The 130,577-nt window shown below is 46.8% G+C and overlaps 3 protein-coding genes across 5 annotated transcripts in view; all 3 read right to left on the reverse strand.

The window, feature by feature from the left end:
- Nucleotides 1-57,065: 57,065 nt before the first annotated feature.
- LOC133359439 (uncharacterized) lies at nt 57,066-66,786 on the reverse strand. Its single transcript, XM_061577849.1, has 2 exons — nt 66,376-66,786; nt 57,066-65,388 (listed from the first exon to the last, which is right to left on the reverse strand). Exons 1-2 carry the CDS (start codon nt 66,784-66,786, stop codon nt 60,715-60,717), a joined length of 5,085 nt encoding a protein of 1,694 aa, XP_061433833.1. The 3' UTR covers nt 57,066-60,714.
- Nucleotides 66,787-82,239: 15,453 nt separating this feature from the next.
- LOC133359526 (E3 ubiquitin/ISG15 ligase TRIM25-like) lies at nt 82,240-110,543 on the reverse strand. 3 transcript variants are annotated; one of them, XM_061577949.1, is made up of 6 exons: nt 109,294-110,536; nt 106,610-106,705; nt 105,630-105,863; nt 105,176-105,198; nt 103,068-103,180; nt 90,658-95,722 (listed from the first exon to the last, which is right to left on the reverse strand). In XM_061577949.1, the coding sequence occupies exons 1-6, from the start codon at nt 109,849-109,851 to the stop codon at nt 95,433-95,435; spliced, it is 1,314 nt and encodes a 437-aa protein (XP_061433933.1). In that variant the 5' UTR covers nt 109,852-110,536; the 3' UTR covers nt 90,658-95,432. The 3 variants fall into 3 exon arrangements, 2 of the variants coding, with proteins under 2 accessions (XP_061433934.1, XP_061433933.1); XM_061577950.1 differs by lacking the exons at nt 90,658-95,722; nt 103,068-103,180 and adding an exon at nt 82,240-82,499 and having other exon boundaries at nt 109,294-110,543; XR_009757167.1 differs by lacking the exon at nt 105,176-105,198 and having other exon boundaries at nt 95,550-95,722; nt 109,294-110,531.
- Nucleotides 110,544-126,732: 16,189 nt separating this feature from the next.
- The window catches only part of LOC133359440 (chitin synthase chs-2-like), a 34,371-nt gene continuing 30,526 nt past the window's right edge, over nt 126,733-130,577 (reverse strand). The window contains exons 16-17 of the mRNA XM_061577850.1: nt 129,018-129,088; nt 126,733-126,746 (exon numbers count right to left, since the gene is read on the reverse strand). Of these exons, the coding sequence (XP_061433834.1) occupies nt 126,733-126,746; nt 129,018-129,088 (85 nt within the window). The remainder of the gene's footprint in view (nt 126,747-129,017; nt 129,089-130,577) is intronic.

A 130,577-nucleotide genomic window follows, 5' to 3' on the forward strand; every position in this document is an offset into this window, starting at 1 on the left:
TGTAGGCTGTAGCCTGGTTTTTAACCTCGGTGAGCATACTGGCAGTCTGTAATGTAGACTGTAGCCTGGTTTTTAAGCTTGGCGAGCGTATTGGCATTCTATAATGTAGACTGTAGCCTGGTTATTAAGCTGGGTGAGTGTACTGGCAGTCTATATTGTAGGCTGTAGCCTGGTTTTTAACCTCGGTGAGCATACTGGCAGTCTGTAATGTAGACTGTAGCCTGGTTATTAAACTGAGTGAGCATACTGGCAGTCTATAATGTAGACCGTAGCCTGGTTCTTAACCTGAGTGAGCTTAATAGCAGTCATCAATGTAGACGTATTCTTGGAAATAAAAATAAATAAATAACCCCCACGACGTTTCGATCACAACACAAGCGATCAACTTAAGGAGCAAAGAGGGGGAAGGTCACTGAAGGCAACCGTTTATAAAGGTTGATTTTATTTTTTATTTACGAAAGAACCAAGAATAAGTCGACATTATAGACTGTCAGTACGCTCACTCAGGTTAAGAACCAGGCTACAGACTACATTATAGACTGAGAGTACGCTCACCACATTATAGACGGCCAGTACACTAACTCCAATTAAGAACCAGGCTGCAGTCTACATTAGTGTTTATTTTTTATTCACTTAATTTGTTTATTATTATTTTCTATCTACGTGACTTTACCGAAATAACCAAATAATATAAATAGATACTACTGTAGTGACGGTGCCTCCTCCGACTACCTCGTCTCCGACTGAGTGTGCGACACATGCCACCCGCACACACACACAAGCCTCGAGCAGAAGGAAGAAGAGACCAACGACACTACAATGCTATAGATTCAGTATATACTACAATAGTCATTAGATACAACTGTAGAGTCAGTAGTTGGTACTATAGAGTCGGTAGATACTACCTCCGAGTAGGTAGATACTAATACAGTCAGTAGATACAACAACAGTCAGTATACGCTATAGAGTCAGTGGATAATACTACAATGTCAATAGATACTACTATAGATTCAGTAGATACTACTATAGTCATTATACACTGCTGTAGACTCAGTAGTTACAAATATAGAGTCGGTAGATTCTACCGTAGTCTCGGTAGATACTTCTACAGTCAGTATATACTGCTGCAGAGTCAGTAGAAACGAATATAGAGTCAGTAGATACTGCTATAGAGTCAGCAGTTACTATTGTAGAGTCACGAAATATTATTGTAGAGTCAGTAGTTATACTACTATAGATTCAGTAGATACAACTGTAGAGTCAGTGGATACTACTGTAGAGTCAGGAGATTATACTATAGAGTCCTAAGATACTACTGTAGAGTCAGTAGATATTACTGTAGAGTCAGTGGATAATACTATAGAGTCAGTAGGTACTACTGTAGAGCTAGATACTACCGCAGAGTCAATATATACAAATGTAGAGTTAGTAGATACTAATGTAGTGTCACGAGATACTACTATAGAATCACTAAATCCTGTTTTAGAGTCAGTAGGTACTACTATAGAGTAACCAGACACTACTGATTCTATTGTATGTGTAGGGGTTATTACGGGAGAAACGGCGGACGAGAAACACAGGGGTGTCTGCACTCACACACACGGGTGGCCACGCCGACGTCCGCATCCGTTATCCCCCACGACCCCGCCCCTCTGAGGGGATATCTATAAAAGGCGGGGAGCCAGAGAGCTCGAGGCCAGTTCGACACGAAGCTAACCAGTGAAGATTGAAGACTCGGAGATTAGGCCCTGGGACTCCCCTGTCTCGCTGCCCTTGTCAGGGCCGAGCTGGGTAAGCCAGCGGCGCGGCCCAAGAGCCCCCGGACCTCTGCCCTTGTGAGGGCAAGGCCGGCTTAGCTGGTGCCGAGATCTGTGCTTACCAGGGCCAGATCAATCAGCCTCCCGTAGCCCATTAGAGGAGGACTGGGGCTTAGTACTAGGGTGGGTTTCAATCTTAATTTTAGAACTTTCGTGACTGCAGGAATCATTATTTGTTTCTTTCGGTTAAGTCACGTCTAAAGATAAAATAATAAATTAAATTAAATAATAGAATACGACGTTTCGATTGCAACACAAGCAATCATCATCAGGTAAAATGAAATAGCGACATAAAATCCAACCAGAAAACTATAGACAGACATACCAGCAGACAGACATCACCAAGATACACAGAGAGAGCAACACAGGCAACAGAGAGAGGTGGTCGTCTCTGTGGGGTGGCCTTAAATAGACAGATGAGGGCGGACGCAGAGAGAGGGAGGGGGGGCCAGAGAAAAAATTAGCATATCAATGAGTGGACAACCAAACGTGTTGCTGCAAGTGCGATGACACGGCAAGCAAGCCTGAAAATCAGGAGAAGGACACACTAAAATTAAATAACCTAGTAAAATATCGAAATGTAATGTAATACAACACAGAGGGTCGGTCAACACACAATTAACGCATAGCCTGGTTGATTAATAATAATAATAGGGTGGGTTTCCCCATAGTACGGGTGAAGGGGCCGTTACCCCTTCAACTATTGTGTCTGTCCCTGAGTTAATAAAAAGAGTGTGCCTCAACTCCGACCTCGTCTCCGCGAACTCACTACATATGTACTATAGTCAGTAGATACGACTGTAGAGTCAGTGGATACTACTATAGATCAGTAGTTTCTACTGTAGAGCAAGATGCTACTGTAGAGTCAGTAGTTACTACTGTAGAGTCAACAGATTCTACTGTAGAGTCACTAGATACTTCTGACTCTATTGTATATAGGGTAGGGTGTGTAGGTATATATGCCTACAAAATAAAAATTGTCTGGTGGGTGGGGGATAAAAAGATGTTTTGACGGGGAGGGGGGCTTCGGCAAGCCTCTTATAATTTTGTTGACTCCCAAATGGACAAACGGAACACTGGGCTTTCACAATAGCTTAGTATTTGTGTACGTGTTTTTAAATATATTTTTCCCCCGGGCAAAGCTGGGTACTTCCTGCTAGTAAATCTATAAAGATGAGAATAAACCTTGCATGAGACAAGTACTCTACACATCATCTTATGCAGTGCACGAAACCAGTCCAGAGTGTGCTTCTTTAGCCAGACTAAAACATGTTTGTGTCAATGTAGAAACGTAGAATGGAGTGCTGCTTAAATCTGCTTTTACCAAGAGCATATTACTAGTTTCATGAAGTGTTGTTTTGAATTCCATCAGCACTCAACAGCATAACGTAACTGATCATTTTAATTTGCAATTTATTGAGGAACTGCGTGTTGTGTTGGCGAGGCCTAGGAGTGTTGTTGCTGTGTTGCTGGCATGCCCAAGCTTGGGAATTTATCTACTTATGTAATTAAAACTTAGATATTTTCTAAGTGACTTGCTGTCCTTTCCTGTACTTTGTTTGCTGTTGTAACTTCCTCACCGGCCCCTACTAGACATCTGTGAAAATACCTTTATCGGTCATGAGATTTCTTCAGGATAAATAAAGATTCTGATTCAATGATGAGAAAGGGCAACTGAGGTCCCATCCCGCCCTGGTCTCTAAGACAGCTCGAATTGGTCTGAGACGCCATCACTTCATTCCCGTGGGAACTCGGGAGTCTAATCTCTACCCCCGAGCAGCACTACTCCTCAGCAGTCGACAGAGCAACATTCTCGCGTTTTCTTCAACACTGCCGGCCGCTCACGTGAACGAAACCCTCGAGGTCAGTGGTTCTGAACATTTACTGCAGCATTGCACCCCTTTGATTCTCAATCGTTAAAAATATTATAATGTTAATAAATACTTAGATTTTATGAAACAAAGTCGTTGTCCTAACGTGCCCGTGCTTAATTTGTGTTTCGATTATTTACTTTCTAGAACAATCTGGCCATGTCTCGCACCCCCAGAAATGGCATCTCGCACCCCCAGGGGGTGCGTGCAGCCCAGGTTAAGAGCAACTGCTCTAGGCTGAGATGTATTTCCATGCAGAGCATAGAATGAAGCAGAACCGGTCGGAGGGGTTTTCATTTGGCTGTGCGTGACAAATCAACTTTGAGTGACGATAGCTTAACCTTAAGAAAACAAGACTGCTGTGTACTCTTTGGTTCTTTCGGTAAAGTAACGTAGGTATAAAATAAATTAAATCAAATTATTTTATACCTACGTGACTTTACCGAAAGAATAAAAGAGTATGGATCCCTGCAGTCACGAAAACTTCAAATATAGATTAAGACTGCTGTGTGATACTCAAAATGTGTTTGCTTTGATTACAGCATGAATTATTACATTTTGTTAATGTGTTATCCAGAAAACCGTCTGATAACAAATTGTTCTTGGAGGATTGACATACTATAGACCAGGCATGTGAAAAGTCCGGCCCGTGGGCCAATTACCGCCCGTGGTCAGATTTCATACGGCCCGCAGCTTCGGTTTTATAATGTGTTATTTACTAGCTCTATCAGAATAAATAAATCATAAGACTTTAAAGATGTAATTTCTCCTTTCACCACACGGTGGCAGCACCATTCTAATGCTATCTGGCTCTGCATCCGTGCCGCGAACCCTTCTCGAATCATTTCTGCCATGGGGACTGCAAAAAAAAAAGAGAAAAGTTGACAGTGAGGGCTTCTTCACTGAAAATCGAGGCAATTGTGTTTGCCTAATTTGTAAAGAGACGGTTGCCTTGTTTAAGGATTTCAACGTAAAGAGACACTACGAGACTAAACATGCTACAACATACGACAAGCTAATAGGGAGTGACCGCGCTGAAAAAGTGAAGCAACTCCAAGCTGCTCTGGCATCGCAACAGCGATTCTTCACGCGGGCCTGTGAGTCAAAGGTAAACATCACCAAAGCCAGCTAGGAAGTGGCCATGTTAATAGATAAACATGGCAAACCTTTTACTGAAGGTGCATTTATCAAAGACTGTGTCATGAAAATGGTGGAGAACATTTGCCCCGAGAAGAAGCAAGAATTTATTCATGTTTGCCTGGCACGCAACACTGTGGCACGGAGAGTTGAGGACATATCGCCAAATATTCAGAGACAACTTTGGGACAGGGCTTTTGATTATTTCTCATTAGCCTGTGATGAAAGCACCGATGCATCTGACACTTCACAACTACTTATTTTTTTAACAGGAGTTGATGACAACATGAACGTGACAGAGGAGCTGCTTAACCTCAAAAGCCTTAAAGGGCAAACCAGAGGAACAGATTTATTCGTTTCTGTTTGTGAAGCTGTTGATGATATGAAACTACCATGGAGTAAAGTTTCTGGGATGACTACCGATGGTGCGCCTGCCATGGCTGGTGAGCGAAGTTGATTGTCCACACTGATCTGCAATAAAGTCAGCGAAGAAGCAGGTAACGCTATTAAACTTCACTGTATTATTCACCAGCAGGCTCTCTGCGCCAAACATATCACATTTGACGATGTTATGAAACCAGTGGCAAAGGCAATCAATTCTATTTGCTCTAAAGCTCTATTCCACCGACAGTTTCAGCAGTTCTTGCGTGACATCCAGGCTGAATACGGTGACATAATATATCACAACGATGTGAGGTGGCGAAGTCGGGGGTCCGCACTGCAGAGATTTTTCTCTCTCAAAGAGGAAATTGGACATTTTTTAGGTGAGAAGGGACAACCAATGGAATAACTGTCCGATCCTGTATGGCTGGCAAATCTGGCTTTTTTGGTTGACATAACGAGGCATCTGAATGCGCTGAATGTTAATCTTAAAGGAAAAGATGCAGTGAGCCAGCTATACGCTCACATCAAGGCCTTTGGAACCAAACTGCAACTTTTCCAAAGACACTTGTCCCAAACAGAGCCCTGCACCGCGCACTTCCCAGCTTTGAAAAATGTCATTGACAGTTTCCCACAGGACAACATCGGTGCGCAAATGAAGAGTTATACAAGAATTATCGCATCTCTTTCTGTGGAATTTAACAAACGCTTTCGGGACTTTGCAGTTATTGAAAATGACTTGTTGCTTTCTCTTCTCCTTTCTCCGTGGACACTGATGATGCTCCGCCACAGCTGCAGCTGGAGCTCATTGAGCTGCAGTGTGACGATGAGTGCCGCGGAAAACACCAACAGTGTTCTCTTGTTGACTTTTACCGGCAGCTGGACAAAAGCAGGTTTCCAGAAATGCGGTCAATCGCTAAGAAAATGCTGAGCTTATTCGGCTCCACATATTTGTGTGAGCAAACATTCTCAGTCATGAACTTAAACAAGAACCGATTGAGGTCAAGGATGAGCGACTCCCACTTGCGTGACATTTTACGCATCTCAACCATTGCCCTCAAGCCAGACCTGTTCTCTTTACTGAAATCTAGATCTCAGTATCACCCTTCTCATTAGTGTCAGCAAGTTATCTGTTCCTTGATCAATCTGAAATTGAGTGTTTTGAACGGTAACATTTGTCACTATTTACAGTGAAAAGCCTAAAGCACACTAATGCACGTGGACCTATGACACTTGTTTTTATTAAACTCTTGAATAAGATTTGGTTATAACTGTTGATGTTATGTACCTGTAGATGTGACACAAACTATTGCTTTCTGAAAGATCTTGTAAAAGACAAGGGCAAAATTCACTTGTTTTAAAGTTTAATGATAACAGACCACTTTGCATTACTTATAAATGTTCATGAGGCAAAGATATTTAACTCATGGAAATTTAAGGTATTCTAAATAGTTTGTTCAATGTTATCTGACTGAACGAAAGGCAGAATTGTGTTTTAGAGTTGTCCACGTCTGCCTGAGTGGCTTATATTTGGTTACATTGTCATTTGAAAAATATAGGTAATTGTGACAATGAAAATTGTTTTATAACAGTCTGTATTTTCACGTAACTTTTGTGGTTAAAAAAATGTCAGAAGGAACTATTGGCCCCCGGGCATCTTCACTTCATCAAATTTGTCCCTCTTTGCAAAAAGTTTGGACACCCCTGCTATAGACGAAGCTTAGGCATGTGTACATGTTAAACACATTTAGTTGAACACAGCATCATTATTCACTCCGATCGAGTACATATATCTCTAGTAAAGTGAACAACATGATGCTATTTTACGAATAACTTAAACATCATTGCAACATTAGTTGAAAACCTTCATGGCGATGTATTTACAATAATTAGATTACACAACTCCTAATCCCATTTATTGGATGTAAATTTGCATTCTGTGGATGGAGTAGTGGCCCAGTGGTTTGCGCATTGTAATATATAGTATCGTAATTGTATAGTGAATATAAGCCAGGGTGGTATACAGTAGGGTGGGTAGAATAATACATAGTGTAATATTACAATGTATAGTCTAAGGTATAGGGTGGTGTATAGTAATAAAGTATACAATTTAATGTTGGGTTTGTCTATGGCAGAATATAGTACGGGGTAGACCCGTGTAATGTAAGAGAAAAAAGTTTAGCTGGAGGCATATTATATTTTTTGCGACGAAAAATTGTAATGTATGACTTACTGTTAGTAGCTCAGCTTATTGGAGAGTATATTTAGTATATTGATGATACTGATGTAGTTTATATTTTAGTTTTTAAATCCTTTATATTAAGTTCGCATGCTTGCTTGCTTGCTTGCGTGCTTGCTTGCGTGCTTGCTTGCTTGCTTAGGACCGTGCAAATCTTTCGGTCGTGTTTTAACCCACTTCCCGTGATCCAATCGAGCTGACATTTTCCACATAGACTCGTTGTGCCAGACAATTAATGTTCGTGAAAAAAAATTCCCAAAATTTTACACTTTTTAGGCAAAATTTTTTTATTTTACATATATTCAAATATAACTCATTCATCGCTTTGGCTGAACGTCACAATATAAGAGCCCAGAAAGTAACCCCTCCACAGGCCGTGGCGGAGTAGCGCAGTCGGGATCGATCCCCGCGTCCTCCACAGGCGAATATATTTTTAAATCCTTTATATTAAGTTCGCTGCCACGCATATAAAGGATTTATAGTGAAAAACTTTGTTTTTACGGGTTTACTTATTACGTGGTGGTTTAGCTGCTGCAGCTCCATACTATTAAAATTCCTTCCCTTTATTAATGCTAACCCTACTCCCTCCCTTTGATGCTGCTGATCCTGCATAATGCATGAGCATAATATGACTTTGAAACCCCCTGCCAACCTCCTACGCATTTCACAAGTAGTGACTAATCCCATATCTGCATTTCCCATAAATATGCTAAATTCATCTTGATATACACATTCCTTTGTCAAGGCGCCCTTCCCCCTCCAACCCAGCTTAAATATACGCTGCCAAGCCTGGTGGTGTTCATTCAGACGCTGTCTTTCCGACAGACCTGTTCTTCACCTGAGGACGGCTGCTTGCGTTGTGGCTGAAACGTCGTGAGAATGATTTTATTATGTTTAATTTTTATTATTTTATTATTTCCCTTCTACGTGACTTTAACGAAAGAACCAAGAAGATGAATCCCTGCAGTCACGAAAGCTTTAAATCGAAATTTGTACCAAGATTGTTCACCCGACGCTGGGGGACGAGCCTTCTTGGGCACACCCTGCCACCAGACGTCCGAAACGCGCCGAGTGTCTCTCAACTCCGTGGTCTGTACGAGACGCAGCTATTCAGAATCGCCTTCCCATAACATTCACAAGTTAAGAGGGGGGGGGGGGGGAAACGGTTTGTTGACGTTTTTTTATTACTTCTTTTATTAGGCTTTTCGTTGCGCACAGTTGCACATTATTTTGCTCAATCGGTGTTAGCCGCTGAGGTTGTGACGAGTTTCTTTTTCCATTCCTGTTGCTCTATGCCCCTCCATTCCCGTGCTGCTGTAATGTGCACTGATGACTCCTTTATACAGGTAGGAACAACAGTTCCACACTGCCCACCAGGGATTATTTGTCTGTCGTGCATTGCCCCTCCCAAACATGTACGCTCCCGGATTGGTTGAAGTGCGTCACGTGACCGCTAGCTTTCTGTCGTGCACGAATGCGCTGTCCAACCAAGTTTCTACCTGCCCACTCCAAAGGAACGTGTTTGAGGGCGATATTTGAACGTAAAGTGAAGATTTATTGATTTATAAAAGAGCACGAATGCAAGTCTCTTCATGGCAAGTGAACTTTTGTTATTTGGACATAGAGTATATGTAAAACCCTACCCTTTGCTCAAGAGTATCCTGACACTATTTAAATAACGTAACCATTATAATTTCTATCTCAGCTCCACTGTAACATAGACTGAAGGCTGCCACGTTAATTATTATTCAGTTCGCCCTGCGACTCGCTGCAGTGGAGTGGTAGCGCCCTCACGTGGCGCGCACCAACACCGTTCCAGACACTGCTGGGTTCCAAACAATGTCTGGAATTGTTCACAATTCGTGACTCCGACTACAACTCTAGACCGGTGCTGGCAGTAAAACCATTACCCCCCAATATGCCCATCTCCCCACCCCTAGATGCCCTCCTTTTTCGTGAGAATCCCAAAGTTCACTCCCCCCCCCCCCCAGCTACCCCCCCCCAGCACCCTTCTCTCGCACCCCTCCCCACATTCTCACAGGACACGGCCTCCTGACCTACCCACGACTCCTGTGCGCTCCCCCATCCTCTCGCATTCCCCGTGATTTGCTGGTATCTAATTGATTAGGGATGGGGTAGGCCGAGTACTCGTTGCTAGTGAGATGACAGTCAAATACCATTTAGTGATTCATTCATGCAGTCCATTATTACCGGTCAGTAAGGCTACTCACTCAACACAATACATCATATTAGAGGCCTTTCTCGTCCAACGAGCGTTCTTCATAGGAAAATTAGCTATACAGAGCAATTTAAATTTAGATCACCAATTTGTTCGCAAAACGAGCAATTGCTCGCGTAGATCGAATGTGCTCGGTGATGGCAGGTGGTGTACCATAACCTGCAGCTGTTTGCTTACCAGCTGTGCTCGAGATCTGAACGAATGCTCATACAGAATTTTGCTGATTGTCATTTCCAGTGAAACATCACATATGTATTTTCAAAATTTGCTTTGTTTTCAACGCAACTGGCTGGTACAAAAAATGAATTTCCATTTTTGTCCCAGTGGTGATTTGATTTAACTCTGATAGTATATCCACACGATCTGACTCAACAAAACTAAAATCATGTCTGGTAAAACATGATGTAATGGCAGCTCAAATACTAGAGTTATTAAGCGTTATTTAACCACGTTTTAAGAGTGGTTTTGTCAGCTCTTAAGGCATGTCAGTGTCCAGTTAAAGACGTCCTGTTTCACGATTCTGTGTTTGAAGAGTTTTGTTTAAATAATTGCTGATGTCTCTAAATACGGATTAACAGCAGATAACTGTGAAGGTGGGACAACTGCTTTGCATGTACATTTTAATGTAAAATGTGGGTTTGTGTTTTCAGCATCCCATGCATGAGAAGCTCAGGTCAGTACCAACCCAGACTCAAATTCTTACACTGCCTACCGTGGTGAACTAATCAGTGAATGATCGTGATGTTTTTTCCTTCTAAATGTCCTTGTATGCAACTTATACATTCGATGCTGTGTGTCTTATGCTGTCTCTAAGAGGCCCGGACCCTCATGATACGATGTGCGTCCCATACTGTGTGTGTATAAAAAATAACGAATGCTATCAGTCAAATATTTGTTTTCTTAACACAGAGAAACCAACACTATCATGCTTACTCACTAACACACGAAAGGCATAGATACAAAAAAACCACAACAATCGCCATTTGCCACGAAGTGGCGGTGATGTCACCACAGCGCTTGTGCCAAGCTATGTGCATTTTAAGGCCATGTAAAGCGTCAAACGTCTGCTGGCAGGAGGTGAAGGGACAGACCCAGGTTCCATGGATTGACTGACTAAGATGACTGGCAAGTGCACCACCTGTGCCCCCTACTGTGTCAACTTGCTGTGTTTTCGTACCTGGCGCTTCGGTCATTGTTGTGAGTGACACTCCTCTGCCGTCCGTTCTTGTTGGAGGATGACTGCCTTCAACTGCCCAGTAGCATCCTTCACGAACTTCCTCTACAGAGGCCGATCTTGACACCGCTGGTACCAGTCATTGGAAAGTCTACTCAGCTCCATATCATCTTGTACCACATCATTTCATCTCTTCTCTAGCCCGTTCTGTGCCCATTTATTCCCCTCTATTGACCAGAACAAAAGCTGTTTTGGCATGCAGTGGCTGGGCATGCGGGCTACATGGCCCAGCTAATGCATCCTTGCCTACCAGAGGAGCTCACCAATGGGCCTATGTCCAGATCTTTCAAGGATTTGTGAGCTCTTCACAAAATCCAGTCTGGTTAAACCAAGGATGGATAGTAGGCAGACCTGCTGGGATTTTTCTTACCTTTGAAAGAAGTTCCAATAGGGTGGGGTCCACTTTCTGCAAGCATAGAGAAGGGAGGGCATTATTCTAGCCGAAAATAACCAAAGTTTTGAGTGGGGTGACAGACCAGGTAGCTTCTACACACCCTCATGCAGCCGATGAAAAGTTACCGCTGCTCAACTGATTCAGAGTGAAACCTTTGCTGTCAATCCAGAGCTGGTTATAAGCACACTGCCTAGGTATGGATACCTTTTTAAATCCTTTATATTAAGTTCGCATGCTTGCTTGCTTGCGTGCTTGCTTGCTTGCATGCTTGCGTGCTTGCTTGCTTACGACCGTGCAAATCTTTCGGTCGTTTTTTAACCCACTTCCCGTGATCCAATCGAGCTGACATTTTCCACACAGACTCGTTGTGCGAGACAATTAATGTTCGTGAAAAAATTCCCAAAATTTTACACTTTTTAGGCAAAAAAAAATTATTTTACATATATTCAAATAGAACTCATTCTTGGCTTTGGCTGAACGTCACAGTATAAGAGCCCAGAGCGTAACCCCTCCACAGGCCGTGGCGGAGTAGCGCAGTTGGTAGCGCCCTCGCTTCCCATGCCAAAGGTCGCGGGATCGATCCCTGCGTCTTCCACAGTGAATATATTTTTAAATCCTTTATATTAAGTTCGCTGCCACGCATATGAATGATTTATAGTGAAAAACTTTGTTTTTACGGGTTTACTTGTTACTCTATCCAGAACTGCCCCATCAGCAATACGGAGTTGATGGGGTGGAGAGTGATTGATGACACAAAATACCCAGATAGGTGAGGGGAGGGTATATTGATTGGGTCATGTAGCCTACATGGCCAGCTATTGCATTCCCAAGCAATTTATGTTTGGCTGGATAGAGGGGGATAATCGGCCCTGGCAAGGGCTAGAGAAAAAATGGGCAGATGCGGCACAGATGGTTGTGGAGCTGATTTGACTTGATGATGACCGTGGCCAGCAGTGTCAAAATCGGCTTCTGTGGACAAGGCTTATGAAGGATGCTACAGGGAAGTTGGAGGCATTCGCCTTGCAGCAAGAATGGAGGGCGGAGGAGCGATGCTCACAACACCGAGTGGAGTGCAGGGCGGATTAAATGCAGAAAGTTGAGAGTCATGATCAGACGTGGTGCATCGACCAGTAATCTCTGTTCGCAAGCCATGGCAACTGGATTTGTTGCATGAGCTGCCAGAAAGCCTTCGACACTTCACGTGGCCTCAAGGTATTTCTAGCCTGGCACAAGTCCATGGTGCCATCTCCACCAATTTAATGGCGAAGAGTGGATGTTGTTGTTCTGATAATCTTAAATCCTCTTTCAAGTGGTCCCTTGTTAGACTCGGTGTGTCTTGTGCTGTGAGTGCAGGAGCTCGGTTTCTCAGGAGACTCAGGATGATTCTGGTCCAGTCTCTTGTCACCTGGACTTGGCAAAGGGTATCTCAGTTGGAGGCATCAAAACGAATCTTCTGGCTGTTTTGTGTAGGTCTTTCTCCTGCACTCGTCTATTTTCCCGCTTTTATTACAATCAGAGTGGTTAAGATAGTACTACTAGGTAGGCCGATGTCTTTGTAAAATCAGGTGTGAACGCATTTGGAATTTCTGCTTTTGCAAGGGAAAACTATGACAAATTCAATCAGAGCAACAGGTCCAAGGGCACAGAATGAAATATTGTAAATGGCACTGACTTGGTCCTCAAACGACAAGAGGTGCAAAAAGCACGGAGACATTCGTTGCTTGAATGCAAAATGTAACTTTGTAAGCTGTAAATCAATAACATTCATATCGCATTCATTAGCCCTCTTGTGGCGCTTATCGTAGGGAGAACATGTTTATGTTGTGATAATAATGGCCGCTGAGTTGGAATTAAGATAAACGTAAGCGAAACAAATGTCACGTGTTGCAGATATGCAAAACAAGATAACGTGGTTATTGTAAAGGCATGCAACTCTCACACAGCAGAACTTGAGCAATTTGTGCGCATTGGTATTAAACTATTGAAATAAAAAGGAGAGCGAGATGGATGCTGAAAGCAATTGCATCACAGCACATCAACCTTCAAAAGCAGAACTCAGGGGGCAACATAACAAATGTACAGCTCTTCATCAATCCATTGCTGAATGAAGGCTGTATTATGCCATGTCAGACAGCCGATTGATTTAACGAACCTTACCACACTCGTCAGTGTAGGTTGGTGAAGGACATGCCTAGGAATTCTTAATATAATTGGCCACTCATTTCAGCCGTGGCGGGGAATCAAACTGGAGAATTCGTCTTGTGCACAAATCGCAACATCACTACTCAATCACAAGCTCATTGTGCAAGTAAATTAAACTAATTGGCCTGTGGCCACACTACACCATATCATTGTTGCTGCCAGTTACACTAGTTTGATTTTCTGCTTTCATTTCTCCTCAAGTCAATAGGGAAGTTAACAGTTGAAGCACTCCTCTATATGTGGATGTTTTTTCTTTTAAGTTGTCATATTATGATTTTGTGGGTTTGCAGTTTTTTGGGCTTCCTGTTTAAATTGGAGATCACTTATTTAGAATGTCTCTTTCACCCTTCCTGATTTGCCCTCCATCCCCAGCTGCTTAGGCCCAGCCTCCTTCATCTTAGGGCCCCTCCCCATCCTGTTTCGTCCTTCAGACACAGGTTGGGCTTGTTTGAGTAGTGGCGAGGGTTGTAAAAGGTCTACGAGTGTTCGTGCACGGCAGCAGCATCTCGTGGTGGGTGGTACACAGGTAGGGCTGCGGCGACTAAAATCGCTCTCCGATAATAAAGAATAAGATGACTACATTTAGATTTAAAGCTTTCGTGACTGCAGGGATTCATATTATTGGTTCTTTCGGTAAAGTCACGTAGAAGGGAAATAATAAAATAATACAAATAAAAACAATAAAATTATCACGACGTTTCGATTGCAACACACGCAATCATCATCTGATGGTGATTGCTTGTGTTGCATCTGATGATGATTGCTTGTGTTGCAATCGAAACATCTGATGATGATTGCTTGTGTTGCAATCGAAACGTCGTGAGAATTTTATTGTTTAATTTTTATTATTTTATTATTTCCCTTCTACGTGACTTTACCGAAAGGACCAAGAATAAGATGACTACAGTCCGATTATTCACATACACCGAACAATACTCGCGCATTATTACATGATAAATTAGTGGGGTAGGAAGAGTGAAGCTCTGGAGAAGGACTATTGATGAATGTGTTGGGTATGGTAAAGTTTGATCAAGCAACCACATGAACTAACAGTGTAGCGAGGTCTTTATCCATGAGTGGATTGACAAGGAGTTGTAAATCCATAACATTATGAATGTATATTACTATTGGATGATGTTACTATACACATATAAAGAAATGCTGTTCTATTATTAACATTAGTAATGTTAATTTCTGAGAACCAACTGGAGCAAATATGCAAAATGTGTCTACATTTAGACATTTTAAGAAAATAAACCGAGATGTAATTTCCCAGCTTGTGGAGTGGTTGTGGATTGCGGGGATTCACAGATTTTTGAATTTTGAATATTTCTATTTCTACTGCACATGTCATTAGATACTTTATTCATATTATGTTTGTATTCTTATTTGTATTTGGCTTGTTTAGCCTGGAAAGCCTCCCTGAGTCTCATGGCATGTTTCAGGAGAGCTCTGCCAAGTTTCTGAAGTAGGGGGCGATCAGTACACATGTTTTATGATGGTCCATACTCATTACTATACATATGTAAGGGTCGATGTGATGTGTAACTTATTGACCATCTAATAATCGCGAGCCGCCTGACGAATTGAATGACTTTCCGTTTGAATACGGGGCGTTTCTATGGCTAGATATTTAAACTGCAGCTCCAACTCGTTAATTAGCAAGAAATTATTTTTACACTCATTGGTTATACTACTTGTTGTATTATAATATATTTATTATCACTATTATGCATATTTTACTGTCATTACTACAGATGGACACGCACCAACTCTGGATATAAACTCAGTCAATAACGATGTCCAGGTATCCTCGGATCTCAGGACGGTCACGTGGACCAATGTCTCCCAGGCGCGTCCCCATCACCCACACCGGTTTGATTCATGGCCACAAGCCCTGTGCTCTCAGAGCTTCTCATCGGGCCAGCACTACTGGGAGGTGGATGTGGGGGGCTCGGGGTCTTGGCGGGTTGGAGTCGCCTACGAGACGACCCCACGGAAAGGGAGTAGTGAAGCCTGCTCCCTGGGAGGGAACAAAGAGTCTTGGAGTTTAAGAAAAAATAACAACAGATACTCAATGCGCCATGGAGGGGGAGGGACCTCACTGTCGGTGCCGGAGCCTCCCCAGAGAGTTGGGGTTCATTTGGACTGGGACGCAGGGCTCCTGTCGTTTTACAGCGCCGACTCCATGGCTCTGTTACACTCGTTTCACCAAAACTTTGCTCAGTCTATCTATCCTGGGCTGGCAGTTTGGGGTAAGGATGGTAACGCAGTGACGATTGTGGATCTGAGCCATGTGTCTTGACCGAGAGGAATGTGGATGTGGAAACTATAAAAACCAGGACGGGTATAAACCCTATGAATAATCGCAGCCCTAGTTTACAGCTCAGGGATAAAAACAGGCAGTGACCGTAACGACAAATGGGTTTGACCAGAATGCCCCTTTCACTTTTGATTGCTGTAACAAATTAAGTTGATTTTTCATTGGTATCTGGTGTTTCTGTCTTTGTTTCTTGGGAATCAGCTTGTTTCTTGGGTTTATTGTGATTAAAATAAATATTGTCGTGAAATCTCAGTCTTATTCTGTCCCTGCTATTGGTGTCATCATCCATTTATTAATCTGGATTCTCAAGTATAGTAAGTGGATGGTGTCAGCCCGATCACTAATCACTTAATTGGGCTAAATTCACTGACACTTTACTCATGGTATTGAGTGACATTAATTAACTTATAAAATGTCTGCCCTGACTAAGGATTAAGAGGTAAAATGACATTTCCTTATGGATATATTTTCACAACAATATCCAATACAGCGTGGATTTGTTGAGCATCTAAATGTTTACGCATCTGTGCAGAAACAGCCGACATATTTGTATACAACGAGCAGGCTTATGTGAAGAAGACAAGGAAGATATTGAGTCCTTGACTTGGATTTTGGTAGGGAGTCAATTGTATGGATGCATAGGAATGAGGGAAGCAGAGGAGAATATGCCGCTCAGCAAATTTGGAATCTAACTGCGGGGGTAAAAAAAAAGTGTAATCATATATAATATGAATATTTTCAATGAAATGAAAATAATTGGTTTATATTTTACAGTTTTTAAAATGTATTCAAGAATAAAGTGGCAAACTCGCGTCCTCAGTTTTCACTAAACTGTTGATAATCCTGACTTAGTTGGTTGTCTGAAAAAAATTGTTACTTAAAGGACCCAGTCAACAGACCTGGAAGTCAAGCAGGTTTGAGGCCAGTCAGTACTTAGATGAGTGGCCACAAAAGCATTTAAATGTTACATGTGTGGGGGGTTGTGAAATAAATAAATAATCGAATTTCATCTGTGTGGTTCGTGTCTCCAAAGCAACCAACATCCACATCAATCTCCTGTTGGTATTTAAAGCGGTATAAATCGCAGTTGTATTATTTTACCATTAGATGGCAGCATAGGACAGATCCACGTATACACTTGACACAAAGAGATGTTTAAATTGTGAAATAAAACAATTACTATTTTTATTTTACCAGGTAAGGCTCACTGAGCTATATAGCTCTTTTTCAGAAGCGCCCTGGCCAAATGATAGCTAAACGAAGTGGCTTATCACGTGAAAATGCATATCCGCCAAAAATTCTAAATACATGTTTTTAAATGTGAAGGAAAAACCAGAGGATCTGGAGAAAACTCCACACGACCACGAGGAGAACATGCAAACTCCAAATATACATCAGGCATCAGGGTCGGGATCGAACCCACGACCTCCTGTATACCAGGCGAGGTAGCTAACATCTCGCCACCATGGCGCAACAATAACAGCACTAGCAGGAGCACGCAGAACTGCGGTAAAAGGGTAACGCCCTCGCCGGGCAGGTAGGGTGCAACGTTTGCCCCCTCCACTTCCTCCTCCCCCTCGTCAGTCGCCTCTCGACGGGCCCCCGCCGATCAGGTGATCGCCCCCCCCCCGCGCCAGCGCCCTCTCTGATGGACATAGCTCACTGGCTGACTCGCCACCGCACGGGGTTATCCCACACACGCTAACGCTGCGGCGGCGGCGTAAACACGCGCGAGCGTTGGCGAGCGGGTTTAGAACACCCCGCACCCACCCTAATACTCGCGCGGCACGGCTGCTCGTACGCGGCCGTCTATGTTTTAATACACGCGCGCGCCTCGCACACACACTCAAATTTACCAACACCACACCGACGCTGCAGCCCTGCGATCGCTCTCCCGCGCACATCGTCACTCAGCCTAATGCGGCGTACCGCGGCACGACCGCAGCCACGCCTGCAGCGATCTCCTCTCAGCACGCGCGCACACGCTGCAGATCTACGCTCATTCTCTCGTGCACACCGTCCCCCCCGCACCATCGCACCACACAAATTGCAGACACCACGCCAATGTTCGACCCACAGACCACAGAGATCACACTGCACCGATACTCTGTACTAACGTTTATTAACGGCTCAAATACACACTACCTGGAGGGGGAATATCTTGCGAGCTTAGCCTGAGCCTGTCTACGAACCCAGTCACTCAAGCGTCCTACCACGTACCAGAGGTCGCAATCGGGTACCCGATACCCATATCCTACCCGATACCCGGCTACCCGTACCCGGCCGGGTACGGGTACCCGTTTGCGACCCTGGTGCGGCCGGGTACGGGTACGGAATCAAAACCCGTTTGCGACCTCTGCCACGTACCTCGAAGCTGTTCTCATGGCATCGCACGGACGCTGTGAGAGTCGGAGGGAGAAGGGCAAGAGAAAACTTCACCTATCACTGCCTCGTAGCAGCACTCGCTAGCATCACACGGATGCTGTGAGCGGCAGGGAGTGGGTCTTGACGGCCCGGAGGTTGAAGACAACTGAACTAAAATCGTCCCCGGCTATTGTTTTTATTCCCTTAACTTCAAAGGCCCAGGGTGACGTCGTACCGCTCAGCCAATCGTGCGCTTACATGCGCCGTCTACATGGAGTGCCACTGAGTGTGCTGCTGCTCCGCTCACCCATTGTTCTCCCGTGCTCATTAATTCTTACCTACTGGTCTGCCCTTTCTGCCTAATATTTCACGCTCCGCCTCTCCCAATGTCGTGAATATTTCATCGCGGTTGGCCCAGTCAACCTTTTCATTCTGTGCCCATACAATTTTAAGCCAATTTAATGTAACCTGTCCTGTGAGGGTCGGCCAATCTCCTGGCACCGAGCAACCGTGGGACTCTCCCTCTAAGGGCCCATTCAGATTAAAATCCGATGTGCCAGGCAATCCCCCGCCAGGACTCTACGTGGGTGCAAGTGCTGCATGTGTGTGTGTGCTCAGGGTGGGAGGTCGTGGCACCACATTATCATCAATCCCTCTCCTACGCCTCACCAACGTCACGTGACATCATAACCTACCCCCTCTCACCACTCCCGCGTCTCTTGACGTCATCACTCCCTGTCCACCTCACCCGTGTCGCGTGACACCCCCCCCCTCCTCACCAATGCACCCCAATCAAGTGTGACTTCATAACCCCTCTGCACCAACACCCCAGTGTTGCGTCACCCCCCCCCCTCCTCACAACATCACCCCAATCTTGCCGGTACTCCTCTCCCTCACAACCCAGTGTCTCTGAGATCATCAACCCCTCCCCTCTACCTGAGTCCAATCAACCCCTCCCCTCCCTCTCCCCAAGACGGCGTGACGTCATAAATCCCCTCCCACTCACTACCCGGGCAAACTGTTTCTTTTTCTTTTCTGTTACCCTACAGACAGACGGACAAGCGTACAGGCGTGTCTCGCTTTACAAGTGATATATTCCACGTTAAGCAAAGATTCGTGAAGCGATCATCGTTTTCCCAAGGACTCTCATGTTAAAGTCTCAGTTCCGTTTCAGCCCTAAAATGTTCCACTCTTGAACATCTTTTTAAACGAGATAAATACAAATTGTCATTTTTAAATAATTAGCACACCCACCGCTCCCTACCACCCATTAAAGTTCCAACTTGAGGCCCCACTCCCCCACATGGCGAATCTCGCGCACACAGAACAGCTGGTAAGCAAACAGCTGCAGGTCATGGTGCACCACCTGCCACTACAGAACACATTCGATCTATGGGTCTATGCTCGTTATGCGAGCAATTGCTCGTTTTGTGAACAAATTGGTGATCTAAATTCAAATTGCTTTGTCTAGCAAATTTTCCTATGAAGAACGCTCGTTGAGCGAGAAAGGCCTCTAATATGATGTATTGTGTTGAGTGAGTGGCCTTACTGACCGGTAATAATGGACTGCATGAATGAATCACTAAATGGTATTTGACTGTCATCTAACTAGCAGCGAGTACTCGGCCTACCCCATCCCTAATCAATTAGAGACCAGCAAATCACGGGGAATGCGAGAAGATGGGGGAGCGCACAGGGGTCGTGGGTAGGTCAGTAGGCCGTGTGCTGTGAGAATGTGGGGAGGGGTGCGAAAGAAGGGTACTGGCGGGTGGGGGGTGTGCTGGGGGGTGGGTTTGAAGTGACCTTGGGGATTTTCACGAAAAAGGAGTGTATCTAGGGGTGGGGAGATGGGCATGTTGGGGGGTAATAGTTTTACTGCCAGCACCGGTCCCGAGTTGTAGTCGGAGTCACGAATTGTGAACATTTTCAGACATCGTTTGGAACCCAGCAGTGCCTGGAACGGTGTTGGTGCGCGCCACGTGAGGGCGCTACCACTCCACTGCAGCGATTCGCGGGGCGCACTGAATAATTAACGTGGCAGCCTTCAGTCTTTGTCACAGTGGAGCTGAGATAGCAATTATAATGGATACATTATTTAATTAGTGTCAGGATACTCTTGAGCAAAGGGAAAGATTTTACATATATTTCCAAATAACAAATAATTTACTCGCCATGAAGAGACTTGCATTTTACCTCTTTCATCAATCAATACATCTTCACTTTACGTGCAAATATTTCCCTCACTAAAGGAGTCATCAGTGCCCATTACAGCAGCACGGGACTGGTAGAGGGGCATAGAGCAACAGGAATGGAAAAATAAACTCGTCACAACCTCAGCGGCTAACACCGATTGAGCGAAATAAAGTGCAACTGTGTGCATTGAATAGCATAAGAAAATGAATGAATAAATAAAATAAATAATACGTCAACAAACCGTTTTTCCCCCCTTCTTAACTTGTGAATGTTATGGGAAAGCGAGTCTGAATAGTTGCGTCAAGTACAGACCACGGAGTTCAGAGACACTCGGCGCGTTTCGGAAGTCCGGCGGCAGGGTGAAGGCTCGTCCCCCCAGCGTCGGGTGAACAATCCTGGTACAGTTTGGATGAACTTCTTTATTCGCACCAATGCTCCACACCCATTGTATATCATATAAAATATTGGGGGAATCACAATTATTGAGAATATTTACTTTTTCATCAAAGAACAAACGAGTGACAGAAATCTCCAAATTAAGGCACACGAGTTGAAATATAAAATTGAAGAATGTGCACACATCAAAGAAAATGGATGAGACGAGCAGTGAGTGGCAACGCTGCTGAGCAGCTCACAGCCCAGCTGCTTGAGTGGAGGAAGAAAGGAAAGTTTCGGGATAAGAGTTTAACTTGAAAGAGTCCATTTGGAAGAAAAAATATATGCTGACTGCCATGAGCAAAATAAGTAAATTCCCATTTGATACTATACTGTCCTGGCAAAAGTTCCTCTTGATTTGAGAGACTAACGATATTTCTAAGGAAAGAATGCTTGACGAGGTAATATATTTTCCTAATAAAAACAATAGTGTTGCGGTATTCCTGTGTTATCTGACTTTTTTATGGGATAATGCTGAACGGAATTGCCCCAGGCATCTTAAACCATTCGAAACTCGCAGCTCAACCCGTAAAGCCGCCCTTGAATGACAAGCAGCTGTGAAAAAAAGTTACGCGTTAACCTGCACACAGTCGTCTGTGATAATACTGTAAACATTATTAAAGCATAAACAAACAATGCGGGTGTCGAAATTTGGGTGAGGGATTAGCGATGTTAGACTTGGCCAGATATTGATCTCAGTTGGCCCGATGCAATGCGCTAACCACTGGGCCACCACTTCATCCGCAGAATGCAAATTTACATCCAATAAATGGGATTAGCAGTTGTGTAATCTAATTATTGTAAATACATCGCCATGAAGGTTTTCAATTAATGTTGCAATGATGTTTAAGTTATACGTAAAATAACATAATGTTGTTCACTTTACTAGAGATATATGTACTCGATCGGAGTGAATAATGATGTTGTGTTCAACTAAATGTGTGTTAACATGTACACATGCCTAAGCTTTGTCTATAGTATGTCAATCCTCCAAGAACAATTTGTCATCAGACGGTTTTCTGGATAACACATTCACAAAATGTAATACAGGGAGGAACAACAGTTCCGCACTGCCCACCAGGGATTATTTGTCTGTCATGCACAGCCCCGCCCCACCAGAGCCCTCCCATTGGCTCGGGGGTGCCGACCAATGGGAGCGATGGGTTTGGGTTGGTAGAGGGGGGGGGGCACCGCCGCGACTCGGGCCAATGAGGAGACAGGCGATGTTTCATTCACAACATGGAATTGGGGGAGGGTGGCTACATTCATAAAATGGAAGCCTTGAAATGAAAAAAGTGGATCTTTTTGCCTCGTGTTTCTTTCAACATTCCCAGCCTTAAGGTAATTCAGTTTGTCCAAAAAAGCAATTGTATTCCTTGTTAAAGATAAAACAATTTAATGCATTTCTAGGTTAACATGAAGCATATAAATTACCCCCCCCCCTCAATGCAATATGACAATGCATATTGCAGGTAGGAACAACAGGTTCTACACTGCCCACCAGGGATTATTTGTCTGTCTGTCGTCCATATGGGGAGGGGAGGTGGGGGTGGTAGGGGTGGGGCTGGGTGGAGAGGGGAGGGTGTGGAAGGACTGGGTGGGGAGGGGGAGGGTGGGGAGGGGCTGGGTGGGGAGGGTGGGGAGGGGCTGGGTGGGGAGGGTGGGGAGGGGCTGGGTGGGGAGGGTGGGGAGGGGCTGGGTGGGGAGGGTAGGGAGGGGCTGGATGGGGAGGGTAGGGAGGGGCTGGGTGGGGAGGGTGGGGCTGGGTGGGGGTGGGAGGGGTGGGGCTGGGTGGGGGTGGGAGGGGTGGGGCTGGGTGGGGAGGTCACCCCGTGGTGCCCTTTGTAAACTCAACGATTAACCTACACACTACACGAAACACGACACAATACACTACACTTATACAGGTAGGAACAACAGGTTCCACACTGCCCACCAGGGATTATTTGTCTGTCTGTCGTGCACGAATGCGCTGCCCAACCAAGTTCCTACCTGCCCACTCCGAAGGAATGTGTTAATTCATGCTGTAATCAAAGCAAACACATTTTGAGTATCACACAGCAGTCTTAATCTAGATTTGAAGTTTTCGTGACCGCAGGGATCCATACTCTTTGGTTCTTTCGGTAAAGTCACGTACGTATAAAAAAAATGTGATTCAATTTACTGTATTTTATTTTATACCTACGTGACTTTACCGAAATAACCAAAGGTTAAGCTATCGTCACTCAAAGTTGTTTTGTCACGCACAGCCAAATGAAAACCCCTCCGACCGGTTCTACTTTACATTCCTATGCTCTGCATGGAAACAAATCTCAAACTAGAGCAGTGGCTCTTAACCTGGGGGTGCGAGATGCCCTTTCTGGGGGTGCGAGACATGGCCAGATTGTTCTAGAAAGTAAATAATCGAAACACAAATTAAGCACGGGTACGTTAGTACAACTACTTTGTTTCATAAAATCTAAGTATTTATTAACATTACAATTTTGTTAACGATTGAGAAACAAAGGATTGCAATGCTGCAGTAAATGTTAAGAACCACTAACCTAGAGGGTTTAGTTCAGTGAGCGGCAGGCAGTGTTGAAGAAAAAGCGAGAATGTTGCTCTGTCGACTGCTGAGGAGTAGCGATGCGCATGGGGAGAAATCGGACTCCCGAATCTCCACGGGAATGAAGTGACGGCGTCTCAGACCAATTCGAGCTGTCTCAGAGACCGGGGCGGGATGGGACCTCAGTTGCCCTTTCTCATCATTGAATCAGAATCTTTATTTATCCTGGAGGAATCTGATTAGCTATGAAGCTCTTTTTCACAGATGTAGGGGCCGGTCAGAAAGTTACAACAGCAAACAAAGTACATGAAAGGTCAGCAAGTCACTTATAAAATATCTAACTTTAATTTCATGAATAGATAAATTCCCAAGTTTGGGCAAACCAGCAACAACACTCCCAGACCTCACCAACACAACACACAGTCCCTCAATAAATTGCAAATTAAAATGATGGGTTACGTTATGCTGTTGAGTGCTGATGGTATTCAAAACAACACTTCATGAAACTAGTAACATGCTCTTGGTAAAAGCAGATGTAAGCAGTACTCCACTCTACGTTTCAACATTGACACAAACATGTTTTAGTCTGGCTAAAGAAGCACACTCTGGACTGGTGTCGTGCACTGCATAAGCTGATGTGTAGAGTACTTGTCTCATGCAAGGTTTATTCTTATATTTATAGATTTACTATCAGGAAGTACCCAGCTTTGCCCGGGGGAAAATATATATTTAAAAACACGTACACATATTCTTAGGTTTTTTCCGGTAACGTCACGTAGGTAAAACATTAAAATTAATAAAAGTAAAATAAAATAAAAATCACGACGTTTCAGAGGCAACACAAGCTTCCGTCTTCAGGTGGAACCGTCACAGCCACGACAGCTGTATCAAGTAAATGAGAGATTGCAAGGGCCAAGTACGGCACACTTTTTATTCATATGGTAAGGTGAAGCCACCCACACAGATTCCTAGTTGAAACCGGATTCCCACCACCACCCATCTCAAAAGAATTCTCTCATCAAAACGCTATACCACAGAGCCCATGGCATTTCTGACCAACACCACCTGGCCGGTAAAGGAGTCGACATGCCAAGGGGTAAAGTAAAGTGTAGGGTAAAGGTAGCTCGGAAGAATTACTCAGTAGGGTAAAGGTAGTGCGAAGTATTTCCCAGTAAATAAGTACCTTGTTTACCGCTAAAAACTCCATGGCGCAGTCCGTGGCCTCCATTTAATAAGTAATATTTTTAAAAACTTTTTTTTAAACACGCTTTTATTAAATGTACCAGTAATGGCAGAACTCCACGACTCCAGGAAGTGGCCCCGAAGCTTGCCATAACGTAAGGGACCGTGGCCAATTACAGCCAACGTCAGCTGAGCGTGGACAATTAGACCCAAACCGAAACATAACATATAAAAAATAATTTCGATTTAAAGCTTTCGTGACTGCAGGGATTCATCTTCTTGTTTCTTTCGGTAAAGTCACGTAGAAGGGAAGTAATAAAATAATAAAAATAAAACATAATAAAACAATTCTCACGACGTTTCGGCTACAACGCAAGCAGCCGTCTTCAGGTGAAGAATGAGACACTACCAAACTAGGAGCTTATATATAAGCTGCATTGGGGGTTGAAGAGCGCCTTAACAAAAAGAATGTGCATGTGAAGAGGAATTTAGCATATTCATGGCAAATGCGTAGGCGTTGGGCGGGGGGGTGTCAAAGTCATATTATGCCCATGCATTATGCAGGATCAGCAGCACCAAGGGGGGTGCAGGGATTAGCAGTAACAAAGGAAAGGAATGTTAATGATATGTAGCTGCAGTTACTCAACAACCACGTAGAAAACTAAAGTATAAACTACATAAAAAACTAAAGTATAAACTGCATCGCACCATCAGTATACTTACTATACTCTATAATAAGCTGAGTTACTAACAGCAAGTAATACATTACAATTCTACCTCGTAAAAATTCTATAATATGCTTCTATCTAAACCTTATTCTCTTACATCACACGAGCATATACCGTACTATATACTGCCATAGATAAACCCAACATTAAATTATATACTGTATTGCTGTAAACCAACCTATATCTTATACATTTAATATAACACTATGTATTATTCTACACACCCTAATGTGTATCGAAATGGTTTATTACGTCCTTCCAATGATTGCTGAGCCAGAATTCATCTTCTCGGTTAAAATTGTCTCTGTGTTTGTATATGTGGATCGCCTCATGAACGAATCTCTCATGATAGCCAGATGGCTTGCAGAGAACCTCTGTCTTGGAGAAGTCAATATCATGTGAGCCCACTGAGTTGTAACAGTGATCTGCCACGGCTGAGGTGTTTGTCCTACCGTGTTTCAGGTCAGCTTTATGTTCACGGATGCGGTCCGAGACATGTCGTTTGGTTTCCCCAATGTAACTGCTACCACAGAGGCAACTTAGTTTGTAGACGCCAGGGTACTGTATGTCTGGAACCACATCTTTTACAGACGGTACCAGATCACGGATTTTATGTACTGTGTTGAATCGGACCTGGATCTTGTGTTTAATCAGGATTTTGGAGATCTTTTTTGTGACCCCAGCAATGTAGGGTAAGGTGATGGTCTTGAAAGGCTCCTCAACAGGATCCTTCTTGATGGTTGGAGTGATGGCTTTGCGGATTGTATAGTCGGAGTAACCATTTGCCTTAAGAGCTTGGCGTACGTGTTTGAGTTCACTGGAAATGTGTTCATGGTCGGAGATGCATTGGGCTCTATGATATAGAGTCTTGATGAGGGAATTCTTCTGGGATGGATGGTGGTGGGAATCCGGTTTTAGATAAGCATCCGTGTGGGTGGCTTTCCTGTAGACAGAGTGGCTCATTGAACCATCAGGTCTCCTTTTGATTAGGACATCCAAAAAGGGTAGCTTGCCATCATTTTCGACTTCCATGGTGAATCTGATGGCTGGGTGTATGGAATTGATGTGGTCGAGAAATTGGTCTAGAGCAGGCCGGCCATGTGGCCAGATGACAAAAGTGTCGTCTACGTACCTCTTCCATAAGGTCGGGCGTAGAGTGGCAGTCTGGATAGCGTCCGTCTCAAATTTCTCCATGAAGATGTTGGCTACAACCGGAGATAGGGGGGAGCCCATTGGGGTGCCCTCAATTTGCTTGTAGAAGGTTCCATTCCAGGTGAAGTATGTATTGGTTAAGCAGTGTCTCACCAGGGGGGGTACCCCAGCATTCAGTCCTTGATGAACCAAGTCTTCAATGATTGCGATGGTGTCAGGCACAGGTACCTTGGTGAACAAGGAAACCACATCAAAACTGACAAGCAGGTCGTCTGGGGACAGGGCAATCCCCTTGATTGTCGATACCAGGTCAGTAGAGTTTAGTACTGCAGAGGTGGTTTTTCCAGTGAAAGGCCGTAGGATTTCGGACAAAAAACGAGCCAGTTTGTAAGTGGGGGAGTTGATAGTAGAGACAATGGGACGAAGAGGTGTATCTTCTTTATGTATCTTTGGCAAGCCGTACAATCTTGGTGGTCTGGCTGCAGAAGGTTTCAACGAGAACTGTTTGGTCTGATCAATTAATGCGGTTGAAGCAGAAATGATGTTGTTGGTTTTGGAGACGAGGCTGTTGGTGGGGTCTCTTTTTATTTTTGTATAGCTGCCATCGTTTAATAGTTCTTGAATTTTGTTGTTGTATTCTATTTTGTCCATGATGACAGTGGCATTGCCTTTGTCGGCTGAGAGGATGACAATGTCATCCCTCTTTTTTAATTGAGCTAATTCAAAACGCTCCTCTTTGCTGATGTTGCTAGCTGGCATCTTAGCGTTTTTGAGGGTTACAGAGATTTCAGATCTTGCTACGTCTGCAGCGATGTGACTCAAGCCCTTGAGAGCTACATCTACTCGAGCAATTATATCATTAACTGGTATGTGTCTAGGTGTGACTGCAAAGTTTAGTCCTTTAGCTAAAACGGATTTCAAACCTTCAGAAATAGGACTGTTACTACTGCGATTAATTACGACTTTGTTAATATCTAGCTTTTCAATGTGTGGGTCCGGTTTCTTGTTTGAGAGGCGATTGAATTTGGAAATCAAGTTGTCCTTACATTTAGTCGACATAGCGGCAGCTGAAGAGGCAGTCATTTTTTCCACATGTTCCCAATCCGATGTGGACATTGTTACACTCAAAGATAAGTGTGATTTGTAGAGTGTCTTGTCTAACTGATCTAGTTCGGTGCGCGTAAGTCTGATTTTCTCTGAGATAAGAGCTAAGCTAGTTCTAGACAGAATTCGTTTCGCATTAGAAGAAGTTACAGCAGCAGATGTTAGTGTAAATGCGTTTGGTATTACCTTAGAGTCGCGGCATCTCTTCAGAAAGGTGAGGGACTCGATTAGCTGAGCCTTCTTATCCCGGAGCTTGTTGAAGGATCTCAAAGTTATGTGGAAACCCTCCCCGTAGAGGCGGTTAAATTTCGATTTAAAGCTTTCGTGACTGCAGGGATTCATCTTCTTGTTTCTTTCGGTAAAGTCACGTAGAAGGGAAGTAATAAAATAATAAAAATAAAACATAATAAAACAATTCTCACGACGTTTCGGCTACAACGCAAGCAGCCGTCTTCAGGTGAAGAATGAGACACTACCAAACTAGGAGCTTATATATAAGCTGCATTGGGGGTTGAAGAGCGCCTTAACAAAAAGAATGTGCATGTGAAGAGGAATTTAGCATATTCATGGAAAATGCGTAGGCGTTGGGCGGGGGGGTGTCAAAGTCATATTATGCCCATGCATTATGCAGGATCAGCAGCACCAAGGGGGGTGCAGGGATTAGCAGTAACAAAGGAAAGGAATGTTAATGATATGTAGCTGCAGTTACTCAACAACCACGTAGAAAACTAAAGTATAAACTACATAAAAAACTAAAGTATAAACTGCATCGCACCATCAGTATACTTACTATACTCTATAATAAGCTGAGTTACTAACAGCAAGTAATACATTACAATTCTACCTCGTAAAAATTCTATAATATGCTTCCATCTAAACCTTATTCTCTTACATCACACGAGCATATACCGTACTATATACTGCCATAGATAAACCCAACATTAAATTATATACTGTATTGCTGTAAACCAACCTATATCTTATACATTTAATATAACACTATGTATTATTCTACACACCCTAATGTGTATCGAAATGGTTTATTACGTCCTTCCAATGATTGCTGAGCCAGAATCCATCTTCTCGGTTAAAATTGTCTCTGTGTTTGTATATGTGGATCGCCTCATGAACGAATCTCTCATGATAGCCAGATGGCTTGCAGAGAACCTCTGTCTTGGAGAAGTCAATATCATGTGAGCCCACTGAGTTGTAACAGTGATCTGCCACGGCTGAGGTGTTTGTCCTACCGTGTTTCAGGTCAGCTTTATGTTCACGGATGCGGTCCGAGACATGTCGTTTGGTTTCCCCAATGTAACTGCTACCACAGAGGCAACTTAGTTTGTAGACGCCAGGGTACTGTATGTCTGGAACCACATCTTTTACAGACGGTACCAGATCACGGATTTTATGTACTGTGTTGAATCGGACCTGGATCTTGTGTTTAATCAGGATTTTGGAGATCTTTTTTGTGACCCCAGCAATGTAGGGTAAGGTGATGGTCTTGAAAGGCTCCTCAACAGGATCCTTCTTGATGGTTGGAGTGATGGCTTTGCGGATTGTATAGTCGGAGTAACCATTTGCCTTAAGAGCTTGGCATACGTGTTTGAGTTCACTGGAAATGTGTTCATGGTCGGAGATGCATTGGGCTCTATGATATAGAGTCTTGATGAGGGAATTCTTCTGGGATGGATGGTGGTGGGAATCCGGTTTTAGATAAGCATCCGTGTGGGTGGCTTTCCTGTAGACAGAGTGGCTCATTGAACCATCAGGTCTCCTTTTGATTAGGACATCCAAAAAGGGTAGCTTGCCATCATTTTCGACTTCCATGGTGAATCTGATGGCTGGGTGTATGGAATTGATGTGGTCGAGAAATTGGTCTAGAGCAGGCCGGCCATGTGGCCAGATGACAAAAGTGTTGTCTACGTACCTCTTCCATAAGGTCGGGCGTAGAGTGGCAGTCTACAGGAAAGCCACCCACACGGATGCTTATCTAAAACCGGATTCCCACCACCATCCATCCCAGAAGAATTCCCTCATCAAGACTCTATATCATAGAGCCCAATGCATCTCCGACCATGAACACATTTCCAGTGAACTCAAACACGTACGCCAAGCTCTTAAGGCAAATGGTTACTCCGACTATACAATCCGCAAAGCCATCACTCCAACCATCAAGAAGGATCCTGTTGAGGAGCCTTTCAAGACCATCACCTTACCCTACATTGCTGGGGTCACAAAAAAGATCTCCAAAATCCTGATTAAACACAAGATCCAGGTCCGATTCAACACAGTACATAAAATCCGTGATCTGGTACCGTCTGTAAAAGATGTGGTTCCAGACATACAGTACCCTGGCGTCTACAAACTAAGTTGCCTCTGTGGTAGCAGTTACATTGGGGAAACCAAACGACATGTCTCGGACCGCATCCGTGAACATAAAGCTGACCTGAAACACGGTAGGACAAACACCTCAGCCGTGGCAGATCACTGTTACAACTCAGTGGGCTCACATGATATTGACTTCTCCAAGACAGAGGTTCTCTGCAAGCCATCTGGCTATCATGAGAGATTCGTTCATGAGGCGATCCACATATACAAACACAGAGACAATTTTAACCGAGAAGATGGATTCTGGCTCAGCAATCATTGGAAGGACGTAATAAACCATTTCGATACACATTAGGGTGTGTAGAATAATACATAGTGTTATATTAAATGTATAAGATATAGGTTGGTTTACAGCAATACAGTATATAATTTAATGTTGGGTTTATCTATGGCAGTATATAGTACGGTATATGCTCGTGTGATGTAAGAGAATAAGGTTTAGATGGAAGCATATTATAGAATTTTTACGAGGTAGAATTGTAATGTATTACTTGCTGTTAGTAACTCAGCTTATTATAGAGTATAGTAAGTATACTGATGGTGCGATGCAGTTTATACTTTAGTTTTTTATGTAGTTTATACTTTAGTTTTCTACGTGGTTGTTGAGTAACTGCAGCTACATATCATTAACATTCCTTTCCTTTGTTACTGCTAATCCCTGCACCCCCCTTGGTGCTGCTGATCCTGCATAATGCATGGGCATAATATGACTTTGACACCCCCCCGCCCAACGCCTACGCATTTTCCATGAATATGCTAAATTCCTCTTCACATGCACATTCTTTTTGTTAAGGCGCTCTTCAACCCCCAATGCAGCTTATATATAAGCTCCTAGTTTGGTAGTGTATCATTCTTCACCTGAAGACGGCTGCTTGCGTTGTAACCGAAACGTCGTGAGAATTGTTTTATTATGTTTTATTTTTATTATTTTATTACTTCCCTTCTACGTGACTTTACCGAAAGAAACAAGAAGATGAATCCCTGCAGTCACGAAAGCTTTAAATCGAAATTTAACCGCCTCTACGGGGAGGGTTTCCACATAACTTTGAGATCCTTCAACAAGCTCCGGGATAAGAAGGCTCAGCTAATCGAGTCCCTCACCTTTCTGAAGAGATGCCGCGACTCTAAGGTAATACCAAACGCATTTACACTAACATCTGCTGCTGTAACTTCTTCTAATGCGAAACGAATTCTGTCTAGAACTAGCTTAGCTCTTATCTCAGAGAAAATCAGACTTACGCGCACCGAACTAGATCAGTTAGACAAGACACTCTACAAATCACACTTATCTTTGAGTGTAACAATGTCCACATCGGATTGGGAACATGTGGAAAAAATGACTGCCTCTTCAGCTGCCGCTATGTCGACTAAATGTAAGGACAACTTGATTTCCAAATTCAATCGCCTCTCAAACAAGAAACCGGACCCACACATTGAAAAGCTAGATATTAACAAAGTCGTAATTAATCGCAGTAACAGTCCTATTTCTGAAGGTTTGAAATCCGTTTTAGCTAAAGGACTAAACTTTGCAGTCACACCTAGACACATACCAGTTAATGATATAATTGCTCGAGTAGATGTAGCTCTCAAGGGCTTGAGTCACATCGCTGCAGACGTAGCAAGATCTGAAATCTCTGTAACCCTCAAAAACGCTAAGATGCCAGCTAGCAACATCAGCAAAGAGGAGCGTTTTGAATTAGCTCAATTAAAAAAGAGGGATGACATTGTCATCCTCTCAGCCGACAAAGGCAATGCCACTGTCATCATGGACAAAATAGAATACAACAACAAAATTCAAGAACTATTAAACGATGGCAGCTATACAAAAATAAAAAGAGACCCCACCAACAGCCTCGTCTCCAAAACCAACAACATCATTTCTGCTTCAACCGCATTAATTGATCAGACCAAACAGTTCTCGTTGAAACCTTCTGCAGCCAGACCACCAAGATTGTACGGCTTGCCAAAGATACATAAAGAAGATACACCTCTTCGTCCCATTATCTCTACTATCAACTCCCCCACTTACAAACTGGCTCGTTTTTTGTCCGAAATCCTACGGCCTTTCACTGGAAAAACCACCTCTGCAGTACTAAACTCTACTGACCTGGTATCGACAATCAAGGGGATTGCCCTGTCCCCAGACGACCTGCTTGTCAGTTTTGATGTGGTTTCCTTGTTCACCAAGGTACCTGTGCCTGACACCATCGCAATCATTGAAGACTTGGTTCATCAAGGACTGAATGCTGGGGTACCCCCCCTGGTGAGACACTGCTTAACCAATACATACTTCACCTGGAATGGAACCTTCTACAAGCAAATTGAGGGCACCCCAATGGGCTCCCCCCTATCTCCGGTTGTAGCCAACATCTTCATGGAGAAATTTGAGACGGACGCTATCCAGACTGCCACTCTACGCCCGACCTTATGGAAGAGGTACGTAGACGACACTTTTGTCATCTGGCCACATGGCCGGCCTGCTCTAGACCAATTTCTCGACCACATCAATTCCATACACCCAGCCATCAGATTCACCATGGAAGTCGAAAATGATGGCAAGCTACCCTTTTTGGATGTCCTAATCAAAAGGAGACCTGATGGTTCAATGAGCCACTCTGTCTACAGGAAAGCCACCCACACGGATGCTTATCTAAAACCGGATTCCCACCACCATCCATCCCAGAAGAATTCCCTCATCAAGACTCTATATCATAGAGCCCAATGCATCTCCGACCATGAACACATTTCCAGTGAACTCAAACACGTACGCCAAGCTCTTAAGGCAAATGGTTACTCCGACTATACAATCCGCAAAGCCATCACTCCAACCATCAAGAAGGATCCTGTTGAGGAGCCTTTCAAGACCATCACCTTACCCTACATTGCTGGGGTCACAAAAAAGATCTCCAAAATCCTGATTAAACACAAGATCCAGGTCCGATTCAACACAGTACATAAAATCCGTGATCTGGTACCGTCTGTAAAAGATGTGGTTCCAGACATACAGTACCCTGGCGTCTACAAACTAAGTTGCCTCTGTGGTAGCAGTTACATTGGGGAAACCAAACGACATGTCTCGGACCGCATCCGTGAACATAAAGCTGACCTGAAACACGGTAGGACAAACACCTCAACCGTGGCAGATCACTGTTACAACTCAGTGGGCTCACATGATATTGACTTCTCCAAGACAGAGGTTCTCTGCAAGCCATCTGGCTATCATGAGAGATTCGTTCATGAGGCGATCCACATATACAAACACAGAGACAATTTTAACCGAGAAGATGGATTCTGGCTCAGCAATCATTGGAAGGACGTAATAAACCATTTCGATACACATTAGGGTGTGTAGAATAATACATAGTGTTATATTAAATGTATAAGATATAGGTTGGTTTACAGCAATACAGTATATAATTTAATGTTGGGTTTATCTATGGCAGTATATAGTACGGTATATGCTCGTGTGATGTAAGAGAATAAGGTTTAGATGGAAGCATATTATAGAATTTTTACGAGGTAGAATTGTAATGTATTACTTGCTGTTAGTAACTCAGCTTATTATAGAGTATAGTAAGTATACTGATGGTGCGATGCAGTTTATACTTTAGTTTTTTATGTAGTTTATACTTTAGTTTTCTACGTGGTTGTTGAGTAACTGCAGCTACATATCATTAACATTCCTTTCCTTTGTTACTGCTAATCCCTGCACCCCCCTTGGTGCTGCTGATCCTGCATAATGCATGGGCATAATATGACTTTGACACCCCCCCGCCCAACGCCTACGCATTTTCCATGAATATGCTAAATTCCTCTTCACATGCACATTCTTTTTGTTAAGGCGCTCTTCAACCCCCAATGCAGCTTATATATAAGCTCCTAGTTTGGTAGTGTCTCATTCTTCACCTGAAGACGGCTGCTTGCGTTGTAGCCGAAACGTCGTGAGAATTGTTTTATTATGTTTTATTTTTATTATTTTATTACTTCCCTTCTACGTGACTTTACCGAAAGAAACAAGAAGATAAAAAATAATGTTTAAAAAATATATATTTTTTTTATGATAGAATATATTGTCATCAGTATGACATAAGTGTAGGACCTGAAATACACGCGCCACGTGCTCTGTGGGTCTGTTGCTAGGCAGACAAGCAAGTGTACAGTGGGGGTATTTGAGGACGATGTTGTTGCTGAGGCGTGAGAGGAGATGCGTTAAGTGGCGTAACAGGTGTTAAGGGCAACCGGGGATACAGGCCGGTGATTAGCTAAGAGGTTAAGGGCTTAAGGGCTGGCGTCGGCCAGGCGAGAACAACAAGGCCACGTGAGGCTGGGGGCCTGGGGGCCGAGGGGTAATCGGGGGGTGAGATAATTAATAGGGACTAATTGATTCGGGGAATACAGGCACAGCGCAACAGAGAGACGAGAGTCTTGGTCGGAGTCTTGGTCGGCGTCTTGGTCGGAGTCTGGGTGGAAGCTGGAACCTTGGTGGGAGCTGGAGCGATGGGGAGCTGGAGTGATGGTGCCCGGGGAAGAGAGGAGCAGGAGTAAGTAGGGAGATACGATATGAGTCTTGGTGGAAGCTGGAGTCTTGGTTAGAGCTGGAGTCTGGATAGGAGTTGGAGTAATGGTACCCGAAATAGCGAAGAGCAGGAGTAAGTAGAGAAAGATACGACAACGGTAGCAGTGGAAAGAGACAGGATAAAGTACGGTAGCAGTGGATAGAGGAGACAGTGAGTGGTAGCAGTGGTAGTAGTGCATCGGAGGGATACAGAGTAGGGTAGCAGCGGCGTGACGGACTCTGGGAGAGCAGGAGAGAGAGTGGAGAGACATAGAGCGCCATTGATGGTGGATAGTGTGACCGCGCGAACGGGGAGACACGGAGCGGTGATGAGGAGAAGGTGTGGACTTTAAAGAGCAAATAAACGGAACGAGAAAGACAACCCGAGTACGAGTCATACATAAGTATTCCAAGTTTGCAGTCGATACCACATTAGGAAGTGGGTTAAAATTGAGTTGCAAGATTTGAGGATACGACGACGACAATGACGACGACAACAACAAGCGTGAAAAGTTGAAATAATCGAGAGTATTCTATATGAATAAAGCGCTCTACCTAGCATTTACCGTTATAAACCTTTTTCATATGTAGTAGTACCCCAGTAATTACCCTGTAATCGGGTAATTTGTATGGGGTAAAGGTAAAAGGTCGGGTAAAGGTAGGCTCGTTGCTTTTAACCTTTTACCTTACCTGCTGAAGGGTAAAAGGTAGGGTAGAGTGATTGTATTTTGGTAAGGTAAAAGGTAGGGTAAAGGTAGGCTCGTTGTTTTTACCTTTTAACTTTTACCTTACCTTGCTGAGGCCTACGCAAACATACAGACAAAAAATGACTTTTAAAGGTATGATATAACGCCTTAGTCCAACGTGCCTTACAATAATTATAAAATTGTACATACGATCGTAGCGGTTAAAATAAAGAGTGGGGTTATTAAAAGTGGTGGTGTAGTGATGGTGACAGGATGACAGGCGGGAATGGTTAAGGAAGGGTTGGGGTATTGAGAGGGGTTGCGGTAGTGATAAGGGTTGTGGTAGTGATAGGGGTTGTGGTAGTGATAGGGGTTGGCATAGTGATAGGTGTAGTGATAGTGGTTGGGGTAGTGATAGTGGTTGGAGTAGGCCTGGTCGTAGCTGGGGCGAGGGCAGTGAGTAGAAGGAGGATGTGCAAGGAAGAAGAGATGGAGGTTGTTTAAGAGAGCGCTAGTGGACATGTGGTGCCATGGCCTCAAAGCCACTCTGCAAGTGCCACGACCCGCCCCGGCCCACACTGAATACATACACAGTGCACACACGTAGTGTCCTGGCGTGGGATTGATTGGCACAGCGGGTTTTAATCCGAAGGGTTCCTATGAGGAAAGTCCCAAGGTTTCCCAATGCCAGGGGATTGGCTGACCTCACAGGACAATTTACATCGTGGTGCCCCTAGATTGGCTTAATAGTGTATGGGCACAAAAGGTTATCAGGACAGCCGTGAACTGACATTCATGCTGGGGTGGATAAAGAGAGAAAAGCAGACGAAGAGGTCAGGGGAGTACAGTGGCACGACCCCCCTCCCTGACCCTCACACCAAATACACACCTGTAAGGTGTGTATTTGCCAGGCAGGTGTTAATCCTGATTAATGAGGGTGAGTACTGCATTCTTGAGTGTGGAAGGGCCGACAATGGATTGCGGGAGCCCTGGCCGTGGCGATCCATGTGTAATGGGTTCAGACTAGAACTGTAGAGGTTTTTTTATTGAACTTTAATAAGGCTTTGGACAGTGGTATCACAAGAAAGTGTCACAATGTGGAGACCGTGATCACAGTCAGGATGAGAAGACAGTCGACGAGAAGACAGTGACGACACAGGAAGTCCGTGACGATGACGAGACAACAGCGACAACGACGATCAGACAGTGACAACAAGAAGGCAGCGACGACGGCCCGGAGTTCCCACCAAAACAGCCTCGAACCTCATTCCTCGCCTCTCTTTTATTCCCAGCATGACCATTTCCCCGCCCCTGGTCCCAGCTTTCCTTCTAGAACTCTTTGTCAAGTTTGCAATCATTCCTTTTTCTCTCTCTATCCTATTGTCACCACTTGTCCCTTAGTGGACGCACTGTCTTTACATCACCTCCCCCCCCCCCTTCTTAAAAAATTAGCTGTCTCGGCGAACAACAATTTTTAGAAGCAACTTGCGTCAGGGCAGCTACATTTTCCCGACGCCCGACAATCACAATCTTAAGGGTCTACTCTAAGGGGTGAGCAGTGTGATCCTACTCACCTGACAGCAACAACAACAATAACCAAAACAACAATAACAATAACACACTTCCACATTGCTCGAGGGGACACTTCCATCATTTGTGGGTTGGGCGTGTAGCTTACTAGCACAACCTTGCACATTTGACTGGGTTCTCGATGCCAGTCCCTCGCCCATGAAGGAATCTCGTGTCTTCCCGGGCGTCAATGGTTCGCACAACCGCCTTGAAGGGTTAAGCTCATCCCTGGCTTCTTATGAATAATTTTACCGGGCTCCAGGCACCGGTCCCTCACACGTGGCAGATCCTTGAGACACCCATGACCTCAGGAGCTTGGAAAATATGGGCGGCACAGCACATTTTTTTTGGCATACGGTTTCCTTGGCTGAGCGCCCCAGCACGTTGGACACACCAGATATCGGCTGGACAGGACATGGGGATGAACTGTCTGGGTGGGGATGGACATAAGTTTTGAGGTGGGACAGTTGGACAAACCAACGGTGACGCCCTGTCTGTATTCGTACACACTGCGGCCGTTTCACTTCTGTGACCTACAGTGGACCCCACCATGGGCGGTGCAACTTGGGGGACATATCCGCTGTAACCTGTGGGCAATACAACCATGCCCTGTCCCGACCACCCGTGTAAGCACGTGTTCCCGCCATCTGTGTTCTTTTCATTAGCGGCTTGCGCTCTGGTAGTGTTTTCCTTGGCTGCCTCGCGCGCCCCTGACACATGACTCAGCATAACCTGCAGAGGTCCGGGAATGGATGTTTTCTTCTTCCCTGAGGCCGTACCCAATTGAGCCTCTATGGATGGTTCATTCTCTCACCCGTACATGAGAAAAAAAGGGGAGAATCCCATAGAGGCGTGTGGGGCCATTCTATATGCCACAAGGACTCCCAAATTTGTTTTTACCTCACTAACCACTTTGCAGAGCATATATGTTAATCCTTTTCGTGTCTAATGCATCACACACTTCACGCAGCAGTTTGAATGAAAATTTTCACCCCTGGTCAGTTAGAAGCTGCTCAGGGGCACCCTTGTCCAATACGTAGCAGTGGAGGAATGCCTCTGCGATGGATGCAGCTGTTTGGTCAGGCAACGGCCAAGCCATAGCCAACCGGGTAAAATATTCTACCCCAACCAAAATAAACCTGTTTCCTTTTTGTGAACATGGAAAAGGTCCCAGGATGTATAGTGCCACCAATTCATTGATTCTGGACACCGTAAGGGACTGTAACGGGGGGCTGAGATTTTTTCAACGGGGGCTTTTGGCGCGCACATTCCATACAACCGGCAACAAAATAGTGGACATTATTTGACAACCCTTGGCCTAAAAAAATCTTCTTGCAAGGTCAGTATAGTGTTTTCCGACGGTCGAGGTGCATCAGCTTAATTTTGTGTACCGCTCGCGTCAGCTTACCCCGCAGAGAAGTGGGGACCACCAGGTGCTGACCTCGTCCCATCTCATCAATAGCCCTGCTTGGAGAACAACCCGTGAGACTCCCGTGGAGATGGGGTTGTCGCGATTTGCTTCCACGCGGCGCCGCAAAGTTAACAGAGAGCTGTCCTTCATTTTCAGTTGTCCCCATTCTACCAGCGTGAGCCCCAAAGTGTTATCCGTAGGTGGAACCACCCCGGCTGGCTCTGCATCACCCAGCACAGCCACGACCCTTGGCAACCTCGCTGCAGGAGGCTTACAGTCCCGCAACCGACGCACATGTACATCCTTCTTCCGGAGGCAACCGAGATAATGCATCCACGTTGCAGTGCCTCAAGCCTTTGATAGACAACACGGAAGAAATACTCTTGGAGTATCTCTAGCCAGCATGAGAGCTGAGTAGAAGGCTGGTCCACTCGTAGGGAGTACTGCAGGGCTGCATGGTCCATGTGAATTACGACCTCCCTGCCATATAGGTACAGCTGTCGCGAACTGTGGAACGAACCGTCGGTAGTGAGAGGCAAATCTAACAAAACTGCGCACCTCACCCACCGACTTGGGGGTTGGCCAGCCGCGTTTTGTCTGGACCTGTAGCTATGCCAAAAGCACTTACAATCTGGCCCAAATATCGTACCAAGATTTGTAACAGGTGACATTTTGCAGGCGTCAATTTCAGATTATCAGAACCTGTTTTAGAGAATACCGCAACCATTGCAAATGCTCCTCGAACGTGCGATCAAATACAATAACATCATCCAAATAAATGAGGCACGAATTCCATTGCAGTCCTGCTAGGACTAACTCCATAAGCCTCTGAAATGTGGCCAGTGCCAAATGTAATTCCATGGGGAGACAATTGAATTGGTAGAGCCCTTGAGGTGTTCTAAATGCAGTTTTTGGTTTTGACAATTCGTCCAAGGGCAGCTGCCAAAACCCTGACAGTAAATCCAATCTAGGATAAAAACACACGCCCGACAATGCATCCAGGGAATCGTCTGCATCTGCCACTGAGACGTTGTTCAATTCTCGGAAATTTATGCAAAATCTTAGACTTTCGTCCGGCTTTTTAACCAATACCAGGGCCTCCCCAAGGGCTTGTTGATGGTGAGATTATATAAGCTGCCAACATATCTTCTACCGCCAGCTGTACATTTTCCTTTTCGACAAGATTCTACCAATATGAGTTCTGTCGAATAGGAGCAGCATTACCCGTATCAATGTGCTGCAGCAGCGAAGTACGACAAATATTGAATTTGCTCTTGCTAAAAATGTATAAAAATTGTCATAGCAATGACCGCAATTTGTTCCGTTGTGCCTCAGATAAATTTTGGTTTCCCCGCACAATTCTTCTGCCCATTTTTCATACGACTCAACTCTCTCTTCCACTGTGCCTATGATGTCCACCCCAGTGAATTCAGCAGCCCCGCAACACGCAGCCGTCGTGTGAGCCAGTACCATACCCGCTTGGACCACCGCCAGTCTCAGTCCTACATTTAGGACCTGTAAAAACAGCTCCTGGCTCATCCGTAAAATCGTGTGAACACCCACCAGTGTTCGCCCACGGGTTGTGCTATCGTAGAGGGACCAACATTTGCATGCCTGGTGGAATCTCTATTGATTCCTTTACCAAGGCCAGAGCTGAAACGTTTGCAACCTTATTTTTACCCGGGGAGTTCAGAAAGAATAATCGCTGTCCTGATGGAATTTCGACACATCCTAAGTCTGTCAGAATCTTGGAGGGCATCTTACTAAAAAAAACAGCACCCAAGAGACACGGTACTGCTAGTGCTTTAGAAATCAAAACCGGTCCCAAAATGTATATTTCCCCAATCTTTACACTAGCTCCCACCTGCCCCACGATTTCCATGATCCCTTCATTAGCCGCAATACACGCATTTCCTACCGGCATAACGGGTTTTTGAAGTCAGGGGGATAAAATGGGAGCCTGGGGGCTGTTCAAACAGTTGTTCTTCAACATCTTGGCCGTCAAAACCCCCCTGCCCATCCTGCCTTCTTCAGCCGCTCCCAGCGTCCTTGTGACGACAGGAAGTGCCGCTACGAGGCAGTGTTAGGCAAGGCTTTCTCGTCCTCTTCACTCCGCCTCTCACAGCATCGGCGTGTGGGAAAGATACAATAATACAATTTTTAAAATAAGAAATGTAATCGTACGCAAATGGCATGACGCTTATATAATAGATTCTACAAGAAAAAATTTAGAATACAAATAATAATAATGTACACTAGTTGTATATAGCGTTATTCATACTCATTGCATCCCCCAACGCTGTATATTGATTAAATATTCGGACAAATCCTCTACGCAGCCACTACCATGCAAATTAAATATAATTATTTTTAAACAAATGGAAATTCGGCACCAAAACAAAAGGCACCAACAATAGCCATTGCTGAATGGTCCACCTCCTAGGCAAGTTTGGTGACTCCTTTAGGAAGGATATCAAAATAAAACTAACATTTAAAAAAAAATATAAAGGGTACAGTGTTGTTTGTGTTTAAAAGCAGAAGTTTCGTCACGTGTCAAAATGAAACTCACAAAATGAAGGTCAAATATTTTCTTCTGTCATTTATATAATATTATTTCCCTGCTGTAAAAGACGCTTTATATATGGCAACAATTACATTGATTAACATTTATAAAGTGGCAAATTTCATTCGTAGATCCCACCATGAAGCCCGTGTTTGGAAATCTGTAAATAGCCAAAACCTGCAGTGTGTACGGCAGGACTAGGCAGGGAGTAAAGTGTGGTTTGCGCACTCAGCCATCCACTCAACTACTCGCTCACCCATTCACCTCACCCCACTCACCCCACTCACCCCACCCACTCACCCCACCCATTCACCTCACTCAATCACCCCACCCACTCACTCCACTCATCCCACTCACTCACCTCACCTCACACACTCACCACACCTACTCACCCCACCCACTAAAACCACTCACTCACCCTACCTACTGAACTCCCCACCCCCCACTCACCGCTCCCACTCACCCCACTCACCCCTCTCACTCACCTCAATCACACGACTCACTCACTCCACTTATTTACTCACCCCAATCACCCCACTTACTCACCCATCCACGTACCCATCCACTCATTCCTCCACGCACTCACTCAACCACTCATAGCCAGGGTAAACGGCAAGTGCTCGGGGGTAAAGGCGAGGCAAATGCCAGTTTAAAGAGGGGAATTTTCAAAACAAAACTGACTCTGATTAGTAACGGTAAAGCGTTATTCCATAGTCTGGGAACTGCACATTAAAGCAACAGTCGTAACACTCATCCACTCACCCACCCACTCACTCACCCACGCAATCACTCACCCACCCACTCATCCAGCATCCCACTTATTGACCCACCCACTCACCCACCCACCTACTCATTTACCCACCCACTCACTCTCGCACCCCCCCCCCCCACCAACTCACCCACTAACCCACCCACCCACTCACTCACCCCCCACCCATTCACTCACCCACTCACCCACCCACTCACTCACCCATCCATCCACCAACCCACCCACTCACTCACGAACTCACCCACCCCCACCAACTCGCTCACTAACCCACTCACTCACTCACCCACCCACTCACCCCCCCCCCCCACCAACTCACTCACCCACTCACCCACCCACTCACTCACTCACTGATTCACCCATCCATCGACCTGTAATGAGAGCCTATGTCCGGCTCACGTGGTGATTGGCTCTGCCGGTCCTGCTCTACAGCCAATGGGGGGAGAGCCTGGGAGCATGGCCCCGGCGTGATCGAGGGATGTCAGCTAGGATGATTGGTTCTGCTACTCTTGGCCTCAGCCAATGGGAAGACAAGTCAGGGGCGTGGTCCCGGGAGTTGATGGAGGAATCTGGAACATTCAGCGCAGGCTAATAAGGATTGGCTGGAGCGTACCACGTGACCCAGGCATTCAATAAGGGAAGAGCCGAGGGACACGTGGTCAGACAAGGAACGAAGAAAGAGAGGGGCCACGCGCGAGCGGGGCTCCGAGTGCCATGTGGCGGTGCGTCTCTTGCAATTTGTCTGCCCACTTCCCGTTGCCTGCCAGCAACGGGGAGTGCTTGTGAACTGAGGAAAGTAAATAAAAGGACCGATTCCACAAGCCGTCTCCAGAGTGTTATTACATTGGTGTCAGAAGTTATTCTGGGATCGTTTGGACGATCTTCAAGATGTCCAAGCACCTCAGGAAGAAGAATCCACCCGACCCTCCATCGGAGGAAATTGTGGAGACGGACGAGGACGATCTGCTGGGAGCTACGGCTACTCTGCCTCCGGCTGCCGCTCTCCTCGACGCCGCTCATCGCCCACGGGAGGAAGAAGCAACCACCTCAAGGGCGGACGTAAGATGGTGGCTGATGGCGGAGCAGATCAAGTCACTCCGCGCGATTCTGCTCAATCTGGTGACGGCGGTCGCGTCCTCTACGGGCCTGGGTCGGCCGCCAGCGGTTCAGCTTAATGCCGAGGACCAGGATCTTCGGCGGGAAACGACGTCCGCCATTGCTCCTGCCACGTGGGGGGAGGCCTCCATCTTGGGCGGGGCGGTGACGACGGAGCCGTTGGACGCCATCTTGCACGAGGCTGCCACCACGCGGCCGCCGGACGCCATTTTGACGGAGACGCGCAGAACGCGGGAACCGCAATTGGAGACGCTCGAGGTGTCTGCTTGCCACCGCGGACATCGGCTTCCACAGATTAAGGAATTTATCGCCGGGGGCGATTGGCGTACTTTTACGTGGTGCTTCGAGTCGGCCTTCAGATCCGTGCGATGGACGGAGGCGGAGGCGCTCAAAGCGCTGCCCTCGCTGCTGGACGATGTTTCCCTGGCGGTCTTCCGATCCATCCTGGCGTCCAAGAAGAAGACTCTTCGTGATGCTTTCGCAGAAATGGCGGAGTTTTGCGACCCGCCGACGGCAGCCACGAGAAAATTTATGTCACGTCGTCGAGGATCAGAGGAGTCGCCTTTGGCTTACCGGGGGGCGCTTGTGGCATTGGCCATGGCCGCTTACCCCGACGCGATGGCTGATCACCTCGATCCTCTCATCCTTTCCCATATGCTGGAGCTGTCCCAGGAACTCAACATCTCGCTGCCGGTATGCGGCCACAAACCGCTTACATCGCGATGGGTGGCGCACTGCTTGGACGCTAAATTTAACATCAAGCGCTGTAATCAGATGGCGGCATGGACGGGGAAACCCGAAATCGACGGCCCACCTTTAGGGTGGTCTCTACGACGGGTCGTCCACTGCTCTGACGACTCCGGCGACGACGAGGTGGTGGCTGCTGTTCCACACTGGATTCCGAGATGGCGGCTGCTTGACCAGCGTCGTGACTACGCAAGCCGACCACGTGCGGGGGCCGGGTCGACCGACCACCGGCCGACGACGGCCACGTGCTTCAAGTGTGGCCGACGAGGCCATTTTGCCCGCGACTGCCGCTGCCGACCTCTGCCTTCGCCGCTTCCGCCGAGTGGGCCTCCATCTCCTCCACCGGGCGCGGAGCCGCGACACCCTCGGGCGAGTCGGCACAAATCGGACACCCAGCAGGTCGTGTCACATCATTCATCCACTCGCACATATAGTTGCACTTCCAATGATAATTGTGATTCTTCTGTGTCATTACCACGCTCTACTACACAATGGAAAAAATTGGCTCGTAGGGTTATGGCTGCGGCGTCGGGTTCGTCGACGGTACGGTGTACCATCGAGGGCATCGACGTCTGTATTTTGGTGGACACTGGCGCGTCTGCCACCATCATTTCCGATGTTATTTTTCATCTTTTGTCTATTCCCACGTCGCGAATTCGCCAGGTTAATGACGCGTGTGTAGCCGCAAATGGAGGTAGCATGGGTATTTTCGGTCAAGTCGATGTGCGTATTGCTATCGGTAATATTACCGCCAAAGGATCGGTGTTGATCTCGCGCTCACTGGCCGTCCCATGCTTATTAGGCACCGATTTATTGCGCCGCATGCCACTTAAGATACTGGTCGACCAGGATTGTTTAGAAATGCCGGGGGGTCGTAGGATGTCGTTCCTGCCTTCCCTGCTGGCCTGTTCGCCACTGGGTAACGCAGTTAACGCCATGGTCGCTGCTACAGTAGAAGTTCCATCAGGCTCACAAATGCTTATCCTGCTGCGTTACCGTAAACCCCTTCAGGTTAAGGACGGTGCGATGGGTGTGCTATTATCCCCGTCGAATTCGGTGGCTAAATCTTTTTCCTTGGTGGCAGCCCAAACGATCGTACATTTTGTCCGACTGTACCAGCCCTACCTGTATGGGAGGAAATTCCTCGTTCGCACTGATAACGCGGCTTTGCAATACTCGTTTAAAATTGGACCAACCATCAGGCCAATTGGCTCGGTGGATGGAATCGTTACGGGAATTTTCCTTCAATATCACGTACCGCAAGGGTGCTCGCCACGCCAATGCGGACGCGCTCTCCAGGTTACCAATCATTCCCCCGTGTGCTTGTCTGACGGGTATGCACCGCTGTGCAGCGCCGCCTACCTCGCCTTGTCCGGTTATGGGAGCGATGTCGAACGAGGACAGCCAGGAGGTACCAGTGGGCACTGATGATACCCTGCGGCTGCCGCACTCCGTGTGGCTACGCGAGCAGGAGGCCAATGCCTCTCTGGCTCCGATGCGGAAACCGAGAGCTCATTTGGCGGGATGGAAATGGCAGATGTTCCGGGGCCGGGCGGGACTATTGATGTGTACTGATAGATTGTTTGGCCGATCACGCCTGGTCGTGCCTACATCCCTTCGCCATGACCTGCTCCGCTCTCTGCACGCTGACAAATTAATGCGCCTCGGCGTACAGAAGACTTTGGCCGCAATGCAGAAAGATTTATTTTGGCCCGGCATGACGGCAGACGTTAAAGACTTTGTCCGGTCATGCCATGATTGTGCGAAGAGGAAACCGCCTCGGAAACATTGTGCCGCCACTAGTTCCATTGGGGTATCCCGTATCAATGAATTAGTCGCTCTGGACATCCTGGGGCCGTTCCCTCCATTAGCTAGGGGCAACAAATACCATCTGGTCGGGGTAGAATATTTTTCTTGATGCCCTATGGCCTGGCCTCTACCTGACCAAACGGCCCCGTCCATCACCGATGCTTTCTTGAATGGTTATATCATGGAAAAAGGAGCACCCGAGAGGCTACTCGCAGATCAGGGACGTAACTTCTCCAAATTGCTCAAGGAGGTTTGCGATGCGATGGGCACCAAAAAAATTCGCACTTCCCCTTACCATCCGCAAACGGATGGCATGGTGGAACGATTTAACTGCACCCTTTTGGCTATGCTTTGTCACACGGTGAGTGAAAAACAGACCGATTGGGACTTGCACATACCGTGCGTCCTAGCGGCCTACCGCATGGTTCCGCACGCGTCCACGGGATATTCGCCATTTTTCCTGATCTATGGTCGTGAGAATGCACCCCCCATTGATGTGCAACTGGGTACGCCGAGTAAACAACCATCCCTTTCCTTGCCTGATCACGTACAGGACTCGTTTGCATGGGTTACAGAGGCGCGAGAGGCCGCCAGATGTGCGTCGGCCCGTACGCAGGCAAGGAACGAGAGGTGTGCGCGTCGATCGCGTACTCACATGCCCTGGTCGGTGGGCGATCTGGCATGGCTCCACTGCCCTCAGGTGCCAGCGGGCACATCCCCTAAACTGCACAGGCCTTGGCGGGGGCCTGTGACGTTGGTGGACATTCGGAACCCACAGAGTGTTCGCGTCCAATACGGAAAACGTCGGTGGTACGTCCATTCGTCGCGACTCAAACCCTACATTGACCCGCGTGCCGACCCCTCATCTCCACTTGTTGACCTGCCGGGGTCTGCTGTGCCGAATATGCCGCTTGCCTCTCCCGTTGATCCCCAGCGGGACTGTGTTGTGCCACCCGCAGATGAACAGGTTTTGAGGGCTGATGAGACCCCCGCCATCCCTCCTCCAATGGGACCTACCCCAGATACGACCGAAACCGAACATTCTCCTTCTTCTTCTTCTTCTTCACGTCAACCACTTCCTGCAGATCCGGCGGCAAGGCGACCATGTGCAGGAAGCAGAGAGGGTCCCGCGGCGCATACACGGTCGAAATCTCTTCCGTTTCGATAGCATTGATTGCCTTGCAGTCCCTTCCCTGTTGTTACTGCACTGCAGGGGCGCCCTAATGTATGTCTGTTGTTCATGGGTGATTTTGTTTTTGTTTCGGCGCGTAGACGCCTGTTTCACCCCTTTCCTTGTTAATGCGTCTTAGACGCCCTAATAAGCATCTTTATGGGATCGGCGTATCACCCTTTTCCCAGCCGAGACGGCTGACTTTTCACTGGGGGGGGGGGGGGGGGGAGATGTAATGAGAACCTATGTCCGGCTCACGTGGTGATTGGCTCTGCCGGTCCTGCTCTAAAGCCAATGGGGGGAGAGCCTGGGAGCATGGCCCTGGCGTGATCGAGGGATGTCAGCTAGGATGATTGGTTCTGCTACTCTTGGCCTCAGCCAATAGGAAGACAAGTCAGGGGCGTGGTCCCGGGAGTTGATGGAGAAATCTGGAACATTCAGCGCAGGCTATTAAGGATTGGCTGCAGCGTACCACGTGACCCAGGCATTAAATAAGGGAAGAACCGAGGGACACGTGGTCAGACAAGGAACGAAGAGAGAGAGGGGCCACGCGCGAGTGGGGCTCCGAGTGCGGCTCCCAGTGCCACGTGGCGGTGCGTCTCTTGCAATCTGTCTGCCCACTTCCCATTGCCTGCCAGCAACGGGGAGTGGTTGTGAACTGAGGAAAGTAAATAAAAGGACCGATTCCACAAGCCGTCTCCAGAGTGTTATTACACACCCACCCACTCACTCACTCACCCACTCAGTCACTCACTAACTATCCTACCCACTCAGTCACTCACCCACTCACTTACTCACTCACTAACTTGCTCACCCACTCACTCACTCACCCATCCACCCACTCACTCACTCACCCACCCACCCGCTCACTCACCCACCCACTCACTCACCCACCCACTCACTCACACACACACACTCACTCACCCCCCCCCCCCCACCAACTCACTTACCCACCCACTCACTCACTAACTCACCCACCCACTCACTCACTCACTCACCCACTTACTCACCCACCCACCCACTCACTCACCCACTTGCTCACTCACTCACCCACCCACCCACTCGCCCACCCATCCACCAACTCACTCACCCACCCACTCATTCACCCACCCACCCACTCACTCACCCAGTCATCCACTCATTCACTCACCCATTCACTCATTCACCCACTCACTCACTCATTCACTCACTCACCCACTCACTTATCCACCCATCCACTCACTCACGCAACCACTCACTAACATAACCACCCACTCACTCACCCACCCACCCACTTATCCACCCACCCACTCACTCACTCACCCACCCATCCACTCACTCACGCACCCACCCACTCACTCACCCACTCACTCACCCCCTCACCCACTCACTCACTCAACCACCCACCCACTCACTAACACAACCACCCACTCATTCACCCTCCCACTCACTCATCCACCCACTCACCAACTCACTCACTCACTCACCCACCCACTCACCCATCCACTTACTCACTCACCCACTCCCCCGCTCACATCGCTCGCTCACCTCACTCATCCACCCACCCAAAAGCCCCGATTACCCCAGGAAGAGAGCCTTGACATCGGTATCCTTAGGAGGCAAGCCGTAGACCTCGGGAATCTCGTTGGTGTATTAACACGGATCAGTCCCTGTAAAGATTGCGGGTCTAACCCATGGTGTGGCTTTTACAGGGTAGTCCAGATGTCTTTTGACCCCCAAACAAATGAGCCTCACATTATTGTCATTTGCATATTAATTTATATTTTAAATAAACCTTCCTTTAAACATATTACATTTCAGAAAATGTAATAGGGGTCACAATACATCTGGCCCACCCTGCCAAAACATCAGCACTTGCAATGCAACGACGACCGGAGTGGTGTTGGTCAAGTATGAAGTGTTGAGACTCGAGGTCACTGGAGCGGCCACAGCAAATTTTGTTAATATCAAGTACTTTATTTATTTATTTTAAATAATGTAAAATGTATCCTTAAAACAGCTTAAAATATAGGAATGAGCTACCCAGCCGAGCCCAAGGCACCAGCTAACCCATCTCCCAAGAAGGTTCTGGATTACGGGCTCAGCGCCCATTCTCGGCGGGAAATCCTTCCTTAATCAATTATTCCTTGATTAGATCCAGCTGTTCCCCAATTACCTCACTTCCTGGGGAGTCACCATACTGCCCAAGCAATCATCCTGGGTTGGACAGAGCGGCTCACCCCTACAATCCCACATCAAGACACCCAACCCCCAGCCATCTTCACACCATCACGCAAACTCTGCTCATCCTCACAGCAGCTGCTTTTGGCTCGTATTCCAACAGAGACGGACAATGCATCGCGCGCTTTTAGATGCGCTTCTGGGGCCGTCTGGAACGCTCTTCCCCCCGATATTTGAACGCCACTGCAGTTTTGCACTTTTAAATGCTCTATATTGGAAACTCATTTTTTTAATTGCTTTTTGTGTTTAGTTTGTTGTCTTGCATCTGCATCCCCAGTTAGCATAGTCGGCTACTTACGATGCAAAATAATTTCAACATACATCCGTTCAATGAATTAAACCCAAAGAGACCCACCAACCCACTCATTCTCCCACTCTATACGTGCCACAGGAGTTAAGTATGGCTAGGGTCTGCTTAGGCATCTACCATTGTTTGCTGTAGTTACACCGTTGCTGTGCATTAAACGAGGGAGTTAAATGTGTTGACTGTTTTATTTGTGGATGTTACAGCTTTACCCTGTGATGGATTGTTGTATATGTCGGATTATGAAATTTTGAAAAAATAATATAAAATTAAAAAAATTGGAGAAATGTGTAAATCACGTAAATTATTCTAATTTGTAATTATATGCATAAATTATGATAATCACGGAGATACTCACATTAATTTATGCGAATGCTTGCGATTATGTTAATGTGTGCAGTTATGATAATTAGGCTTAGCTTTGTTATCCAGAGATGTATCAATCAGGATAAAACGATTATCTTTGATTAAACATTTACTGATTATCTTAGTGTGTTTTATGTTATATTAGGTCTCCAAATTCATATCTCAACGCAGGATACAGTTCTTATAAATAAGAGTTTTGCATGGACTTGGAAAGAAACACTCGACCACTCTTGTGTTAAGCAATTTTAATTCTAAATAAGCATATGACACTCTAATATGATATTCATACGAAAGGCAATAATCAAATTATTATATCCCGAGGGCAAAAGTATACGTCAGATTAATATGCAAGATTATGCAATTAACGAAAATAAATGACTAAAACACTTCTTATTCATGTAACTCGATGGGCAGCAACTGCTTTTCATGATCAGTTGATATCGAACGCACCACCTTGAAATGGCAACCCTTTTTGAAACACAAAGATAACTTTTTGAAATAGTCTTATTCGTGTGCGTGTTGTGGGTGCGTTGTCCCCTTGGCAAATTAATTAATTATTATTTTTAGAGCCGAGAGTTGTGTCGTTAGCTTGCGGAGGTGGGGGAGGGGTATACCACCAGCAGCAGCTTCCTGCCCTGCTCCCTCGCTCGGGCGTGCCTCTGCTCTTTTGCTCACTCTCTCTCCACTGCTAGATGAGTGGCGTCGGCACGACGCTCGCCGTCGTGGTGCGCGATGATTCCGTCGTCGGATAGCGAGCAGCTCCTCCACTGCTGGATGATGAGTCGGTTCTCAGCGGGTGCTGGTCGATGTGTGTGTGTATTAAACACACGGCCCATTCGATGGCGCTCTTCCGCACGGGCGGCCGATCAGGCTCTTTCCACTGCTCCGTTCTCTCTGACGATGCACGATGGCTCTCGTCGCTCATCCACTGCTGCTGGTCCTCTGCGATGCTCGTTTGGTCGATGTTTGGCGATTTCCGCCCTTTTCTCCAGGTTGATTGCTTGTTATCACTCGTCACTCTCTCTCATTTTCTCCGTGCTCTCTCCTTGATCGTGCAGCTGCCAGCTTCACACGGACACCCGCTGATGCTTCTACTGCCCTCACTTCAGGCTGCGTTGGCTCAGGCTCTGGACGACGCGGCTGTGCGCGCTCACCGGCTTGGAGTGCTCTGGCGATGAACGATGCTCTCGTTCGTTGCTGGGTTGACGTTGGGTTGACGTTGGGTGTCTTCGCTGGCTCGAGAATGATAAGTGAAATCTCCGTCAGTTTCACTCGCACCTAGGCGGCTCGGTGTAGCGATTCTTTTTCGGTGGTGCAGACCTCGGCTTGGCTTAGCACGTCGCTACTCAGCAAGCATCGCCATTCTGGGTTATGAGAGAGCTCCTCCGTTGGAGATGATGAGCTGAGCCCCGGTGATGAGCTGAGCTCCGATGATCTCTGGCGCTGTTGCTGGCGCTCACTCAATTGAGTAGTTTGTGAATCGTATACGCACACCTCTTAAACAACTGTGAAGGCTTAGTACAAGACCACTAGCCGCAATCCTTGACTTTGCGAGCGTATCAACATATCAGGGTAACTGTAGCATAACTTTCAGCGATACTCTTGTCGACTCATGCCGAACCCAACTCTCAAACACCCATCGTTACTGCTCTTTGCGAGACATAACACCCATGATATATCGGTGCCCGGCGCACTCACGACGGCACGACAAGCCCGAGCAAGGCTGAAGCAAGACTGACTATCTGTGTATCGTGTACGTACTTAGAAAAAAATCTACTCCCCTCTCTCTCTGTTCACAAAAGCCCAACTCTCTTTGATGTAGCTTGCCGTGGGGAGGGGAGTGGTATGTGTTGTTCCATTTTATTGGGGTGATAATTGGCTTCCTCGCCAACAAAGGACTTTGCTCCAAATGGTCTCCACCTTCCCTCGCTCTGGGCGTTACCTCTGTCTCACAGAACTTTTTAATTTTTTCGTTTTCTGTTTGGAAGTTAAAATTAGACTCACTTTACTCCTTATAGTATTGTAATTTGATTGTAAGTGATTCAAGGTATGGTGTAGCCGTGTTCGCAGTATTTCCATCGTGGTTTGATTTCTTTATTGGGACATGTTATTTGCTTGTGTGTGCAAATCTTGCTATCCGTGCTGCGGGAATACAAAGGCGGCTGGGAGGATTTCTCTTGTGGGATACATTTATCTTGGGGTGTATGCCTGATTTATTTGCCCTTAATTCTTCTAGGAGATCATTGGTCTAATATTTCATACTTATTATTTGGTTTGTGTTTATTCAAGATTTGTGACTTAGCCTGTTATTACTACGTATTTCGTAGGGTTTTATTAAGGGAGCTAAAAAAATTAATGTCTCGTGGCGCCTAGTGCCTGTATTGTGTGGAGGCCTTTTGAAGTGGAGGTGATTGTTTTAACCCCATTTGCGATTTCCCCCCCCCCCCTCTATCTCTGTTTGTGTTTTTATGGTTCATCTCCTGCCCTCTGGCCTTGTTGCTAGCGTGTCCGAGCAGCTGCTCGCGGGGGTGGGGAAATGGGTGTTTGCGCTTCCGAGTGACCATGTGAACCAAAATATTATTGGCCGAATTATAATAAATTTTTGGAAAAAGGGGCATATACACAACAGTATCCATCTCCACCAAGTTGTGAAGGCCACGCTCATTTAACGTATAAAGTTCAGAAGATCGACTGCGTTTATGAGCCAGGGTTCACGTGTATTGAGGCCAGCTCGTTCACTGCAGCGTAGTACTTGTGGAATTACAGAGGCTTCGTAGCAAACGCCTTAATTTCAAATAAATATTTATTGAATTTGGAATTGTCATAACAGTACATTCAACATGCACATTGTGTTTAAAGCCATTTACAAAAACAACAGGATTAACATGTTATTATTATGACATTAATGATAAAAAGGGATATATAAAGCCTTTAACTGTTAATATATGGTTATCGTTTTTGATTAAAAAAAAATCGAATATATATTTTTTTTAAAAGACGTAATAGCCATTTATATGTTTACCATGACACCACACCCAAATGTCATTTTCCGACGTTCTGTGATGTCGTAAAAGTGGCACAATGACAATTCCAAATCACATTAACACGTCCTTGAAATCAAGGCTTTTTTAGGGAAGAGGTGCCTCTTTCCCTAAAAAAGCCTTGATTTCAAGGACGTGTTAGTTGCGTTAAAGGCCACACACAAAAATAACAGGAATAAAATGTGGTCTGTTTTATAACATTGATTATAAAAAAGGAAAAAAAAACAGGAAAAATGATGGCCTTTAACTGAAATAAGGGTTTATGACTAAAAACATCTAATATCTAGCGTTTTTTTTAAATACCTAATCGTCATTTATAATCAGCCACTGCACCTGTTATATTTCTGCCTTCTATGTGATATAGTGAAAGTTGCAAAATCGACACCCCTTCCCCTAAATAATTTTAGTATATATTGTTTTATTATCCTTCCACTGGCTACCAAACCATATAACCGCCACATAGATAATAATGTAATTATTTTCCTTCGTCGCCAAGCCCCTGGTACCTGGGTAACCTGTCCTCCATTACCCGTGCGTGCACCACAATCACAATCCTGGACATTAATTACATGCAATGTTTATTGCTTAGTGCTGATGGCACTTTCTTGTGTAGTGGTGATACGCGCTGGCAGTAGGGATCGTGTGGCAGCGCGTGGTGATTGGCTGTGTATTGGTGATGCGCGCTGGCAGTGAGGGATCGTGTGGCAGCGCGTGGTGATTGGCTATGTGGTGGTGACACGCGCTGGCAAAAGGGATCGTGTGGCAGCGCGTGGTGATTGGTCAACTAGAGTGGGTGCTCACATCGCGGTCCGCATAGGCTCCGCCCCCTCGGGAGCGGAGGACTATGAAAGGCGATGCGCGCGGGCGCTCGGAGTTGGTAACCAGTGAAGACGGAAAACAGAGGAGGAAGAGATAGGGCCCTGAGACCCCTAGCCCCGCTGTCCTTGTAAGGGCCGGGACCCTGTGTGGCTCAGAGGCGGGACCTTGGGACCCGCGGCCGGACGTCCTTGTGAGGGCCGGGCTGCGGGACCCAGTGGTCGTGATCCATACCCCGGCTGGGGTGGGTCTGTGAGTTCCCCTGGAAGCTACCTGGCTGGAGAGCCCGTGTGTGTTTAGCCGGGTGGAACGTGTAGCATGAGCTGTAGTTGACCACACGTGTTATTGTGGCTACGGAAAGTGTTAATAAAGTGTGCTACCCGTCAAGTGGTCTCCCGCCGTAATTTACAATATTACAACTGGCGTCAGAAGTGAAACAGTCTTCCAGCCATGGATACCAGGAAGACTCATCAGACTCACGAGCGTGACCGGGAGGAAAACCACGACGACTCGGGCCAGCAGGCATCGGGGGGAGAAGAGGAGGAGATGCTGGCGCCACAGGACCCCTCATGGGCGCCCAACGAGCCGCTGGGGTCCGATGCCGGACTCCGCGACGCGCACTCCCGCCTGGCAGAGCTGCTACTCGCCGCGGCGTCCATCCTAGCGGAGATCACCACGTCTGGAGGAGGGAGAACGTCGACGGACATCGAAAGGGGTCGCGTTGCAGATTCCCGCCAAAATGTGCTTCACACGAATGACTTTGAAAATCCCGCCATTTCTACCGAGCGGCCGTCTATTGGCGGGAATCGCGAGCAACACGTGGCAGGGGTCCTCCAATCTCTGCCGCTCACGTCATCAGCGTGCGCTACGTGCCGCCATCAGCCACCCGTCATAGGGGCCGCCATTTCTCCTATCGACGGTGCGGCGCGGGAAAATTACGAGGCGGAGGACGACATTATTTTCCAGCAGCGTCTTCCCGCGTTAACGGCTTTCAAGGCGGAAGGGGGTGACTGGGGCACATTCCAGCGAAGATTTCTCGCCCATCAAGATATGTCGGCCTGGTCCGACGCTACGGCGCTACGGGCACTGCCTGCGATGCTGGACGACAACGCGCTCGCGGCCTTCAGGTCCGCCCCGAGATCGGCCCGCTCCACGCTCAAGACCGCGCTGGGCCTCATGGCCAAGGTGTACGGACCACCTTCGGCCTGCCGCCACCAATTTTACGAGCGACGGAAGGCAGACACGGAGACCGCGCTCGCCTACCGCACGGCGTTGTTGGCTCTTGCGGACGCCGCATTCCCTCGTATGGACGAGGAGGGGCAGGACGCTATGGTTTTGGAACAACTGCTGAAGTTGGCTCAGGACCTGGGGGTCCCCATCAACACAGCCGACGAGGTGGACATATGTTCGTTGCGTGTTGCGACGAGCATCCAGGCGCACGAGGTCCTGAAGCGGAAACAGGTGGTCGTCTGCGCTTCTGCCGCGGTCTCAGCTCCGGCCCCGGTGGACACCGAGCCCCAAGTCATTCGCCCACGGGAGGAGGCGTTCGCTGCAGCACGACCAGGGGATTGGAGGTCGGGGGGTCGTTCGCCTCTGCGATCGACCCGCAAGCTGGAGCAACGGAGACCTCCGACGTCCCTCGTCACGTGCTACAACTGCGGCCTTTGGGGCCACGTGGCGTCCGGGTGCCGCGCTCCACGTCAGTGCGCCACGGGACCTCGGCTGGACGACGACCAAGGCCCCAAGACGTCCCAACTACCCCCGGCAAGTCGCGGCACTTCACATACTCGGTCTACATACACGACACACATGGGCCGCCGCTTTGCGGCGGAGGAGGTGCGATTGGGGGCCGGGGATTCGGTTTGGAAAGGGGGGTTCGTACGGGGCCCGGGGGAAATTAAATGGTCCGAGTTGGGCCACAGAATAGTGGCTGCGTCGGCCGGCTCGTCTGTCGTTACGGGATTCATAGACAGTATCGAGGTCAGGGTGTTGGTGGACACGGGTGCGTCGGCGACTATCATTTCCGATCTCATTTCATTCTCCCCGTCCAATGTCGGCCTCTGCTCCCGGTGGACGTGCCATGTTATGCGGCAAATGGGGGCTCGTTGGGCATTGTCGGTCAGATTCGGGCGAGTATTTGCATAGGGGATACTAAATTGGCGGGACCTGTTTTGGTCTCCTCTTCCCTAGCGGTTCCTTGTCTGTTGGGTACAGACTTTTTGGCTAAGATGCCCATTAAAATTCCAGTTGATCAAGGTTGTATTGAGTTGCCATCGGGTCGCCGTATTTCCTTTTTGTCTAACCCTACTGAAATGCGGACGGCTTGTGCGACGATCCAAGCGCTAGCGACCCATACGGTGCACGTGCCCCCGGGTTCGCAGATGTTGGTACCCCTCCGGTTGCGGAAGCCATTAGGTCGGGAGACTGCGGGACAAGGCATGCTTTTGGGTCCGTCGAATAGAGCTGTCGGGGGTCTGGATTTGGCGGTGGCTCAAACGTTGGTTCGGGCTGACGGGGACCCGTTCGTTATGGTTTTGAACGCTGGTTCGCGGCCGGCCGTTATTCCGCAGGGCACCGTGCTTGCTCACGCGGCACGGGTCCCTGTGGAAGAGCAGCTTATTGCGCATGTTGATCCCGTCCCGGCGCAGAAGATTCAATCAGGTGAGGACCTGGAATGGTTGGACTCGCTGTGTGCGGGCTCCAGTGATTTGTCGAGGGTGCAATTGGGTGCGCTGCGCGCTCTGCTGATCGAATTCTCCGATGTGTTCAGCAAGCACAAATATGATATTGGGTGCACGGACCTGTTACGCCACCACATTGAAACAGGTGATGCGGCACCAGTCCGGCAGAATCCCTTCCGGCTGAGTCCTGCCGAGAAGGAACACGTTCAATCGGCCGTCAATGACATGCTGACTGCCGACATCATTTCGCCCTCATCCAGTCCATGGGGAGCACCTATCGTTCTGGTTAAAAAGCAAGACGGGTCCCTTGCGTTTTTGTGTAGATTTCCGTCGCCTTAATAAGATCTCTGTGGCTGACGCGTATCCGCTCCCCAGATTGGATGAGTCACTGAACGCATTATCCGGGGCGCGGTATTTTTCTACACTTGACTTACTGTCGGGATTCTGGCAATTACCACTCGACGATGAGTCTAAACCTAAGACCGCATTCCGAACCCCAGGGGGCCTGTTCCAGTTTAATCGCTTGCCCATGGGACTCCATTCCGCTCCCGCGACGTTTCAGCACCTTATGGAATTGGTTTTGTCGGGTCTGCAATGGGATACTTGCTTGATTTACCTTGATGATGTCATTGTTTTCAGTAGAACTTTCGAGGAACACCTCCAGCGATTAAGGGGGGTGTTCTTGCGGATGCGATCGGCTAAGTTGAAGTTTAAACCGGCTAAATGCCACCTGCTTCGGAAATCCGTAAGGTACTTGGGCCACGTTGTCGACTCTTCGGGGATCTCCACCGATCCCGCGAAGACGAACTGTGTCAGTTCATGGCCGACGCCCACGTCGGTTTCTGAGGTCCGCAGTTTCATTGGATTTGCTTCCTACTACCGCCGATTCATTGAGCATTTCGCCACCATTGCCAAACCCTTGCATGCTCTGACAGCAAAAGGGGTCAGGTTTCGATGGGGGCCAGAGGAGGAGGCCGCGTTCTGCTCCCTTCGGGACGCCTTGGTGGGTGCCCCGCCCTAATGTTACCCTGATTTTACGAGACCCTTCTTGCTGGATACTGATGCTAGTAACACGGGCATTGGGGGAGTGCACTCACAGGTCGTTGGGGGAGTCGAACGGGTGGTCGCCTATGGTAGCAGGGTTTTATCGCCAGCGGAACAGCGCTACTGCGTGACCCGTCGCGAGTTGCTGGCTATTGTTTTTTTTGTACAGCAATTTAGACCTTATCTCTATGGCCGTCATTTTACGGTCCGTACGGACCACGCGGCGCTTCAGTACGCATTGAGGGTCGCCCAACCCTCGGGCCAATTATCACGGTAGTTGGAGGTCCTCCAGGACTATCAATTTACGACCACTTACCGTAAGGGGTTGCGCCACACCAACGCGGATGCCCTGTCGCGGTTGTCGCCTCGTCCCGAATGTGCGTGCTTGATGGGGTCGGCGCGCTGTAAATTGCATGTTGCTGTACCCGAGGGTGAGTTGGTCGCGGCCGCGAATGCACCATTGGTTGACGTTCCCGCTACTCCTGCGGGCGGGGACTCGCTACTCTCACTGTCTCTCGTTGAGTGGGGCCGACTCCAGATGGCTGACAGCTCCCTGCTCGCGTTGCGTCGCAGGGCGGGGGGTCCCGACGAAGGTCAGAAGTGAGCTGGCTCCTGGCTGCTTAAGCAGGGCCTGCTAATGAGATGGGACAATATGTCCCGGCGGCACGCACTCATCGTGCCTTCCGCTATGCGGGGCAAAGTTGTTCTGGCCGCACACGAACGCCTCTTGCATCTGGGAGTAAACAAAACGCTCGCTCTGCTCCAGCGTGACTATTATTGGCCGGGGATGGGGAGCGATGTGGTCAATATACTGAAGGGGTGTGTGGATTGCGCGAAACGGAAACCACCGCCCGTTGCGCCAAATCCACCGCTGCAGTCCATTCAGGTCTCGTTGCGCTGGATATCTTGGGACCTTTTCCTGTCACGCCTAGGGGTAACAAGTACCTGCTGGTTGGTGTGGAATACTTTACTCGATGGCCTATGGCGTGGCCACTCGCCAACCAGTCGGCGGCGGCCGTGGCGGACGCCTTTGTCCAGGGCTACGTCTTGGACAAGGGGGCTCCCGAACGCTTGCTGACCGACCAGGGGAAGAATTTTTCGAGCAAATTGCTGCATGAGGTGTGCGACCTTTTGGGTACAAAAAAGGTGCGTACCTCCCCGTACCACCCACAGACTGACGGGATGGTGGAGCGACTCCACAGAACTTTAACTTCCATGTTGTGCCAGCAGGTGTGCGAGGCACAGGTTGACTGGGACTTGCAGGTCCCGGGGGTCCTCGCCGCGTACAGGATGGCCCCCCATGCAGCTACGGGATTTTCCCCATTTTATCTGATGTACGGTCGGGAGGCCGATCCGCCCATGGAGACTCAGCTGGGGCTTTCCGTGCCACGGCCTAATTCCAAGTTGGCTGACCATATTAAATTTAACATTGCAAAACTGGCCGAGGGACGGGAGGCCGCACGGCTAAATTCAAGGTCTCGCCAAATCGCCAACGAGCGCTTGCGTGCATGGAAGGTGTCCATGCACGATTGGAAACCGGGCGATAGGGCCTGGCTGCACTGCCCTCATGCACCATTGGCTACGTCGCCTAAATTATTGAGGCCATGGCGGGGACCCGTGGAGGTCGTGCGGGTTGCACGACCCCAGTGTGTTCAGATAAAATGGGGAAAGCGCCGTTGGTACGTTCAAAACTCCCGGCTGAAACCGTTCTCGCCACCATATGGCCTTCCTTTATGTCGTGAGGACCGAGCATGTGATGTGACCGACGACCCGGGGAGGGAAATGTCTCCAAGATCCTCACATGTTTTCGCCTGATCCGCTCCCAGGTGTCTCGGAACTGACGGCTGCCGACCACCGGCGACCGGATCCCCGCGGCACGGGCGGTTCTTCCAGGCCCGAACCGTGCCTTCCTGGGCTGCCGGAGCCACCGGACGGTCGACAGCGTCCCGTTCCGTACGACGGACCAGCCAGGCGGACTCGCGCTAGATCGCACCACTTTTCCTGACCCAACAAATGAGGTGGAGGTGCGGGACGAGTCGGCCGGATCGTCTCGTCACGGCGTTCCCCGTCCGTTTGACCGCTCTATCGTTCTGTTCAAGGGGCGAGCGGGAGGGGGATCGGGAGTCGAGGAGACACTGGACACGTCGGTCTTTTCAAAATAACTTTTATTGTGTTACTCGTCGCTTTGTACATAGTTCGTTGTTGTTACTGGTTAACGTTCGGTGTTGTGTTGTGTTGTTGTGTTGCATTATGGTTATGTTATGGGGCACACTTGGGGAGTGGGGTTTTTTTTGGCAGCCGGGCCGGCTGCGAGCTATGTGGGAGGGGGTGATGTAGTGGTGATACGCGCTGGCAGTAGGGATCGTGTGGCAGCGCGTGGTGATTGGTCAACTAGAGTGGGTGCTCACATCGCGGTCCCCATAGGCTCCGCCCCCTCGGGAGCGGAGGACTATGAAAGGCGATGCGCTCGGGGAGTTGGTAACCAGTGCAGACGGAAGACGGAGGAGGAAGAGATAGGGTCCTGAGACCCCTAGCCCCGCTGTCCTTGTAAGGGCCGGGACCCTGTGTGGCTCAGAGGCGGGACCTTGGGACCCGCGGCCGGATGTCCTTGTGAGGGCCGGGCTGCGGGACCCAGTGGTCGTGATCCATACCCCGGCTGGGGTGGGTCTGTGAGTTCCCCTGGAAGCTACGGGGCTGGAGAGCCCATGTGTGTGTAGCCGGGTGGAACGTGTAGCATGAGCTGTAGTTGACCACACGTGTTATTGTGGCTACGGAAAGTGTTAATAAAGTGTGCTACCCGTCAAGTGGTCTCCCGCCGTAATATTACACTTGCAATAACATTTCTACCATCCTCTGTAAGTATGCACATTCTATGCCCCTGATGTACAGCAAACCCTTGCCCATTGTGGGGGTTAAGTTCTTGAAAATAGAAAGTAATGTAAAATATTAATATTTGTCACCGTTAAATGTAACTTGTATGGTAAATGTATAGGAAAAAAATTATGCAGTGTACAATACTGTATACGTACCCACATACAATACTGTACAGGGTAGTCCAGATGTCTTGTAACCCCCATTTGATTCTCTAAAACTTAATATATATTTTTTAAGTAAGATTTATTTTAAACGGAAATGAATATGCAAAGGGTACATGTTAGGGGTCAATTAATTGGGGCCACAAGCCATCCGAACCACCCTTTACAGTACTGTACACTGATACTGTGTACATTATTGTACAGTATTCTACACGTGGCATTGTAGACATAGTATCCGTGTACAGTTGTGTACACTACAGGGAGACGAATCGCAGTGCCTGAATTTCGCTGCCTCCTCACTGGAGAATGGGATCACCGCGTTGCCTGGGACCCAGGATGGGCCGCTTGGGAGACGAGATAGAGACAAGATGGCACGTGTGTTCTTCTGCGGCAACAGCATCGCGAGCAGTGCAGTTACGATGCGTACATAAATCTGAGTGGTCTACCATGAATAGTCGAGCCACAGGTGGGCGCGATGGGCGAAATGTACCTCAATAGATTTGGCGCAAAAACACACGTGGCACCGTTCTGGCACGAATATGTCACTCAAAGTGCCATCGTCACACTTAAATGCTAAACAATGTGGAAGGGAAAAAAACAGCATTACACGAACACCAGGGTAAAGACAGGCATTGAGGCGTGGGGATGTGGAAGTGAGGTCTGGCATGGGGCAGTGGAAAAGGGATTGGAAATTAAAATATATATGGAGATTTAAAAAATAAGGTTGGAGACAAAAATAAAAAGAAGATATATCTTGTCAGATGATGACTTGGGAAGGCCTTCATCCAGAATTCTTAAGATGATGGTTGGACACTTGTAATCATCCAATGAGGATGTAATGCATGTTTTCGTTTGGTTAACCATCCCCATATTAAGGCCCTGCATATTATTTGATTAACTCTCGAATTGTCGATAGTATGGGTGCAAGATGAAGGTTTTCACATTTGTACATCTTCAACTCGTCTTCTAATGCTGGAAGCAATTTTCTAGACTCAGCAATATCTTTATGCAATTCTTGAAAGAACCAACGCATGAGCTCATCAAATTTATTATTGCAATGGGCGTCGAATTTCCAATGACTGAACTCTGTTTGCTTCGCAGCAGACCACTTCATTTCATTATTTCCCCAAGTGACTGTTGTATCGTTTGACGTTAAATGGCAAGGCTCTGCTACTAAATTAGTAGTGTTTTTATAATTTGTATAACTAAGGCCACGTGGTTGGTGACATGTATGGTGTTTTCTTGTTTCATCCGCGTTATTATCGTGTCCACGAGATCCCCAGCAGAGAGCTCCACACCAAAAGCACTTCTCCGTGCAACCTAGACGTCGCATCACTGTCTCATCCGTCGATGGATCTGTGAACATCAACTGTGTGCAGTCCACTGTTGAAGCTGAATCATTAAGCCCATGTAGGATGCTGTTTTTTAAGACTTTCAAGTCCCCCTTGGCTATTTCTTGGTTGTCAAAATAACTTTTGTATTCGACATTCTCTACATCTGTCAAGTAAAGTTGGGTGAAAGTGATAATTTCACTAACATCTGTACAACTTCCGACTTTCTGAAGAACACGCTGGAACTCACTTTTAAATGTTTTCTTGCATTGTGTCGTTTCCTTATTACGAGCATGATGATTAATTGTCTGAGTAAACCACCTGTTTATTGCTTGCTTTGGACAACTAAAATGTTGAAGTGCCTCTGATTTTTCACCGTTATTCACCTGGGAAGCTAAATGCTCAAAGTACTGAAGCCGCACCTTCTCGCTATTGGTTGTCCACTGGAGGTCGAGCACAGCTTGAACTTTCTCGGAACTCCCAGCTTTAATTGATTTCTGTTTTATTGCTTCCAGAAGATATTTGGAAATTATACGTCCTTCAGAAGCAGACGAGAAGCCGTGCTGTAGGCGAAGATCTATGAGTGATCGAAATTCCTCCTCTCTTTGTTTCAATATTGAAGTCGGACTGTGCTTTTTTTCCCATTCCTCCTGGCACATGGACATGAGGTGGCCAAATTTCTGAAGAGTGTAGACGTGAGCATCCCATTTGAGCTCGGTGAGAAGTTTCTTACGAAAAACCTTTTGAAATAGGTTTAGAATATCTTCTATGTTCGATTTCAGTCGACGAATCATGCCATGTTCAAAGTGGTCTGCTTGTCTGGCACGAAGAATTGATATGGGAATTTTATCAAGCTCATCTTCGAGCCAGGAGAGCTCATTGTCGTTCATTATTGTTCGCTTTGCCCAAAATCTTCTAAAACGTGACTTTTCAAACGCCTCTCTTTGGCCCAAATAACAGATCGGCGGTTCATCATAATATCGACTCAAGACATTTGGTGCGGTGCTATACACGTCGGCCATTTCAGTTTTAATTTTATCACAATCATGGATATCGCTTTCCTTTGACTTGGCGATTTCTACAAGAGATGCCCATATTTCTTCAACTCGTTGTTCGCGTTCAGGCACAGTGAATGTACCAGCTGGCCTTTGACTTAATGCAGCTTTTAGGCTGCGTGTAATCTCCTCCAAAAACTCCACCGAGCAGCCGTGCCGCACAATTGTGGCATCAAGTATTTGTGTTAGAGTCGTCAATGTAGACTTGCGGACATGCTTGGTGTATGCATCAATTGTATTCATCGTTTCATGTTCACACTGTTTTTCTGTAGCATACTCATTTAAACTGATGGTCTGTTTTATGACTTCTGTACATCTGTCGCATCCCAAATTATTATAAGCGTCATTTTCACAATTCATTGGCATTGTTTTTAATTCATTCTCAAAGTTGTTTAAAAGCAATCTATGCTTTTGACGTTGCTCTTCTGGTGTCCAAAGTGTCACTTCACATCGTATTTGACGTTTCATAGCTTCCACGTGAACATAAAACGCTCCATCTATTGTTTCCTTTAAGCTGGCAATTCGCTGTCCACGATCTATAAACTCGTAAATTTCCTTGATGTTTTTAAATCGAACAATAAAATTTTCATTTGAGACGCAACTCCAATAGCTCTGTATAAGTGAGTGCCAATCTGAGAATGGCATCTTATTTTCTGACTTTTGACATGCGTTTAGGACGGTTTCATAAAGATCCACCACGTCATTGTGGTACTGATTTGACGGTGGGGCACCAGCACTTGCCCCATTCTTGAAGGGACGGAACTGTTTCAGAAGCTCTCCTTTCTGTATTCTGTCAGCTAAGTTTGTCAAGCAATTGACATCTAATATTCCCATGTCAACGTCTTTTTCTTTCGTGAGCTCCAGTGCGTTTTCTAGAGCTTTGCAGAATTGTTCCTGTCCTGAAGAGGTCTTTGATGTGTTCCTCTCTGTCAGATGCTGAACCATGAGAATGTCTGGAGACATTTTAGCCTTTTCCAATCGTGCCATCGCCACAATTGCAATCTGTAGGATCTCCGTCAGATCCCTCATGTACTCCCCGAGGATATTTATGATAGTCAGGTTGCTCACGCTCATTGCAAACGTTGCCAGCATTCGGTCCTTTTGTTCTGCATCATCATCATTCATTTTCTCTGGTGCTCCAAGCCCTTCCGTGTCAATGAGCAGGATTGCATCAGCGTTCAGTCTGTCACTAAGTTTCTTCTCCAGGAACAGCAGCCGCATAAAAAGACCACGAGTGCAGCGACCAACGGACACTGCGAACTTGCAGGCAAAGAGGGCATTCAGGAGTGTGGACTTTCCAGAAGACTGCAATCCTAGTATTGAAAGAACAAATATGCGCAAATTTGGGAATACTTTTGTGACGTGGTTGCAAATCGCCGTCAGCCAAGCACCCGGCATTTCTCCAGTGTCGCCGTTTAGCAGCTCAATGGCGTGGCCACTCATTAGCAGCTCGGCGTATGAAGTAGGACATTCCAAAAGAGCTCCACTCTCTCTTTGGCCCTCGTTTGTCAATTCGTATATGTGACCCAACTCACGAAAAAAATGCTCTGGACCAAGAGACATTCGATCCAACATCTTCATGTTTGTATTGATGTTTTCTTTCATTTTATTAATCGTCAACTTGTTTTGGCCATTCAAGAGTGTTTGACGTTGAAGCTCTTCTCTCTCTGCTATGACGGTTTGTCTCAGTTTTGAGGACTCAGAATTCGAGAGCTGTGCAATACTTTGCTCGAGATGAGCCATCGCTTTTAGTCGTTCTGATAGAGGGAGCCTCATAACTTTACAATATAAGTGTATCAGCGTTTGCAGAACTCTGTTGCCATTCCATAAATCGTGAGCATTTCGTTCTCCTGATTTCTTCATCTGAAATTGCATGATATTTCTTGTCCCTTGGCAAGTGTTCTTAGTGATGAAATCTATCACACGTTGTGATTGATAGCAGCTAATTCCCTCTGTTAATTGCAGTGTTTTGCCAAGATTTGACATATCTGGCTTAAATGAACGTTTAATTTTGGTTGCAGCTGAGTTTAAGGCCCTTTTGAACATAGCTCGTACTTTTTTCAACGTGTCATCATTTGTGAGCCTCGTCGTTTGAATAACAATCTCTTCTGCTTCATTGCAGTCTTCATCAGGATCCACCATGAGATAATGGATGTTCTCTTGCGAACCAGAGAGTTGGACAAATGTATTCCATTTCTCTTTGAGAAGTTCCCCCTTTTCTGGCATCATAAACACCACGTAGGTTGATGCTAAATTCTTGAAGAACTGGATAACTTCAGGGTATTCAGAGGCATCTCCGTGAAGATTGGCCAACATCACAACCTCGTTCCCTCCACGTGCATAAAACTGCTGCAGGACGGACTTCCACAGCCCAGCCCCGCAGGTCTCCTCAGTGAGCCAAGTGAACTCCACAGTTCCGTCCAGCGTCAAAGGGCGTCCCCGTCGAGCTCCAGGTTCTCCACACGATGAGAACATGTTCTCCACGGCCATGAGCTGGTTGAGGATCGTGCTTTTCCCGCACGTGCTATTGCCAAGACGAACAGCTAAAATCAGTATGAAAGGATTGGTGAAGATGTCGTTCTCAATTATGACACCTGATTGAACCTCCCACTTTACGGTGTTGCCAGTGATCAGGGGGAGCATCACTTTGTATTCGCCTTTCTTCTCCAGGTTGGGCATCACCAGTGGCAACGCTACTGGGAATTTGCTCAGGATCTGAATGAGATCTTGTACCACAGTGCAATCAGCAGAACTGAGTAGAGCAACCAGACAGTCAAGTCTAGACAATGGAACTTCATTCAACGCCCGTGTCTGTGCTGCAAGGGAAGAAGCAGCTGCCTTGCTCGATGTTTTTGCAAAAGTAGGACTTTTGCAGAACTGGCTACTGTGACATGTTTCCATATCTTCTTGAGCTAGCTCACTGATAATTGCAGCATGCAGAATACTGACTCCCCACATCTTTATGACTTGCATGATATATGGAAGAAGCATGTTCACAATGGCCGATGTTTGACTCATTTGAACATTAGGTTTCTCAACGATTGCAATGACTTTCACGTAATCAGATGGCGTTACCAATGGCAGTGACTTTCCGTACACTAAGTGAAAATCTTTATGCACTATTACTGAGTTTTCTGTATCTGACTTGTTGTGATTTGCACCTTCGCTGACATTCTGCGGATACAATTGAAAAGTGCATGGGAAAACATCAAACACATATGTTAGATTATTGAAATGCACATTTCCATATCATGGGTGTTTGTTAAATAAACTAGATTTTGTAGCCGAAGCCACCCAAGTTTCTAACAATTTTAGCATCATTATTACAAAAGTACCAAAATCTCAAACTTTTAAATGTGATGTTATATTTGTTTAGATAGTTTTCCATTTACTTAGTAAAAAAAACACAATGGAACATATAACCCACATCAAATTTTTAGGGCCCATAATTAGAAAACAAATGCTCGTTTTCTAATTTTACATCTATTGAGAAATTTTTATTTAGAACCTTTTAAAAACTTTACCTTAGAAAGCAACTTTCATCCTGTCCAACATTCTTGCTCTCACAATTTTGGAGAAGCCAAAATATTAAAGTATTTGGATTGTTTATTAATTTATATGATGCTATATGTTGACTGAGGATCCTTTAAACCCTCCAAATCTAAACTGTCACACTACATGTCCCATGTTATAGAGGAGAAGGCAAAAATGGTCAAACCTGGTTGTGAAAAGTTAAAATTGTATGCCAACTTTAGATTGTAACCATTCAGGTACAAACTTTCATACGTCTATGTTAAAATTAGATCCCCTGATTTATGAATATCCCAAAGTAGAAATATTCGTCAAATCTTTCTAGTTATAAGCAGAACCATACATACAACCCTTCATTTATTTGCTCTCGCCACTGCTGGCAGAAGGGCTTTCACTATATCGAGCTCTAGACAGCTTCACAGGCTGGTGAAGCTATCTAGTGCAGAGCTCCAGTGGCTTTCTAAGATCAGAAGAGCATTCCAGATGGCCACAGAAGTGCATATAAAAGTGTGTGATGTGGAAACCGTCTCCTCCGCTGCGAGGATGGTCGCAGTGCGCATGATAGTTTATGCTTCTTGACGAAATCAGCAAGGTATTGTGGTTCAGCTATATGCACAAGCTACCACTAACCTGATTGGCACCAGCCTGGCCATCGCGAAGCGTACCAGGCGCCACGAGCACATGAGCTGTAAACCTTTCATTCTTCATGTGGCTCTCGACGTGCGACTCGCAGATGAACATCTCGCACCGCAGGCAGAACGTCCCCCCGGCTGCCTTTTTTTCGTGGCACAATTCGCATGGTTTACCCATCCCGTGTTGTGATATGAGCTGCTCCACGATGTCGACGGCAAGTCTACCCTTGGGCAGAGATCGTGATGAAAATACGGCACGGCACCGCGGGCAGGTGAATTTCTCTACCTTTCCCGATTCGTCTATCAGGCACTGGAGACAGAGAGAGTGGCCGCAGTGTAGGGTGGCAGGGCAGTTGAATTTGTCCATGCAAATGGGACAGTCCGCGTCTTGACGCACCGCGCTAGCCATGGCGTTCTTCTCCCAGCAACTCGAACCCAGCAGAATTAAATTCAGCGGAACCTGAGACAGAGTCGAATAGTGTGTGTTAAACGAGACGTGTATTACAAGGTGATGGCATAGCCCGGTAATTTCTTGCTCACGCCACTGCTGGCAGTGGGTATTCGGTTGAAACTCCAAACCACCGATCGGCCAACTGTGGTGTATTCATGTATAGTATGGTACTGGTTGGATAGGGTGGGTGGGGATTAAAATAAAACCCATTATGTTAACTGAGAGCTCGAACCTGCGACCTCTGGATTGAATGTAAAGTGTGCCAACCATTACACCACCACGGAATATAATGCAGTTCCGAGATACGAACACCCGACTTACAAACATCTGCACTTACGAACAGACCACCATAAGATGTTATTATTTTTAACCATTTGACTTGTGAACGTTCGCTCGTTCTTATAAACTGAACCGGCGGAACTATTTGTTTGGCGGAGCGATCCTATGTGGGATGTAATGAGCCCCAGCATCTCGCTGGGACTCATTGCATCCCTTCCAACAAGCAAGCCCATAATCAGAACTCAAGAAAAGTGAAAACATAAAGCCTGATTTTTTTCACGCATTTACATTATTTAGCTGCTATAAATTTCCACGTGATAATAAGCCACTTGGTTGAGTTATCATTTGTGGACAGGTCGCCTCTCAAAATAGATACATATCCCAGTAGGCTTCATCCGGTAAGATAAAATCGAAAAATGTAACCTTGTAGACTGTTGAATCAGAATATTTATTTTTTATGAGAATATTTATTTATACTGAAGGAATCTGATGAGCTATAAAGTTACGTCCAGTAGGGGCAGGTCAGTACGTTACAACGACACACAATACAAAAATACGATAGGAGTGCAAAGTATAGGAATAGTATACAAATCACTTAAATATATACAAATAAAACGAATCTATTTTTTTTCATCGTAGTGTAGTGAGTCCAATTGAGTCGCAGACGTTGTCTTGGGAGCAACACTATTATTTTACCAACTCAACTTAACATAACACAACCTACACTTGGGTGTTGAACGCCCATCTAGCTACGCTACGGCAGAACTAGACACAGTTCTCTATCCCGCCCCGGACCACAAGCTGGGTCCCGGACCACATGGCTAGAGGCTTCTTTAACCCGACGTGGATCTTCATCACCAGCAACATGAAGAACCGCGACCCCCCCCCCACGGAACCCCCGTTAAATCTGCATGGGCTGGGGCTGGCTCCGCCCCTCGCCCCTCCCACCTTCTAGATCTCTCGAGCTCTTTCCCGAAGGCTCCCGAGAGCTTTTTTATACCACGTGACCGCCCAGTGGCCCCCGGCCACCGGTGCCCCCCCCTCCAATATCATCCGGTCATGTGTCAGCAGGTTAACCAGCGTATCACGCCCCAACATAACCCTGGCTGGCTGACACTCCCTCTCGCTCCCTCACTGGGAGCCCACACCACACACTGTACATGGTGCCTCCGCGCTGACCAGCGCTCACCCAAGCCCCGCTAGGGCTGGTACTATGCCCAGTAAGCGGGCTACCCATAATGCCAACACATCCGCCGTGGCTTCGTAAGCCCGGCACCACACAGTGACATTCACAGTCACTACATCAGCATGTAAAGCCTACTGAGCTATTAGCTTCTTTATCAGAAGTGACTTGGCTAACATAAATGATAGCTCGACGAAGTGGCTTATCACATGTAAAATTAGAACAGCTAAATAATCTAAACACATGTTGATTCTAAGTGTGGAGAGCATGCAAACTTCAAATATATAGGCGTCATGGTCGGGATCGAAAAACAGGACCTCCTGCGTACGAAGCAAGAAACATAATCATACCACCGTTGGGTCAGAAGCTCGGTGGAGCAGCTCCCTCAGAACACCAGACTCTGCTAATGGGATAGCGGTGCAGCTTCTCGGCAATGTACAAACAATTGGAAGCCGAAAACAAGAATGCAGAGTAAAACTCCGCAAAAGATACACTCTCCACCAGCATCAAAAACTCTCCTTTGTCTACAGCTGTACTTCCAGGAGAAATAGGTGCCGCACTGGCGGTAACAAAGGCAGGTAAAGCCGCAGGAAAAATGGGATTTACCTGGAATTCTTAAAACACCTTGGCAGCAAAGGTAGAACTTGGCTGGCAAATTAAGAAAAAAATTAATCGCCACCAGCAAGCTACCAAGACTTTGGAGAAAAGCAAAAGACATTGCTCTCCTCAAACCAGGAAAACTTGCTGATGGACCCGCACAGCTACAGGGTAATCTGTGTTCTTTGCACAGCCTACAAGCTACTGGAACGAGTACTGCTGCTCAACTCTCTCCTCTCTTGGAAGCCACCATACCATCTGAACAGGCAGGTTTTTTTCCACAACGAAGCTGTTGTGACCAGATCCTCACCTTGACATCACACATCGAAGCCGGCTTTCAGCATGAACAGAAAACAGTGGCTGCTTTCATAGACTTGTCCTCTGCATACGACATGGTCTGTCACCGAGGACCTCTATTAAAAATCACCAACACCATTAAGTGTGAAAAAAACGGTTTGCCTCATCGCCAGTATGCTAGGCAGCCGACAATTTCGCGTCCATCTCCGAAACCAGATCAGCCACCCACGCACTCTACACGATGGCCTACCGCAGGGGTCGGTATTAGCACCAACCCTGTTTAATCTGTACACCAGCGACATGCCGCAAGTTCATTTACCCAGACGATCTAGCACTGGCCAGCCAAGCGACGACACTCAGTGCAGCTCAAGACATCTTCAACACCAACCTAAAGAAATTGGTAGATTATTACTTATCCTGGCGACGTAAGCCACATGCAACCAAGACAGTGTTCTCAGCATTCTATTTCAACAATGCGGAGGCAAAAATAACGCTAACGGTTGAGTTTCGTGGTAAAACCGTCACCCACGACCCACTCCAGAAATACCTTGAAGTGGTGCTCGAACAAAGTCTCACTCTCAGGCAACACATTGAGCAGTCGAGCAATAAGATAAAAACCCGCACGCACATTATCCATTAACTGGAGGGAACTGGTTGGGGCTGTGATGCACAAATACTACGGGCTACCATTCTCGCCCTCATGTATTTGACGGGAGAGTATTGCTCAACTGGGTGGGGACGTATCGACACACAATTGAACATTGCAATGCGTGCCATCTCAGGTACACTGAAGTCGACACTGACCCAGTGGCTCCCAGTGCTCACCCACATCGCTCCGCCGCAAATCTGTCATGAAGCAGCGGCCGTCAGGGAGTACCAAAACATTATCATTAACCTGCACCTTCCGATACATCGGGACATAAATCCAGTGGCGTCTGTTCGCCTAAAATCACGCCACCTCCTTCTGGATCACAGCAGCCTCACTCCACGCCACAAATAAAAATGAAGGTGAGAGATGGAAGCAAGTTTGGACTGTGGCCACCGTCAAAAATAAACATCTCATACAGGACCCTACCATCGACCCTCCCTTTTTCAACCTTCCACGCCGCTAATGGTCGACTATCAACCGAATCAGGACCGGGCATGGCCGATGCGGCCACCTGATGCACAAATGGCGCATCAACGTTTCAGCGGCCTGCACTCTTTCTGAACGGATAATTCAGTGGATAACAAATCTAAAATTACATCTTTAATCTGTTGCCATGAATCCATACGAAAGAAGACCACCGTTGGGTAATTACCGAAATTGATCACATTATGGCTGAGGATCAACACCCCTCCTAACCGCTGTCATAATTCGAGTACTCGACGATGCTTACATACTGCTCCGAAATGAAGGGACAGGAAAGGGTCAGATACTACCAGCCATTGATTGTGTAGTATTTAAAAAAAAGTTTCCCTCGCTCGATGCAGGTTTGGTTTGTGCGACTTTGCGTACTGTGTATGGAGTTCACCTCTTTCTAACAAAAATTCGCTCGACTGCAGTTTTAATTCGCTCTACATGCCGCTATGTGGTCAGACATTGGACAGCATTTGCACTGTGTGTACAGTGTGCGTACTGTGTGTACAGTGTATGTACGGTGTTTGTTCCAGGTACTGTGTACAGTGTGTGCTGTGTGTGTACGGTGTTTGTATGGTGTTTGTACTCTGTGTACAGTGTGTGCTCTGTGCGGACTGTTTGTACAGTGTGTGCTGTGTGTACAGCGTGTGTACTGTATTTGGTGTGTGTGTGTACAGCATGTACAGTACCGTGTATTGTGTACAAAGTATGTACTGCTCGCGCACTTTGTGTACTGTGCATGTACTGTGTGAACAGCGTGTGTGTTTTGTGTTTTCTGTGTGTAGTGTGTGTACTGCTTGTGTGCTATGCGTACTGTGTGTACTGTGAACACCGTGTCTACTGCATGTGTCAGCTGTCTCACACACACAGATACATACTGAGATCCATACTGTGATGCACACACAGATATAAATACGATATACATTGAGATACATGCACAGATACACACATATACATATACGGTGTAGCCTGCATATACTGTTGGGGGAAGTTTTGTTAACCGAGCACATTATTGCAAGGACCTGCAAGGGCGCGTGAACAAGGGGCGTGGTACAGCCAGCACACACGCACCACACATTAGGACAACATCACAATATGGCAAGTCCTCGCTTAACACGTGGCGTTCACACGATAACGCGTTTTCGCTATAGCGCGGTTCTTCCATTCGGGAACACTTTGCACACAATGCGGAACATGCACCACCAAAAATGTGGAAGTTGCGTGCCATTATAACGTGGTCGACGACGAACTACTTTCTTCAGCTGCTTAGCTGAGCAGTACAGTGGTATAGTAGCGCAGTTATTTGTCCCACCATCTCACTACGTGGCACGCTTAGCAGTGCATTGTATCTCGCCAGACTTTATCATTACTACATTATGTATTACTAGTTCATGAAGCCTGTCTTCGCCAGGCAAAGGTTTTCAATAATTATAATAATGAACCTAATGTGATTTTTAACACTTTATATCTACAAGCAGACACTAACAACTACTCCAAAATTATTTTTTTCGCAACATTTTTATGCCTAGATTCAACTTCTTATATTTCTAGACGTACCTATCGGAAACCACTCAATTTAAAAATACTCTATGAGGGGAAGCGCCCAACTTTTACCATTTTCGAATTCTTCAGATTTGAGCATCATAAATTGCGTCTTTTTTCTTTAAAACCCGCTTTAATCCGAAATATCTCAGAAACAATAAAAGATAGCGCAATGGTTCTCTAATTAAATTTGCTGTTGAATGCATTATCATTTGAACGCTTTCTGAATGACACGCACAAAACCTTTTTATGGGGCATTTAAAATTGAGATTTTGTGGCCTTAAAATGAAAAATCGCGGATTTGTTTTTATTTGTTTCCTGTTATTTGTGTCCTAAAAGCTACCTATGTACCAAATTTTTGCTTTCTACATTGTCGGGAAGTACCCTAGATGCCTTTGAGACGTACATATTAAGATATTTATTTATAGATGGAAAATGGGGAAATTGTCTTCACTTCACACATTTTTTGCTTAACGCATTTTCCACGCGCCACTTTTCAGAAACTCATCTACTACTACTACGACTAGCGCTTCAAACAAAGACTTGCCGTACGCTTGTTGCAAAGGTAAAAGGTGCAGCCCTGCAATTGTCTGCTTGCTCACTACGCCACTACTGCTGACAGAAGGCTCTCTTCCATTCGAGGGGTATATACGGAGCCCCCTTCTGGAGTGAATTTGTGGGTTCCTCTTCAACGCAGGCCGAATGAACGTCTCGAAAGAGGTGGGAGTTACATGCAAACCTCACTGCATCGCACGGCGCAGATGCGCTTCTGTTGCCGTCTGGAACGCTCTTTCTTCCGATATTAGGAAGCCACTGGAGCTGTACTTTTTAATAATTTAGATAAAAAACTCATTTCTTTTGAACGAGGCTTTTTGTTTCGTTTGTTGCCCTTCCTCCGCACCTCCGATGAGCATCGTGCGGGCGGTGCAAAATTATTTTAACATAATACTACTATACAGTACACTGTACACCACACACTGTACACTACACTATAGGCTACACCACTATATACTACACCACTGTACTAAATTGAAAACTAATTTCTTTAGAACAGTTTTTTGCGTTTAGTTTGTTGTTCTCCCACCCGTACCTCCGATTAGCACGGTTGGCTACGTACGGTGCGAAAGAAGTTAAACATACATACGTTGTTTTGAGATTACAGAATTTTTCCATAAACAGACAAACGTACGAACAAAAACACAAACAGATAATCCGGCAAACAGACAGACAACAAGACAGACAAACAAATAAACTTACAAACAAACAGACAGAATCAAGTCGGCATAGAGCGGCTTCGCAACTAAAAAACCCAACAACTTACGAGGCTCCGTGGTGATTAGCTGAGGCTGGTACCATGCTGCTCTCCTGCCGAGGTGTCACCACCAAGCAGGAGCGCACGCGGTGTGGCGTAGAGATAGCCACAGCGCCGAGCGAAGAATGGTAAGGGTGGGGCAACGCAGCTTGGATGTTGCATGAAGAACCAATCAACCGCTGTGGGCGTTGGAGATCACCAAACCCCCGAATAAGACCACGAGTGACCTTAAACAGAACGATTATTATTGTATAAATACGGGTCACGTCGGCTATATATAGTTTGTCTCTCCATGTACTGTGAAGAAAAAGGTCATTGCCCTAAACCAGTGGCTCTCAAAGTGTGGTTCCCGGACCATCACTGGTTCTTGACAGTCTTCAAGGTGGCCCACGGATTGTGATGCAAATGCAGATTGATCCGGAAATAATGTCAATGCTTATTCCTTTTTGTTTCGGACATTAATTATTAATAAGGTCAGGTAAACTGCCCTGATTAAACTACACTAACCTTAAGATCTAAATAATCCCCCTAAAAAACCTTATCGTTGTGTATTTTTTTTTATGTGCCACTAATATTAATAATTTAGTATGACTGGTAGTTAGAGAGAAGTTAATGCGTTTTGTCAACAGGAGTCGGGGCTGTGTGCTCCACAGACATTATTTGAATCGGTTGAGTGGTTCGCGGGCCAAAAATAATTTGGGAAATGCTGCCCTAAACGTGCCCTGATATTTATTTAATTCTTAAATACCGCAGCGTTGTCGTTAGTGACGTATGTGTTGGGGTTGTTTGTTTGCTGTCCTTGTGTAATGCGAGCGTAAACGGGGTTCTTGCTGGGCTCTGGTCCAATCACACGGCCCGGGGTATTGGGGGGCAGAGCCTAGTCTGCGGGGCGTGTGGGAGGGGCCATCGTTCACCTTGGCTGCAATGGGAGGCGAGGTGAATGGGGGTGGAGCCAGCGGGGTAGTATGGGAAGGCCGGATCTGACGATCCGGAAGGAGAGGAGTCAGGGTCACGTGGGGGGAATGTATATAAGTGGGATCCCAGAAGAGATCGGGGCAGTCAGGGAAGTTAAGGAGGCTGAGCCACATTGGGTGGTGAGGAAAGATCCGCGCCATCGGCCACGTGGCCGAAGGACCTCTGCACGCCGTCGGCCAGCGGTGTGCGGAGTGCGGGAATAGAGGAGCTAATGGAGGAGCGTACGGGGCACGCGAGAGAGAGCGTGCGCGGCACGAGAGAGGGAGCGTGCGCGGGGCGCGCGCGAGACGACACTGGTCCGAGAGGAGGCCAGTGGGAGTGCGGAGAAGAACCTGAATAAAAGACAAACGGAGACCAGCATCGCCTGACGGAGTCTTTTATTACACTTGTGCACCACTGTCAACGCAGCTGCGGCTCTACCACCTGGATGTGAAATTGTAGTTGTTGCTCTGCATCTACATAGCCGTAAGCAAGAAGAACACTGCAACATCATCAAGATCGCCAAATATACTACGCCCGTTATGAACATTCTTCCAGAGGTTGTCACTTTGATCTCCCCGCGTGGCACTTGAAGCTTTCGACGCGTTGCTGTCCTCCAACGCGTGCAGTGTAAATGGCTAAACCCAGGAGGGTAACGAGCGTGGGAGCAGGGGGTGCCTTGGCCTCACTCTGGCTAAAGCCACGAGTTGGGGCTCCCTTGACAACCACCATGAGATCTGTTCTCAACAACAGTATTAAAGAACAAAAGCTCAGGACGCGGCGGTGTTGAGATGTTAACTACTCGCCTGGTATACCGGGAATTCGTGGGTTTTATCCCTACCCTGACACCTGGATATTTTGAGTCTGCATATTCTCCTCATGGTCCCGTGGATTTTTTTTCACGCGCACTGTTTTTTTTTCCCTTTCACATTTAGAAACATGCGTTTTTAGGGTATTTGGCTGCTATAAATTTCCACATGCCCAGCCACTTCGGCGAGCCATCATTTGTGGCCAGGTCGCTTCTGAAAAAAGAGCGATATAGCTCAATGGCCCTTACCTGGTAAAATAAAAATGGTTTCGCTTTTAGTAAGTTTATTTAAAACTCGGTATAAATTTACTTTCATTAAAATATTTTCATATACGTTTTACGTTTTATTCTAATAAAATTCGATCAGTAACGTAATATTGCAAAGAGGTACTATGGAGCTGTAGTGGCTACATTTTGCGAAGATGGAGCGCCCCTATAAAACTAAATGCTCTAGACCGTTAGCATAATTAATAATGTGAATGTCACTGTGTGGTGCCGGGCTTGCGAGGCCACGGTGGATAATGTTGTCATTATGTGCAGTCCGGTTACTGGGCGTAGTACCAGCCCTAGCGGGGCTTGGGTGAGCACTGATTAGCACAGAGGCACCATGTACAGTGTACGGTGCAGGCTCCCGGTGAGGGAGCGAGAGAGAGTGTCAGCCAGCCAGGGTTACGTTGGGGCATAATACGCTGGTTGACCTGCCGACACGTGACTGGATGATATTGGAGGGGGGCCACCGGTGGACGGGGGCCGCTGGGGGGTCACGTAGTATAGATGAGCTCTCGGGAGCCTTCGGGAAGGAGCTTGAGAGATCTAGAAGGTGGGCGGGGCGAGGGGCAGAGCCAGCCCCAGCCCGGGCCGATATAGCGGGGGGCCCCGTGAGGGGCGAGGGGTTCTTCGGGTTGTTGGTGAAGAAGATCCACGTCGGGTTAAAGAAGCCTCTAGCCACGCGGTCCGGAACCCAGCTCTTGGTCCCGACCGGGATAGCGGGACCGTGTCTAGTTCTGCCGTAGCGTGGTTAGATGGGCGTTCAACACCCGAGTGTAGGTTACATTATGTTGTGTTGAGTTGTAAAGGAAATAAATAAACAAAAGCGAAGCGCACAAAAATCGCACTAAATCACTAAATGTAAAGGAATTTGTATACTTATAAGTTTACTGCAAGAGTCGACCATGTTCGTCCAGTGCTCGCCGAGCTGCATTGCCTTCCGGTTGCCGATCACATGAATTATAAGGTCGCACTCATTACAGAGAAAGTGCTTGCCACAAATGAACCACAATACCTTTCTGATCTCGTCAAGGATTCCTATTTTGTTTAGCGATCCACATACTGACCACGACTGCCCTAGAAACATCTCCGGATAACCACACTGTCTAAGGCAGGAGAGTTTCCACCAACAAAAATACAAATTTGACAATATATTAAGTGATGACGCTGGTCATGTTTAATGAATAGTCATATTTCAAGGGGCACCATTGTGGCGAGATGTTATCTCCCTCACATGGTATGCAGGAGGTCGTGGGTTTAATCCCTACTCTGACGCCTGTATATTTAGCGTTGTCATGTTTTCTCCGTAGTCACGTAGATTTTCTCCGAGTCATCTGAATTTTCTCTCTACATTTCGAATCAACATGCGTTGGCTGCTATAATTACCCACATGATGATAAGGCATTTCGTTGAGCTATCATATGGGCAAGTTCGCTTCTGAAAAGGGCTACATTGCTCAGTGGGCCTTACCAGGTAAATAAAAGAGTTTAGTCTTGGTTCATGTGAGAATGTGCCAGAATTATTCAAAATAAATAAATCATTGAAACTTCAACACAAGTTCGTAGGCTGCAATTTGTTGTTCAAAAGTTTATTTGGAATTCAAGCCTCCTTGCCTTCGCTCGCTCCTGAATATAATGCCATGTGCAAGAACAAAATAGATTTAAAAACAAAAATCACAATAAATACATCTCACGTCAAATGTCATCAGAGCGGTGCTGTGTCGCCCCCTCGTGATAAAGGCGTAGCATTGAACTAAATTCAAACGCATTGAAAATATTGGATTTTGAGTTAAACACGTAGGTAGGCTTTCCCGACCAATATCATCCATAATAGTTTTTTTTGGGTTAGATCGTGTAATATATAAATGTGTCGTTAAAACCCGCCACCACCCGACACAGCCAACTAGTAAGGGTTGTCTTGTCAACAAAACATGCCAATTCGTCACTTGTACAGTACACCGGTGTGTTGGAGAGCCAAGCCACAACATTTACAATCTGAGTACGACGTTTCGCCAGTAATTATAAATAGCTTCATCAGGCGACAGCCAGATTTGTGGAGAAGTCCCACTGTCTCGTTCCTTATATAGAGGCGTAGATGTGGTGACCACACTTGTGTTCTGCTACTGCTGACAGTTGTATTTGGGATAATTTAATATTTATCTGATGTTTTTTTAGTCTCGTGCTGATCATTTGTCCTGTTTGCCCAACATAACATTTGCCACACGTGCAGTTAATCCTGTACACACCTTCTGTTGATAGCTTCGGTAATTTATTTTTTGTTTAGATATTAACTTCTGTATTTTATGTACCATGCCAAATCTGACTCGGATATTTATTTTTTCCAAACATCTGGCTAGTTTATCAGTTAGTCCTGCAATGTACGGTATTTTGATTACTTGGGCAGTTTCAATGCTCGCGTTATTTGATTTGGTTTTGGAATTCAATACCCTGTTGATTTGTGCATCATTGTGACCGTTCATTTGCAGCGCTTCTTTAACCTGTTGAATTTCACTTCTCAGACTGTCACATCTGACACTTTCTCATCCCGACGAATGAGCATCTTGATAAGAGCAGATTTCTGTGAGGGATGATGATGTGACTCTGCATTCAGAGAGGCATCAGTATGCGTTTTCTATCGGTAAATGTTGTGTGTTATTTTACCATTTCGACCCCGCCCGAGCAGAATATCCAAAAATGATAGAGTTCTGTCAGCTTCCACTTCCATGGTGAACTGGATGGATGGGTTTTGCGAGTTAAGATGATTTAGAAATGTGTTAAATGTATTTGTGCCATGTGGCCATACTACCAACGTGTCATCCACATATCTAAACCAAGCATCGGGTTTTAGTGTGCTTGAAGCTATTGCTTTTGTTTCAAAATCTTCCATGTGTAGTAAGTATTCAGGAGGCTTTGACGACGGAGTCGGAGGCACACTTATTTATTAACACCAACTTGTGCACAGTAACGGGTACACACAGCAATTAGAAGGGTATCGTCCCCTTCACGCGTCTAACAGGGAGACGCAACATCTAACCCCACTAACCTACGCCCGAGTCCTCCACTACGGAGCTAGGGGAGGCTACCTATCCCAGCCCTGGTCAAGCTGGGATCCCGGCACCCTGAGTCTCCAGACCGGCTCTTATAAGAACGTCAGTCTGGGCTCTCGGGGCCACGCCACCGGCTTGCCTGGTCGGCCCTGACAAGGACAGCGAGCCAGGGGAGCTCCGGGGCCTATTCTAGCTGGTCTTCGCTCTTCGCTGGTTTAAGCTAATACTCGACCTCGAGCCCTCCGGCTCACCACCTTTTATAGTACTCGGCCCCCGGGAGGGGCCCGTGGGGGGATGCAGGTGCGGACGTCGGTGTGAGCACCTCCTCTGTGTACGGCCCTAACCACGCCCCTTGTGTTTGTTAGCCATCCGTGCCCATACACAATTACACCTCTACACATGTACAAAGGAGAGCCCATTGCTGCTCCTTCCTTTTGTTTATAGAAGTCACCTTTCCACAAGAAGCAGGTGTTCTTTAGACATTGTTCAGCTAGTCTTGGGATATATTTGGCTAAACCTTTGTTCGTTACCAGAGTGTAGTGTAATTTAACTCGTTGACCGGAACCCTCGTGAACAGAGAAGTCACAACAACACTTACGAGAATATCATTAGGGTTAAGCTTAATATATTTAATTATATTTATGACATGTTCAGAGTTTTTGATGAACGAAGAGGTCCTACCGATTTAGGGCTGTATTTGTTTCGTTACGTATTGTGCTAATTTGTATGTGGAACGAAACAGGTGGACTTCTCCACAAATCTGGCTGTCGCCTGATGAAGCTAGTTGTAATTACTGGTGAAACTTCGTACTCAGATTGTAAATGTTGTGGCTTGGCTCTCCAACACACCGGTGTGCTATACTCGTGGCAAATTGGCATATTCCTTTTACGTGACAACCTTTACTAGTTGGCTGTGTCGGGTGGTGGCTGGTTTTAATGACACATTTATATATTTGTGCGATCTAACCCCAAAAAAATCACTCATGGATGATATTGGTCGCAAAAGCCTACGTGTTGAGCATATATTGTTATACATATCAGATGTCTGCTTTATTACATGTTATGTTCTTATCACATTTTTCCTGAATTTTTTAAAAAATGTTTTATTTTTATACTTTTACCACTTGTGTTGCTATTATGCATGCGTTTTTGTGACTATTTTGCAAATATTAATATTTCCGTTGCAACAGATGGATGCTCACCAACTCTGGACCCAACGTCTGCCAATAAAGATTTCCAGATTTCCTCGGATCTCAAGACAGTGATACAGATCTGCATTTATTTGAGTCACCTCCCTCACCAACAGATATTTGATAGGAAGTTGCCAGCCCTGTGCACTGAGGGCTTTTTGTCAGGTCAGCACTACTGGGAGGTGGACGTAAGGGGCACGGGGATATGTCGGACTGGGGTCACGTATGGGATGATCCCACGGAAACAGATTAGTTCTGAGTTCCCCTCACAACAGATATTCAGTGTGGCATTGTAGGGTTAGAGACATCACTGTCTGTGCCAGAGCCACCGCTGAGAGTCGGGGTTCATCTAGACTGGGACATGGGGCTCCTGTCGTTTTACAGCACCGACTCCATGACACTGTTACTCTCTTTATATCCTGGGCTGTGGGTGGTGAATCATAATGACTCAGTGACGATTGTGGATCTGAGTCATGTATCCTGAGAAGACCAACTGTGGCCAAAACAACGAGCCATACAACACACAACTGGACACACTGTTGAGGTAATATATATCTCATCCCTGATTACATAATTAAACATATCCTCATGTAACCTTTTATTCAAAATTATTTGTACAGGTGTAATGACAGGGTGCCATCTGCTGGCCAGGAGGGATAATCACGGGTATGGGTGCGTTATATAATAACCAACTATAAGCGAAGCGTAAGTGGGCTAAAGGTTAAAGGTTGAGTCAGTCGGGAAGCTTCGGGAACCGGCTCGAAGGTTCTAGAAGAGGGTGTAGCCGGGGCGTGGCCAGAGGCGGGGACTGGCCATGCCGAGGAGTATATAAGAAGTACGTGGCCAAAGGTTCAAGGCTGTCGTGGGGTCCGGGTCTTGGCTGCTGTCGCTGTCTTCGCCATCATATCTTCTTCATTGTCCGGCCGCATGGCCGATCATCTGTACGGCTCCCATCTTCGTCATCGCTATATTAGTCAGCCAGCTATATAGTTAGACGCCCACGATGGGGCTGTGTGGATGGGTCAGCAATGCATAGCCCCGTATATATATATGTCGCTCAGTGATTTGTGCCTGTAAGTGTGAGAAATAAATAAGGAGCCCTCTGCATGGCGTGTCTTGGAAGTCGCTTACTACACAGGTAACAGATCTTTGGGTACTGAACATACGTCAAGAAAACACATAAATACTCTACACATAAGTTTCTTATAGGAAGTCACGAGGTCGTTATTTTTTTGGAATTTGTCCGTAAAACCAGAAATATGTCCATTGCAAGAAGTAACTTTCTGTAACTCCATGTAACCTGTGATTATGTTGATATTAGTGATGCCTGATGACGTTCTATGTACTCCACGAGTATCCACAAACAAAACATCTACTCTCACCATTAAACCATCGCAGTGTCATTGGTAGCATGGATGTGAATATGAGAGGTGTCACTGAGACAGAGGATGAGGTATCTCTCATGGAGAGAACAACATACCAATGCGATGAGACTGCCATTCCATTGACCAGTCACCTTCTATGCAGAAGAAACGGAGATGCTAAGATCAGAGGAAGCCCTGTAGTCTGAGCTCCTATGCATCAACGTTCATGGTAATTTCATTGACCGCTCATAACAGACTCAGCTCTCCAAGCTTCATCACACTCATGGTGAGATGGATGCAATACGACCATCTGAGTGGCGCTGTGATTTACCCTCGCAGTTGGAAGGACACGAGTTTAGAACCTGGTCAAGGATTTTCTGCCCATTATCTGTTCATCTATCTATACATATACAAGTAAAACATTGTGTGTGGGTTTGTGTGTGGGTTTATGTGTGGTCGCACGCTTGGCTCTCCAACGGTGGGGTTAACGTGAAAAAAAGATAGCCAGGTACCACGCCGTAAGCCACGCGGTAGCAAGCTCTATGTCTTTTTCAGATCCGTCAACTTTAAATTCGTTTAATTAGTGATTTAGTGCGATTTTTGTGCGCTTCGCTTTTGTTTATTTATTAATGACGCGTGCACGACAATACCAATTTACGTGCCTTTGGTGGGGGGGGCATGCCAAGTCGCACGCCTTCGGTGGGAGTGAGGGGGACATTTTCTTTCACGTAAAAAATTCTATAAAAATACACTAAACGCTGACGTTTATTCTTTATTGTGTGATGTCCCCCCCAGCCCTATGCGTGCAGTTATTACTACTATACACTCGCTAGATGCAACCACTATAAGCCGCAGATATTACTGCAGAGCGGCCGGGGAGATCGTGGCTGGGGGGGAAGGGTCAGAGGTAGCAGCCCAGTCCCAGCCTGCCAAGGTGCCACCGCGGCCGGCTGGACAATCTAGGCGAAGCCGAACGCTCTGCACGGGACTAGGCCTCACCACGCCACTCTGTCAGGTGAGTACTTTGTGCTATAAAGTCGATACATACTGCTATAGAGTCAGCATCAACTATTGTAGTGATAGCAGGTACCACCACAGTCAGTATGCACTGCTGTAATCATAGCAGGTACCACCACAGTCGGTATGCACTGCTGTAATCATAGCAGGTACCACTACAGTTAGTACGCACTGCTGGTTCATGTTCATCTAAATTCTAACTAAGAATTCACTTTCCTCAACCAACTTCGTACCCACTACAAAACGCGTGGTCGTCAGTGTCTAAATGAGCGTGACAGGACTGGAACGTGCTTCATTCATGGCTTACAAATTCGCCCTTTTGCTCTCAATAAACATTTTCACATTGTTGTTTGCAACTCTTGATAAATGAGACCCTTCGTGTTATTGACTATTTTTTGTCCAGCACCTTTGTGCCTGTTTCATGAACTGAATCTATGCAGGCCCCCCTTGCAAAAGGGACAAGCTGAATTAATGCACTCAAGCCTGGGTAAAATAAAGGACACCCTGCACACAAGTAGGATTTGTAGGCAATCCAGTGTCTGTAATGGAGTCTAACGAAGGCCAATGTGGCAGAGGTACGTACCGAGAAAAGGCAGAAGCTTCGTTTGGACGCCTCCCACTGAGATGGCTTTTGCGAGGTTCAGACAGCTGGAGATGGGGGCTGGGTCATCCTGAGACCCCTGAGAGATTGAGCTCCTGTACTCACAGCACAGGACACACAGAGTCTGAGGGTCTATTTCTCTACAAAGACAAATATTCCTAGTATAGCCTTAACAGACTGTTGGGGCAAGTGCTATTAGAGAGCACCTATGAAAGCTGGTACGGCACACAAGGGATGGGTGGCCATCACCACGCCTGGCCGCCTTTGTCTCCATGGTGGCGATGTTTACACACTACACCAGGTGCTCATTGGAGGCTGAGTCGAGCTAGGGGAGGCCCAGAACCGGTTCAGATAATATAATTGTCACTAGTGTTGGCCGCGAGCGGGAATCCAACTCATGTCGCACAGCACGGGACCCACAGAGTCCAGTGAGGGTCCATGTCTCTCCACTCAACAAGAGACAGAGTGTAATAAGGGTCCGTGTCTCTATACACACAGCACGAAACACACAAAGTCTAATGAGGAGTCATGTCCTTCTACACACGCAACACGAGGCACACAGAGTCTGAGGAGGGTCCGTGTCTCTGATGAGGTTCCTTAAGGAATCAGGGTCATTCTTTACCTTCCCTCCTTCAGACAGCTCGCTCTGGCTCCACAGCACTGAAACTGCGATTACTGAACATGGAGTCTTGGCTGCTTAAGAAGTCTCACTGAAAGTCCTCAATAACTGTCCGTTTCTGACCAAACAATTGGATTAAGAATAATTGTGAAGTTATTTACTCGTGGCCATGGTTAATATTTTCAGTCTTGATTTGATTCGGCAAATGGTAATGTACAAAATGTAGTTATGGTATGAATTTGATCTGGATGATTGAGAGTTAATTAAGATATTAACTAATTACCTTTGCTTCAAAAGGTAACAACGATAATATACAGGACATCCCCGATATACGTCGGGGATGGGACTGGAAAGTTGGGACTTATAACGAAATGATGTATAACGAGAACTTTTCCCCCAGAGGAATGCAAATGGCAGAAGGGAGGGTAGGGACCTATGCGATGCAAAGCAGAGCAATTTTTCCCGTAACAAAAACAATGGAATAAGGTAGGGAAGGGATCATAACTTATGGAAATGTTGTGTTTCGTAACTAGCAACCAAAATACCTAGATTACATGGGACAAATCCAGGTACTATGCATGTACTGTACATGTACTACAGCGTACAACAAAATGTACACATTTCTAACCAATTCTGAGTTCAAGAACCTTTAAACATCATTTACACTTATCAAACATTTAATTGAACACCATTTACCGAGCATTGCGAAGCAGCCCTGTACACTTTAAAGCATTTTACCTTTTTTAATAGAAAACGTATGTGAAATGTTTAAGCAATGACTCAAACAGAAAAAAAAATTAGTGGAAAAGAGCACAGAATCTTAAACAGCATTTTAAAAAATGATTTACCTTAACCTATAATTTAAAAAAATCTTACTTTGAGGAGTGGATGAGTTGTGCAACGATACCACTACAGTTAGTACGCACTGCTGTTAGATTTTAATAGTAGTTTTGAAATATTTTTAAGACCCGGGCAATGCCGGGTACTTCCAGCTAGTAGTCAATACAACAAGGGCCACTTGGTGGGAAATCAGTAACTGCGCAACACAGGTCGATTTGTTATGTGGGACATCAACCAAGTGATCTAGCCGAGTACTAATCAGATTGTTTAAACTGGTACAGTAAATATCTATTATTAAATCAAGCAAAAGTCTTTCAGCTTCAGATTTGCAATGGTGCTTGAACTCACAGGACACTGGCTCTGCAAGGTCAGTGTCTGTGTTCATGTCAGCTTCTGGACCCGAGGCTCCAGAGCAACATTTACAGTTGCCCGATTGCCATCCAATCTTGGATCTCTCAGCACGTTCTTCGTATCAATCCTTCCGAAATAATTATTCCCGTTCGCCCCCTCCATTCCCCAATGATTATAAACGCGTTTTGATTCTAAACATGGAAGAGGGCAAAACCGAAGGAGGACCTGGAGAACAATCCACAAGACCATGTTCATAATGTAATAGTTGTATCCATCATTTGTGCAGTGGCTAATCTAACCCGACTTAGATAGGGTGCGGGTTCCAACCACTGGCCCGCTCAGACCCGCAATATCTCTAGCCCCTGCTCTGGGGCTAGAGATATTGCGACTGCCCCTGCTCGACTGTGTCAGCCCCTACACGTAAGTGTACACAGTCCGTTTACGTCGCTACACATAGCCCATACACGCCCCTACACAATGAAGGTGTAATCGTATGAAGTTATGCAAGTGTATGTAATTGTGCTAATTAGGCTCGGCTTCGTTGTCTAGGGTTGTATTATCAATCAGGATAATACAATGATTCTCGCTTTAACTTTTACTGATTATGTTTTAGTGTGTTTATGTCAGGTCTCAAAATTCAGATCTCACCGCAGGAAACAGTTCTTATAATTAAGATTATTATGCATGAACTTAGGAAGGCACCACTCAGACTCTTCTGTGTTAAGCAACTTTAATATCTAAAAAAACATAACATTCTAATATGCCACCTCTTATGCTAGGAATGTCAACACAGTACTCCTGGAGATGTTTTCCTCATTGATCCGTACATTTAGCCCTCAATGGTCACATTTGTTAAACTGGGTAATAGAACATTCGGCTAATTCCTCAGAGTAAAGTGACCATACACGGCGATAGGAAAAAGTCCTTAAAATTAATGTGACAATATTCATATTAACAGTAATAAATAAGCATGTGCCTAAGGCAAAAGTAGACCTCAATTAATTCATTGGTAAGATTATTCAATTAACGAAATGTCTTGGAACAATGCTGTGCGGCAGCTGTCCCTGCTTGTCGAAGAAATGATTCTCAATTGGCTCAGGCTTCAATACATTCGCGGGCAAGATTCTGTGATCAAAATAAATATTTTAACACAATAGTATCCCTGTAAGTGTGTAGATTCGTAACATAAATGATTATAAATGTTTAGTTTCATCAATTAATTCATTGGTACAGTTATGCAGTTAACAAAAATGACTAAAATACTTCTAAACGACCATATCCACGTAACTCAATGGGCAGCAATGCTTTTCATGATCAGCTAATAGTTGACGCACCACCTTAGGATGGCCCTGTTCGAAACACAAGGAGAACTTTGGAGTAATCTTATCAGTCCCGATATGTGCGTTATGTGTGTGTGTGGGTGTATTGTCTTCTTGCTCAACTTTTTGCGTTAAGCAGACGCCGAGGTGGGGCGTTTATTGCACCCAAAATGCCTTGGTTCCTTGCTGGGCGATGAGTCGTGTGTGTGTGGGCGTGTCATACACATGGCGCTCTCTCTCTCTATCTCTTGGCGGCAGCTAAAGGCCTCTCTGCTGCTGGATGAGCTGAGTCGGCACGACGCTTGTCCCTGACGGTGCCCGATTGCGCTCGCAGCTTGTCCGCTGGTCGCCAGTGCCGACACCCTTCCTCGGTCGCGCTGGTCACGCACTATCTCTCTTTCTCCGTGCTTTCTTCTCCACTGCTGAATGATTCCGAGCCGGCACAACGCTCATCCTTGATGGCGCCCGATTGCACTCGCAGCTCGTCCGCTGGTCGCCAGTGCCGACACCCTTCCTAGGTTGCGCCGGTCACGCTTTCTCCCTTGCACTATGCACGGTTGATCCTTGTAGACGCGACCTTTGCAGGAGTGTGCTCGGCTTCCGAGTCCACACACTCGTGGGCAGTCGTTAGCCGCTGCTGGCCCTGTGCGATGCTCGCTTGGTCGATACTTGGCGCTTTCCGCCCTTTCTCCAGGTTGCTTGCTTGTCATTGCTCGTTACTCTTTCTCTCCCTTTCTCTTCTACTGCAGCTGCTGGTGGGAGCTGGCACTCAATGTAAAATAAAACTTTTAGCGATACTTCGTCTGTCAGCGCTGAACTCACACTCGGTGACAAATCACTACTCTGCAAACCTCGCCGTCCTTGGTCGATTGCGGGGCCCACCCCCGGAGCTTGCCGCAGCAAGACTAAAACGTGTGTGCTGTATTCTTGCTTATATCTGAAATTCCCCCACCTCGGCTCCCCTTCTCACAAAGGACCGGAATTCCTTTGATTTCGCACTCAGCCTGTGGGAGCAACTGTTTGTCCGATGTACGTGTGTGTGTCCGTTATCATGTATTGAAGTAGTCTGTTAAGTCACATCAAGGCCTGGTTCCTGTCTCCTTCCTCAAGCCATCTCGCCATCTGTGGAAACAGATGCTTTCAATTTCCCATAAGTGTGTTTTTCTAGCTTTTAAACTTTCTGCAATAATTAATCTGGAAGGAGGGGGTGGGTTCCTTTTGTCCGGTTGCATCCCTCCCTCTTCCCTCACGGTTGGCGGTGTTACATTTTCTTGTCTCTCACAAAGAGGGGTGCCGTCTCTTGAAGTATGACCTCCTGTTACCATGTTCTCCGTTCACTCTTACGGGTTGTAAATTGAGAGAAAATAAATATTATTTTCCACCCCTTATCTTAGTCTTGTATCCCTTTTGCGGTTTTGACTCTGTAAGTGGATCAAAGGTATGTTTTGAAGATCTGTGGCCCCTGCTGTTTGTAAGTGTTTACAGTACTTCCGTCGTGGTTTGGAATTTCTTCATTGTGTTTGATATCTCAAGGGGAGGCGCCCTCCCTGTATGTGTCATTTATTGCTACCACGTACTTCTGGAAGACAAAGGAGGTTGGGAGGCTCTGATTTTATGGAATACATATTATCTTGGTCGTGTGTGATTTATCTGTTTCGCATTGTATTTCTTATGGATGACCCTCAGTCTAATACTTCATAAGTATTATTTGGTTTATGTTTAAACAAGATTTGTGATCTACCATAGTTGTTACCACAGGTATTCCAAGGGTTTTATTAACTTGTTCTCCGTCTGTGTCGCCAGGGATCCGTGCTTCTTATTCATTATTTGGTTCTTTCGGTAAAGTCGCTTAGATAGAAGAAAAATAATAAATAAAGGTGAATAATATTAATATAATAATATACGAGAAATAATAACCCACTAATGTAGATTGTAGCCTGGTTCTTAATCTGAGTGCAGTCTATAATGGCGACTTTTTCTAATAGCCAAGCTTCGAACTTTTACCGTTGTACTAAAATAAACAAAAACAGTTTTCTGTTCAATCGCCCCTCCTGTTCTCACCATTCGGGAAGATCCGTGGCCCCTACTGTTTGTAAGTGCTTTGTGGCGGCCTTTGAAGCCCGGTAGAGGCAGGAGAGGCAAAAGGGGGGGAGGGAACCCCTTTTCGCGCCCCCGCGCTACACCCCGATCAATTATTACAACAAAAAAATAGGCAGACTCATTCTTAATATACATTTTTGGAAAAAGCCTCTTTATACAACATTTGCATCGTGCGTTTTTGGATGTGCTTGTGTCCATCTGGAACACGCTTCCTTCTGATATGAGGAAGTCACTGGCGCTATGCACTTTTACATCGAGATTGAAATCTCACTTTTTTCAAACTGCTTTTTGTATTTAGTTTGTTGTCCTTCCACCGTACCTTCGATAAGCGCAGTGGTTATGTACGGTGCGAATGAACTTCAATGTACAAACATTGTTAGATTCGTGAAAATTGTTTAATGTGGAATCAATGATACAAGTATTATAATGACGTTTTTGTACACACACAGAGGCCCATATCACACACAGACAATACATTGACACACAGACACAAACTCACAGAGAATCGCAGACTCAATGCATCTGTAAGAATATTTTTATATTCCAACCACTAGATGCTGTTGCATTCACCACCAGGAATAAAGACAGTTAATTGAGTTGCAATAGTAGAGAATCATTGTACCCCTATCCATTACACCACTACTACATAAACACATTCCATTTAACGATTGCTCAACATTGTACCCCTACACTATAAACACAATCCACTGGCAGGGAGAATACAATGATGTTGGCTTCACACCCACAGTGGTAGTTATTTTATGATCCCTAAAAGGTTGTGAGGAATTACACTCACCTACGTTATAATCGAAGCCATGCACTCCAAACCACTGTGCCCACCAAGATGTAGCACTGCGTGTAAGTGATGATGGTGTGATTGTCGTGTGTTGTATCAGACCTCTACGGTGTTCACATTCATCTTTCTCAGGATTCACGACTCAGATCCACAATCGTCACTGAGTCACCAACTTTACCCCACACGTACAGCCCAGGATAAAGGGGTTGAGTGAAGGTTTGGTAAAATGAGTGTAACAGCACCATGGAGTCGATGCTGTAAAATGACAAGAGTCCTGCATCCCAATCCAAATGCACCCCGACTCTCTGCGGAGGCTCTGGCACTGACAGTAAGGTCTCTACCCCGCCATGCCACACTGATAAGCTGTTGTTATATTTCTGTAGACTCCAGGAGACATCACTCCCTCCTAGGAGGTACTCAGGACCACTTCCTCTCTGTGGGATTGTCCCGTATGCGACTGCAATCCGACACAACCATGTGTAATGCGGTTGTAAACGGCCCTTCTGAGGTGCCGTCAGGGGGGGAGGAGTTAGGTCACGTGGGGGGCAGAGGGGTTGAGTATAGAAGGAGGGGAACCGGAAGAGCAAGAGGAGTGACGGGGAGCCAGGAAAAGAGGAAGGCCACGTAGGGCGAAGCGGGGTGTGGCGAGATCGCCACGAACACGGGGGGAGCGAGGATCGGCACCGTTGGCCAGCGGTGACCGACCCGAAGCAGCGAGGAGGCTGCAGTCGGCAGCGGGGCTGCACAGAGAGAGTGGGCAGCGGGTCTGCATACAGTGACAGCCAGAGGGTCTGCACATAGGGGTAGCAGCGAGTCTGCAGGGAGGAGGTTATAGTAGATGAAGCAGAGAGTCAGAGGGGAGAGGAAGCTATAATAGCAGTGAATAGCCGGGGGCTACAAATACAGGAGTTATAACAGAGTGCCGTGTGGGTAAAGACGTGAACCTGAATAAAGACACGAAGACAGAAAGAAGTGTTCGAGTCCTTTTATTACACTGGAGTCAGAAGTGAAACGGCATGGCGAAACAACTGAGGAAGAAGAATATCCCATCTCCGGCGTCGGCTTCATCATCGGACGACGACGATCTTCCTCCTGAGGTCGGCTTCACTTCGGCGGAGGGAGAGATCCGTGAAGGCCCGGGTGTGGAGGAGGTTGCCACTGCGCCCGACCCATCTGCGTTGAAGGACGAAGATTTAAGATGGACCCGGATGGCGGAGCAACTGGCGACCTTAAAAACCGTCATCACGGAGTTGTGTGACCTTGTCACGCCAAGGGCGGCGTTGGAAGGTGATGGTGGTGATCGGCAGGAGCCCGGGTCGTCTTCGATGGCGCCGCCATCGACCACGTGGCGTGAAGACGCCATCTTGGGCGTGGCGCACCACGGAAGGCGGGAAGCCGCCATCTTGGGGCCGCCACGAAGATCGTCCGCCATCTTGGCGACACCGCGTTGCGACGCCTTGCTGAACTTGCCGCCGGAAGAGTCGGTGACGGACGGAAGCAAGCCAAGGAGCCGCAGTCGTCACCTTACAACTGTTAAGGAGTTCTCCATCGGGGGCGATTGGAGTGCGTTCGCTTGTCGATTTTTGGCGGCGGTACGAACGGCAAGGTGGACGGACGCCGAGGCGCTGGAGGTGCTTCCGACTCTCCTTGACGATGAGTCTGTTCGTTTTTTTCGCTCTATAAAAGCTGCAAAGAAGAAAACATTGCGTGGAGTGTTCGACGAAATGGCGGACGCGTACGAGCCACCGGATGACGCCCATCGCCGCTTCGTGCAGCGGCAACGCGCACCGGAGGAGTCGCCTGTAGCGTACAGGGGCGCCGTGCTGGAACTCGCGATGGCCGCTTACCCGGAGACGGAGCCTGACCTGCTGGAACCTCTCATCTTGGGGAAGATGTTGGAGTTATCCCGGGATCTGGGCATTCCTATGCCGGCTTGCGGTCACGAGAAACTCACGTCCCGGACCGCGGCTAAGTGTTTGGACGCCCAGTTCAATCTCCGCCGCTGGAAACAAGTCACGGCGTGGACGGGCGGTCCTGTCGTCGATGGGGGGGCCGTAGGGTGGGACCCTACAAAGGCCGTGTACGTGCCGGATGCGACCGGCCCAAAGGAGCTGTCGGCCGCCTCCACTCCGTGGCCGGCTCGAAGCGAGCCGGGGCCGCGGGCTCCGCCGCCGGCGCGGCCACGTCGGGACGGGGTGCCTGCTGCGCGCCGACCCGACGTCGACTGTTTCCGCTGCGGCCGTCGGGGCCACTATGCCAGGGACTGCTGGGCCCGGGTTCCGGGGCCGCCCCAGCAGGAGGCCTCGATCGCGGACGTCCCAAAGAAAGACCCTCCGGCACAGGCAAGTCGGTGCGCACCAGACACCCGGCAAGGCCTGACACCTCACTCATCGCCGTTGTTGTGCGACGCGGATGTTCTAAAATATGGGAGGCCAGTATCTGCGCCTTGTCGCTCGATAACGCAGTGGCGTAAGTTGGCTCGGCGGGTTGTCGCGGCCGCTACAGGTTCGTCCACTGTACCGGGGTCGATCCAAGGGGTGGACGTGCGTATTTTGGTGGATTCCGGGGCGTCCGCGACCATTATTTCGGATGTCATATTCCATCTTTTGAACATCCCACCGGGGGCCGTGAGGCCGGCTTACGCTTCCTGCATCGCTGCGAACGGGGGTAGTATGGGCATCGTGGGACAGGTGGACGCTAATATTTCTATCGGGGGGGTCTCGGCCTCGGGCGTTGTGTTAATTTCGAGGTCCCTGGCGGTTCCTTGCTTGTTGGGCACGGATTTTTTGGCTAAGATGCCCATTCTAATTAGAATCAATGAAAATTGCATTGAACTACCAGGGGGCCGCAAATTGGCGTTTTTACAGTCCGCCTGGGGGCGACCGGCTCCGGTTGCCCAGGTGCAGGCATTATCGGAAGTTTCAGTTGATATTCCACCTGGCTCGCAGATGCTCATTCCCCTACGATACCGGAAGCCGGTTCCGGGTCGGCAGGGTGCTTGTGGAATTTTGCTGTCGCCGTCCGCCGCTGTTACGGGCGGATTGGCACTGGTGGGGGCGCAAACCATTGTCCGTCCGGATCAACGCCCGTTTTTGCAGGTGTTAAATGCGAGTTCTGAGAGCGTGTGTGTGCCGGCTGGTACCGTTGTGGCACACGCCACTACGGCGTTTACGGCTCAGAGTGACATTCCGGACGGGGGGCTGGTGGGTGGTGTTTCACACGACGGAGGGGTGGACGATCGTTGGATCGCCGAACTATGTGCGGAAAATTCGGCCCTTTCCGCTGAGCAGCGTTGTGCGATTCATAAATTATTAGCGAGCTATTCCGATGTGTTTAGCTCGGACGATTTGGACTTGGGACGCACCTCGCTGCTCTCTCATCACATCGAAACGGGGGACGCGGCCCCTATCCGCTTGAACTCGCGTCGGATGAGTCCGGCTGAGCGTGAGCACGTTCGAGGGGCAGTGGAAGACATGTTGAAAGCGGATATTATATCTCCGTCTAATAGCCCGTGGGGCGCGCCTGTCGTGTTGGTTAAAAAGAAAGATGGTAAATTACGATTTTGTGTGGATTTTCGGAAGTTAAATAAAGTGTCGGTGGCAGATGCGTATCCCCTGCCGCGTATGGACGATTCTCTCGACGCCTTGTCAGGGGCTAAGTTTTTTTCAACGCTAGATCTCTCTTCGGGCTTCTGGCAGCTTCCCCTTGACGAGCCCTCGCGGGAAAAGACAGCGTTCCGTACGCCGCAGGGGTTGTTCCAATTTAACTGTCTGCCGATGGGGTTGAATGCAGCCCCTGCCACCTTTCAGAGATTGATGGAGTTGGTATTGACGGGGTTGCAGTGGGAGACATGTCTCATTTATTTAGATGATATTATTGTCTTCAGCCGCACATTTGATGAGCATTTATTGCGGTTGGAGGCCGTTTTTGCCAGAATGCGTTCTGCTAATTTGAAATTCAAGCCTAAGAAATGTCATCTACTGCAACGTTCCGTTCGATACTTGGGACATATTGTTAGTGCGGACGGGGTGGCCACGGATCCAGAGAAAACTGCGTGTGTCCGGGACTGGGCAACCCCCGCCACGGTGGGTGATGTGCGTCGGTTTTTGGGGTTCGCCTCATATTACCGGAGGTTTGTTCCGAATTTCGCTACTATCGCCAGGCCTTTGCATCTCCTTACTGGGAAGGGGCACAAATTTGTGTGGGGACCGCCGGAGGAGGCGGCGTTTCGGAGCCTGCGCGATCTACTGGCTACTGCGCCGACGTTGGATTATCCGGATTTTGAACATCCCTTCATTCTGGATACGGATGCGAGTGACACCGGGATTGGGGCGGTGTTGTCCCAGTCAAAAGGTGGTGTTGAGCGTGTGGTGGCGTACGGGAGTCGGGTTTTGTCTCCCGCGGAAACTCGTTACTGCGTCACTCGCAGGGAACTTTTGGCTATTGTGTATTTTCTCCGCCAATTTCGACCGTATCTGTACGGTCGGTCGTTTATTGTCCGAACGGACCATGCGGCCTTGCAGTACGCTCTTAAGATGGACCAGCCATCCGGACAATTGGCGAGATGGCTGGACACGTTGCAAGAATTCTCCTTCCAAATTCACCATCGGAAGGGTGTGCGTCACGCTAACGCGGACGCACTGTCCAGGTTGCCGCAACAATCCCCTTGTGCGTGTGCGTCGGGGACGCATAGGTGTGGACCAGCTCAGCCCCCCCCTCAGCCTGTCGCGCGGGCAGTGGATGTTCTCGAACCTCCGCTTACACCGGGACCGGTTGAAGGGGGACCGGCTGACGGGATTTTGCGTCTTCCAAGGTCTGTGTGGATTCGGGAGCAAATGTTGGACGATTCTTTGGTGTCGTTACGGAAACGAACGGAGAGGGCGGGTAAGGAAGTCGGTGCGGGTGGAAATTCGGAAACTGCTCTCCGAGATGGGTTACTGATGTGGAGGGAAGGGATACAGGAACACTGGCGTCTCGTTGTGCCCGCGTCATTGCGCTATGAGCTGATTAGATCTTTGCACTGTGACACACTTTTACACCTGGGGGTGCAGAAAACCCTATTGACGCTGCAACGAGACTATTATTGGCACGGCATGACGACGGATGTCGTCGGTCACGTTCGCGCGTGTCCCGATTGTGCCCGCCGTAAGCCGCCTAAACATCCATATGTTCCGCCGATACAATCGATTAAAGTATCTCGGGTTAATGAGCTGGTGGCGTTAGATATTTTGGGGCCCTTTCCGCCATCAGCTAAAGGGAATAAGTATTTACTGGTGGGGGTGGAGTACCTCTCTCGCTGGCCGATGGCCTGGCCCTTGCCTGACCAGTCAGCGGCGTCTATCACTGACGCCTTTCTATTTGGGTATGTAATGGACAAAGGGGCTCCGGAGAGGCTCCTTACGGATCAGGGACGTAACTTTTCATCTAAATTGTTGGGGGAGGTGTGTGCGGCTCTTGGAACTAAAAAGATACGGACGTCCCCCTACCACCCGCAAACGGATGGTATGGTGGAACGGTTGAATCGGACTCTGTCCGCCATGCTGTGCCATACAGTCGGGGAAAACCAATCTGATTGGGATTTGCATATCCCTGGGGTGCTTTCGGCGTATCGCATGACGCCGCACGCGGCTACTGGATACTCGCCGTTTTTCCTTATGTACGGCCGTGAGAACGTGCCGCCGATTCATGACCAGTTGGGAACCGGTGCGAGGGGGCCTGTTAAGCCTCTTCCTGAGTATATTAAGGACAACGTTCGGCGTGTCGCTGAGGCGAGGGAAAATGCCCGCATGGCTACTGCCAAGGCTCAGGCCAGGAATGAGCGGTGTGCCCGACGTTCAAAGGGGGAGTGTCCCTGGAAAAAGGGGGACCTGGCCTGGCTTCATTGCCCACAGGTGCGGCCAGGTACATCTCCTAAATTACATCGACCTTGGCAGGGTCCGGTCCGCCTCATTGAGGTTCCCAACCCACAGTCGGCGCGTGTTCAGGTTGGTGCACGGCGTTGGTTCGTGCACACGTCCCGGTTGAAGCCATACATTGCCCCACGGCCGGATGCGTCATCTCCCAAAGTTGCCTTGCCGGGGTCTGTTGCTGCCGACTCGCCCTTGCCTGTGTCTGCTGACCTTGCGAGAGCGCCTGTCGTACCCTTCACAGACAAGCCGGCCGTGACAGCGCAGGGAGGAGGACCTTCCGCTTGTGGGACGCCGACCGGAGCCGCAGAACCCACGGGACCTGCAGCTCTTCCTATCCCTCCGCGGACGCGAGTACGGGATGTTTCTGGACGCGAGCGGGACAGTGGCGGGCCTTTAATGGCGACGGAAGAACTTGCGCCCGTCGCCCCTAAAACCCTTCCACGTTCCCGCTCGGCGGGTGGGCCGCCGACCGTCCGGGACGGCCCGGCTACCCGTACTCGCTCGAAATCCCTCACGTTTCGTTAGATTGTGTTGTGTTGTGTTATTGTTATGATGTTCTTCAATGCTTCGTGTCTTTTTGCGTGTTGGCCCTTTACACCCGCATTGCTTTTCAGGTTGCAATTCAGCCGAGGTCGGCTGGATTTTCTTTAAGGGGGAGGGTGATGTAATGCGGTTGTAAACGGCCCTTCTGAGGTGCCGTCAGGGGGGGAGGAGTTAGGTCACGTGGGGGGCAGAGGGGTTGAGTATAGAAGGAGGGGAACCGGAAGAGCAAGAGGAGTGACGGGGAGCCAGGAAAAGAGGAAGGCCACGTAGGGCGAAGCGGGGTGTGGCGAGATCGCCACGAACACGGGGGGAGCGAGGATCGGCACCGTTGGCCAGCGGTGACCGACCCGAAGCAGCGAGGAGGCTGCAGTCGGCAGCGGGGCTGCACAGAGAGAGTGGGCAGCGGGTCTGCATACAGTGACAGCCAGAGGGTCTGCACATAGGGGTAGCAGCGAGTCTGCAGGGAGGAGGTTATAGTAGATGAAGCAGAGAGTCAGAGGGGAGAGGAAGCTATAATAGCAGTGAATAGCCGGGGGCTACAAATACAGGAGTTATAACAGAGTGCCGTGTGGGTAAAGACGTGAACCTGAATAAAGACACGAAGACAGAAAGAAGTGTTCGAGTCCTTTTATTACACATGCACTGCTCCCCACGTCCACCTCCCAGTAGTGCTGACCCGACGAGAAGCTCTCGGAGCACAGAGCTTGTCGATAGACTTCAAATCGGTGTGGGTGATGGGGGCGACCCTGGGAGACACCGCTCCATGTCACTGTTCTGAGATCAGAGGAAATCTGGAGTTCGTTGTGGGCTGAGTTTGTGTCTAGAGTTGGTGAGCATCCATCTGTGGTAATGACAGTGAAGACACGTGCATGCAGTCACAACAATGTGTGTACGATAGCAACACAAGCATTACAATTACCGTGTACAAATGCACATTGTGTACTGTATAATAATTTCTATTATAGTAATTATGCAATAATTCAAATAGTAAATTAATGCACAATGATTATAAAATGTATGACAATATGAATACTAGTATGTGTACTCAAATACTAATGCATACTAGTATATGTGTAGAGGAGTAGTATGGAGACGTGACGTCATATGCGCGGTGAGGTTCGAGGACGTCATGTCAACCTGGGGGTACTTAAGGGGGGCCCCGTGACGAAAGGGGGTTGTTGTGGGAGCCCGGGAAGGAGAGAGGTTCAAGAGATAGCCAGGGATAAGGCTGGGAGAGGGCTGCACGAGCCAGCTAGGGTTAGGCGGGGCGCTGCTCTCCTCGGTCGGGTGGTGTTGGTTAAGCCCTTGTTCAGACTCGAGTGAGAGAGCGAGAGATAGCTGGGCTAGCAGCAGATAGAGCCCGAGGTCCGCGTGAAGGACCCAGTATTGGGAAACCTACCTCTGGTACAGTTATTGCTCCCTTGTGTTAATAAACCGGCGCAAGCCCTTACCTGGAAACCTACCTCCGAGTCGTCGTTCACCACACAACATGTGTATACAAATAAACTCTGCCCCGTGGGTGCCTAATCCACTGGATATCTGAGCTTGCCCCAAGCCTGGATTAACAGGAGGGTCAGGCAAAAGGTTGCTGATACTTCAGCCATGAAGAAAAATATTAAAGTAATCCAATGCACATGACGACCACATAAGAAGGATACCGGCTCAGACGTCACCCGGGTCAACAAGGTCCGCATCCTTGTTGACATCGGCAATAAAGGATAATCAGGAATGGCTGGAAAAGTAATTTAGCGACAGTGAATCCTACGATGGAGTATACAAGACCAGGGAGGTCTACAAACTAGTGAAGAGCACAGATAGGAAATGGCAACCAAGGCAAACAGCGATAAAAGCCAAGAACGGTAAGATCCTGATGGACAAACAAGATACAAAAAATAGATGGACTGAGTATTGCAGTGATCTGAATATGGATACAGATCAAAATAATAAAGAGCTTCTGGATGAATAAGAAAGGATACCCCCACCACTATGGAATGACGAAAAATATAACTTCTGTACAAAGAAGTAGAAAAGGCAATAAAACGTTAAGGAAAGCAAAAGTCCAGGAGTAGAAGGCATAAGTGAAGAAACCATAAAATCTGGTGGTAAGGAACTTATGAAAAACATCCATGATCTGTACAAGCAAATATGGAGAGAAGGGAAAATACTGGAGCAATGTACAAAATCCATATTTGTGGCGATACCCAAGAAAGGAGATCTCACCAATTGTAGAAATTGCAAAACCATTGCACTAATGTGCCACATGGGGAAGATACTAATGACGCTCCTATTTACTTGATTAAAGGCACACACTGAGGACTATTTGGTGGATGAATAGACAGGGTTTAGGAAAGATGTTACGGCTCATACCAGACAGCAAAGAGAAAGAATAGGCTGGTTTTTAATTGTTTCATCGATTTCCAGAAAGCATTGGATTCGACTAAGCAAGATATAACATGGGCAAAATTTACATCAAATGGAGTAAGGAAAAGACTTACAGATTATGCAGGATATAGATGAAAGGTCAAAGACAGTAATAAAGTTTAGACATAAAATAGGACAATGACTCATAATAACAATAGGTATGAGACAGGGAGAGCCACTATCACCAAACAACTTCATTACGTACTTGTAAAGAGTGATCGATACCACTCAGGACAACAGCACAGGAATATATGTGCAAGGAGAAAGAATAAATAACCTGAGATTCGCGGACGTCATAGATTTGATGGTAGAAAGCTGCATCGCACTGCAGGAAAGGGTTCATACACTGAATAGGTCAGAAAAGGATGCTGGCCTGAGGATGAATGTGGAAAAGACAAAGACGAAGGTGTTCAGAGGGGACGATATTGAGAAAGAAGTAATAATAGAAAGCAGAAAAATTGTGACTGTAACGGAATCTGTATACTTGGCAAGTGTGCTGACATGGGTCGACTGCACAAAAGACATAATATCGAGGATCGCAAAGGCAAAATAAGTAATGGCAGAATTCTATAATACCTGGAGAAGCAAGAAAATAAGCTACAAAACCAAACTGAACATCTTCAGAACATGCATGTCCAGTATAACTTTCTACACCTGCGAGACTTGGAAAATCTAAAAATATTGACAGATATAAGATATTGGCACTTCAAATATAATGCTACAGAAGGATACTGCACCGAAGCTCGACTCAGAGAGTCACCAATGTAGAAGAAAAAGGTTGGACATATAAGAATACCTGATATAGACAGTGATGAGAAGGAAACTGACACTATTTGGACACATATGTAGGATGGACAACAGGAAAATTCCAAGTGTGTTCTGAAAAATGATAGAAACAGAGGAAGAGCTAAGAGAGAATGGCTTGACGACGGTATTATAAGAGATTGGTGCTAGAAAGACTTGACCATATTGGTACAAGACAGAAAAAGTGGAAAAAATATACGAAATGGGCAGTGGACACCTACTGGATATCTGCCCATGGAGCATTATGATGATGATGCACACATATATTACCGAGGAATAGTATGTGTACACAAATACTAACGCAGACTAGTGTAATAGGTGACTTGTATGTGGTTCATGTTCATACGTACCCACTACAAAACGCGTGGTCGTCAGTGTCTAAATGAGCGTGACAGGACTGGAACGTGCTTCATTCATGGCTTACAAATTCGCCCTTTTGCTCTCAATCAGGGGCGGTTTCTTCATTAGGGCGATTGGGCGACGCACCACCAATGTCATTCAACCACAGAGTCACGCTAGCCGTCACCGTCAGCCTCTGGATATAGTCCAATCAGCGTCATGTCACGTTCTGTGGAGTACCGCCTCTTTTTGGGCGATTTCACTCTGGCTGACAATCGCCCCGAGTGGCCCCATCTATATATATAAAATCGTTCATGTCTGTCTGTCTGTCTGTGTGTGTGTGTGTGGACTTTGGCCCATACGCACTTTCATTGGACGGCGGTTGCCCCTGGCAACAGCTAGCCACGCCTTCGCCGCTTTCATTGGACCTGGCAACGGCTAGCCACGCCTTCGCCAAGGGCTGCAGTTTCATTGGACGGCGGTTGCCCCTGCCAACGGCTAGCCACGCCTTCGCCACTTTCATAAGCTCCGTATTTAATTAAATAATAGCCATTACACAGTATTGTTGGAGCGCTAGGGGGGGGGGGAAGGAACGCCACCCGTACCCTGCCTCTTCCAAGCCGACAATTTTAGGCGAGGCCGCAGGCTTTGCACGCTACTAGGCCTCGACACCCACCACGCCACTCTGAGGTAAATTCATCAAAGTTTTTCCTACTCTTCACTACACCCCCACCACAATGTGTGCTATTAATATTACTTTTAAACCCAACGCGCCAACAATCGATTACTTTAATGTTCACTGTACAAATACTCATTAAGCTGGGTGAGCGTACTGCCAGTCTATCATGTACACTGTAGCCTGCTTATTAAGCTCGGTGAGCGTACTGCCACTCTATCATGTACACTCTAGCCTGCTTATGAAGCTGAGTGCGTGTACTGGCAGTCTATAATGTGGACTCTTGCCTGGTTATTATAATCGATTCTTTATATGTTCTTTGTACAAACAGTCATTAAGCTGCTTGAGCGACCCCAGTTCGATTCCAAATCACGCCCACCACCGCTGACGATTATTTGAAACGGACCTGGCCCTCCCCTAGGTCCACTCAGCCTCAAAAGCGTAACTGCTGTCGTGTGTGAACATCGTCACTGGGGAGACAAAGGCGGCGGGGCATCGTGGATCCAAGTCCCGGGCGAAGCCGGGTCATGTGTATGTGTGTTTGTGTTTATGTGTATGTCTGTGTGTCTCTATGTATGTGTGTATGTATGTGTATGTATGTGTTTGTGTGTATGTGTGTGTGTATGTATGTGGGTTTTTTTGTATGTCTTTATGTGTATGTCTGCGTGTCTCTATGTATGTGTGTATGTACGTGTGTGCATGTGTTTGTGTGTATGTATGTGTGTGTTTATGTATGTGTGTGTCTATGTATGTGTGTGTATGTGTGTGTATGTATGTGTGTTATGTGTCTGTCTGTGTCTGCATGTATGTGTGTGTGTATTGTGTATGTGTTTGTGTGCATGTATGTGTGTGTTTGTGTGTATGTGTATGTCTGTGTGTATGTGTTTGTGTGTATGTGTGTGTATGTATGTGTGTGTATGTGTTTGTATGTGTTTGTGTGTTTACGCTCGCATTACACAAATGTGTTGCTGGTCTAAGGCGTTCCTCGCACAGCATTGCCGCTTTATTATTTCAGTCGTTTACTGCCTTACGCACCCTGAAAGTCGTGTGTGTCTGCAGCAAGCGCGTGTATGTGTACCTATGGACGCGCGCGCGTGTGTTGTGTAGGGGGAACGGTAGTGTAGTGCTTAGCGTGCTGTCTGTGTCTGTGTGTGTGTCTGTGTGTGTGTGTGTGCGTGTGTGGTGTGTGGGGAGCGGTAGTGTAGTGCTTAGCGTGCTGTCTGTGTGTCTGTGTGTGTGTGTGTCTGTCTGTGTCTGTCTGTGTGTGTCTGCGTGTGTGTCTGTGCGTGTGTGGTGTGTGAGGAGCGGTGGGTGTAGTGCTTAACGCTACGCTGCGCTACCAACCCGGCGAACCGAGTTCGATTCCCGCTCACGGCCACCACCGGTGACGATTATTTGAACCTCCCCTAGGTCGACTCAGCCTCAAACGAGTAACTGGTGTGGCGTATTAACATCGGCACTTGGGAGACAAAGGCGGCCGGGCGTGGTGGATCCAAGTCCCGGGCGAAGCCGGGTCATGTGTATGTGTTTATGTGTATGTCTGTGTGTCTGTATGTGTGTATGTACTTGTGTGTATGTGTTTGTGTGTATGTATGTGTGTGTGTATGTATGTGTGTGTATGTGTTTCTGTGTATGTATGTGTGTGTATGTATGTGTGTTATGTGTGTCTCTGTGTGTCTGCATGTATGTCTGTGTGTATTGTGTATGTGTTTGTGTGTATGTATGTGTGTGTTTGTGTGTATGTGTATGTCTGTGTGTATGTATGTGTGTGTATGTGTGTGTATGTGTTTGTGTGTATGTGTGTGTATGTATGTGTGTGTATGTGTTTGTATGTGTTTGTGTGTTTACGCTCGCATTACACAAATGTGTTGCAGGTCTAAGGCGTTCCTCGCGCAGCATTGCCGCTTTATTATTGCAGTCGTTTACTGCCGTGCGCACCCTGAAAGTCGTGTGTGTCTGCAGCAAGCGCGTGTATGTGTACCTATGGACGCGCGCGCGTGTGTTGTGTAGGGGGAACGGTAGTGTAGTGCTTAGCGTGCTGTCTGTGTCTGTGTGTGTGTGTCTGTGTGTGTGTCTGTGTGTGTGCGTGTGTGGTGTGTGGGGAGCGATAGTGTAGTGCTTAGCGTGCTGTCTGTGTGTCTGTGTGTGTGTGTGTCTGTCTGTGTCTGTCTGTGTGTTTCTGCGTGTGTCTGTGTGTGTGTCTGTGTGTGTGTCTGTGCGTCTGTGTGTGTGAGGAGCGGTGGGTGTAGTGCTTAACGCTACGCTGCGCTACCAACCCGGCGAACCGAGTTCGATTCCCGCTCACGGCCACCACCGGTGACGATTATTTTAACCTCCCCTAGGTCGACTCGGCCTCAAACGAGTAACTGGTGTTGCGTATTAACATCGGCACTGGGGAGACAAAGGCGGCCGGGCGTGGTGGATCCAAGTCCCGGGCGAAGCCGGGTCATGTGTATGTGTGTATGTGTTTATGTGTATGTCTGTGTGTCTGTATGCATGTGTGTATGTATGTGTGTGCATGTGTTTGTGTGTATGTATGTGTGTGTCTATGTATGTGTGTGTATGTGTTTCTGTGTATGTATGTGTGTGTATGTATGTGTGTTATGTGTCTGTCTGTGTGTCTGCATGTATGTGTGTGTGTATTGTGTATGTGTTTGTGTGTGTTTGTGTGTTTACGCTCGCATTACACAAATGTGTAATGCGGGTCTAAGGCGTTCCTTACACAGCATTGCCGCTTTATTATTTCAGTCGTTTACTGCCGTACGCACCCTGAAAGTCGTGTGTGTCTGCAGCAAGCGCGTGTATGTGTACCTATGGACGCGCGCGCCTGTGTTGTGTAGGGGGAACGGTAGTGTAGTGCTTAGCGTGCTGCCTGTGTCTGTGTGTGTGTGTCTGTGTGTGTGTGTCTGTGTGTGTGTCTGTGTGTGTGTCTGTGTGTGTGCGTGTGTGGTGTGTGGGGAGCGGTAGTGTAGTGGTTAGCGTGCTGTCTGTGTGTGTGTGTGTCTCTGTCTGTGTGTGTCTGCGTGTGTCTGTGTGTGTGTCTGTGTGTGTGTCTGTGCGTGTGTGGTGTGTGAGGAGCGGTGGGTGTAGTGCTTAACGCTACGCTGCGCTACCAACCCGGCGAACCCAGTTCGATTCCCGCTCACGGCCACCACCGGTGACGATTATTTGAACCTCCCCTAGGTCGACTCTGCCTCAAACGAGTAACTGCTGTAGCGTATTAACATCGCCACTGGGGAGACAAAGGCGGCCGGCCGTGGTGGATACAAGTCCCGGGCGAAGCCGGGTAGTACAGCTAGTAGACTTACATTCAAAGATGTTTTTTTTCGAACGGGGGCGCTGCAATGCATTCTCTATGGCTTCCGGGAGGGCTCGCCCTAACGTGCTTACGTCATCATACGTGCTAACGTCATCATACGTAAGCACGTTTCATCCAACAATATAATTTATCGCCACCTAGTGGAATCTTTAATAAAATAAACTTGAGTGGTTTGTTTTAATAGTGAGTATATAAACAAACAAGATGTATTGTAAGAGTCACTTTATTTTTCATTAATATTAAAGAAGTGAAGTTGCCTTTACATGCTTAAGCTGTTAATTTATTCATTGCATGGGTGGACCTTATCCTTATCAATCATCCAGACATTTGCCCCCCCTGAGAGATTTTGCAGGAGCCGCCACTGCTCCCAATAAACATATTTTCACATTGTTGTTTGCAACTCTTGATAAATGAGACCCTTCGTGTTATTGACTATTTTTTGTCCAGCACCTTTGTGCCTGTTTCATGAACTGAATCTATGCAGGTCCCCCTTGCAAAAGGGACAAGCTGCATTAATGCACTCAAGCCTGGGTAAAATAAAGGACACCCTGCACACGAGTAGGATTTGTAGGCAATCCAGTGTCTGTAATGGAGTCTAACGAAGGCCAATGTGGCAGAGGTACGTACCGAGAAAAGGCAGAAGCTTCGTTTGGACGCCTCCCACTGAGATGGATTTTGCGAGGTTCAGACAGCTGGAGATGGGGGCTGGGTCATCCTGAGACTCCTGAGAGACTGAGCTCCTGTACTCACAGCACGGGACACACAGAGTCTGAGGGTCTATTTCTCTACAAAGACAAATATCCCCAGTATAGCCTTAACAGACTGTTGATTGACAGTTAATTAAGAGATTAACTAATTACCTTTGCTTCAAAAGGTAACAAATAAAATATACAGGGCATCCCCGATATACGTCGGGGCTAGGGACTGGAAAGTTGCGACTTATAACGAAACGTTGTATAACGAGAACTTTTCCCCCAGAGGAATGCAAATGGGGGAAGGGAGGGTAGGGACCTATGCGATGCAAAGCAGAGCATTTTTTCCCGTAAAGAAACAATGGAATAAGGTAGGGAAAGGATCATAACTTAGGGAAATGTTGTGTTTCGTAACTAGCAACTAAAATACCTACATTACATGGGACAAATCCAGGTACTGTGCATGTACTACACCGTACAACAAAATGTACACATTTCTAACCAATTCTGAGTTCAAGAACTTTTAAACATCATTTACACTTATCAAACATTTAATTGAACACCATTTAACGAGCATTGCGAAGAAGCCCTGTATACATACTCTTAGTTCTTTCGGTAAAGTCACGTAGGTAAAAAATTAAATTAAAATGAATAAAAATAAAACAATAAAAATCACGACGTTTTTTTTATTGTATTATTTTTATTAATTTTAATTTCATTTTTTACCTACGTGACTTTACCGAAAGAACTAAGAGTATGAATCCTTGCAGTCACGAAAGCTTCAAATCTAGCCCTGTATACGTTAAAGCATTTTCCCTTTTTTAATAGAAAACGTATGTGAAATTTATAAGCAATGACTCAAACAGAAAAAAAAATTGTGGAAAAGAGCACAGAATCTTAAACAGCATTTTAAAAAATGATTTCCTTTAACCTATAATTAAAAAAATCTTACTTTGAGGAGTGGATAAGTTGTGCGACGATATTTTGCGAAAGTCCACGCCGATTACAATGAGCACTCGCAACGCACGCGAGAGTACACGATGGGACTGAGAACAAGGCGGCGCATGCGCGAGTTTTACAGTCCCCCCCTCCTCCCAGAGTAGAGTTCAGCTGAGCCGAGTCAAAAAACAATTAACCCGTAAAAACAAAGTTTTTCACTATAAATCCTTTATATGCGTGGCATCGGTTTCATTTCATTATTCATTTCTGTTTTTCTTGAGTAAGCAAGCAAGCAAGTGAAGTTAATATAAAGGATTTAAAAATAAAAGATCACCTTTTGACATGCCCCGTATATTCCCGAGGGCACTAGCGTTGACCCGTTTTACCACTTTCAAGAACTTGGCGGCTTCAATTTAACTGCTCTATAAATAGTCTCCATTGTACAGCGTGGGGGCAGGGATTTCCTGCCATGTGGTTAGTCAACATTTGCGTCATCATGAAACTGGCGGCTACAGTCCTCTCGTCCTCTGGCTTGAGATGGCTGCCACCTATGGGTCAGATGATTGTCTGCCACAATTAAGCAATTGGTAATTAAATATTTTAAAAAAAAATCCCTAAACAGTGTAAAATTTTGGAAACATTTTTTACGAAAATTAATTGTCACGCACAACGAGTCTGTGTGTAAAATGTCAGCTCGATTGGATCACGGGAAGTGGGTTAAAAAACGACCGAAAGATTTGCACGGTCCTAAGCAAGCAAGCAAGCACGCAAGCACGCAAGCAAGTGAACTTAATATAAAGGATTTAATAAAAAAACATAATCGTCGTCACTAGTTGTTGGTCGTGAGCAGGAATTGATCTCAGATCGCCGGGCTCGTAGAGCGGCGTGCTAACTGCTATGCACCTGAGTCAAAACGACGTATGTGCGGGGACATTTTACGTTGTATTTCTCAAGTCGGTGACGTGAGTGTGAAACAACATATATCGGGACGACCTGTACAGGCTGCATACAATGGCATTTATTCGGAAGCACATCACGACCATTCACTGATTTGTCCACCAGGTGGCAGACAGAGCTCCAGTTTGAGTCTGGGTTGGTACTGACCTGAAATTCTCATGCACGGGATTCTAAAAAACACAAACCCACAATTTACATTACATTGACATCCTAAACAGATACCCCATCACGAAATGATCAAATAACTGCAAATGGAGAATGGTGAAAAACAGAGTTTGTTTTACTGGACACGGGCGGACCTCTACAAATGATAAAACCACTCGTTACAAGTCTAGCACCTAAATTCATGGTTAGATAATGTTTAACAACTGACATATTGTAGTTTTGACTATGGTGAGGTTGAATTGAACAAGTCCAAATCTGATTGTCACATGGAAACAAACTTACGTCTATTTCTGGACACCACATATTCCACCCAGATCAAAAAACTTTCAAATTAAACTGCCTACAATGTTAACGTCTCGCAGTATGGTGACCCTTTTCTGGTTGTAGATGAACCCTCTGATAAACCAAGGCCGTGAGTGAATGGAAGTCGGGCCACCTGTAGGAAGGAAAGTGGGTCCTGCACGGTGAGGGCGGCGAGCAGCTGGTTGATCTCCTGCTCCAGATCCTGTGCTCTGCTCTCATAGCGAGCGATGGTCGCCTGGATGCGGGACAGCACGGAGCGGCCCTCCTCGTCCACGCGCTCCAGCGCCTCCCTCTCCTCCTCCCTCAGCTGCTCCCTCCTGCACTTAAATTCTCTGTTGATCCGCTCTTTGGTTCCATTCAGTGACTCCTATGCAGAGATACCATGATGCGCTTTGAAACAGAACACAACACAGTGCGATGTGACTTCATAAAGAACCTCGATACAGCCATGTCTCCTAACTTCATACAGAGAAGCAGGTGACATTTTTTTTAGAACGTGGGGGAATTCAATGCATGAAAGGGGATTCAAAGAAATTATTCATAGGCAGTCTTAAGCCAATGTCTCTCTGTGTCCATAATATAGGGTTTTCTTTGGGTTAGATCGTGTAAATGTAAATATTTCGTTAAACCCGCCATCACCCGACCAGTCAAACGTCATACCCAAGTTGTAATTTTTTTGGGTGTACTCTCTAACATACCGATGTGCTGAACTAGTAACTAATTGGCATTTTTTGTTTACGTGACAAACCTTACTAATTGGCTGGAAAATATTGGTTGCAAAAGCCTACTACATGTTACACTGTCTCTCTGTGTATCTGTATTGTTTGTGTCTCTGTTTGTATCTGCATGCGTCTGTGTATCTCTGTATCTACGTGTCGTTAGGTTTCTGTACCTACACAAGTATGTGCCTCTATACTTGCATGAGTCTGTGTGTGTCTCTCTCTCTCTCTGTGCCTGCACGTGTCTGTGTATCTTTCTGTATCTGCACCTGTCTATTTGTACCTGTAGGTGTCTGTATCTCTGTGTATACCTGCCTCTGTAACTACAATACCTGCCTCTCTACCTGCGCGTCTGTGTCTCTGTACATGCAGGTGTCTGTGTGTATTTCTGTACCTGCACACGCTTGTAGGCGCCCTTGAGCTGTTGTGTCCGTGATTCTGCTGTAGTCTTCTTCTCCTCTCTCATCGTCTTCTCGAGTCTAAACACCTCCTTTACATGGGGGAGATAAACACGCAATGTTTAGTATTACCATCATTATCATCATCTGGCACATGTCTTTAAACCAAAGCCTTGTAGGCAGGTTTCCTGGATCGCCCAGAGATAATCATCGCTCTTTTGAAACGTCCAACCTCTCAGGCTGCGAGGTGGTCTTTAGGAGGCATCACAACAGTCGTGTCTCAAGTAGGTGGCTGGATCACAGCGTGGTTTATTAAGGGGTGCCAACTCGCATGCTCGTGTTTTCTCCAGTTTTTCCCCAATAATGTAATCTCGGGTAACCAATAACCATAACCCCCAATATATCTACAGCACACACGTTGCATGAAAGTGCGGCAAACACGAAAACTTAAATCCTAAATCTTTAAGGAAACCAACATAAGTTCAAGAGTGGTATCAGGAGTACAGACAGCTTTGATGCTGGCAGGGCTGCTGCTTGGGTGTGTTCGGACAAGTAGGACAGGACTCAGGGTAGGGAGAGCCATGTGATGATGTTCATAGCACAGTGCTCTAACCACTACACCACCGCTGTCCAATGCAGGAACAACCACACCCTCATGCACAGGTTAAACATCTATCTTCTTCTTTCTATATATAAAAGTAAAAAATTGTGTGTGGGTTTTTGTGTGGTCGCGAGCTTGGATTTCCAACGGTGGGGTTTACATGAAAAAAAAATTACCAGGTACCTCGCCGTAAGCCCCGCGGTGAGCAAGCCCTATTCCTTTTTCACATCCGTAAACTTAAAATTAGTGTAATTACCGATTTTGTGCGATTTTTGTGCGCTTCCCTTTTATTTATTTATTTATTACGCCTGCACGACCATACCAACTCACGCGCCTTTGGTGGGTCGGATAGTCCATTCCAAGTCGCACGCCTTCGGTGGCAGTGAGGGGGACATTTTCTTTTGCGTTAAAAATGCTATAAAAATACACTAAACGTTGACATTAATTCTTCACTGTGTGATGTCCCCCCCACCCGATGCGTGTAGTTATTACTACTATACAGTCGCTAGATGCTACCAATATAGGCCGTAGATATTACTGCAGAGCGGCCGGCGAGATTGTGGCTGGGGGGGGGGGGGGTAGCAGCCCAGCCCCAGCCTGCCAAGGTGCCACCTCAGCCGGCTGGACAATCTAGGCGAGACTGGAGGCTCTGTACGGGACTCAGCCTCACCACGCCATTCTGTCAGGTGAGTACTTTGTGTTATACAGTCGATAAATACTGCTATTGAGTCATTCTGTACTACTGTAGTGATAGCAGGTACCACCACCGTCGGTATGCACTGGTGCAATCATAGCAGGTACCACCACAGTCAGTATGCACTGCTGTAATCATAGCAGGTACCACCACAGTCGATATGCACTGCTGTAATCATAGCAGGTACCACCACAGTATGCACTGCTGTAATCATAGCAGGTACCACCACAGTCAGTACGCACTGCTGTTAGATCTTTAAGAGTAGTTTTGAAATATTTTTAAGACCCAAGCAACGCCGGGTACTTCCCGCTAGTATTTTATAAATGGAGTGTATGTGGTACGAGTATTTCTAAGAATATCGATACGAATAAATATATTCAGAATAATATTGTCAGCAACAGGAAACCCAATAACGTCAATATTAACACTATAATCGGATAACGATATAAGGAATATTACCAGCAACAACGCAAACAGCAACCACAAACATATTCATAATAATGGCGATGATTATTGACGTGAATATCCTTTATTGGGATGTTTAACTTAACTTTCTGTAAAATTAAACCCAAGTGCTCAGATTTCACAATGCAATCTGTACCCATGTGATTGCCTCTGGCAGAGCTTGGCATTGGCAGGAGTAAGTGCTCTATACATGAAACTTCCGACGCCAAGTCCCACCCAGTCTGCAGGCTATGTGGCCTTAATCCCGCACTGTGTTGCTCCATTTCACCTGTCAATAACCTGACGGCTAAACACTCTGGTGGTTGGCCAAGCTTCACCGTGGCAACGTTCAACCACAAGCCAATGTTCTGTCAAAGAATGGAACACACAGCGTCTATATTAGCGGCAAGTTGTAATTTTCAACACAAATCTAAATCTGCTATATCGACAATCAATCCTGTCTGACGGCCTTGTTTCTCGCACTGAAATGGTCTTCCATTTGCCTTTTTTAAGTCCAAGGTCAAAGCACTTTTGAAGAATCTCAAATTACTCCAAATTTCTCTCCACCTATCATTGATAATCACATGTACAAATCTTATCATGTGAATTGCATTTTACATCGCTGATACCCATGCCACGAAGTGCTTTGTCTTTTAAATAAAGCAGGTAATACCCTGCTTTTACATCCATTCAAATCAACATTCTCATCTTCCGTGTCTCTGCTCTCTATTGTGTGCCAGTTTTACAATCCGTATTGCCCACATTGAATTGATTGAACGTCACAATACTGGCAAAATATGAGTTCCCTCATAATAAAATATGAGTTACCTCATAATATGTAAATCTAAATGATTATATACAGACTTTCGCACTTAATATACACCGAGAATGCTGTAGTCACACTGTAGGATATTGGGTTACAGCAGCGATTTATATCTCACCTGTTTTGACCATTGAGCATTTTCCACTGCAATGACCTCATGCCCTCTATGTTCCCCAGCCATGGTGCAAAATGTGCAGACCAGGCTCTCATCCTGTTGACAGTAAAGAATGAGCTCCTGTCTGTGCTGCCGGCACCGTCGTTCCCCCAGGTTCGCGATGGGATCCACCAGGAGGTGGTCTCTTAGCCTGGGATTCTCCACGTGTGGCCTCAAGTGCGTCGCACAGTAAGACATCTCACATCTCAAGCAGGTCCTCACTGCAGGAGTCTGGCCGTTTCTGCAGTGGTCACACACGACGCCCGTGGTCATCACATCTTCAGCTCTGAGCTGCTCTGCCAGGTTGGCGAGGGCCACGTTCCGCCTCAGCTGGGGTCGGACAGGGAAGGCTGCTCGACACTGCGGGCAGCGGAAGCTGCTCGCTGTCTCCCAGGCGGCCTCCAGACACTGGATGCAGTACGAGTGTCCACAGCTCAGCGTGGAAGGGCAGACGAACGTGTCCAGGCAGATGGAGCAGCTCAGCTCACTATCCACACTCTCACTGGGAGTCGCACTTGCCATGAGTTATGTGCTTCACTCGGATCACTCGCTGTGTGGTTCAGATAGACGCTGGACCAGGAACTCTTATAGCGAGAGTAAAGGAGGAAGTAAAAAACCTTAAATGCTTTCAATGTTATTGGCATCACGAGACACGCCCTAGAATGTTAGACTGTGCCCTAGATAAACAAATACTGTACGTCAAGTTGTACACGGATACTGTACACACTTCTCTAGATTCAGCTTAAAATGAACATTTATCTAAAGAATATATTCCTTTAAAAAAACACTGATCTAAATAATAGAGCTTTTTTGTTAATACAAATCAGAGACTCAACCGCGATGGCTCTGTTGTGAGATGATTATTGAGAGATAATCCCATTCTTCCACAGCTTAGAGCATAGGCGTCTGTGCAATTACCACTGGACTATGAACCCGGCAGAGATGCGAGTTTTATTCCTGCTCACGGTTGCCACCAACACCACCACGAGTGGTTGCGATTATTTGAACCGGTCCTGGGCCTTCTCCCCTAGGTCGACTAAGCCTCAAAGGAATACCTAGTGCAGTGTGTAGTAAACATCGCGACTGAGGAGAAAAAGGCGGCCGGGCATTGTGCTGGTCACCCACCCCCTCGTGTGCCCTGGCGGCCTTCATGGTCGCTGCTGCTCACTAATAAAACTTGCTCCAACAGTCTGCTAATATTATACGGGGGCTCTTTGTGTAATCTGTCTTCGTATACGGTGGACCCTTGAATTTCGCAGTTTTATCGTTCGCGGTTTAGATCTATCGTGGGCAATATTTTAATGTACTAATTTAGCTATCGCGGAGGTTAGCTCTTTGGCCTTTCACGGCTATACTCTACACGTAAGTACTGTATTATTTTTCGATTATTATTGACTGATATCGTGGTGAAGGGCGGGCAATGGATGCAAGACAGTCAGTGGCACCTCAACCTTTGCCGTTGCAAGCATCTGGCGGACAAAGACAAAGACCCCCAGTAACACTTGGGACAAGCGCTGTTAACGATGACCTCTGAAGGCCTGCACGGCACACGAGGGGGTGGCGATGTCTACACAATTCACCAGGAAATTATTTTATGGTGAATCAACCTAGCGGAGGCCCTTGACAAGTTCAGATAATCGTAACTATTGTTGGCCGCGAATCGAACTCTGGTCACTGGGTTCCTAGCGCGACGCGCTAACGACTATACCACCACTCCCCATTTCAGGAACAACCACACACTCGTACACAGTTTCAACATATTTCCAGTAATTTAGGGTATGTGATATCGTACTCGTAATGCAAAGAATATTGCTACAATTATTTTTGCAGTCCAACATTGGCAGTAGCAGGAAACACAATCATGTTCATATTAACACTATAATCATATAATTATAACAGTAATATTACCAGCAACAACAAGCATGTCCATAATCATGATGATTGACAAAATACCCCTGAAAAGCCTCAACATACTGTTGCCGGCATGGCACACGAGGGGGTGGGTGGCAATGTTTACACATCGCACCAGGTATTCATGTAAGGCTGAGACGACCTAGGAGAGGCCCATGACCAGTTCAGATAATCATTACTGGTGTTGTTGGCCATGACCGGGAATCGAACTTGGCTCGCCAGGTTGGCAGAGCAGCGCGCTAACCGCTGCACCACTCCTCCCCACTCGCGGACAAGCACACACTCTGTATATGCTCAATGGCGTGTGCGTGAACTGTCCACCGCAGTTGCCGCTGCTGGACATCAGTCGGCGCTATCTCACTACAAATGAAAAGCCTCTGTGTGTGTCTCTGTGGGTAGTAATGTCTATACTTCTTTGTGTCTCTAGTCTGTGTGAGACTCTCTGTGTAGTACAGTACTGGATATGGTTATGTGTGTCTAGTCTGTGTGTACAGCCTCTGTGTGTGTCTCTAATCTGTGTCTCTATACTCTTTGGTTCTTTCGGTAAAGTCACATAGGTATAAAATAAAATAAATCACGACGTTTCGGGCACAACACAATCGTCTGTCATCAGGTGGGAAAGCATGGTCTGCTGCTGAGGCAAACTGTTTTAAAAGGTTTGAAATGGGTGTAACCCAAGGGTCATAAAAAAGTGGCCGGGGCTAGTGATGTTAATGTGAGAAATTAACATGTAACTGTAAGATAGGAAAACGGCCTCCTTGATGAGGGCACGGAAGTGGCTATGTTAATGTGAGAGATTAGCATGATGTCAATGTGAGAAATTAGCATGTAACTGTAAGATAGGAGGAGAGCGGCCTCCTCGACGAGGGAGTGCAACCAAATGGGTGCAATCCAAAGGACATGTGAGCATGAGAGATCTAAGAGAGAGGCATAGACAGAGAGATACAGAGAGTCAGAAATAACAACTGACATAGGCAGGTCGGATGGAAACATCACAGTCAGTTAAGACTTTACCTGGTTAATAACGTCCTTCCAATTGTAATATGAGGATGCACCTGGGGGTAACTGGGCGATGGTGATAGGCTCTGCCGGCCTCAGCCCGCAGCCAATGGACGTCGAGTCAAGGGCGTAGCCCTGGGGCTGTATAGCAACATCAAGAAGGTTCCATGGGAGAGGCTTATGATTGGCTGCGTGGCATCACGTGAGCCAGGTGATATAAGGGGTGGAGAGAGACAGTTTGGGGTCAGTGTGAAGAGCTTGAAGGAGAGACTACGTCTTGTGCCTCCGGCACGCCAGCGGCCACGTGGCCGGCCGGAGGCTGTCTCCCGAACGCCGTTAGGCAGCGGTGTGAGGGGGCGAGGGAAGCGAGCGAACGCCACGCTCGGAAGGGATAACGGGAGTAACGGGAAAAGGAACCCAGTGTGAGAGAGAGCTGTGAATGGGGAAAAGAAACGAATAAAGAAATGACAAGAGAATACGATATCGTCCGGAGTGGGTTTATTACACAATGATTGCTCAATTTCGATTTAAAGCTTTCGTGACTGCAGGGATTCATCTTCTTGTTTCTTTCGGTAAAGTCACGTAGAAGGGAAGTAATAAAATAATAAAAATAAAACATAATAAAACAATTCTCACGACGTTTCGGCTACAACGCAAGCAGCCGTCTTCAGGTGAAGAATGAGACACTACCAAACTAGGAGCTTATATATAAGCTGCATTGGGGGTTGAAGAGCGCCTTAACAAAAAGAATGTGCATGTGAAGAGGAATTTAGCATATTCATGGAAAATGCGTAGGCGTTGGGCGGGGGGGTGTCAAAGTCATATTATGCCCATGCATTATGCAGGATCAGCAGCAACCAAGGGGGGTGCAGGGATTAGCAGTAACAAAGGAAAGGAATGTTAATGATATGTAGCTGCAGTTACTCAACAACCACGTAGAAAACTAAAGTATAAACTACATAAAAAACTAAAGTATAAACTGCATCGCACCATCAGTATACTTACTATACTCTATAATAAGCTGAGTTACTAACAGCAAATAATACATTACAATTCTACCTCGTAAAAATTCTATAATATGCTTCCATCTAAACCTTATTCTCTTACATCACACGAGCATATACCGTACTATATACTGCCATAGATAAACCCAACATTAAATTATATACTGTATTGCTGTAAACCAACCTATATCTTATACATTTAATATAACACTATGTATTATTCTACACACCCTAATGTGTATCGAAATGGTTTATTACGTCCTTCCAATGATTGCTGAGCCAGAATCCATCTTCTCGGTTAAAATTGTCTCTGTGTTTGTATATGTGGATCGCCTCATGAACGAATCTCTCATGATAGCCAGATGGCTTGCAGAGAACCTCTGTCTTGGAGAAGTCAATATCATGTGAGCCCACTGAGTTGTAACAGTGATCTGCCACGGCTGAGGTGTTTGTCCTACCGTGTTTCAGGTCAGCTTTATGTTCACAGTATATAATTTAATGTTGGGTTTATCTATGGCAGTATATAGTACGGTATATGCTCGTGTGATGTAAGAGAATAAGGTTTAGATGGAAGCATATTATAGAATTTTTACGAGGTAGAATTGTAATGTATTATTTGCTGTTAGTAACTCAGCTTATTATAGAGTATAGTAAGTATACTGATGGTGCGATGCAGTTTATACTTTAGTTTTTTATGTAGTTTATACTTTAGTTTTCTACGTGGTTGTTGAGTAACTGCAGCTACATATCATTAACATTCCTTTCCTTTGTTACTGCTAATCCCTGCACCCCCCTTGGTTGCTGCTGATCCTGCATAATGCATGGGCATAATATGACTTTGACACCCCCCCGCCCAACGCCTACGCATTTTCCATGAATATGCTAAATTCCTCTTCACATGCACATTCTTTTTGTTAAGGCGCTCTTCAACCCCCAATGCAGCTTATATATAAGCTCCTAGTTTGGTAGTGTCTCATTCTTCACCTGAAGACGGCTGCTTGCGTTGTAGCCGAAACGTCGTGAGAATTGTTTTATTATGTTTTATTTTTATTATTTTATTACTTCCCTTCTACGTGACTTTACCGAAAGAAACAAGAAGATGAATCCCTGCAGTCACGAAAGCTTTAAATCGAAATTTAACCGCCTCTACGGGGAGGGTTTCCACATAACTTTGAGATCCTTCAACAAGCTCCGGGATAAGAAGGCTCAGCTAATCGAGTCTCTCACCTTTCTGAAGAGATGCCGCGACTCTAAGGTAATACCAAACGCATTTACACTAACATCTGCTGCTGTAACTTCTTCTAATGCGAAACGAATTCTGTCTAGAACTAGCTTAGCTCTTATCTCAGAGAAAATCAGACTTACGCGCACCGAACTAGATCAGTTAGACAAGACACTCTACAAATCACACTTATCTTTGAGTGTAACAATGTCCACATCGGATTGGGAACATGTGGAAAAAATGACTGCCTCTTCAGCTGCCGCTATGTCGACTAAATGTAAGGACAACTTGATTTCCAAATTCAATCGCCTCTCAAACAAGAAACCGGACCCACACATTGAAAAGCTAGATATTAACAAAGTCGTAATTAATCGCAGTAACAGTCCTATTTCTGAAGGTTTGAAATCCGTTTTAGCTAAAGGACTAAACTTTGCAGTCACACCTAGACACATACCAGTTAATGATATAATTGCTCGAGTAGATGTAGCTCTCAAGGGCTTGAGTCACATCGCTGCAGACGTAGCAATATCTGAAATCTCTGTAACCCTCAAAAACGCTAAGATGCCAGCTAGCAACATCAGCAAAGAGGAGCGTTTTGAATTAGCTCAATTAAAAAAGAGGGATGACATTGTCATCCTCTCAGCCGACAAAGGCAATGCCACTGTCATCATGGACAAAATAGAATACAACAACAAAATTCAAGAACTATTAAACGATGGCAGCTATACAAAAATAAAAAGAGACCCCACCAACAGCCTCGTCTCCAAAACCAACAACATCATTTCTGCTTCAACCGCATTAATTGATCAGACCAAACAGTTCTCGTTGAAACCTTCTGCAGCCAGACCACCAAGATTGTACGGCTTGCCAAAGATACATAAAGAAGATACACCTCTTCGTCCCATTGTCTCTACTATCAACTCCCCCACTTACAAACTGGCTCGTTTTTTGTCCGAAATCCTACGGCCTTTCACTGGAAAAACCACCTCTGCAGTACTAAACTCTACTGACCTGGTATCGACAATCAAGGGGATTGCCCTGTCCCCAGACGACCTGCTTGTCAGTTTTGATGTGGTTTCCTTGTTCACCAAGGTACCTGTGCCTGACACCATCGCAATCATTGAAGACTTGGTTCATCAAGGACTGAATGCTGGGGTACCCCCCCTGGTGAGACACTGCTTAACCAATACATACTTCACCTGGAATGGAACCTTCTACAAGCAAATTGAGGGCACCCCAATGGGCTCCCCCCTATCTCCGGTTGTAGCCAACATCTTCATGGAGAAATTTGAGACGGACGCTATCCAGACTGCCACTCTACGCCCGACCTTATGGAAGAGGTACGTAGACGACACTTTTGTCATCTGGCCACATGGCCGGCCTGCTCTAGACCAATTTCTCGACCACATCAATTCCATACACCCAGCCATCAGATTCACCATGGAAGTCGAAAATGATGGCAAGCTACCCTTTTTGGATGTCCTAATCAAAAGGAGACCTGATGGTTCAATGAGCCACTCTGTCTACAGGAAAGCCACCCACACGGATGCTTATCTAAAACCGGATTCCCACCACCATCCATCCCAGAAGAATTCCCTCATCAAGACTCTATATCATAGAGCCCAATGCATCTCCGACCATGAACACATTTCCAGTGAACTCAAACACGTACGCCAAGCTCTTAAGGCAAATGGTTACTCCGACTATACAATCCGCAAAGCCATCACTCCAACCATCAAGAAGGATCCTGTTGAGGAGCCTTTCAAGACCATCACCTTACCCTACATTGCTGGGGTCACAAAAAAGATCTCCAAAATCCTGATTAAACACAAGATCCAGGTCCGATTCAACACAGTACATAAAATCCGTGATCTGGTACCGTCTGTAAAAGATGTGGTTCCAGACATACAGTACCCTGGCGTCTACAAACTAAGTTGCCTCTGTGGTAGCAGTTACATTGGGGAAACCAAACGACATGTCTCGGACCGCATCCGTGAACATAAAGCTGACCTGAAACACGGTAGGACAAACACCTCAGCCGTGGCAGATCACTGTTACAACTCAGTGGGCTCACATGATATTGACTTCTCCAAGACAGAGGTTCTCTGCAAGCCATCTGGCTATCATGAGAGATTCGTTCATGAGGCGATCCACATTTACAAACACAGAGACAATTTTAACCGAGAAGATGGATTCTGGCTCAGCAATCATTGGAAGGACGTAATAAACCATTTCGATACACATTAGGGTGTGTAGAATAATACATAGTGTTATATTAAATGTATAAGATATAGGTTGGTTTACAGCAATACAGTATATAATTTAATGTTGGGTTTATCTATGGCAGTATATAGTACGGTATATGCTCGTGTGATGTAAGAGAATAAGGTTTAGATGGAAGCATATTATAGAATTTTTACGAGGTAGAATTGTAATGTATTATTTGCTGTTAGTAACTCAGCTTATTATAGAGTATAGTAAGTATACTGATGGTGCGATGCAGTTTATACTTTAGTTTTTTATGTAGTTTATACTTTAGTTTTCTACGTGGTTGTTGAGTAACTGCAGCTACATATCATTAACATTCCTTTCCTTTGTTACTGCTAATCCCTGCACCCCCCTTGGTTGCTGCTGATCCTGCATAATGCATGGGCATAATATGACTTTGACACCCCCCCGCCCAACGCCTACGCATTTTCCATGAATATGCTAAATTCCTCTTCACATGCACATTCTTTTTGTTAAGGCGCTCTTCAACCCCCAATGCAGCTTATATATAAGCTCCTAGTTTGGTAGTGTCTCATTCTTCACCTGAAGACGGCTGCTTGCGTTGTAGCCGAAACGTCGTGAGAATTGTTTTATTATGTTTTATTTTTATTATTTTATTACTTCCCTTCTACGTGACTTTACCGAAAGAAACAAGAAAATGATTGCTCAGTTTGTACCCATCCTCTCGGTTGAAGTTGTGTCTGTGTTTATATATCTGGATGGCTTCATGAAGAAATCTCTGAAGGTAGCCGGTAGGTTTGCAGCGTACGTCCATCTTGGAAAAATCTATTTCAGGTGAGCCCACAGCATTAAAACAATGATCGGCAATGGCAGAGGTATTGGTCCTACCGTGTTTCAGATCTGCCTTGTGTTCACAAATGCGGTTCGAGACATATCGTTTCGTTTCCCCAATGTAACTGCTGCCGCAACCACAATTCAGTTTGTAGACACCAGGGTATTGCATGTCAGCAATCACATCCTTTACAGATGGGATTAAATAACGGATTTTGTGTACTGGGTTGAAACGAACCTGGATCTTGTGTTTGTTCAAAATTTTGGAAATATTTTTGATAACCCTTCTATGTACGGTAAAGTGATGGTTTTTGTTGGATCCTCAGAAGGTTGTCTCCGTATGTCTGGGGAGACAGCTTTGCGGATTGTACGGTCCGAGTATCCGTTAATCCTGAGGGCTTGGTGTACGTGCTCCAACTCACTGGCTAGGTGGTGCTGGTCGGAGATGCAATGGGCCCTATGGTGTAGTGTTTTGATGATGGAATTCTTCTGGGCTGGATAGTGGTGGTGAGTCAGGCTTTAGATAGGCATCCGTGTGGGTGGCTTTCCTGTAGACTAAATGTCCCAACAAGCCATCAGGTCTCTTCTCGATCAAAACATCCAGGAATGGTAGCTTGCCATCCTTTTCCACTTCCATGGTGAATTTGATAGACGGGTGTATGGAATTTATGTGATTTAGAAATTGGTTCAGTGCTGGCAGGCCATGTGGCCAGATAACGAACGTGTCACCCACGTATCTCTTCCACAAGGAAGGACGTAGGGTGGATGTCTGGATGGCATCTGTCTCAAATTTCTCCATGAAAACATTCGCTACGACTGGCGATAAGGGAGAACCCATAGAGGTACCCTAATTTTGTTTGCAAAATGTACCATTCCAGGAGAAGTATGTGTAGGTAAGGCAGTGCCTTACCAAAGTTGGTACATCTGGATTCAGTCCTTGTTGGACCAAGTCTTCAATGATTGTAATGGTGTAAGATATAGGTACATTGGTGAACATCGAAACTGACAAGCAAATCATCTGGAGACACTGAGATGTCCTTGATTAGAGAAACCAAGTGAGCTGAGTTAAGTACAGCTGAGGTGGACTTGCCCGTGAAAGGAAGCAGGGTCTCAGAAATAAATCGGGCCAGTTTGTAGGTGGGTGAGTTAATGGTTGAGACAATAGGACGGAGCGGGGTACCTACTTTGTGGATTTCTGGAAGGCCATAAAATCTGGGTGGTCTAGCAGCCGAAGGTTTTAGGGAGCTCTGCTTGGACTGATCGATTATAGAGGTCGATTTAGTGATGATATCGTTGGTTTTGTAGCTAGGCGGTTGGTGGGATCTCTGTTGATTTTGGTATAGTTGCCATCATTAAGAAGGTCCTGAATTTTGTTGTTGTAAGTGGTTTTATCCATGATGACAGTGGCATTGCCCTTGTCGGCTGAGAGGATGACAATGTCATCTCTGTTTTTTTTATTTAGAGAATTCAAAATGTTCGCCCTTGCTGATGTTGCTAATGGGTTTCTTAGCGTTTTTGAGGATAGCAGTGATTTCAGATCTAGCAACGTCTGCCGGGATGTGTCCCAAGCCTTTGAGGGCTACGTCGACCTGAGCAATTATATCATCCACTGGGATGTGTTTAGGGGTGACTGTTAAATGCAACCCTTTGGCTAGTACCGATTTTAGGCTGTCGGAAATTGGGATGTTACTATGATTGCTGACAATCTTGTTAACATCTAACTTTTTAACGTGTGGCTCTGGCTTCTTTTTTGACAGGAGGTTGAATTTAGTGATCAAGTTAACTTTACATTTGATTGACATTGAAGTAGCAGAAGAGACTGTCATGTTATCTACATGGTCCCAATCAGAAGTGGACATCCTATCTGTTAATTATAAGTGTGATTGTAAGAGAGTCTTGTCTAAATTATTAAGTTCAAATCGGAGCAATCTTATTCTCTCTGAGATTAGCCATAGGCTAGCTTTGAACAAGACCGTTTAGCATTAGGAGAAGTGACAGCAGCAGATGTGAGTGTAAATACGACCGGTATTACCTTGTTATCGCAGCATCTCTTGAGAAAGGTTAGCGACTCGATCAGGTAAGCCTTCTTGTCTCGCAGTCTGTTTAAAGTTCTAATAGATGTGTGGAAACCCTCCCCGTAGAGGCGGTTCAATCTTGATTTGAAGTTTTCGTGCCTGCAGGAATCCATACTCTTTGGTTCTTTCGGTAAATTATCTGTATGTAGTACTGTACATGCTTCTGTATGTCTCTAAAATTGCGCCTCCCATGAAGTACATACAAAAACTAAGAAAAGTAAACGATTTTTATTTTAACAGAAGGCCCACTGAGCTATATAGTGCTTTTTCAGAAGCGACCTGCCCACAAATCATAGCTCAACGAGGTGTCTTATCATGTGGAAATATATAGCAGCCAAATACTCTATATGCATGTTTCTAAATGTGGAGGGAAAAACCGGAGGACCCTGAGGAAAATCCATGTGACCACGGTAGAACATGAAAACTCAAAATACACAGGCGTCAGGGTCGGGATCAGGATTGAACCCACGACCTCCATACCAGACGAGGGAGATAACATCTCACCACCACAGGGCCACATTTCAAGGTACCAAAAGAAACAGGTTTTTGAGATATTTACCGAGTAAGGAAGTGATAAGTGTATGTCTACGATGTTCAAAACAATCGTATATATAGTGTATAACAAAGTAAATTGACGAACAGAAAAACTACTTGAGACGACATTTTTTTGCCCACAAAATGTGAGTTATTCAAACACAATCTATATATATAAAATCGCAAATCTGTCTGTCTGTCTGTGTGTCGCCGGACCATACGCAGTTTCATTGGACGGCGGTTGCCCCTGGCAACGGGTAGCGACGCATTCGCTGCGGGGTGGACGCCATTTTTAATTCCCGTAAAAAATATGCGCACGCATTAACACGCGACTCTGAGGTAAATTCATCAAAGTTTCACATCCTCTTCACTCCCCCCCCCACCCCTATGTGTGCAATTACTATTATAGGCTCGGTAGATAATAAAATTATAGTGATTAAACAGTATTATTGTAGCGCGGGGGGGGGGGGGGGGTAACGGCCCCGGTACCCAGCCTCAGCCGGGTAGGCAATTTAGGCGAGGCCGGAGGCTCTGCACGGTACTAGGCCTCGACACCCCACCACACTATAGGCCGTACATATTACTGCACAGCGGCCGAGGAGATCGTGGCTGGGGGGGGGGGGGGGGGGGGTAGCAGCCCATCTGTGTATATATGTAAGGTTATTAAGAAATATATTTTTCACCCGGGCAACGCCGGGTACTTATGCTAGTCTGAATATAAACTCTTTAATTTAGTCTTCAATGTATTATTGGTAGGTGTACTCTTGATATGTATAGGTAAGTTTTTTTTTGGTCCTTTCGGTAAAGTCACGTAGAAGGAAAATAATAAAATAATAAAAATAAAACATAATAAAATAATTCTCACGACGTTTCGGCCACAACGCAAGCAGCCGTCTTCAGGTCGACAGACCTGTTCTCCACCTGAAGACGGCTGCTTGCGTTGTGGCCGAAACGTCGTGAGAATTATTTTATTATGTTTTATTTTTATTATTTTATCATTTTCCTTCTACGTGACTTTACCGAAAGAACCAAGAAGATGAATCCCTGCAGTCACGAAAGCTTTAAATCGAAATTTATAGGTAAGTTGTTCAATAAGTTGGTGCACCTGCAAGTTGTTAACCGTACATAAAGCATGCCGTGAACTTTATACCTGAGTTGGACTCTGAACCTGACCTAGATTGCACTAAACACGTTGCCTGGATGTATCTGAATTGCTTACTAACCGGCATAAGCGTGGCCACCGTGTGTAAAGTCGTCATAAAAACCTCCCTCGAAAAGTTTACCAAAGCGAGCTAAGACGATCCTATCTTACCCATGGCTCATCGAACATCTCCACTGCACACGTGACATATGAAAAGTAAAGATTTTTTATTTTAACAGAAGGCCCAAGAAATATTTTACCAATCGTGTTGTTTTCATTTTACCTTTTTATCGTATACTAGTGGGTAGTTGCCCAGGGGAAAAATATATTTCAAAACTTAAAAACATAACATATACATACACAAATACTAAGCTATTGTCTGTCCATTTGTCCATCAACAAAATTATAAGTCAAAAAAGTTATAGAAAATGGGGTTTAAATATTTGATCTAAAAGGTTTCCGAAAATTGTCGATCCCCCCGCCACCCTCAAAAAATATTATTACCCCCGCGTAGGCATATAATCATAAACACCCTACATACAATACAGTGAGTAGTATCTAGTGACTCTAAAGTAGTATTTTTTACATAAAAGACCCATTGGCATTGTACCGTTTAGCCATGTTACTTAGGGGGAAAACGTTTAACGTGCTACATGTGTAGTAGAGTTAACTACTCGATGTTCACAAACTGGGAGAGCAAATCGTTAACAAGGTTTTCCCACTCAAACTAACGGTCAGGGTCTCACAAGCTGTGAGAGCTGACCGTAAACAAGGTTTTCCCGCGCGACCAAACGGTCAAGGTCAGATAGGCTGAATTGGGATCCAAAAGCAGATTGGGAACGACCAATCACAGGGTTCCACAAGTGGGCCGGGGATTGGACAACCCAGCCACGAACAAGTATAAAGCCAGAGCGCTCAGAGCTCTGAGGGAGTTCGACTACACGAAGACCCAAGACGGCGGAAGAAGCCTAGGACCCTGGACCAAGCCCTCCAGCCCTTATAAGGGCTAGGGTTCAGTGTAACCAGTGGTCGGGGAGACATCCCATAGGTCCAGTCAGAGGACATTGAAAGAGCGGGATATTAAGTTGCCTGTAGGGTGCGGAGGCTTGTACGTTCTGAGTGTAACGGGTGAGGGGACCGTATACCCCTCAGTGCATAGGGACTGTGTTCATAAGACGAATAAAAGTGCGTGCTACAAAAGACGTTGAAGAGTCCGTCTGTACAACACTACACATGTGTAGTGCTCGAACCAACACGACAGCTTCTTGTCTTTCCTCTTTACTTTATTTCACGTATTTCGATCAACACTCCTCCATCCAACATCGCTCAACGTTCCTCCCGCTAACACCGATCCACAGTTCTCCTCCACGCTCTCCGCTCGCCCGCCGCGTTCCGCCGGCCTCACTCGCTCCCCATCTCTCCTCCGTCGACTCTCCTCTCCACTCTCTCCGCCACAGTTCGGCTGCTCTTTATCAGCTCCGCCGTCCCACTCTGTCGTAACTACACTCCAGCCGCTTCCTACTGGCTTCATCGTCTCACTGTTACTCTACACTTCTCCACTGCTACCCTACACTTCTCCACTGCTACCCTACACATCTCCACTGCTACCCTACGCTTCTCCACTGCTACCCTATACTGTTATTAGCTCTGCTGCTCCGACTCTTCCATCATCTGTCTCCACCCAGACGCGAACTCCCGTCTCCTCCAAAAACCCCTGTCTTTATCCCATTGCCAATTAATCCCCAATTAATCAGGGGCATCCCCCACGACGCCACTCACCCCCAGCCCCCGCTGCCACTTGGCATGTTTTTCCAGACAATGCGGCGCCACTCCGCGACAACAACACCCTCTCGGCCAATCAGCGCCTTGCGTCCTTAATTACTCCCTGCCACCTGCTACCATCTTCAGACAGCGCGGCCCCACATCCCGACAACAACGACCAGCCAATCAGCGCCCCGTGTCCTTATTTGCTCCCACTGTACGCCGCGTGCGCGCACACCGACCTCCGCGCGTGACGCGTACTTTCAGGCACTACACATGCATGAGTGTGCAGAAACACGTATGCCAATCGGCGTTCACCATTAAATGGAAGCAATATCACCATCGCGCTTGGTGATATAACGATTGCGCTTGGTTATATCACCATATTTATCAATTTTCTCCACGCCGTTAACCCGTCATGAAATTATGAATCCAGTCTTATCTATCGCACAGCAGTGCGACCCTTTGTGTTAGAGAACAGTCCACCAAGTGGATATCACAGAGCCACCTCTGAGAAACCTTCAAAGTGGAGACCTCTGGTCACAGCGGAGGGCAGCAGTTTTCCCACCCACTCTGAATATGAGAGTGATGTTCGTTGCACAAGAGCCAACTGGATTTTTTTATTATGAGAGATAGAATTTAGTCACGTTAAGTGCCGAAATTCAATGTGATGGGTGGTTTTGTGCAGTCATTGGTGACTGCACATAGCTGTCTAGATTTATATTTATTTTTACAAACTCTCCTGGTATATGACAGCATGAAATTGCATTACAAAAATTACAATCATACAGATGGTTAACATTATTTCATCAATTAAATTAACATGATAGCATCAGTAAGTATTATATACTGTCCTCACGAATGCATTATACTGTACTCCTCTTACAAAGCAGCCGTGGGAGATGAGGCTGGAGGAGCTGCTGCGATCCCCATCTGAATCTTAGCGATGCCCTCAGTCAACATTTCTGTGGTGAGGATTCTTTTGGGTGGAGCCTGAGACTATTGTGGTCTCATGAGTACTCACCAGGCTAAACGTACTATAATACCATGGGGGGGAGTGGATAAAAAGAAAATCGTGACCACGAATCGTGATAATCGAATCACGGGGGTGGGATTTGATTGGCTCAGAGCGTACGTCGCTCTCATTGGCTGAGCGAAAGTGGGGGTGGGTACATTTCCTCATTCAACGCTGCCTGGTATTCTAACTCGAATAAACTTTGTAGATTTGTTGATTTCATTTATTTTTGTTAAAATGTTCTCCAGTACAAAGAGCGCTATAACTAATCAGCGTTCTATGGGGGTCGCGCTCAGCCTGGTTTGCCGGAATATCTATCCCTAAACCAGCTCAAGCCTCCCATGAATCACGCGACTTCTGTGTGGCCATACCACTCTGAATCCTTCCCCTCTCATCTGTAGATCCTCTCAACCTGAACCAGCTCAAGCCTCTCCCCATAACCATCAGAAAACAATTGAATTTGGCCATGCAATGTCGTGCACAACCTATGAGGCAAATAGCCTCACGTTGCACACAGATCCTGTACAGAGTTGTCTCGATGCAGCCATACATTTACAAACGCTATTGGTTTATAACAATATCAAATGGAACCCCACAAAAAACTAGCATCGTGAAAAATAAAATCTTGTTTGCTTTTTACGAGTCAGACTCAACTCTGAGGGTTCATTTATATGCTGAGTTTTGAGTGATACACTCATGTTATCACAGCATAGAGCAGTGCTTCTTAACCTTTTTAGGCTACTGTTCCCCTTGGTGAATTTAGTTTTAACCGAGGACTCGCTTGCCTGACCCAACATTGTTTTGAGAAATAAATGTATGAATAACGAACATCAATATTTTAAGGAATTATCCATTTTGAGAGGTATCCTAAATGGCTAGTATACAAATATGAATGAACACAGAGGCTCAGCACACAGGGAAGGGCTCTCTTTATAGACACGTCAGTGTGGGGCCCGACATCTTCCCCACCGCCCTCGCTAGGCTGGTGGGGAGCGACGTCCGCCCATTTCGCTCCCTCCTCCACCGCGTCGGTCGGCTCCTGTCGGGCCCCCACCGACCGAGTGATCGGGCCCCCGCGCTAGCGCCCTCTCTGAGGGACATACTCGTACTGCTGACTCACGGCCGCACGGAGTTAATCCACACACCCGTGCACACCGCAGCTATCGCTAACACAGCGGCACGCTCGTGCTTAAACCTGCAAGCGATTACCTCAACGCACGCCCATGCTGCGGCTCCGTGTTCACTCTCGCCGCGCGTTCACTCATGCAGACGCTCCACACAGGAATCACAGACACCACGCCTATGCTCTGTACTAACTTTTATTGCGAGAAGAGCCTAGCCCACTGCTGCCCAAGTCCCCAGATACTCAGACGCCCTATCACGTACCTCGTGGCGACACTCACTGGCGTCGCACGGATGCTGCGAGCGGCTTGAGAAGGCAGAATGGCAGGGAGTGGGTCTTGGCGGCCAAGAGGTTAAAGTCAAGATGCCCCTTGGAATGGTCCCAGTTTCCTCTTTTTATCCCCCTAACTTCAAATGCCCAGGGTCACGTATCGTGCGGCCAATCGTGTGCCTACCTGTGATTATCGCCCATTTTTTTTCTCTGACATGGAGCGCTGCGGTGGTGCTTCTGCAACCCATTGTCTGTCCATCCGTGCTCATTAATTTGATACTCACTCTGGTTAATCTGGAAGGATGCCCGGCTGGCGAATACACACCCTGCGAGTGTGTATTCGGTATGGTGGTTGGGGGGGGTCGTGGCTCTGCAATCCCCTGACCTCATGGTCTGCTCTTCTAGCTTAATATACCACCCCAGCCCCCCCCCCCCCCCCCCGATATCGTGTATGACTCAATGCGGCTGGCCCGGTGAACCTTTTGGTGCCCATACAATTTTAAGCCAACTCAGGGGCACCGCAATGTGACCTGTCCTGTGAGGGTCGGCTAATCTCCTGGCACCGGGAGACCGTGGGACTTTCCTCCTAGGGACCCTTCGGATTAAAACCTATTGTGCCAGGCAATCCCCCGCGAGGACTCTATGTGTGTGCGCTGTGTGTGTGTACTCAGGGTGGGGGCCAGGGGGGAGTTGCGGCGCTTACAGAGTTGCTTCTAGGCCGTGGCACCACATCAGCTCCCAGTATCGGCCGCCATCATGTCCTTCTCCCCCCTCCTCTCAACTAATCCCTGCGTGTCTCCTATCCTCCAGAGCTGGATGAGACAGCTTTGCTATTTTATGCTATTTTCTCAGGGTACTTACACCTGCAAGTAAATAAAACAAAATTCAACGTACTGTCTGCATGTTTAGTGTCAGTTATTTGGAGACAATGTTTGTAGGAGGCACCTTCTTTATTTAGTAACATTCATGGTCTCATCTACACACTCTCTACAGTCGCTTAACCTAGCCTATACACAATGCTAGCAGTCTAACACTGACGGTGCTGACTGATACAACCAAGCACACATTTTTGGAAGCACAATATCTAGCGAAGACGGCAGCGACGACGTCGACGAGACGACAGCAACGTCGAGATGAGTCATATCCCAGAACCGGCAGCCTCGAGCTCCCGCTCTCGGCTCCTTTTATCCTACCAGCACGGCCTGGCCCCGCCCTGGCCGCGCCTCCCTTCTCGAACCCACAAGCAGGTTACAGGGTTTTCCAGATGGGGTCCTCTGTGACCCTTGCCCTAGTTCCTCTGCTCTGCCAACACACCCGTGCACATGCTCACTGGCGTGTGCACTGTCTGTCCACCACAGTTGCCGCCGTTGTCCACCAGCCGGTGCTATTACACTACACATGCATGGAGTAATTTGTTCGTGCTCTGCTGGTTACTCTTGACAACCATATTGTTTGCAATTAATGAGTTTAGAAAGGTCTACTATATCGTTGTCGGTTACCATATGGATTTAAATGTTATCATAGTTATTTTATTTTCGCAGATTCATACGTGATTATTCACCAATGACTGTCATGTGTGATGTAATTTCACACATTTATAAATGACCTCACGTACCCCCTGGGACATTGCCACGTACCCCTGCCATAGAGGATGGTGCAGTTGAGCTGTACTGCGCTCCAACATCTACACTTCTCGCCTTCCCCATCCCGCACTGACAAGCGTGGTGAAGTATAGTAAAAAAAATAGCTTTCTCAAGTGTTAGCGGGTTGTAACCGTGTGGTGTGGAGTCACAGAACTAAATTCTCTCCACCCGCTATGCCCACTCTCGTTGTTGACGATGCCAGGCTCTGAGGTGGCAGCCTTCAAGAGAGCTTCCACATGGCTCATCAGCGATTCTCTTCTGGGAATGGTCTCGACTCTCGGGCCTTGTTTACAATGCAGGGAATCCCCAGTGGCGGGAAGGCAGAATATCGTTTTGTTTTCTGAATATGTATTTATACTGCAGGAGGGATCCGATGAGCTATAAAGCAATTTTTCAAAGATGTCCAGTAGTGATGGACCAGCGAGGGAGTGGATGGGTTTGGCGCTGGGCAAGGAGGATGAGAATTCCTCGACCAGCTGCTGAGGGGTGATGTCACCGTGCCGGGAACGTGCGTGGTGACGTCACGGCGCACAAAGCGTGCGTGGTGACATCACCACGCCGATAATACAGCAGCAGATAATTTGAAGAAGTTTAACACTTAGGCTTTCGCGACCCAATATTATTCATAATAAAGGTTTTTTTAATTAGATGAAGTCGAAAATAGTTAGATTGTTATTGTTAGTGCCTTTTTTTGTGGTGACATTTCTTTATTTGCTTATTCATTTTTATATTGAATTTGTTTGGTAGTTGCTGAATGTAGTATTTGGTCGTCATATTTAATTAATGCACAGCGTTGTGGGAAGAAATGAGCATGAATAACGCTACATAAAACGAAATTATAATTTGTGTTTCATATTTTTATTTGAGTATTAACGATACAAGCATTACAATGCTATTTTAGTATGTTTACATTTATTTTTATTAAAATTTATATTTTGATTGTATTTCTCCCACAATGCGTTACATCACCGCTGTATAAGCACATCCCAGTTCACCATTGATAATATTATACTTACACCCCTACACTCTAATCACACTCTTCTGGCAGGGTGAATACATCTATTTTAGCGCCACACACAGGGTGGTTGTTATTTTATCACCCCTTAGGACAGGGGTCAGCAACCTGCGACTCCGGAGCCGCATGCGGCTTTTCAAGGACTGCTCCGTGACGTTATTTATTAAGGACCACCGTCTCGTATTTATCACGTGCATTGTGGCTCCTGAAATAGTGATGGGTTTTTTGACCGAATTCGTAAATAAAATGGCTTTCTTGTTAGTTTGGTTGCCAATTCCTTCTCCAGAAGGTTGCGAGGAATTTACACTCACCCACATTCTAATGCAGACCCTAGGCACTCCTAACCACTGACGCCCATCTACCAGTCAAGGGCGTGGCACTGCGTGTAACGGTGATGACGGTGGCGAGCGTCGTGTGTCGTGGTGTCTGCTCTCTACGGCGTTCATGTTAACGACTCAGATCCACAATCGTCACTGTGCTACCAACCCCCACCCACAGTCCAGGCTGTAGGGGCTGAGTGAAGGTTTGGCGAACTGAGTGTAACAGCGTCATGGAGTCGGCGTCGTAAAACGACAGGAGGCCCGCGTCCCAGTCCAGATGAACCCCGACTCTCCGTGGAGGCTCTGGCACCGACAGTGAGATCTTCACCCCGCCATGCCACACGAAGAAGCTGTTGTTACGTTTCTGTAGACTCCAGGAGTTGTCACTCCCTCCCAGGCTGCACTCAGCACCACCCTCTCTCCGTGGGATCGTCCCGTATGCGACTCCAATCCGACACCATGACTCCATGCTCCCTACGTCCACCTCCCAATAGTGCTGACCCGATGAGAAGATCTCAAAGCACAGGGCTTGTGGATACCAATCAAACCGGTGTGGGTGGTGGGGGCGACCCTGGGAGATGTCGTTCCACGTCACCGTTCTGAGATCCGAGGAAATCTGAAGTTTGTCGTGGGCTGAGTTTGTGTCCAGAGTCGGTGAGCATCCATCTGTGGTGACGAGAGCGACAACGCTCGCATATCAGTCACAGCAAGGCGAGTAGCAACACAAGCATTGCATGGATAATGTACAAACACACATTGTGTATTGTATTATCATTATGTTATGGCAATAATGCAATGAATAACAAATCTCATACGTAACAGATGCACGATGATTATAACATGTGAAGTATGGGAATTGACGGCAGGAACTTCTTGACGGGAACACACTTTTTATTAAATCTTTACGTGTCAAAATACAACGTGTGGTCTCCTTTCTTCCGACTTCACACTCCACTACTCTCGTGTAAACTCTAGGCCTCTGGCTACACACGATACCCTTCACTCGTGTAGACCCTATGCCTCTGGCTACACAATACACTCGACTCGTGTAGACCCTATGTCCCTGGCTACACACACTGCATTCGGCTCGTGTAGACCTTATGCCTATGGCTACACACACTACACTCGCCTCTGGGTTACACAGAGTCCCGGTCCCGTTAGGACAGCGGGACTAGGTACCGCAGGGCCCTAGGTCTTCATCCCCGTCTTCATTCTTCGCTGGTTACACACTGCCCTCACGCCTGTGTGCATCCCCTTTTATAGCCCCTGCTCACGAGAGACGGAGCTGATGCGTACTTCAACGTGAGCATCGCTCCTTAATGAACCAATCACGACGCACTCTCTCTACGATCCGTTTTCCCCAGCGCGTGTTAACACTCCTCCACCAATCACACCGCGCTGCCACCCGATCACTCCCTCTCAGCACGTCACCGGCCCACAGCCAATCATTACCCCGTAACCCACGACCCCGCGCTGACCCCTGATCCTCCACCGTCAGCGCGCGTCACCACCTACACAGCCAATCATTACGCGCTGGCATACGATCTCTAATCCCAGCGCGTATCACCTCTACATCACCCCCTCCCACATAGCTTGCAGCCGGCCCGGCTGTTAACCAACAACACCACCTAACGTCAACGCAGTAATAAAGAAACTCCACCTCCCAGTGTGCCCCGTAACGCAACAACAACAACACAACACAACACTTAAATATGAAGCAATATACAGCCCGACGAACAACACAATAAAAGCGAACACCGGAAAACGAACGCGCCAAGTGTCTCTGTGACTAAACGCAGTGCCGAGGCGCTCCGGCTGCCTCGACTCCTCACGTGGCAGGTCACACAAAGTAGCGCGACCTAGCGCGAGTCCGTCTGGCCGGTCCGTCGTATGGGACGGGACGTTGGCGACCGTCCGGTGGCTCCGGCCGCTCAAGATCCGGCCGCCGGTGGTCCGCAGCTGTCAGTTCCGAGAGACCTGGGAGCGGATCAGGCGGAGACATGTGAGGAGCAGGCAAAGACAATTCCCCCTCAGGGTCGCTGGTCACGTCACATGCTCGGCCCTCATGACACAAGGGGAGGCCATACGGAGGCGAGAACGGTTTTAGTCGGGAGGGGTGGACGTACCAACGGCGTTTTCCCCATTTATCTGAACG

Source organism: Lethenteron reissneri, chromosome 65 (genome assembly GCF_015708825.2).
Source record: "Lethenteron reissneri isolate LAM-NWPU_2019-01 chromosome 65, ASM1570882v1, whole genome shotgun sequence".
Taxonomy (NCBI): domain Eukaryota; kingdom Metazoa; phylum Chordata; class Hyperoartia; order Petromyzontiformes; family Petromyzontidae; genus Lethenteron; species Lethenteron reissneri.

What these genes read in the sequence shown, in the direction of transcription:
- LOC133359439 (XM_061577849.1), bottom strand. Translation starts at nt 66,786, where the DNA reads ATGGCTAGCGCGGTGCGTCAAGACGCGGACTGTCCCATTTGCATGGAC. An exon ending in GCCAGGCTGGTGCCAATCAG is followed by an intron (nt 65,389 to 66,375) that starts GTTAGTGGTAGC and finishes TTGTATCCGCAG; the next exon opens with AATGTCAGCGAAGGTGCAAA.
- LOC133359526 (XM_061577949.1), bottom strand. Translation starts at nt 109,851, where the DNA reads ATGGCAAGTGCGACTCCCAGTGAGAGTGTGGATAGTGAGCTGAGCTGC. An exon ending in ATGCTCAATGGTCAAAACAG is followed by an intron (nt 106,706 to 109,293) that starts GTGAGATATAAA and finishes CCCCATGTAAAG; the next exon opens with GAGGTGTTTAGACTCGAGAA. An exon ending in GAAGCTTCTGCCTTTTCTCG is followed by an intron (nt 95,723 to 103,067) that starts GTACGTACCTCT and finishes TCATTACCACAG; the next exon opens with ATGGATGCTCACCAACTCTA.